At 44.7% G+C, this 144,179-nt stretch overlaps 1 protein-coding gene across 2 annotated transcripts; it reads right to left on the reverse strand.

The window, feature by feature from the left end:
• Window positions 1-47,981: 47,981 nt before the first annotated feature.
• Window positions 47,982-119,630, reverse strand: DISP2 (dispatched RND transporter family member 2). Of its 2 annotated transcripts, XM_089659774.1 has the most exons (8): window positions 119,337-119,630; window positions 84,814-85,254; window positions 80,547-80,576; window positions 79,811-79,934; window positions 76,975-77,090; window positions 64,144-64,268; window positions 60,431-60,528; window positions 47,982-56,892 (listed from the first exon to the last, which is right to left on the reverse strand). In XM_089659774.1, exons 1-8 carry the CDS (start codon window positions 119,408-119,410, stop codon window positions 53,518-53,520), a joined length of 4,383 nt encoding a protein of 1,460 aa, XP_089515900.1. In that variant the 5' UTR covers window positions 119,411-119,630; the 3' UTR covers window positions 47,982-53,517. The 2 variants fall into 2 exon arrangements, with proteins under 2 accessions (XP_089515900.1, XP_089515901.1); XM_089659775.1 differs by lacking the exon at window positions 80,547-80,576 and having other exon boundaries at window positions 119,337-119,629.
• Between the last annotated feature and the right edge of the window lie 24,549 nt (window positions 119,631-144,179).

A 144,179-nucleotide genomic window follows, 5' to 3' on the forward strand; every position in this document is an offset into this window, starting at 1 on the left:
CGCAGCGATTTACATATATATTGTACATTCACACCAGTCCCTAATCCTCAAGGGGTGTACAATCTAAGGTCCCTAATAGAGATGAGCGAATCGAAGTAGGCGAAGTGGAATTCGTTTCGAATATTGGAAAAATTTCGATTTGCGCCGAATCCGAAAATTAGCATACTTCGGATGCGCGAATCGAAAATTTTCCTAAAATGGCGGCGACATGTGCGGCGACGGAGCGGGGATGTCTGGGAAGGCGCGCAGACAAGACGCGCTGACCCATAATGCATTCATTCATGACATGTGATCGCATTAGCCAATCAGCAGCCAGCCAGCCAGCCACTGTGTAATGGTCGAGCTATAAATGGCGGCCATTTTAGAATTCTCCATTTGCCTCCAGTCATTCAAGAGAGGCAGACCTCTCTGTATTAGGGACAGAGTTAGGGACAGAGTTAGGGACACAGAAACGTTACTTAGGGCCACAGAAACGTTACTTAGGGCCACAGAATCGTTACTTAGGGCCACAGAATCGTTACTTAGGGACACAGAACCGTTACTTAGGGCCACAGAACCGTTACTTGGGGACACAGAATTGTTACTCAGGGACAGACACTGAATTGTTACTCAGGGACAGACACTGAATTGTTACTCAGGGACAGACACAGAATTGTTACTGAGGGACACAGAATTGTTACTGAGGGACACAGAATTGTTACTGAGGGACACAGAATTGTTACTGAGGGACACAGAATTGTTACTGAGGGACACAGAATTGTTACTGAGGGACAGACACAGAATTGTTACTGAGGGACACAGAATTGTTACTCAGGGACAGACACAGAACTGTTACTCAGGGACAGACACAGAATTGTTACTGAGGGACACAGAATTGTTACTGAGGGACACAGAATTGTTACTGAGGGACACAGAATTGTTACTCAGGGACAGACACAGAATTGTTACTCAGGGACAGACACAGAATTGTTACTCAGGGACACAGAATTGTTACTCAGGGACACAGAATTGTTACTCAGGGACACATAATCGTTGAATTAAAGAGTATGTGTCATGGAAATTTTGTATTGTTGGTCGAACTTTAAATGTGTCATATATTCGTGTTATTCATATGTCTCTCGTGTGGCTTAATTAAAGCTCTGAAGGCTGCAATTGGGCCATGCGCATGTACAATGTATGTATTACAGTACTCAGCTTGGTAATGGATGAGATGGCAGATCTGCGCTTATAGACCGGCGTGTATACCACCACGGCATTCGATGCGAATGCCGCTGGCAGTAGACCGTAGGCCTGTATCCACATATCAGCAGCATAGTACCACATGGGCTTCATAACGCAAGGTGCCAAGCGGTGTGAACTCCACGTGTAGGCTTATGCATATCTTACAACCCATTACCAACTTGAAACTGTATCTTGGATGGATGTGTTTTAATAAAGATCGTACCGGGCCCATCCAGGTACAGACTGGTGTTTAGCTTAGGGAATACTTGTACAAAGGATTTGCATGCCAATGGGAGCTAGTAGGACAGGAAATATGACCTCAGAAGGCTCATGGGAGGAAGGGGAGGAAGTCTGCTGACCTCAGAAGGCTCATGGGGGAGGACCAGTGATAGATAATAGGAAAGGCTATGCTCCAATCGGAATATACATCCTGTGTATAGGCACTCCCCATTGCATTGTTCGGTGGGAGGGGATTGACTTTATTCATGTGGGGGGCATGTGTGTATTTTTAATAAAACCAGGGGCTGAGTCTGAAACCGGCCCTTATGTGAATTGCAACACCATCCTGAGAGTGTCGTTTGATCATTCTAGGGTAACGGAGCTCCATCACCTACATTTCAACAGAAGCTAAAAGTAGTTGGATGGGCAGGAATCGTGTAGTTTAGCTGCAGTCGTGGTAAGCAAGATTCGCACAGCTTTATGGGGGATTTCTGTGCATCCAACTGCGAGTACTCACGGTAAGGAGAAATTCGTTAAAGCGAATTTCCAAGACAGTTTGGCGAGCCTGGTGGATACTAACGCGTATTCTTGCATAGCTAACCCAGTACGAGGGGGGAATAAGCCATCATGAACTAGCAAAAAGTATGCCGGCACATTTCAGGTCTCTCTGCCATTAAGAGGATCGCTTTTTGCGTGTTCGTGTGGCTGATTTCGTTCTCTGTTAGCTAACAAGAATTACCGCTTAGCAAGGACCTAGTTTTTTGTCCTAAACTCTTGATTTGTGGGTGAAAGACGAGGGTTTGTCTCTGCGGAGAGCAGCAGAGGGGTGGGTTTGGTTGGCTGGATTTGGCCAAGTTTAAAAATCTTCCAACCAAAAATTAAACGGGTATATGTTTTAGTGGGTAAAAGTTGTTGCATAGTGTTAGGTAAGTATTTGTGAGTTGTAGGTACTGTGGTGATTGCTCTACCCCCCTCCACGTGAGGTAATTATTACAGTGCTGAAAGGTTTAGGTTAATTGTTAACTGCTGTAAGATCTCTGTGTGTATGTAGTCTGTGCAATGTTTTGTGGTACTACTGCTCCCAGCAAGCATGCAGCAGGGGGTCCTTTCTGTTACATGTGCATGTTAGTGTGACATGTTGGTGTTTTATGTCTGTTCTGTGATTGTGCCAAATTGTGTTGTATGTGTACTTCATATTGTTGTGCAATTGTCCGGTGTATGTTCTGTCCAAAAGTCTGTTTTATGTAAGAGGTTAGAGGCAATTTTGAGGCTAGAGTCTGCCGTGTGCTCCTCTGTGGGGGGCCATTCTAGTGTTACCATGTGCTTCCCTGTGGGGGGTCATTTTCTTGACTAACCACATGTACTCCTTTTGTTTGGTGGCCATTTTGTTAATGACCATGTGCTTTCCCTGTTGGTGGCCATTTTGTTGACTACCACATGTGCAGTAATCTCTATGCAATGTGCATGAAGTTTCCTATATGCATTTGACCCATATTGTGTTTTTAATCCAAATTTTTTACAGTTTCATTTGTTTGCTTTTAGCTTTAAATTTGCGTATTGCCAGCCAATTTAAAGTGTGTTAAGCGAGTTTTCCCCTCACGTGTTCCACATTTAGTGAGCGCGGTGAAGTCTGGGTTTTTGCACATAGATTTCTTGTATAGTGATTATGTTTTTCTTGTGTTTTTCTTGTTAAAAGTAGTTCCTTATTGTAAAGCGGGTTTGTTTTAAAGCTGCTGCGTTGCGTGTTTCGCGTCCAGCAGACTTTTTGTGTAAACGGTTTTAGGTGGTTGCAGTGAAGATCGCGTGTGTAGCGCAGATCGTTTAGCGGCGCTGATAGGATTGATTTTCACGTCAGCAATGGGTTATTCTTGGCGCAGTTTTTTGGTTCACCTCTGTGTAATTGTTTTACTGTGACACGTCCCGTGTTTTTCATAAGGATCCACTTTGTCCTTTTTAACAGTTTTTCAGGTTGAAAAAGGTTTTTTCTGTGTGTATTAGGAAAGTTTTTTTCTTTACACAAATTTCCTAAAGGTCAGTTAGCAGCTTTCCGGGCAACCAGTGACCCCTAAGTAACATCCGAGAACCCCTCTTTTTGTTTTGACTTGTGTTAGCTACTGTGTGCTGGGAGAGAAAAGCCACTTTCATCATTGTGTGGTGTGGCCTGCCAAACACAGTGGGTGATGAGAACCACATAAATTGCGCTGTGCGAGTGGGCTGTCCAGGGAAGTATAACACTTAGCCTGGTTACCACAAACACTTCGGGTGGTCAGTATCACATAAATTGCGCTGTGGGAGTGGGAGGTGTGCTCTCAGTCTGACCGCCACTTGATGCGCTTCGGGTGATCGATAAGTATCACATAAATTACGCTGTGCTGGGAAAGTGGTGGAATCAGGCCTCTCGGTAGGATCCCACCGAGTGCTCCAGGGGGTAAACAGGTACCCGGACGCGGGATATATACCAGTGACTAGTCACGATGGGCAGTAGTCAGTCCATGAAGAGAGAGGGGGAACCAGCCCTCTTCAGGGTAAGGACAGCTGCACAACTGATGAAGGTGAGTTTGGGGGGGAAGTCTACAGAACCCCTCAAAAGGTGGAATAAATGGTCGAAGGGTACCAGATGGGAAATTCCCCGGGAAGGTACATTTGACGCATGGAGGTGGGAAAAATTCATCTCTGAATTTGGACCACGAATGCAGGCGTCAGAACTAGAGATCGCACAGCTATGGCTTCACAGGTCAATCCGATTAGGGAAGCAGGGCATACATAAACTGGTGTCTGTCCGGAAGAACCAGGTGATGTATACCTGGCCTCCAGAGGGAATAAAACAGGAGGATCCGGTGTCAGAGGTGGAGGAAGCTCTTTCAGGGCTGACTCTACTAAGGCAGGCAGGATCAGGGTCTGCTGGGGTTCCCGAACAACCAACAGTGGCTGAGAGAAGTATAACTGCACCTGTCTCTTCTGTTAGTGACATCACTCTTGACATACCTTTCGTGTCTTCTATATCTATGCCTCAGCCTCTACCTCTCCCTCCTCCCTGCTTCACCCCAGCTCCTTCTGTTTCCAACTATGAAGCCTACTCAACAACCGATTTGCAGACTATCTGTAAATCAAGGGGAATAGACACCCGGTTAAGAAACAGGGCGGATTGCATCAAAGCGCTACGAACCACTGATCAGACCCCTGCCCCCCAGCTATACCCTGATCTGAGGGACCTCAAACCTGAAGGTGCAGTAAGCGAGGTGGTTAATCTAAGCCCACCGATGATGCTGGGTCAGCCCTTGCACTCTTCCCGGACCGAGGCCTATCCAGTCAGAGTGCAGCAATTTGAAGGTCCTCCCAATGCACAGGGGGAACGGACTTTAGGGGAACGGGTAGTTTGGCATGTCCCCTTCACCCCGGCAGAGATCCGCACTATTCTGGCTGAGCTCCCGGACTATCGAGTCAATCCGAGAGGATTTGCTCGAATGTTTGGACAAAACCAGTTCAGCTATGGTATGAGCGGGTCAGATTGTGCACAGATCCTACGGGCAAAGGTGGGCATGGAAGTGGCCAGTACAGTGATTGCAGGGTGCTCTATAACCACGCATGAGGAGATGACTTCAGGGGGCAAAGAGTTCTGTACACAGCTAAAGGCAAAGCTTCCAGAAATGTATGGTGCTACCTCTACTACGGACATGATGAAGCTCACCCAGGGTCCTAATGAGGAAAGCGCCTGCTTCTGGCGCCGTCTCAAGCAGACGGCACTGGATGCGGATCTGGAAGTTGGACCTGATGCTCCAACTGAAGGGGTAAAGGTGACCGCGACGCACATTCTGTTGCGGGCCAAATTTTTGGAAGGCATCAATATTAAAATTCGGGAAAGGCTGGTTCTGGCCCGACCCGAATATAATGAGATGTCTATCCCTGCTATCCTTTCCACTCTTGCGGCAATAGAGAGGGAAATGGATAGAAGAAAACAAGACAAGGCCAAAGTTCTTATGTCCCAGACCCCACACGAAAAACCAAGGGATCTGGGTCGCAGGAAGGATAGGCCCCCACCCAGGTGCTTCCAGTGCCACCAAACGGGGCACATGAGGAGGAGCTATCCCCAACTACCTAAAGGTTGGTGGCAGTTCATTGCTGATGAGTCCTCCGCCCCTATGACCACCATGGTAAGTAACTCCTATGAATCCTCATAGGAAGTTGGCAAATCGGCGTTGGCCCAGATCCATCTTTTTCTCGAGGAATTAAAATATCCCCTCCCTTGCCTCATCGACACCGGTGCAGCCAGAACAGTCTTGCGAAAACAGGACATCCAAGGCAAGGTACCCCTCTCAGGGGAAAGCACACCGACGGTAGGTCTCACAGGTCAAACGGTGTCTCTACAGTCCACCAAACCACTCCATTGCAGGTTAGGTCTGCACACTGAGGCTGTCAGGTCAGTGCTGGTCTCAGATGATGTCCCCATCAATCTTTTGGGAGCGGACATCTTGTCAGACATTCAAGCTGTCATTGAGTTCACCCCATCGGGTGTTGTGGTGAGTCGTGCCCTGTCGGAAGAAAGACTGTGCACTTTGTTGGCCCTACCTTATCTCACCGAGGCTACATATTGTCTGGAGTTGGACGTATTGGCTGAAGTTGACCCCAAAGTTTGGGCAGCAGATAAATATGATGTGGGTCTCTTGCCGGTACCTCCAACTACAGTCAACATCAGACCAGGAAGCGTATTACCACAACTACCACAATATCCTTTAAGTGTAGCTCAAATGGACAGCCTAAAAACCCAGATCGACCATTATCTACAGATAAAGGTCCTCACCCCAACCCAGTCACCATGTAACACACCATTATTCCCAGTAGCCAAAAAGACAGCACCGGGTCAACCGACCACCTACCGGCTGGTACATGACCTGAGAGCGGTAAACAAAATCATCATCAGTGATGCCCCTTTGGTGCCCAATCCACACACCCTGCTGGCAACCGTACCACCCAATTCAAAATTTTTTACCGTCATTGATCTGTCAAACGCGTTTTTCTCGGTACCCCTGGATCCCCAGTGTCAGTACCTTTTTTTGCCTTCTCCTTCCAGGGCCGACAACTTACCTGGACCCGTCTCCCCCAGGGGGCGGTAACCAGTCCCTCGGAATACAGCTGCAAGCTGAAAATCGTGTTAGATCAGTGGACCCCAATGAATCCAGAGGTGGTGTTGTTACAGTATGTTGATGACTTGCTCCTCTGCTGTCCCACTAAAAAGGATTGTTATCAACATACTGTTTCATTACTCAACCATCTGGCGTCAACGGGCAACAAGGCCAGCAAGGAGAAATTACAACTCTGCCAGGAGAAAGTCATCTTCTTGGGGCATTGTATTTCTCAGGGCACCAGGCACCTAACAACCCAAAGAGTGCAGACATTGCAAGACCTAAAGAGACCCAAAAACCACCGTCAGCTGAGAGCCGTCCTCGGCCTTATCAACTACTGCAGAGATTGGGTCCCCAATATCTCGGGCAAACTTGGTCCCCTGTATGAGCTCAATATAAAACCAATTAATACGGCGCTAAATATGCAGAGTTATATATACCATATAATGTAGTAGCTGACATAGGAATAGCTGACATATATATATAAAGGATATAACATGCATGAAGGTGAGTAAAAACGTGAATAATGTCCTAAATAAATGAACATAAAGTGAATGGTGTCCTTAGTGGGTCACACGGACTTCATGCAGGTGTGAGCCACAATGTGCCAATCCTCTAAGTCTGGGGTGCCCCCTCACCTTCCTGCTCAGGCCCCCAGGGACCAAAGAGCTTATAATGCTGGTAGTGATGATCCTGCTGGTCAATGGATCCTGCTGGTGATAGTAGTGCCACTCACTCATTACATCGCAAGCCAACAGAAAAAACAACAGCACACAGGAGCACCAGAAAAATAATCGCACCCCAAGCAGTAAAGGGAACCCTCAAAATAGAGGGCCACCATATAATAGACCTAATGGGACGAACTATGGCAATCAGTGGAGACCACAATATCAACAATATCCCCAATACAGACCTCAGTATCCCCCTAGACCTAATCAGTACCCCAATGATCGCCAATACAGACCACCTAACAGAGACCAAGGCTACTACAATAATGATAGAAACTATTATCAGTCCTACAATGTAAGGAGCCCACTCCCGATGCATAATCGTTATGATCCAATTAGATATGACTATCCTCAAGATCATAACAACCATTTTTTAGAGAGAGGCAGAGCAGCAGAGAGCCCAGAAAGGGAAAGAAGGAGAAGCCCCCCAAGAAACACAGAGGTTGCAGAGCAGGAGCAAAAGAAAAAAAGAAAAAGAGACCACTAGGGGTTGGAGTTTTCAACCTCAGTGGGGCAGTCCTTTCTAGAGAAGAACTTGAAGTACTAGATAAGGGACTCAAGTTTGCCCCACCTAAACCTGCCAATAAATTTAGTATCTATGTAGATATGTTGAAGTTCACCAGGAAACTCAACATTAAAAAACATTTTGCAGGGATACCAGGCAACACACTTAATACTAACAGAGGGGCCAGCCAATATATACATACCGAGCTGAGGAACAAATCATTGTTTAACCCACAGATAAGTAGAAACAATCAAATCGAAGTATTTAAAAAGATGCTGCAACAAGATATAGAAAAACTCAAACTACCACGTCTATCTGGTAACAATTTGATACAAATGGGTACAAAGAAATTATCCCAGCGGGATGACATAGTGATCAGACCAGCTGACAAAGGAGGTGGGATAGTAGTCCTATCTAAAGACCAGTACTTGAAGGAATTGAATCTCCAACTGGCAGACACTACTACATATAATATCCTACAAAAAGACCCTACTGCCAACTATAAACAAGAATTAGAATCCTTGGTGAATAAAGGAATGCAGGATAAGATCCTGAACAAAAAAGAAGTAAGATTCCTTGTGCCTGACACATGTAGGATACCGGTCATCTACTTAGTCCCTAAAATTCATAAGGACCTCCATAATCCCCCAGGGAGGCCCATAGTGAACGGCATCGATTCGATCCTATCTAGATTGGGACAATACGTGGACATTTTTTTACAACCCCTAGTCAAAGAGACACGTGCCTACCTTAGGGACACTAAACATCTGATCCAGTTACTTGATACCATCCAGAATACGGACAATCTGAGAATAGCCACAGCTGATGTCTCTTCCTTATACACCATAATCGATCATGATAATGCAATTTCATCCACCAATTGGGGTCTGAGCAAATATAGCAACTTACAAGTGAAACAGCAGAAGTACATCATTGACTGTCTAGATTTTTGCCTCACTCATAACTATTTCTGGCATGGACACCAATTCTATAAACAAATAAGAGGGGTTGCCATGGGTGCCCGCTTTGCCCCGAGCGTGGCTAACCTGTTTATGGCCCACTGGGAACAATATTCCATCTACTCCCAAACACCTAAGGAGTTGGCGTTATACAAACGCTATATAGATGATGTGATAATCTTTTGGAGGGGTGATGAGACCTCCTTGCAGTTATTTTTACAAACGCTTAATTCTAATGACCGTAATATTTCTTTTTCATGGGAAACCAGTGAAGAATCCATTCATTTCTTGGACCTAAACATTGCAATTAAAAGAAACAGACTAATCACCACTACATATTTTAAAAATGTTGACCGGAATGGTTACATTGCACTGGACAGTTGCCACTACCCTAAGTGGCTTCTGAATATTCCCAAGGGTCAGTTCATTCGTCTAAGGAGAAATTGTACCGAGATAGAGGATTATAACAACCAGGTCCAAAAGTTAGGGGATAGATTCGAACAGAAAGGTTATAGTAAACATCTCATTTCTAAAAAAATCGACGAAGTGGGGAAAATGGACAGAACCCAATTGTTGGCAGATAAAACTAAGGAGGCACATCTAGATGACCACGTATCTATCATTTTAGACTACAACATGCACTATAAAAAAATCGAGAAAATCTTTAAGAAGTACTGGCCTATCCTCCAATCGGACCCCCTTTTAGAGAAAGCTCTACCTGCTAAACCATTGTTTATATATAGGAAGGCCCCCAGCATTAGAACTAGCATAGTCAAAAATGTGATTGACCCCCCTCAGATTAACCGCAGCAATACACTTTTTGATCTAAAGGGTTTTTACCCGTGTAAGACCTGCTACGCCTGCAAGGCCACAAAGGGTAGTAATAGGAAAATGAGAGAATTCCAAGCAACCACTACAAGAATGACATATACCATCAAGGAGTTTATTACATGCCATACAGAGGGGGTAGTATATTGTCTCCAGTGCGAGTGTGGGCTGCAATACGTGGGACGAACTAAGAGGCCTATGTGGAAGAGGATTAGGGAACATATCCAAAATATAAAAAAGGGCCACACCAAACATAGTGTTCCCAGGCATTTCACCACCCACCACCATAATGATCCGTCCAAACTTAAATTCTGGGCAATAGAAAAATATAAAAGACACTGGAGGGGGAGCAATAAAGTGAGATCTATCAGCCAAACGGAATCCAAATGGATTTTCCTTTTGAGGTCACAAGCCCCGAGGGGCCTCAACGTTGAATTCGACCTGAATTGCTTCATCAGCAACTATTAAATCAGACCCCTACCATAATTCATGCTCTGCATTATGTCCTGCATTTGGCTCTGTATTGTTCATTATTATGTTATGGTCATTGGCCAACCCTATGGTGTACTGTATATATAGGCGATCTGGTTCATTAGTCGTATACCTATTCACCCTTGGTGAATAGGTATCACTAGGGGCTGTCTTTAATTATAGACTCCCCTCAAGTTTTTTATTCCCTTTTAATTTGGTCCTTTCCATAAGTATTTTACATTTTACATTTTTTGCATTTTTGTATATTATTGCTTCTATGGTGGGAATTGAGGTTAGAGTGCCGCCTTAGGTTGCCTTACTTCGTTATCGGAGCTTGCACCTGAGTGACCATAATCCACCCACAAACTCATTTCATCCCATATATCAACCCTTGATACGATCGTTCGGTTTGAGATTTTTTATTCTAACCAAGATACATAGAAGACTGTCCGCTCTCATCGCACTTCATTTTAATGGCGGTCGGCACCGCCCATCAACAACGATGATTGGGTAATCGACCAATAAATTAAGCTCCGCCGTCAGTAGGCGTATATCCTGATGAAGTCACGTGTTTGAGTGACGTAACGCGTAGATACGCCAGAAGGAGGAGCTTCCTACGATTGACGGCTTGACGTCACATCCGGCGTGGACGCCATCTTGGTGCTCCAAGCTTTGAATACAGTACACCCTTGGAGAGGTGTAAAGGCCTGCTTACTATCTGACTCGTGTAAGTAGGCTCTTGGTTGTTTTTACTCAAAATAAAAGGTTTTATACTATGTAAGTCTCTCTTGCCTCACTGGTGACCGTACTGGAGAGCCTTTATCGGAGAGACACCACGGGCAGTGCTGAGGTTACCATTCCCTACTAAGACCTACCAGGAGGAGTGAGTGGCACTACTATCACCAGCAGGATCCATTGACCAGCAGGATCATCACTACCAGCATTATAAGCTCTTTGGTCCCTGGGGGCCTGAGCAGGAAGGTGAGGGGGCACCCCAGACTTAGAGGATTGGCACATTGTGGCTCACACCTGCATGAAGTCCGTGTGACCCACTAAGGACACCATTCACTTTATGTTCATTTATTTAGGACATTATTCACGTTTTTACTCACCTTCATGCATGTTATATCCTTTATATATATATGTCAGCTATTCCTATGTCAGCTACTACATTATATGGTATATATAACTCTGCATATTTAGCGCCGTATTAATTGGTTTTATATTGAGTTGTTGTCTTTGGTGCTGTGGCTGTGGCACTACTAATACAGGCTGCTTTTTATCATTTAATCATTTACATCCACATTTTGGCGCAGGAGATTATCCTTTTCATTTTATTCTTACAATCACTGCCTTACCTCCAGCTGCCACTATGGAAATTTTTAGCTTTATAGAGAATAGGACCATCAATCTAGAGGATGTTTTCTCTAAACCAGAAGATACCAGGAAAGGTGACCTTGATACTAAGTTTAGAAAACTTGGCCACCTAATGGAAAAGAAATTATCCACATGGTGGGATATGCTGACATATGAGAAATATCTGAAGGACAGGCTTATCCCTAGAAGGTTGAGATGGGATGTGCCCATAGGGGATGGGCTAACAGATGAACAATCAATAGAAGAGTGGTTCGATTTCTTCCATGAAAAAGGCCTGGAATTTATTTCATTTTTAATTAAGAGAAAACAAAAGAAAATGCGTAATTTAGAGAAATCCATAGAAGAGATTAAGATCCAAATAGAACCATTCAAAGAGATGCAAGAAATGGTAGGACTCAGTCACCGTTTAAATAAGGATCTAGAAAAAGCAGAACAGGAAATTAAACATAGAAAAACTAAGAAGTATCAAAGAGACCTTAGTGACTTTAGAAAGGATCAGGTGTTCAAATGGCAAGATAACCTGAATTCCACAATAGTGACCTTAGCCAACACATCCCCGGTAAGGGAAACCAAACCTGCCCCTAAACCAGGCATTACATCGCAAGCCAACAGAAAAAACAACAGCACACAGGAGCACCAGAAAAATAATCGCACCCCAAGCAGTAAAGGGAACCCTCAAAATAGAGGGCCACCATATAATAGACCTAATGGGACGAACTATGGCAATCAGTGGAGACCACAATATCAACAATATCCCCAATACAGACCTCAGTATCCCCCTAGACCTAATCAGTACCCCAATGATCGCCAATACAGACCACCTAACAGAGACCAAGGCTACTACAATAATGATAGAAACTATTATCAGTCCTACAATGTAAGGAGCCCACTCCCGATGCATAATCGTTATGATCCAATTAGATATGACTATCCTCAAGATCATAACAACCATTTTTTAGAGAGAGGCAGAGCAGCAGAGAGCCCAGAAAGGGAAAGAAGGAGAAGCCCCCCAAGAAACACAGAGGTTGCAGAGCAGGAGCAAAAGAAAAAAAGAAAAAGAGACCACTAGGGGTTGGAGTTTTCAACCTCAGTGGGGCAGTCCTTTCTAGAGAAGAACTTGAAGTACTAGATAAGGGACTCAAGTTTGCCCCACCTAAACCTGCCAATAAATTTAGTATCTATGTAGATATGTTGAAGTTCACCAGGAAACTCAACATTAAAAAACATTTTGCAGGGATACCAGGCAACACACTTAATACTAACAGAGGGGCCAGCCAATATATACATACCGAGCTGAGGAACAAATCATTGTTTAACCCACAGATAAGTAGAAACAATCAAATCGAAGTATTTAAAAAGATGCTGCAACAAGATATAGAAAAACTCAAACTACCACGTCTATCTGGTAACAATTTGATACAAATGGGTACAAAGAAATTATCCCAGCGGGATGACATAGTGATCAGACCAGCTGACAAAGGAGGTGGGATAGTAGTCCTATCTAAAGACCAGTACTTGAAGGAATTGAATCTCCAACTGGCAGACACTACTACATATAATATCCTACAAAAAGACCCTACTGCCAACTATAAACAAGAATTAGAATCCTTGGTGAATAAAGGAATGCAGGATAAGATCCTGAACAAAAAAGAAGTAAGATTCCTTGTGCCTGACACATGTAGGATACCGGTCATCTACTTAGTCCCTAAAATTCATAAGGACCTCCATAATCCCCCAGGGAGGCCCATAGTGAACGGCATCGATTCGATCCTATCTAGATTGGGACAATACGTGGACATTTTTTTACAACCCCTAGTCAAAGAGACACGTGCCTACCTTAGGGACACTAAACATCTGATCCAGTTACTTGATACCATCCAGAATACGGACAATCTGAGAATAGCCACAGCTGATGTCTCTTCCTTATACACCATAATCGATCATGATAATGCAATTTCATCCACCAATTGGGGTCTGAGCAAATATAGCAACTTACAAGTGAAACAGCAGAAGTACATCATTGACTGTCTAGATTTTTGCCTCACTCATAACTATTTCTGGCATGGACACCAATTCTATAAACAAATAAGAGGGGTTGCCATGGGTGCCCGCTTTGCCCCGAGCGTGGCTAACCTGTTTATGGCCCACTGGGAACAATATTCCATCTACTCCCAAACACCTAAGGAGTTGGCGTTATACAAACGCTATATAGATGATGTGATAATCTTTTGGAGGGGTGATGAGACCTCCTTGCAGTTATTTTTACAAACGCTTAATTCTAATGACCGTAATATTTCTTTTTCATGGGAAACCAGTGAAGAATCCATTCATTTCTTGGACCTAAACATTGCAATTAAAAGAAACAGACTAATCACCACTACATATTTTAAAAATGTTGACTGGAATGGTTACATTGCACTGGACAGTTGCCACTACCCTAAGTGGCTTCTGAATATTCCCAAGGGTCAGTTCATTCGTCTAAGGAGAAATTGTACCGAGATAGAGGATTATAACAACCAGGTCCAAAAGTTAGGGGATAGATTCGAACAGAAAGGTTATAGTAAACATCTCATTTCTAAAAAAATCGACGAAGTGGGGAAAATGGACAGAACCCAATTGTTGGCAGATAAAACTAAGGAGGCACATCTAGATGACCACGTATCTATCATTTTAGACTACAACATGCACTATAAAAAAATCGAGAAAATCTTTAAGAAGTACTGGCCTATCCTCCAATCGGACCCCCTTTTAGAGAAAGCTCTACCTGCTAAACCATTGTTTATATATAGGAAGGCCCCCAGCATTAGAACTAGCATAGTCAAAAATGTGATTGACCCCCCTCAGATTAACCGCAGCAATACACTTTTTGATCTAAAGGGTTTTTACCCGTGTAAGACCTGCTACGCCTGCAAGGCCACAAAGGGTAGTAATAGGAAAATGAGAGAATTCCAAGCAACCACTACAGGAATGACATATACCATCAAGGAGTTTATTACATGCCATACAGAGGGGGTAGTATATTGTCTCCAGTGCGAGTGTGGGCTGCAATACGTGGGACGAACTAAGAGGCCTATGTGGAAGAGGATTAGGGAACATATCCAAAATATAAAAAAGGGCCACACCAAACATAGTGTTCCCAGGCATTTCACCACCCACCACCATAATGATCCGTCCAAACTTAAATTCTGGGCAATAGAAAAATATAAAAGACACTGGAGGGGGAGCAATAAAGTGAGATCTATCAGCCAAACGGAATCCAAATGGATTTTCCTTTTGAGGTCACAAGCCCCGAGGGGCCTCAACGTTGAATTCGACCTGAATTGCTTCATCAGCAACTATTAAATCAGACCCCTACCATAATTCATGCTCTGCATTATGTCCTGCATTTGGCTCTGTATTGTTCATTATTATGTTATGGTCATTGGCCAACCCTATGGTGTACTGTATATATAGGCGATCTGGTTCATTAGTCGTATACCTATTCACCCTTGGTGAATAGGTATCACTAGGGGCTGTCTTTAATTATAGACTCCCCTCAAGTTTTTTATTCCCTTTTAATTTGGTCCTTTCCATAAGTATTTTACATTTTACATTTTTTGCATTTTTGTATATTATTGCTTCTATGGTGGGAATTGAGGTTAGAGTGCCGCCTTAGGTTGCCTTACTTCGTTATCGGAGCTTGCACCTGAGTGACCATAATCCACCCACAAACTCATTTCATCCCATATATCAACCCTTGATACGATCGTTCGGTTTGAGATTTTTTATTCTAACCAAGATACATAGAAGACTGTCCGCTCTCATCGCACTTCATTTTAATGGCGGTCGGCACCGCCCATCAACAACGATGATTGGGTAATCGACCAATAAATTAAGCTCCGCCGTCAGTAGGCGTATATCCTGATGAAGTCACGTGTTTGAGTGACGTAACGCGTAGATACGCCAGAAGGAGGAGCTTCCTACGATTGACGGCTTGACGTCACATCCGGCGTGGACGCCATCTTGGTGCTCCAAGCTTTGAATACAGTACACCCTTGGAGAGGTGTAAAGGCCTGCTTACTATCTGACTCGTGTAAGTAGGCTCTTGGTTGTTTTTACTCAAAATAAAAGGTTTTATACTATGTAAGTCTCTCTTGCCTCACTGGTGACCGTACTGGAGAGCCTTTATCGGAGAGACACCACGGGCAGTGCTGAGGTTACCATTCCCTACTAAGACCTACCAGGAGGAGTGAGTGGCACTACTATCACCAGCAGGATCCATTGACCAGCAGGATCATCACTACCAGCATTATAAGCTCTTTGGTCCCTGGGGGCCTGAGCAGGAAGGTGAGGGGGCACCCCAGACTTAGAGGATTGGCACATTGTGGCTCACACCTGCATGAAGTCCGTGTGACCCACTAAGGACACCATTCACTTTATGTTCATTTATTTAGGACATTATTCACGTTTTTACTCACCTTCATGCATGTTATATCCTTTATATATATATGTCAGCTATTCCTATGTCAGCTACTACATTATATGGTATATATAACTCTGCATATTTAGCGCCGTATTAATTGGTTTTATATTGAGTTGTTGTCTTTGGTGCTGTGGCTGTGGCACTACTAATACAGGCTGCTTTTTATCATTTAATCATTTACATCCACATTTTGGCGCAGGAGATTATCCTTTTCATTTTATTCCCCTGTATGAGCTGACATCCAAAACACCATTTCAAATGTCAGATGACGACTGGTCAACTCTTCAAGATTTGACTCAGGAACTCTCAATAGCACCAGCCCTAGGTCTACCCAACTATGACCTACCTTTCTACCTTTTCTGTCACGAAAGTCAGGGCCATGCAACCGGAGTACTAACCCAACTTCACGGAACCAAGTACCGCCCCATCATGTACCTATCGACCGCTCTGGACCCAGTCATCAAAGGGTCCCCGGGTTGTGTGAGGGCAGTGGCTGCTTGTGCTGTCCTTGTCCAAAAAGTGGGTGACATCGTTTTGGATTCACCCCTCACACTCTACACTCCGCACTCGGTGCAAGAGATCCTAAACCAGGTCCAAACTAAACATCTCTCTGCAACAAGATTGACCAAATACGAGGTAGCCCTCCTAACTCCTACTAACCTCTCTATCAAACGATGCACTATTCTTAACCCAGCTTCTCTTCTTCCTGTGTTGGAACACGAGAAAGGGGGGGAGGACAACAACGACAGTGCTGAATTTTGCAACCCGACTAACAATACTAACACCTCTTCTACTAACATGTCTTCTTTGTCCACTACTAACCTCTCTTCCAAAGGACACAACTGCATTTCTTTGATGGAACTGGAGTCAGCGGCGATCAGCCCAGTGAAGGAAACGCCAATACCGGAAGCGAAAAATCTTTTTGTCGATGGGTCCAGGTACTACACCCAAGACGGTAAGCCACACACTGGTTACGCGGTCACGACTGAAAGTGATGTTGTGGAAAAGGGCTCTCTGAACGCACATATGTGTTAGGAATGGACTGGCCAGCAATGGTGGGACTCACCTGCCTTTTGATCTGCAGTACCAGGGCTGGCCAGCGGGTGCTCCCAGCAATCAGAGACTCAACCTTTCAGCCAGCTAACACCTGGAATGTATACGGCTCGCTCATGTTCTAGTAGATCAGGGCACAGAGTTCTCTGAGGTGCAGCCTTTGATTGAAGTTTGTGCTGAGTTGGTTTCATCTGGTTCCCCCGAATGCAGGGATGAATTTTTGCCACCATTTAGTGCAGACCAGGTAGAGTCCCTGGTGTGGTTATTAGAGGATGATGTGGGTTACTTTCTGGAGCGTTATTCCACATGTTCACCACAGACACTAAGAGATTGTATAAACGCAGTACAGTCATTGACCAGACAGGCTTTGTGTAAGCTCAGCTTTGTTCAACCCATACTGCAGACATGGACAGATTTGTTGCACCCAGCCTCAGTCAGCTTACAAAGACCCAGTCCTGCTTCTAATCTATTTCCTCAAAACTCTATTCCTGCATTCCCAACAGCTCCTCCTGCCCTGCTATCTACCGCATGTCAGTACCCTGTTCCCACTCGCTGCACCTATCCTGCCTTTAACCCTGTAAAAGAGCCCTCTGTAGCAACCGCTCCCTCTCCTGTTCCATCCTCCAGTTCTTCTCTGTCTCCAGCTGCTCCATTCGTTTGCAGACCTGCCTTTACTTGCAGTGCTCCAGTAGTTAAAACCAGAAAAAAGCGAAAATTCTTTCCAACCAATACCATCCTGCCAGTATCCAAACCGGTGAGCCTGCCTTCCGTGGTTCAGCCTGAAGCCTCTACTCGGCCTGATGCCTCTACTCGGCCTGAAGCCTCTACTCGGCCTGATGCCTCTACTCGGCCTGAAGCCTCTACTCGGCCTGATGCCTCTACTCGGCCTGATGCCTCTACTCGGCCTGAAGCCTCTACTCGGCCTGAAGCCTCTACTCGGCCTGATGCCTCTACTCGGCCTGAAGCCTCTACTCGGCCTGATGCCTCTACTCGGCCTGATGCCTCTACTCGGCCTGATGCCTCTACTCGGCCTGAAGCCTCTACTCGGCCTGATGCCTCTACTCGGCCTGAAGCCTCTACTCGGCCTGAAGCCTCTACTCGGCCTGATGCCTCTACTCGGCCTGAAGCCTCTACTCGGCCTGATGCCTCTACCCAGCATGATGAACTGATCCAGCCTGACGATCCTATTAGGTCAGTTGACTCGATGCCCGCTGTTGATCCAGATGATCCGGTACCTGATCCGGTGCCCGCTGTCGAGCCAAATGACCTGATGCCTGGTGACCCAGTGCCCGCTGTCATACCTGGTGACCCGATGCCCGCTGTCGAGCCAGACAATCCGGTACCTGATGACCCGGTGCTCACTGTCGTGCCTGTTGACTCGGAGCCCACTGCCTTGCCAGATGACGCGGTGCCCGCTGTCAAGCCAAATGACCTGATGCCTGGTGACCCAGTGCCCGCTGTCCAGCCAGACGATCCAATGTCTGACCCAGTGCCCGCGGTCATACCAGTTGACTCGGAGCCCACTGCCTTGCCAGATGACGCGGTGCCCGCTGTCGAGCCAAATGACCTGATGCCTGGTGACCCGATGCCCGCTGTCCAGCCAGACGATCCAATGTCTGACCCAGTGCCAGCGGTCATCCCAGTTGACTCGGAGCCCACGGTTGTGCCTGGTGACTCGGTGCCCGCCGCCCCGCCTGGGGGCCTGAGACCTGTCGTTCCGCCTGGGGGTCCGGCACCCGCCACTCCGCCTGAGGGCCCGAGACCTGTCGCTCCGCCTGAGGGTCCGAGACCTGTCGCTCCGCCTGGGGGTCCGGCGCCCGCCGCTCCACTTGAGGGCCCGAGACCTGTCGCTCCTCCTGGGGGTCCGGCGCCCGCCGCTCCGCCTGAGGGCCCGAGACCTGTCGCTCCGCCTGGGGGTCCGGCGCCCGCCGCTCCGCCTGAGGGCCCGAGACCTGTTGCTCCACCTGGGGGTCCGGCGCCCGCCGCTCCGCCTGAGGGCCCGAGACCTGTCGCTCCTCCTGGGGGTCCGGCGCCCGCCGCTCCGCCTGAGGGCCCGAGACCTGTCGCTCTGCCTGGGGGTCCGGCGCCCGCCGCTCCGCCTGAGGGCCCGAGACCTGTCGCTCCATCTGGGGGTCCGGCGCCCGCCGCTCCGCCTGAGGGCCCGAGACCTGTCGCTCCTCCTGGGGGTCCGGCGCCCGCCGCCCCGCCTGGGGGCACGATGCCCGTCGCCCCGCCTGGGTGCACGATGCCCGTCGCCCCGCCTGGGGGCACGATGCCTGTCGCCCCGCCTGGGGGCACGATGCCTGTCGCCCCGATGCCTGTCGCCCCGCCTGGGGGCACGATGCCTGTCGCCCCGCCTGGGGGCACGATGCCTGTCGCCCCGATGCCTGTCGCCCCGCCTGGGGGCCCGATGCCTGTCACCCCTCCTGGGGGCCCGGCGCCCGCCGCCCCGCCTGGGGGCCCGACGCCGGTCGCCCCGCCTGGGGGCCCGACGCCGGTCGCCCCGCCTGGGGGCCCGACGCCGGTCGCCCCGCCTGGGGGCCCGACGCCTGCTGCTCCGCCCGGGGGCCCGGTGCCTGCTGCTCCGCCCGGGGGCCCGGTGCCTGCTGCTCCGCCCGGGGGCCCGGAGCCTGCTGCTCCGCCCGGGGGCCCGGTGCCTGCTGCTCCGCCCGGGGGCCCGATGCATGTCGCCCCGCCCGGGGGCCCGGTGCCTGCTGCTCCGCCCGGGGGCCCGGTGCCTGCTGCTCCGCCTGGGGGCCCGGTGCCTGCTGCTCCGCCCGGGGGCCCGGTGCCTGCTGCTCCGCCTGGTGGCCCGCTGCCTGCTGCTTCGCCTGGTAAACCGATGTGCCTCTGCCCGGAGTCCTGCCCGATGTGCCTCTGCCCGGAGTCCTGCCCGATGTGCCTCTGCCCGGAGTCCTGCCCGATGTGCCTCTGCCCGGAGTGCTGCCCGATGTGCCTCTGCCCGGAGTGCTGCCCGATGTGCCTCTGCCCGGAGTCCTGCCCGATGTGCCTCTGCCCGATGTGCCTCTGCCTGGTGTGCCTCTGCTCGATGTGCCTCTGCCCGGTGTGCCTCTGCCCGATGTGCCTCTGCCCGGAGTCCTGCCCGATGTGCCTCTGCCCGATGTGCCTCTGCCCGATGTGCCTCTGCCCGATGTGCCTCTACCCGGTGTGCCTCTGCTCGATGTGCCTCTGCCCGGAGTCCAGCCCGGTATGCCTCTGCCCGGAGTCCAGCCCGGTGTGCCGCTGCCCGGAGTCCTGCCCGGTGTGCCAGTCTTTGATATCCCGCCAGTTACCAGACCCGGGCGGTGGAACATTTTGCCCAGCTAGGACTGTTTGGAGCGTCCTGAGGCCGCTCCTTGGGGGGGGGGTACTGTTAGGAATGGACTGGCCAGCAATGGTGGGACTCACCTGCCTTTTGATCTGCAGTACCAGGGCTGGCCAGCGGGTGCTCCCAGCAATCAGAGACTCAACCTTTCAGCCAGCTAACACCTGGAACTGATGATGCTGGGGTATTTAAGGGATGGCCAGACCCACAGACTCTGCCTTGGTGTTGTGTTTCTCTTGGGCCCTGTATCCTGTTCCTGCTCTCTGTTCCTGTCTGATTCTCTGCTACCTGTCCTGATCCCTGGCTTGTGACCCTGACCATCCCTCTGCTTGACCCTCTGTACTACGCTGCTTGCTACCTGCTGAACCTGGCCTGTGACCCCGACCATTCTCTGCTTGCTCCCCCTGTACCTACCTGCCCAATTGATATTGACCCGGCCTGCCTGACGACGCTTGCTTGTATGTACTGTTATCTGTGGGTGGTTTGGTTTGGTTTGTTTGCACTGTATTATGTTTAGTACTGCACTGCGTTTATGTTTGTATGGTTAGTGTTAATAAATTGTATTGTTTATCACATATCTGAAGTCTGCGTTTCCCTGCATCAGTCACACACCTCTGGTCATACCTGGGAGCCCTGACAATATGTCCGCTCAGGAAGCTGAGCTGTGGGCACTGGCCAGGGCATGTGAGTTACATGAAGGTCAGAGGATTAATGTTTATACGGATTCGAGGTACGCGTTTGGTATTGCACATGACTTTGGTCCCATCTGGAAAGCGAGGGGATTTCTCACAAGTTCAGGTAAACCGGTGAAGCATGCAGAACTGATTGACAGGTTGTTCATTGCTTTCGGCCTGCCACGGGAGATTGCTGTTCTTAAGGTGAAGGCTCATACCACTGAGACTAGTGTGGAGGCATGTGGAAACGCTTTGGCAGATCGGTCCGCAAAGGCCGGTGCACTGGTTCAGGAAAGGGGGGTTCTGATGCTGGCCATCCCTTCAGAGGTTTCGTTAGACGAGTTTAAAAAACTGCAATCGCAGGCGGGTTTGCAGGAGAAGGCTAGATGGACAGCAGCTGGAGCCTCCCAAGGGTCGAATGACATTTGGTGCCTGAACAAAAGATGGTGTTTGCCAAAGTCCCTTTTCCCCATGATGGCCCACTTGGCTCACTACCCTGGGCACCAATCTAAGACGGCTATGTGTGCGTTGGTAGACGAGCATTGGATTGCACCTGGGTTCAGTACTGCTGCAGCTACCTTTGCAGCTTCTTGCCTAGTTTGTGCCCTACACAACCCTGGCAGAACGGTAGTAATACCCCAAAGGCACTCACCAAAACCTGAACGCCCCTTCCAACGCATCCAGATCGATTACATCTCGTTACCAAAGAGTGGGTCGTACGAATACGCCTTGGTCTGTGTAGATATGTTTTCAGGCTGGCCTGAAGCGTGGCCCGTCACATGTGCCAACGCTAGTACCACGGCGAAGAAAATCCTGTCTGAGGTTGTGTGCCGCTGGGGTCTACCTGAAACCATCGAGTCCGATAGGGGGTCACACTTCACTGGACAGATCTTTGCAGAGGTATGTAAAGCCCTTCACATCAACCAAGGGCTACACACCCCGTATCACCCCGAGAGTAGCGGTAAGGTTGAACGTCTCAACGGAATCCTTAAAAACAGGATCTCCAAAATCATGGCCGATACCAAAAAACCTTGGCCTGAGTGTCTCCCCATTGCCCTCTATTCCATCCGGAATGCTCCTCGGCAACCACATGGGCTGTCACCCTACGAGGTGTTGTTTGGGGGACCTCCCAAAACAGGGTTGTACTTTCCTCAACAGTTGTCGTCTTTGCATTCACAGCTTACAGGTTATGTGCAATCTCTGCAACGGGAGCTGCAGAAGATACACCATCGGGTTCGCGAATCGCTCCCCGATCCAAATGCAATAACTGGTGTTCTTTCTATTGAGCCAGGTGATTGGGTCGTCCTAAAGAAACATCAAAGAACCGGACTCGAGCCACGGTTCACCGGACCATACCAAGTCCAGCTGATGACACCTACCTCACTCAAACTCGAGGGACGAGACAACTGGGTGCACGCAAGCCACTGCAAGAAGCTTTTCAGCTACACCAGAGAATGAGGGGTGTCATTTTCCTTTTTCTTTTTGTTTGTATGTCATACATGTGTGTGAACGGAGGAAAAGACGGCAGATACCCCAACCTTTTATTTAAAATGCACCTACGTTTAGCCAGAACCGCCAACAAAACCAACTGTTGGGTATGCTCTAAGCCCCCACCCAGTCATCACATGTCCGCAATGGCCGCTGTTCATGCCCTATATGACATCCGCGTCGGCATGAAAAAGCAAGGGACCCCTGGTCAGCCCCCACGTAGACATTTGTCGGTAGAACTTAATGACACATTTTTAGCAGGTAACATCAGTTTTAGCACCAATATTAGCTCTAGCTCCTGTAGGACCCTCGTCAGTCCATTATGGGTAACTGGACAGCTAGGCAGCCCTCAGGTGTGCTTTAACATCAGCTTTGGCACAGGTAACAAGTTTGTTGGGGCTACCACCTGTGAGGGAGGTATAACTGTCAATCTGACTAACCAGACTTCCCTTCTGAGTAACCACACTGACCGACCAGACCACGTGTGTTGGAAGGACGGATGTGATGTGCAGACTGAGGGAGCAATCCCCCAGTCTGTGCAACTGTTGCTCAGTGCCAGAGGCCGAACGAGGAACTCCTCCTGCTCTGCTCTGACAGGTCCATACTATTTTCTGTGTGGTTCCGCAGCCTATAGAACATTTCCCCAGAACGCGAAAGGTTCGTGTGCCCTCATAAAGCTAGTCCCCGCATTCTATGTAGTGATGGATCATGAAGAGTTGATGGTCCACAAGAAGGTAAGGATGGCAGGGAGAGTTCGCAGAGAGCTGTTCTCTGAGGGCGACCAGGCATGGGCTTGGTTCCCCTCATGGACAGGATGGGGAATAGAACTTATGAAGCGCCTGAACAATTTTTCTGTCATCGTGGATAGTATGTTTAACGAGACCGTAGAGGCTGTCAGAGAAATTGCCCAAGAACAACGGCAGATGGGAATTTTAGTGCTTCAGGAGAAGATGGCCCTTGATTACCTTTTTAGCCGCCAAAGGGGGGTTCTGTGAGTTCATCGGAGAGGATTGTTGTACTTGGATAGAAGACACCGATGACAAGGTCCAGGCCCATATGGACAAAGTTAGTGAACTACAGGGAAAAGCTAGAGCTATAGCTAGTGAGGGTTGGAATCCGTTCAAGGGTTTGGGAGGATTGGGAGATTTCCTGTTCTCCATCGGATCTTGGTTGAAGGAAGTGGGAGTGTATATCCTGATGCTTCTCTTTTTCCTCTGCCTCTTATATGCCGCGGTGAGATGTTCCTGTTGCCTCATCGACCGTGTAAGCCAAGCTCGGGCAGACGACCACATCTCCATGCCCGCTCCTGGGATCCCACTCCAAACACTGATCGGAGGAAGACCTCACCAACCAACCACCTTCTCTACAGATTACGTCCTGGCTTCCCTCTAATTTATCTCTCTGAAGACCACATTCTCCAAGACCTTCAAGCAAGCTTCAAGCCTCATCATGGTTTGTGTCTGCGATTTGGAAAACTGTTTGGGTCGAGACCAGCCTTGTGTGGCCCCGTCTGCAGGGGCAATTTGAGAATCTGTTGCTGGATCTCCCCAGACCACCGTGGGATCACAAGCCTTATTCATACCACAAGTCTGTTTGTGGTTTTTGCAAGAGCCTTCCTGTAGTTAAGGTTCCAACGCTCTTGAGGATCATTGCTTCAATCAAGCCTGTTTGCGTCGAGTCTGCGTCGGGTCTTGTTGTTTCAGGTAGCCCGTGGAGCTTTATTCTCAGGGACAACTACAGGAACTCTTTGAGGTTTGAGACTACACCCATCAAGCTGAAGAAGATCAAGAAGGGACACGAGGAGAATATGATAAAACAGGAGGGAATGTCATGGAAATTTTGTATTGTTGGTCGAACTTTAAATGTGTCATATATTCGCGTTATTCATATGTCTCTCGTGTGGCTTAATTAAAGCTCTGAAGGCTGCAATTGGGCCATGCGCATGTACAATGTATGTATTACAGTACTCAGCTTGGTAATGGATGAGATGGCAGATCTGCGCTTATAGACCGGCGTGTATACCACCACGGCATTCGATGCGAATGCCACTGGCAGTAGACCGTGGGCCTGTATCCACATATCAGCAGCATAGTACCACATGGGCTTCATAACGCAAGGCGCCAAGCAGTGTGAACTCCACGTGTAGGCTTATGCATATCTTACAACCCATTACCAACTTGAAACTGTATCTTGGATGGATGTGTTTTAATAAAGATCGTACCGGGCCCATCCAGGTACAGACTGGTGTTTAGCTTAGGGAATACTTGTACAAAGGATTTGCATGCCAATGGGAGCTAGTAGGACAGGAAATATGACCTCAGAAGGCTCATGGGAGGAAGGGGAGGAAGTCTGCTGACCTCAGAAGGCTCATGGGGGAGGACCAGTGATAGATAATAGGAAAGGCTATGCTCCAATCGGAATGTACATCCTGTGTATAGGCACTCCCCATTGCATTGTTCGGTGGGAGGGGATTGACTTTATTCATGTGGGGGGCATGTGTGTATTTTTAATAAAACCAGGGGCTGAGTCTGAAACCGGCCCTTATGTGAATTGCAACACCATCCTGAGAGTGTCGTTTGATCATTCTAGGGTAACGGAGCTCCATCACCTACATTTCAACAGAAGCTAAAAGTAGTTGGATGGGCAGGAATCGTGTAGTTTAGCTGCAGTCGTGGTAAGCAAGATTCGCACAGCTTTATGGGGGATTTCTGAGCATCCAACTGCGAGTACTCACGGTAAGGAGAAATTCATTAAAGCGAATTTCCAAGACATATGTCAGACAACATGCAGAGGAGTGGCAGAGGAGGCAATGTTTTAGGAGCGAGCAGACGTGGCAGCAGAGGAAGGGGTCGAGGCAGCACTAGTCGCAGCCAGAGGCCAGTGCTCCCGGTGTCATCCAGCGGTCGTGTCTCCACCGACAACCCTGCCGTCATCGATTGGTTGGCTCGGTCGTCTTCCTCTTCCCAGGTCACCTCTGACACCTACAGCCAATGGTCGGTGTGTACGTCAGACACAACCGTTAGTTGGCATGGCCCGGGAGCAAGCCCACTGAAATCACGTGTCGTCTACCTGCCCCTGCCCTTTGCTGTTCCCTCACCAAGCGAAGTATCGCATGCTGTGGGCTCAGCCCCACTGTACAGTGAGGAAGAGCTAACAGAGGGCGGTCAGGAACGGGGGGAGACATCCGCCTCTTCAGCAGCCAGGCGAAGAAGTACTGGCGAGGAGAGTGGCTCGGTAGCCGGTCTAGAGACAGATCTGTCTCCTGACCCACACGCAGCCGAGGGGGCTAGTAGTGAGGCGGAGACCCTAATTGATGATGAGGAGGTTGATCGCACTTGGCAGCCTCGTCGTCATCAGGCAATTTCTTCCGCATCATCAGGAGAAGAGGGTGCCAGCTTGGCAGCGAGCAAAACAGTCGGTGGGTTGCCCAGGAGGCAGCAGGGTCGCAGCAGTGTCAGTGGAGGCAAACGGCCACGGAGTAGAGCACCAGCGCCACTGCAGCCTACCACCACGGCCAGTAGTGGTGCCGGTGTGCACGGAGGAAGTAGCAGTCAGCCAGTGAGGAGTAGCAGGGGCAAAGTTTCTTACTCGGCGGTGTGGCAATTTTTCGTCAAGCCGCCCGAGGAAGTAAACGTAGCCGTATGTCGACTATGTGGCTAGAAAGTCAAGCGTGGCCAGGGGGCCCATGTTGGGACTACAGCGTTGTGTCAGCATATGCAGCGTCGCCATTTGGTGGCCTGGGAAAACCGTGATAAAGATACGGCGGTTCTGCCTGCCCCAGCCCCCGCTCCATCACCCGCTCCGTTACTTGCTCCGTCAATCGCCCTCTATCAGCCAGTCAAGGCTCCAACACCTCTGCTGAGGGGAGTTGTTCCGCTCGTTCAGATGCTCCTTCTCCTGCTACTCCTCTTCACGGATTCCGTCAGCAGTCTTTTTTGGAATCCGTTTCCAAGAGACAACAGTTTGCGAGCACGCACCCGACGGTGCAAAAGCTGAACGTCCTCCTGTCCAAGTTGCTGGTGCTGCAGTCCCTCCCTTTCCAAGTGGTGGACTCAGCACCTTTCCGAGAAATGATGGCTTGTGCCGCGCCGCGGTGGAGAGTGCCAAGCCGGCATTTTTTCGCCAAAAAGGCAGTGCCAGCCCTGCATTCACATGTAGAAGAGATGGTGGGCCAGTCTTTGAGCATGTCGGTCTCTGCCAAAGTGCACGGCAGCGCCGACGTGTGGAGCTGTAACTACGGTCAGGGACAGTACATGTCATTTACGGCCCACTGGGTGAATGTGGTGCCGGCACAGCCGCACCAGCAACTTGGACAGGTCACGACGCTTTTGCCTCCACGTTTGCACGTCCTTGGTCCAGCAAACATGTCCGCCTCTACCACCTCTTCTTCCGCCGTGTCCTCAGCCGCCACCCCCGTGCCAAGTCCCATTACCCGACCGGCATATCACATGTGCAGGGCGCAACGGTGTCACGCTGTGCTGCACCTGGTATGCCTTGGCGAACGTAGTCACACAGGGGAGGAACTTCTGAGTGTAATGAACAGAGAAATCGACAGATGGCTGTCTCCGCGCAAACTGAAAATCGGAACCATGTTGACCGACAACGGAAAGAACATGGTGTCTGCTCTGCGTCAAGGAAGGTTGTGCCATGCGCCATGCATGGCTCACGTGTTCAATCTGGTTGTCAAGCGGTTCCTAAAATCCACCATCCCACTGCAAGACATCCTTAAAATGTCACGTAAACTTTGCATGCATTTCAGCCATTCCTACACCGCAAAGCACACACTCCTTGAGCTGCAGCGGCAGAACGGAATTCCACAGCATCGCCTGATCTGCGACGTTGCAACAAGGTGGAATTCAACCCTACACATGTTAGACCGCCTTTACGAACAGCGAAAGGCCATCACCGATTTCCTGATGTTACAAGCGGATAAAGGTACTCCCCTGTGTAACTTAGATGTCAGCCATTGGCAGCTCATGCGTGACACCTGCCGCTTGCTCAGGCCCTTTGAGGAGGCCACGCTATTCGTGAGTCGGCAGGACTATGGGATGAACGACGTCATTCCTCTGTTGCACGTCCTGGAACAAATGCTGTTAACAATGGCTGGTCAGGGTGCGGTAGACGTGGCGCACAGATCTCAACACCACATGACCCCTGTGGGGGCAGGACAGGAAGAAGAGGAGGAGGTAGAGGAGGACATTGGTGCTCAGGAATTATTGAGTGAAATGGGTGGTTTTTCCACTCAGCGGACAGGAGTGGAGGAGCAGGAGCATCTGGTAGAGGAGGAGGAGGAGGAGACAGGGGACCCAGACGCACCGTGGCAGTATGCTGTGGAGATGGAGGCAGGGAGTCCCTCGCATTCCTTGGCACAAATGGCCCATAGCATGCTCGGTTGCTTGAGTAGCGACAGCCGAATAATAGCCATCAGACAGAGGGATGACTTTTGGCTGTCCACCTTGTTGGACCCTCGCTACCGTTCCAAAATGGTGGCCTTTTTCACACCTGCTGAGAGGGAGGCCAAAATAAAGTACTATAAAAACCACCTATGTAGTCAGTTGGTCTCTGCCTTTCTGCGCCAACGTCCATCCTCAGACACTGTGGGCCCTGTGCGCTCGCGTTCCGCTGCCATGGCAGCAGGGGAGGGGTGGGGTGGTGGGAGCAGTGGCAGCTCCACCAGCAGCGTGGGTCCCTGTACGGCCTCCCATTGCTGCTGTCTCCATCACCACACTCTGCCATGTGCCACTTTCAGGTCTCCTCACACTGCTGGTGGGTTCCATTTTGTCATAGGGTGCTGTATGGCCTCCCATTGCTGCTGCCTCCACCGCCACACTGTGGCTCCAAACTCTGGTTTTGGCCCCGTGACTGCCCAAATGAGTGAAGTGTGCGGTGATTCTAAGATCGACGGCACTCATCTGCATGTCATACTGACTGACAGTATTATTTCTCTTCCCCAGCAGACTCCAAGGGCATTTAATTTAAAGGTACAGTGTTCTGCACTAATATAAAGGCTCTCTGAAGCCTAGAAACACCCTTTTATAAGTTAAATTCACAGCGAATATATTCGACTCGAATCAAATTTTTTCCACAAATTCGCCGAATCAGTCGAATCGAATTTTTGAATACTTCGCTCATCTCTAGTCCCTAACTCACATTCATACATACATATATTAGGGCCAATTTAGACAGGAGCCAATTAACCTACCAGCATATCTTTGGAGTGTGGGAGGAAACCGGAGTAGCCGGAGGAAACCCGCACAGGGAGAACATGCAAAATCCGTGCCGGTAGGGCCGTGGCTGGGATTCGAACCAACAACCCTAGTACTTGCAGGTGGAAGTGCTGACTACAAAGCCACTATGTTGCCCTTTTTTATTTGCTTTATCTATGAGAGGGCGGGGTGGCTGTGTTTGCCATAATTAACCCTGTCTGTACTGTGTTGTTGGACCTCAGCTCATTAGCTGTAAACTAGATTTGATCACTGTCTGTCCTAACAAAGGGTTAAAAACATAGACGCTTGGTTTCTCCATTGTCTGTTAATGAAAGGGAGCTCCAACTGGAAATACACTTTAATAAAAGTATTTTCAACCACTTTTACTTTTGGAGCACCAAGCCTAAAATGATAGTTTTTGCTGGATTTGCATTTCAATGTGCTAAATTAATTTTAGATTTTAAAGGTAATCTAATCTGCGGTCTTTTAAAAAAAAGTAATAATGCAAGCACTGATGAATTGTGGACACCTAGAGGTCCCTGCTTTGTCTGGATTGACTTGTTCATGCACGTTTTCTGGCTAGTCTCCAGGTTTTTGACCTTGACATTGCTTTGGCTCCTCTTCCTTTGATTGATCATCTCTTCTCAGTCTGCTATGTTTCCACTGATTCTAGCTTTGGCTTTCCATTTGTCTACATTACTGACCTTGACCTGTCTCTGTAGTTCTGACTTTAAATATATGTAAACCCTCACTTTTTAAAACAGCCCATTCAGCCTAACATAAAAATGAAAGGCAAAATATTTGTGTGTAGATATAAAAAATATTATAATTTTTTTCCCTTTTTATAAGTGACCACATACCCTCTGTTCTCAGCTGCATAAGAGCTGGAGGAGGAGAAACAGTAGCACACTGGTCTGCCCAGTGAATGGCTGTGCGTGCGGGGGGGGGGGGGGTTAGCCAGGACATGAGCATTGGATTAGCTCTTGGCACAGCTGCAAAAACTGACCACACTGTGCTGTCATGCCTATTGACCATACCAAAAATCTCAAACAACGCAGTCGTGCGCTGAAGCAACTATGGCGCAAAACCAGATCCCAAACATTCACCCAATATAAATCTGCCTTCCTAACCTACACTTCCTCCCTTCACGCTGCCAAGCAAGCCTGTTTTGTTACCCTCATTAATACCTTCTCCTCCAGTACTCGCCGGTTCTTCTCTACTTTTAACTCTCTACTCTCTCCGCCCCCATCTCCACCCAGTACCTCACCGTCCACGAGATTGCTAACCACTTCAAAAACAAGATCGACGCAATTCGTAGGGACATCGCCACTGCTCAGACTTCCACCCCACCTAGCATCCCTCACATTAAAACCCCCTCAACACTCCACTCCCCCGAACTCTCCACTTCCCAGACTTCCACCCCACCTAGCATTCCTCACACTAAAACCCTCTCAACACTCCACTCCTTCGACCTCGCTACCACTGAAAAAGTCATTAAGGTCTTCTCTGGAGCCCGCCTCACCACCTGCCCCCTTGACTCCGCCCCCTCACAACTCCTACGATCACCCTCTTCCTCCACCCTACGCTCCCTCACACACATCTTTAATCTTTCTCTCTCTGCTGGCACATTCCCCTCCCCTCTAAAACACGCACACATCACTCCCATACTTTAAAAACCCTCCCTGGATCCCACCGACCTGAACAACCTTAGACCCATCTCCCTGCTGCCATTTACATCCAAACTCCTAGAGCGCTTAGTCTATAATCGCTTGAGTTCCCACCTCGCCGACAACAACCTCCTTGATCCCCTACAGTCTGGCTTCTGCCCCCTATACTCCACCGAAACTGCCCTACTCAAACTCACCAACGACCTGCTAACCGCCAAAGCTAATGGCCACTATTCAGTGTTCCTACTCCTCGACCTCTCTGCGGCTTTCGACACGGTTGGTCACCCCTCCTCTTCAAAAAACTACACTCTCTTGGCCTCAGAGACTCTGCTCTCTCCTGGCTCTCTTCCTATCACAGCGCTCCTTCAGTGTTACCTATAACGCTGCCACCTCCTCTTCACTCCCCCTCTCTGTTGGGATCCCTCAGGGTTCTGTCCTGGGGCCCCTTCTCTTCTCCATCTACACCTCCTCCCTTGGCCAATTGATACACTCTCACTGCTTCAACTACCATCTCTATTCCGACGACACGCAAATCTATCTCTCTACCCCTCACCTCACCCCTTCAGTCTCCGCCTGTATCACAAGCCTACTGAGCGACATATCGGATTGGATGTCACCCCACTTCCTCAAACTAAATCTTTCCAAAACTGAGCTCCTAGTTTTCCCCCCAGACCGTGCTCCCACCCCCTGACTTCTCCATCAAGACCAACAACACCACCATCAGTCCCTTCCCTCAAGCCAGAGTACTAGGTGTCATCCTAGACTCCAGTCTGTTCTTTCAGCCCCAGGTCCAATTACTGACAAACTCATGTAGACTGCACTTCCGCAACATCTCCAAAATACGTCTGTTCCTAACCCCGGAAACCACTAAGCAACTCATTCACTCCCTCATTATGTCACGCCTCGACTACTGTAACTCCCTCCTCATCGGCTTACCTCACCGCAGGCTATTCCCACTTCAGTCTATCTTGAATGCTGCGGCCAGACTCATCCACCTTACTAACCGCTCTGTATCCGCCACCCCTCTCTGCCAATCCCTCCACTGGCTTCCAATTGCCCAACGGATAAAATTCAAAATACTAACATTGACATATAAAGCTGTTCATAATACTGCCCCAAACTACATCACCGATCTGGTATCCAAATACCACCCAAAACGTACTCTCCGCTCCTCACAAGACCTCCTACTCTCTAGTTCCCTGGTCTCCTCCTCCCATGCCCATCTCCAGGACTTCTCCAGAGCTTCCCCCATCCTCTGGAACTCCCTACCCCAATCCATCAGACTATCACCTACTCTCCTCACCTTTAGGCACACTCTGAAAACCTATCTCTTCAGGGAAGCCTACCCCGCCCTCAGCTAATTACTGAACTCCTTCACTCTTCCTACCACTCTATCCCCCACAGCTGTTTCCTCCTGTACCACTATCCCCTCCCTCCTAGATTGTAAGCTCCAAGGAGCAGGGCCCTCGAACCCCTCGTGTATTGAATCGTATTGTTACTGTACTGTCTCGTGTACTGTCTCCCATTATAATGTTATAATGTACAGCGCGGAGCAAACTGTTGGCTATATAAATCCTGTATAATAAATAATAATAATAAATAATTAGTGTGGTCAGTTTTTAATAGGAAAGCAGAGGGACTGGCAGGAACATTAGAGATTTCACACAAAAGAAACACTACAAAGAGAACAGGACACTTTTTCATACAAGTACATGGTACACCAGGCACGTATCAGGAATATGAAATGCTGGGTTTACTTATTCTTTAACCTGTCTCTTTGAATTTAACTCAGTTGCCAAATGGGCATAGTAACAAATGTCAACAAATCAAAAAGAAATTATAATAAATTTATATTTCTTAATTTGGATGCACATGATGCCAGTTGATAATGTCCAGTCTGCTCACGCCATTTCTCTTTAACACCCAAAAATATCAAATCCTTCCGATTCAAATCTATCCTAATTGATGATATATCAAATATATAGCAATCTTCCAGAAAGACTGCAAAATTTTTCGAATCCACCCGGACCAATATACAGTATGAAACGAATTCCAAAAACAAATTGGGTCAACATAACGAATATGATGAAACAAAATTCTTCAATTATTAATGCATCTGAAAGGAAAGGAAACCAAAATTTCCAGCTTGCACATCATATATCTAACTCATCTCATCATTGGCAACAGAAGACCCATCAGTCTTCCCAGTTCTGCTCCTGTGGGCTTTTTTTCTTCCTTACTGCATTCATTGTGTTTCAGCGTCAGATTTATGTACTGCATTTTGTTCTTGCTGCACCCACCCTCTGTTTCACCTTCAGATTTAAAGCAGTACTCTGAACAAAAACTTCTTTATATGTCCTTGTTGTGGATTTCCTGCCTTCACCGAAAATGTTATCCATCTTCTGGTTCACTCAGTAGTTGCTCTGAAATAGCCTATTTATTTTCAAATGAAACCAATTAATTCTCTTTGGTTTCCTGTTTGTAAGACCAGTGGCTACTATGCCTCCTATTCCTGCAGCCACTGATCTTGGCACATCCCTTCTGTAGTTCTTTCTCCAGGAAGCAGTGATGCAATTCTGCTCCAATTGCAGCGATGGGCAGACCGGGACTCTTAGACTCTCAGACACATTCAAAATGTACAGGTCTAGTGTACCTGCCCACATTCACTACAATTCCCTGTGGTTTATGGGAACTGTAGTTTCCTTTTGCTGCAGAGAGAGGAGAGGATATGATGTCATCTCTGCTGTTACACCTCCTCCTTGGCAGATCAGATGCTGTTATCTTTTAATTTACAGAGATGAGGTCATGAAAATTCAATTAGACTTTTCTCCTAATGTTAAGGATTTTCAACATTTTATTAACTGTTTAGAGTTTTGTATAGGGGGGTGTACTAGTGGATGATTTTTGTGCCTTTTCAGGAGTTCTTCTTTAAGTATCGGTATTTTCTATCTTCACTGCACCAATCCTTTATTTCATCTTCAGTTTTACACATCTGCATAAATCTAAGCTCTTCAATACTTATGGAAATATATCATATCACAGTATATATATCCTTGCAATTGTCTAGACTGCACTGTATCATGTGCATGAACAGGACAACGAGTGTGACACAGCATTCAGAGGCAACAGATCTTTAGATTTCTTCTCCCAGTACCATGCTTATTTTATGGACTTCTAGTGAATATCACTGACTGGTGATCACCTCCTCACAACCTCCCCCTGTAAACGTCTATAGGTATGCAGATCTTCCTGTTTATCAGATTGGACAGTTCCCAAAATGGATTTCACCATTTGACTGGTAGGTGGCAACCTAAAATATTGATTTTAGGTAGTCACATTAGCTACATTGAAGCAGTATTTCATTTTTTTAAAGTAAATAATTCCTAAGGGAAATACAGGGACTATATTTCTCATTGTATATGGGTACTAAGTGTACATACCGTACAGTGTAGGAGAATGGTTTGAAAGGGTTTCTGCAGCACCTGGCACCAAGTCTATGCTATCTCTATTAAGTGGGAGTGATCTCCTATGTGACTTTCCCTGCACAGATTTGATGATGGTGTCATTGAACAGTGGGAGCATCTCATCAGATACGGAACCACAACACCAATGGAGAGAATGTTTTTAACCCATGGAACACCCATGCTCAGGGGCGGACTGACCATTTGGAAACTCGGGCACTGCCCGAGGGCCCGGGGTCAGTAGGGGGCCCCAAGAGATGCCCCTGGTACCTTTTTCATAGGCTTTTTTGAGTTTGGGCAAGGACACAGGGGCCCCATGATCCCCTATTGCCCGGGGACCCCATGAGTTGTCAGTCCGCCCCTGCCCATGCTGCTGCTTTCTTTAACACCATGACGCCAACGATATAGAACATATTTTTCCTCCAACAGGCACCAATGATGATGCATATATTTTTGTTTCTCCTGACAGTGATGCCAGAGCCTTTCTTCCTCCAACTGATCATAACCACCAGGGCACTTTTTCCCCACACTGTCCAGCCACCTCAAGGTATTCTTCGCAACACAGACCACTGATGTCAGGGTAATTTTCCCCCAGTGCCCATCAACGCCAGGGCACTTTTTCTCCCACTGATCATCATAGCTTTAAGTGGTTCTAAAGTCCACATTTTTTTTATCTTAATGTATTCTATTCATTAGGGTAAAAAAAAAAACGCCACAACACTTGTCCTACCCCCCCCCCAAACACTTACCTGAGACCTGTCACCACTTCAACACTGTGATGGCTGCAGCATCACTCCTCTCACTTCCTAATCTCATAGGAGAAGCTGAGCCATAGGCTCCTACTACTGTCAGTCAAGCTCCTGATAATAGGGAGAGGGGAAGTGGCTTACCGAAGCTGTATGTGTCTATGTATGCACACAGCCCAGCTCAAGAGTTTGCATGCACTTGTGCCTCACTCGGCTTGCTGAGGAGACACCCAAAAGAGGGAGCAGTGGATAACACCAATGGGGGACTTCCAAAGGGGAGGTAAGGGGCTGCTTTGTGTAATATCATTGCACAAATCAGGTAAGTTTAACCTCCCTTTTATTTTACCAAAAAAACCTATAGCCTTTAATATCACTTTAAAGTGTTGCTACAGGCGCAAGGTTTTTTACGTTCATGCATTCTATTCATGAAGGTAAATAACCTGTGTGTAGCAGTGCCCCCTAACACTTACCTGAGCCCCCTCTGAATCCAGCGATGTCCAGGAGAGCAACGGTTCTCCGGGAATTCTCACTCCTGATTGGCTGAGCCACAGAGGGGGCATGGATAAGCCGCAGCTGTGTGTGAATGGACACGCAGAGCCACTGCTTGGGAGCATGCCTGCTTGGGTGTCCGCATAGCAAGCTGCTTGCTGTGGGAGGGGCACCTGACAGGAGGCAGGGGCCAGGAGCGCCGGCAGGGGACCTGAGAAAAGGAGGAGTCAGGCTGCTCTGTGCAAAACCACTGCACAGAGCAGGTAAGTATGACATGTTTAAAATCAAAATAAACAAGACTTTAGTATTACTTTAAGTACTTTTTCCTCCCACTGACCAGCAATATGAGAGGCAATATGACACATGTTCTTGATCTTTGTATGCTGTGCATTATGTGACATAACCATGATCCCTGTACTCTGTACACTATGTTGTATGTTACCTAACTGATCCCCATACTCTCTCTTTTTCTGTCTTTTCCAATATGGACTGGGTAATGTGTTAGAAATGTAAGGATGCCTCATTGTTTGATGGAAATGAAAATTATCAACCTACAGAGGACTGAATTCAAAGACACCCCAAAAATCAAAGTGAAAAATTGAAGCAGCAGGCTAGTCCATTTTGCTGAAATATCATTGCAGCAACTCAGAATGGTACTCAGTAGTTTGTATGGCCCCCACGTGCTTGTATGCATGCCTGAGAACATTGGGGCATGCTTCTAATGAGACAACGGATAGTGTCCTGGGGTATTTCCTCCCAGATCTGGACCAGGGCATCACTGAGCTCCTGGACAGTCTGAGGTGCAACTTGGCGTCTTCGGATGGACCGAAACATGATATCCCAGAGGACTTCTATTGGATTTAGGTCAGGCAAACGTGGGGGCCAATGGTATCAATTCCTTTATCCTCCAGGAATTGCCTGCATACTCTCACCACATGAGGCCAGGCATTGTCATGCACCAGGAGGAACCCAGGAACCACTGCACCAGTGTAGGGTCTGACAATGGGTCCAAGTATTTCATCCTGATACCTAGTGGCAGTCAGGGTGGCATTGTCTAGCCTGTAGAGGTCTGTGCGTCTTCCTCCCCAGACCATCACTGACCCACCACCAGAATGGTCATGCTGACCGATGTTACAGGCAGCATAACATTCTCCATAAGCTCCATAGAAAAAACATCGCTGTGGCGGTAGTAATATAAAAACCCCACTAGGGGGAGTACCTTTATTAGAATAAGCAATGGAACGTAAAAACACATGAGCCTGTGGCTTAGAGGAAGTGCCTGGGTCAGGTGGACGGCCCATCCGCTCGGGAATGATGTGCGATCGTTGCGATCACGTGGTCCCCTGCATCTGACAGGCTTAACTCCATTCATCTCCACTGCACATCATCCCCAAGCGGACAGGCCACCCACCTGACCCAGGCACTTCTTTCAAGCCACAGGCTATTATGTTTTTATGTTCCATTGCTTATTCCAATAAAGGTACTCACCCTAGTGGGGTTTTTATATCACTACCACCACAGCGCTGTTTTTTCTATGGAGCTTCTGGATTCATCTATCCGATGGTAACAGCAGCAGAGGTAACTCTCCTGGATAATGCACCATTTACTGTGATCCTTACAGTACTGGGCCTCCTCTTGCACTTCAGAATATTGGATTTACATAGCATTTTCCATGGCTTCTCCAGACCCTTTCACGTCTGTCATGTGCTCAGGGTAAACCTGCTCTCATCTGTGAAAAGCACAGGGCACCAGTGGCAGACCTGCCAATTCTGGTGTTCAATGGCAAATGCCAATCGAGTTTTATGGTGCCAGACAGTGAGCACAGGGCCCAGTAGAGGAAGTCTGGCCCTCAGGCCACCATCATGAAGTCTGTTTCTGATTGTTTGGTCATTCACACCAGTGGCCTGCTGAAGGTCATTTTGTAGGGCTCTGGCAGTGCTCATCCTTTTCCTCCTTGCACAAAGGAGCAGATACCAGTCCTGCTGATGGGTTAAGGACCTTCTACGGCCTTGTCCAGCTCTCCTAGAGTAACTGCCTGTCTCCTAGAATCTCCTCCATGCTCTTGAGACTGTACTGGGAGACACTGCAAACCTTCTGGCAATGGCACTTCTTGATGTGCCATCCTGGAGGAGTTGGACTGCCTGTGCAATCTTTGTAGGGTCCAGGTATTGCCTCATACTACCAGTAGTGACACTGACCCTAGCCAAATGCAAAACTAGTGAAAATTAGAAAAGATGAGTAGGGAAAAAAATGTCAGTGGCCTCCACCTGTAAACCATTCCTGTTTTGGAGATCGTCTCATTGTTGCCCATCAAGTGCACCTGTTGGTAATTTCATTAACCCAAAGCAACTGAAACTGATTAACAGCCTTCTCCGCTACTCAACTGACCAGATCAATCTCCAGTTTAATTGACTTGATGCTATACTCTGATTAAAAAGTGTTCCTTTAATTTTTGAGCAATATATAAATATATATATATTTATAGTGCAGTGTATTGCATACATCAGTTTATTGTCTCAAGAGTTACTGGTTGCTAAGTTGTCCCCAATGGACTGATTTAATTCTTCTGCACATTTTGCTGAAAATGCAAAATTATGTTTTAGTCCAAAGAGGCAGCAAATTTTTTGGAGATGCCACTTTCTAAAGACACTGTAAAAATAAAACATGAAGTGCTCACCCCTGGAGGGTCTACTGAGAATAAGCCAAATAAGGTTCTCCCTTAAATATCCAGAGGCTACCAGGCCCAGATACCAATTCCAGAGCACTCCCACAAACACAGGCTCAGTCTCGGGTGTCATTTTATAGTTTTATTGTGAGCAGGATAGAGGGATTAGGGTGCAGGATACTCCAAAACACAAGACTACAAGGTAGAGGAGCACAGATTCTCAAGCAAAAATCTCTCAGCAGCAGCCTTAAATATTGCTGGAGGTAGAAGGGACAGCCAATCCATCTGAGACTATGTCAAAGCTGTCACAGTCCTTGTAGCTACCCTTAGGATCTAACCTTAGAACACAGGTACAACTGAAGCTGCAGCATTAGGTAAAAGCCCTGCCCACAATGTCCAGAGACAGCTCTCCAACCAGCTTCCCTGTGACTCTCTACATGAAACAGGTCCTTCTCCAGTCCAGCTTTATAAAGCTGTGTACTCTAGCAGATATATTTTAGTCCATCAGCCAAGCACATGTTGAGGCCTAGCAGCAGCAGATCTTCAGTAGCACAGGATGCCTCCCAAGAATAGAGCTCCAGGAGAAGCCACAGCCTTTCTTAAACAGTCATCTTTTCCCCAGACCACCTTCTGGGTGCCCGCTCCCAGGGATTGGCTAAGGTCAAATAAATATTCATAACCCAGTGGCTGATCCTCCTACTCAATTTCTGGAAACAGAGACAGACAGGAGCCATCAACCACCAGGCTTAGGGACAGACCTGACCAGACCTGAAAAAAAAATTGCTGCTGAACTGAGAACAGCAGAACCAAAAACAAAATCTCTCCAGGCTAAGGTAGGGAGATACAAACATTTTGAATCACCTCATCTGTAGCCTTTCAAGTTAATGAAAACTCTTATGCCAGATGTGTTTTTTTTTACGATACTTCCATAATGTCTGAAGTCAATTGAATATATGTCTTTTAAATAAAATTGTACCATTTTATCTACAGTACTTATTGGGGGTGCACCAATACCAATATCATTGTCCGTGCTGATACCAAGTACTTTAGTACTCGTGAAAATGCTCCCAGTACCCAAAACTGACACTTTATGGTGTGATTTGTGTCCACACAAAATGACTGGGCACAAATCACATTGCAAAGAAAGGCATATGATTTGAACAGGAATGTGGTGCAATTCCTGTCCTAATCGCATGTGGTTTCCTGGACCGCTCCTGTGAGAACCCAGACTGAAATCAACCCACATGTGATTTGGACAGAAATCATTCCGCTTTCAAATCACATGCCATTCTTTGCATTGCGATATGCACCCATTCATTTTGTATGGACGCAAATCATACCGCAAAGTATTGCTATTTCGTATCGACGAGTACCTGCCAATAAAAAAGGCTATTGGTGCATCTCTAGTACTTATGATCCTGATCATAAGCTGTTGAACACTTTCTGTTATGTGGGTGGGCACCTGAGGCACCATCTGACTGTCTGTAACTGACCTTGATATCTGGGATGCAGCCCCAGACAAGGTTATGTCGGGACAGCTTTTGGAAATCCGTGACTGTCCAAGCCAAATTGGGACTGTTGGCAACTACAGTTGCAAGAAAAAGTATGTGAACCCCTTGGGATTACGTGGAGTTTTGCATGAATTGGGCATAAAATGTGCTCTAAACGTCATCTAAGTCACAACAATAAAAGAACACAGTCTGCTGAACATAATACTACACAAACATTAGAAGTTGCCATGGTTTAATTGCACATAACGTGTAAACATTCACAGTGCAGGGAGGAAAAAGTATGTGAGGCCCTAGCTTAATGACTTCTCCCAGAGCTAATTGGAGCCAGGAGTGAGCCAACCTTGACTCCAATCAGTGTGATGATATTGGATGTGTTGCTGACAGCTTTCCTGCCCTTAAAAAACACACACCTGTTTTGGGTTTACTGGTTTCAAGAAGCACTATCTGATGTGAACCATGCCTCGCAGAAAAGAGCTCTCAGAAGACCTACGATCAAGAATTGTTGACTTGCATGAAGCTGGAAAGGGTTACAAAAGTATCTCCAAAAGCCTTGATGTTCATGTGTCCACGGTAAGACAGACTGTCTACAAATGGAGAAAGTTTAGCACTGTTGCTACTTTCCCTAGGCGCGGTCGTCCTGTAAAAATTACTGCAAGAGCACAGCGCAGAATGCTGCATGAGGTAAAGAAGAATCCCAGAGTGTCAGCTAAAGACCTACAGAAATCTCTGGCACATGCTAACATTTTTGTTGACACATCTACAATAAGGAAAACATTAAACAAGAATGGAGTACATGGGAGGACACCACGGAGGAAGCCATTGCTGTCCAAAAAGAATATTGCAGCACGTTTGAAGTTTGCAAAAGAGCACCTTGATGTTCCACAGCACTACTGGCAAAATATACTGTGGACAGATGAAACCAAGATTGAGTTGTTTGGGAAGAACACACAACACTATGTGTGGAGAAAAAAAGGCTCAGCACACCAACATCAAAACCTCATCCCCACTGTGAAACATGGCAGAGGGAGCATCATGGTTTGGGGCTGCTTTGCTGCCTCAGAGCCTGGACTGATTGTTGTCATTGATGGGAAAATGAATTCCAGAGTTTATCAAGACATTTTGCAGGAAAACGTACGACCATCTGTCCGCCAACTGAAGCTCCGCAGAGGATGGGTGATGCAACAGGACAATGACCCAAAGCATACAAGTAATTCAACAAAACAATGGCTGCAACAGCACAGAATACGTCTTCTGGAGTGGCCCAGTCAGAGTCCTGACCTCAACCCGATTGAAATGCTGTGGCATGACCTTAAGAGAGCGATTCACACCAGACATCCCAAGAATATTGCTACACTGAAACAGTTTTGTGAAGAGGAGTGGTCCAAAATTACTCCAGATCGTTGTGCAGGTCTGATCTGCAACTACAGGAAACGTTTGGTTGAGATTATTGCTGCCAAAGGAGGGTCAACCAGTAATTAAGTCCAAAGGTTCACATACTTTTTCCTCCCTGCACTGTGAATGTTTACGTGTTATGTGCAATTAAACCATGGCAACATCTAATGTTCGTGTAGTATTATGTTCAGCAGACTGTGTTCTTCTATTGTTGTGACTTAGATGACGTTCAGAGCACATTTTATGCCCAATTCATGCAAAACCCCACGTAATCCCAAGGGGTTCACATACTTTTTCTTGCAACTGTATGTAAGCATTGCATATGTTTTGATGGTGAAAAGGCTATAGTGTCCAGTTTCTGAGTTCTTACAGGTATACAAAATAAAGTATGTTGCCCACCCTTCTTGTGTAAGCATTTAGTGTACTCCACAAATACATTTTTGTGCCTGTGATAGTAAAAGGCATCCAATTATTAGTGCAAAATGGTCCTATGAGTGTAAAATGGTCCTATGTGCTGTAAAATATTTCTGTTTCTTATTGAAGCCAGAACAAAAGCAACTAGCCAAAGAACACAGGAAAAACCACAAAGATTTATTGATTTTATGTCTAGTGACAATGTACATCGCATGGCATACCTGTAAGCACACAACATTACTACTTACTGCTAATGATAGCACCTTTTGCATTCAATGAAAAATATAATTGGAAAAATAGAGCTGATTTCAGTCAGTTTAAGAATGTTGGAAACTTTAGCCACAGCTTGGGGACCATAGTATTTCCATAGACTCAGATGTACAGACAGCTTTAGTGCTTGTTCATACCCGCACCCAGGAACAGGTAAAAATAGGCAGTTCAGCTGTGGTTGTATGCATCTCCCCCTTCCCCCGGCTTTCCTCTTAATCTAACACAGCAACTGAACACTGTTGATGGATAACTAACTCTTTCTCATAGCCATGAAATATGTCAAGTTTAAAATATCCTTCAACAATTTCATACTGTTTCCCTGTCTGTGTTCCGGGCTATGGTTCTGTGTTATTCTGCTGACAATGCCACTTTTTTCAAATAAACAACTCCACTGATCCGTTCTGAATGGATATGGCGATGATTGGCTTATGTGGTAACTGGAGTTTGGAGCTCTTGTTCCAATGGTTCTCCCAATGTTTGTAGAGACTACAGATGAGCTTCGATGTCCTATGAACTCATCTCTATCCAAACTTCCACTTTGCCCAATCAGTTGCGGGCTGGGTCCCCACTGCCCCACAGCACATGTAAACAAAGCTGCGGGATGATGGTGATGTCAGAGCCCCTGTATGGATGTGTTGGAATCTACATATGTCCTTATTCAGTCAATGGCATTGAGTGAACGAGGAAGTGCAGAGAGAGATGAGTTCGAATGGCACCCAAGCTCATCTCAGCAGAGATCTCTGCAGCTCTTCCTAAGTGGTAGAGATTTCCTGCACACTTGTACAGAGCATGAAGGCCAAAGCTAACCACAGATTTTAGGTGGCAGTTTGATGTTCAGAATGTGATTTGTTTTTATAAATGGTTGTTCTGTCAAAATGCATGCTCATATGACGAAAATGGTATTGTTAATGTTTCAGAAGGGGGGTGATGATGCCCTAATCAAGAGAGACTATTATTGTTAGGAAGCCAAAATCCAACCCTGTAATTTTTGAAGAAAACCTTTATTTAATGAAATGAGGGATTGTCCTTACTGAGCTCTGACATGCTTCTGACAATGCTAGTTGACTGAATGTTCTGCTGCTGACCCTTTACAGTACCTTTTTATACGTTGAGTTTTTGGAGTTTACTTAGTGAAGGAGAACAGCATGTTCACTTTGCAAACAATACCCAATCACGTACAAGGAGAAGTTACAAGAAAATAAAAACATGATTTTTGCTTGCAAAGATTTACCTCATTACTAAGCTAAGTGGAAATTTACTTTGTAAAGCGAATATGCTCTACTCTTTTAGTAAATCGGCCCCATTAACCTGAAACAATTATGCAGACCAGGATATCAAAGATCTGAATACTTGTTCCTGTCAGCGCTTCAAAATATTAAAGCAAGAGGTCCAGCATTATAGCTAGGCAACTAGCTTTTTCAGGAGACTATATCAATGGCAACTTGCTTTTTTTCTCTTATGGCAGGTTTAATGTAAGTGCACCGCATATGGTAAAGCGACTGATTTTAGACAAGGACATAAATGATACATTGGGGGGGGATTATGATAATCACATAGGGATATAAGAAGCAGACAAATCAGGCACATACAGTTGTGACCAAAATTATTCAACCCCCACTGAAATTGAGTGTTTTGGCCAGTTTGACATTGCTTTTGATCATTCAGTCATCTTGCTTACATTTACATTAAAGAGGCACTTGTAGGTCAGACAAATATAACATAACAGTTATAATGAAATAACCACAAATGTCTTTTCTGTGCTCACAGCATTATCAGTTTTATTCAACCCCCAAGTGACATTCAATCTTAGTACTTAGTACAGCATCCTTTTACAGTTATAACAGCTTTTAAACGTGAAGCATAGCTTGACACAAGTGTCTTGCAGCGATCTACGGGTATCTTCGCCCATTCTTCATGGGCAAAGGCCTCCAGTTCAGTCACATTCTTAGGCTTGCGCACTGCAACTGCTTTCTTTAAGTCCCACCAGAGGTTCTCAATCGGATTTAAGTCTGGTGACTGCGATGGCCACTCCAAAATGTTCCAGCCTTTCCTCTGCAACCATGCTCTAGTGGACTTGGAGGTATGCTTGGGATCATTGTCCTGTTGAAAGGTCCAACGTCTCCCAAGCCTCAGGTGTGTGACGGACTGCATCACGTTTCCATCCAATATCTCCTGGTACTGAAGAGAATTCATGGTACCTTGCACACGCTGAAGCTTCCCTGTACCTGCAGAAGCAAAACAGCCCCAAAGCATGATTGACCCTCCACCATGCTTCACAGTAGGCAAGGTGTTCTTTTCATCATAGGCCTTGTTCTTCCTCCTCCAAACATAGCGTTGATCCATGGGCCCAAACAGTTCTAATTTTGTTTCATCAGTCCACAGAACACTATCCCACAACTTTTGTGGTTTGTCCACATGGCTTTTGGCATACTGCAGTCGACTCTTCTTATTCTTTGGAGACAGCAAGGGGGTACGCCTGGGAGTTCTGGCACGGAGGCCTTCATTACGCAGTGTGCGTCTTATTGTCTGGGCTGAAACTTCTGTACCCACATCTGACAAATCTTTTCTCAGTTCCTCAGCAGTCACACGGGGACTTCTCTCCACTCTACGCTTCAGGTAGCGCACAGCAGTCGAAGTCAGCATCTTCTTTCTGCCACGACCAGGTAGCGTTTCAACAGTGCCCTTTGCCTTGAATTTGCGAATGATGCTTCCTAAGGTGTCTCTTGGTATGTTTAACATCTTTGCAATCTTCTTATAGCCATTGCCCTTCCTGTGAAGAGAAATCACCTCTTCTCTTGTCTTCCTGGACCATTCTCTTGCCTTCACCATGTTTGTAACCACACCAGTAAATGTCTAGAAGGAGCTGAGTATCACAGTCATTTTAAAGCTGCCTAATTGGTGCTTATTATGCTTGATTGCTGCTCGGTGACATCCACAGGTGTTTTCAATACCTGATGGAAAGCACCTGTATGAACCTCTGTTCTTCAGAGTGGTAGTCTTTAAGGGGTTGAATAATTGTGGCAATGAAGAAACCACATAAGAACCATTTACTACTGTATTACATAAACAATTGATGTCATTTTAGTTGCATTTGGGTAGTTACAACGTCCTTGTAGGATTTGATTCTGAATACAATTCCAAATGTACACTATAGTCCCTAAACCCCTTTACAGCATTGGGGGTTGAATAATTTTGGTCACAACTGTAGGTTACACTTACCAACAGATTTGTGATACCAGAATTACTATTAAATATATCCTTCATATATCATGAGAAGCCAAAAAAACACAAATGTTTCCTACACTTCATACTGAAATATAATTTATTTCTAGATTGCAATGCACAAAAAACAAGTAATTTTTTTCTGGTTTGATTTTACACAAGTACACAAAATAATTGTTCAATTATAAATAATCATATGTACAGAATACACTAGCAATACCGTTTGTTTGGAAATATTCACCAATTATTTTTAGGAAGATTGCATATCTAGGTCAATACAATATAAATTTGTGCGTAGACGTTTGTTGGTTCACTGTAAATGTAGACTGTATTTATCAAAACATGTTTTTTTCTGTTTCTAGGCCACATTGCACTAGTGTATGACCTTTAAACACTGAGAATACATATACTTGTGAAAAGAACTTTCTGATTTCTATGCCTTTTATGGTCACAACTGGGCAACCTAGTCCTGGAGTTAAGGAAAGGTTTAGGTCCAAGACAGGACCATAAAAAGGACCTATCTCAGCATTCAGTGGCTTCTCCATATTTGCTTCCTGCCCTGCCATCTCCTTCTATCATTTCAACTTATCCTCAGTATATGAAGGGTAGGTACAGTTGGAAGAAAAAGTATGTGAACCCCTTGGGATTACGTGGAGTTTTGCATGAATTGGGCATAAAATGTGCTCTGAACGTCATCTATGTCACAACAATAGAAGAACATAGTCTGCTGAACATAATACTACACAAACATTAGATGTTGCCATGGTTTAATTGCACATAATATGTAAACATTCACAGTGCAGGGAGGAAAAAGTATGTGAGGCCCTAGCTTCATGACTTCTCCCAGAGCTAATTGGAGCCAGGAGTGAGCCAACCTTGACTCCAATCAGTGTGATGATATTGGATGTGTTGCTGACAGCTGTCCTGCCTTTAAAATACACACACCTGTATTGGGTTTACTGGTTTCAAGAAGCACTGTCTGATGTGAACCATGCCTCGCAGAAAAGAGCTCTCAGAAGACTTACGATCAAGAATTGTTGACTTGCATGAAGCTGGAAAGGGTTACAAAAGTATCTCCAAAAGCCTTGATGTTCATGTGTCCACGGTAAGACAGACTGTCTACAAATGGAGAAAGTTTATCACTGTTGCTACTCTCCCTAGGCGTGGTCGTCCTGTAAAAATGACTGCAAGAGCACAGCGCAGAATGCTGCATGAGGTAAAGAAGAATCCCAGAGTGTCAGCTAAAGACCTACAGAAATCTCTGGCACATGCTAACATTTTTGTTGACACATCTACAATAAGGAAAACATTAAACAAGAATGGAGTACATGGGAGGACACCACGGAGGAAGCCATTGCTGTCCAAAAAGAATATTGCAGCACGTTTGAAGTTTGCAAAAGAGCACCTTGATGTTCCACAGCACTTCTGGCAAAATATACTGTGGACAGATGAAACCAAGATTGAGTTGTTTGGGAAGAACACACAACACTATGTGTTGAGAAAAAAGTCACAGCACACCAACATCAAAACCTCATCCCCACTGTAAAACATGGCGGAGGGAGCATCATGGTTTGGGGCTGCTTTGCTGCCTCAGGGCCTGGACGGATTGTTGTCATTGATGGGAAAATGAATTCCAGAGTTTATCAAATCATTTTGCAGGAAAACGTACGACCATCTGTCCGCCAACTGAAGCTCCGCAGAGGATGGGTGATGCAACAGGACAATGACCCAAAGCATACAAGTAATTCAACAAAACAATGGCTGCAACAGCACAGAATACGCCTTCTGGAGTGGCCCAGTCAGAGTACTGACCTCAACCCGATTGAAATGCTGTGGCAAGACCTTAAGAGAGCGATTAACACCAGACATCCCAAGAATATTGCTACACTAAAACAGTTTTGTGAAGAGGAGTGGTCCAAAATTACTCCAGATCGTTGTGCAGGTCTGATCTGCAACTACAGGAAACATTTGGTTGAGGTTATTGCTTCCAAAGGAGGGTCAACCAGTTATTAAGTCCAAAGGTTCACATACTTTTTCCTCCCTGCACTGTGAATGTTTACATGTTATGTGCAATTAAACCATGGCAACAGCTAATGTTTGTGTAGTATTATGTTCAGCAGACTGTGTTCTTCTATTGTTGTGACTTAGATGACGTTCAGAGCACATTTTATGCCCAATTCATGCAAAACTCCACGTAATCCCAAGGGGTTCACATACTTTTTCTTGCAACTGTATATCCATGTGCTCTACTTACTTATTAGAGCTTTTCTGCAGCATTCTGCTGTACAGCCGAATACAGCCCTGGGAGTTATGATCTACAGTATATTTGACTTTTCCAACTACAGATGAAGAAGCTGGACAATATCTGACACAGCTTGATACAGTGTTGGGGGCAGAGTGGATTCGTATTAAAGTTTTCTCATTCTCACTGAAAGTTTTTTTTTTTTTGTCAACAAAAAGCTTTATTTAGCAGTTCATGAAAATAAAGACTCTTAAAGGTTCACCGAAGTTGAATCAACATCATAAACAAGGTGGAAATGTAACCAGAGCTTCTACCGCCACTGAAAGATTTTGACGGGAAAAGATGGAAGATGAGCTGGATGGAAGATGAGCTGAGATCTAACCTTGATAAAAATGTTAAACTTAAAATTAAAAAAAAAATAAATTCCTTCTTATCCCCGACGTGCTACAACGGTAGACCCAGGCTCCCTCTTGGATACTACTTGTTGGACCTCTTACTCAGTGACCTAATTTTTCCTTCACCTGTACCCTTGATATTGTACATGTAATTTTGTTTTGTGCTGGTAACCAACTTGTATATAAATGGAATCCTTGAAGAGGAAATTCAGTCTCCCCCAAAAAAGTTAAAAGTCAGCAACTACAAATACTATAGCTGATGACTTTTAATACAAGGATACATACCTGTCCAGGAATCCAGCTCTGTTCTCACAAAAGCCAGTTCTTCACCGGTCTTTGGTCCATGCGCAAGTCATGCTATGCTTTATGAATGGTTCTGCAATCTTCTGGGACCTGTAATGTGTCCCAGAAGGCTGCAGGGAAGGGGGTGGAGGCAGGGGCGGACTGACCATTTGGAAACTCGGGCACTGCCCGAGGGCCTGGGGTCAGTAGGGGGCCCCATGAGATGCCCCTGGTACCTTTTTCATAGGCTTTTTTGAGTTTGGGCAAGGACACAGGGGCCCCATAATCCCCTATTGCCCGGGAGCCCCGTGAGTTGTCAGTCCGCCCCTGGGTGGAGGGCTTGAACTTTTTCTCAGATTGCCTAGGTGATAAGTAGGAACGCATACCATTAAAACCAGGTACCCGTCCCCCCTCCCTCCCAAACAATTAGGTGCCAGATGTTAAAGAAGAGGGCAGACAAGTGGAACTTCCCCTTTTGGGTTTTCGGATATGTCACACTTGACCCTTTTTAATCTCACCTTCTACTTTTCTGTTACTTTGACTGCTGAGAATCTAAAATCAATGAATTAACTGAACAAGAAAAAATGTCATACTTTGCATACAATTAAGTAATGCACTGCTTTCTGTTGAATGTATAATAGTTATTTGTAACACTTACAGATATCCGTAAACAAAATTTACAAAAATCAAGAAAACTCACATAACATTTGGTTATCATATTTTTTTTTAGGATGGTCATCCATGGGCCAATTAAGGATCATATCATGCAGAATTTTTTTTCAGTGATACGTAGTGCTTCTGACCAACATGTAACATCTCTGTTCAATATTGACAATCATTTTTCACATTCAAAAACTGATACTAGCCCTCTTCCGCTAATCAACCTTATCATAAGGAACTGCAAATAGTCTTTTTGAAAGCCTCATTTAGTTTAAAGCAATGTTGTTGCTAAAGTGAAAATGAATCAAATAAAATATACCAAAAAAAAAAGCTGGTGTATACTTACATTATCTGTTGCCCATGCCACCAAACACCACTCCTTTGAAAATAAATTGTCCTTCGTTTTTCTGCAGCGGAGCAGTATTCTTGGCATGGGCAGTGGGATAGGTAAGCTTTCAATAGGTTTTTTCACAGATGCAACTGTTTTTGCAGCATATTCATTTTAAAGTACACCTGTCATGAGAGAACTATATGGGCTGCTACTGCTGACCTCTACGTCCGAAAAATGCTAGTTCCATGGCTGTAATGTTGATGCTTTATCTAAGTCACTGACCTGGAAAAAGTATAAAAAAAAGGAATTTGGACTTTTTCTTGACTTCATTTGCTGAATGCTTGTTCTGGGTCTGTGACTCTGAAGTATTGAAGCTAGACACAAAACTGTCATTTCTGGAAGAAGGCAAGCTCTGACAGAAGCCACATGAACAATCTCTCATGGCAGGATTGCATTAAAATACCTAAATTACCTTCCCTTCCCTTCCCTTATAATAAAATGGAGTATGATGGCCAATTAATGTATGGTGGATCAGTGGTTAATGTTGCAGACTGACAAAATGGAGCTCAGGGTTCAAGGACTCATTGAAGATTGTATATTCTCCCTGTGTTATAACAGCTTTATCTAGTTACTGCAGTTTCAGTTTAAAACCAAAATCATAATAAAAAATGTATATATATATGCAAAGTCAGTGTTCTGGGCTGCTGTAAACTGATGAAATGGCAACTATGGTCCAGGATCTGCATTCATATTTAATGTAGGTTTTGGAAAGGGGTTCTCCCTGTACTAACTGGTCGTTTTGGTAATTATCAGTCTCCTACAGTATATCAATTTGGAGTAGGATGTTTGGCCATAACTGAGGCTACATGTCTATAAATAAGAATATATGAATAGATATATAGATCTTGAAGTCTGGCCTCAAATATTTTAAAGATAACTCCATCCAACACTGAAAATGTAGTATTGTACATGCTGTCATGTGTGAATATACAGTGTTCATGTTTGGGTAAGAGTGAAATTCTCCTTGATTATTTGATCTGAACAGCTGAACAATGTTAGAACTGAACAGCCGTAATGTTTGTGGTAAAATGCAATAGGCTATTTCATAATGCTTTGAGCCTCTGCAGCAGCCAATCCATAGCAGGTAGACTTGGCCACAGGTAGCACTCACCCCCGGGGGCTACCACCAACCTCAGGATCCTTTTGCCTTGGAGCAGTGGCCTCATTTTGGGGAAGACCCCTCCAAGGACTTTTTGCTATCCTCTTTGATCCACACTACAAGTGCAAAATAGCCAATCGCAACTCACCAGTTCAAAGAGAAGACAAAATGCGTCAAAAGGTGCGTCTAATAGCCTTTCCCAATGACAGCAGGGATGCCTAGGATACCCAAGCTGGACAAGCAGGCAACAACAGCAGAACCGCCATCAGTGCATGACATCTCAGAGTGGCATTAAAAACTTTTTTTCAGACAGCAGCAGTAAGGCCTGGCCCTATGTAGCCCTCACAGGCATGGCCTGTCCAATATGGTCAACAAGTATGTTGGTTCTAGTTTGAACACCAACAACCTCAGAAGTAAAAAAGGACAACATGGGCTACTAGGTATCTACGAAGGATCATTAGCAGGATCTTGCAAACCATATGCTAAGGGTGCATGGCTGCCTTGCTACAAGTGTCTTATCAGAAAGTGTGTTCAGCAGAGCTGGAGGGATGGTGATCAACAGACTCATCCACCTGTCCACAGGCAATGGTGACCACATGAACTTTATCAAAATGAACCTGGCTTGGATCTCTTTTGCCTTCCACAGCCCCTGGCAACTTTCACTGATTAGGTGCAGCATGCTGATGTGTGTCTCTGTGTATGTGATGGCGAATATACTTACAAAATTAAAGTGGTTGTAAAGGTTCAAGGTTTTTTACCTTCATGCATTGTATGCATGACGGTAAAAAAATATTCTGTGTGCAGCAACCTCACAGCCCCCTTTAATACTTACCTGATCCCCATCACAATAATACATCAATGTGCATGAGAGCATTGGCTCTCCGGGGATTCTCCCTCCTCATTGGCTGAGACATTGGTCCCACTGCTGTCATTCACAGTCAGTGAGCCAATGAGGGAAAGAAGGGGGCGGGTCCAAGATGTGGCTCTGTGTGTGAATGGACACACAGAACTGCAGCTTTGGAGTGAGCTTGCTTGGACACCCCCAGAGCTTGCTCTGGGGGAAATGGGCAGGTGGGAGGAGTCAGGAGCACCAGCGGGGTCCTGAGAAGAGGAAGATCATGGCTGCTCTGTGCAAAACCACTGCACAGAGCAGGTAAATGTGACATGTTTGTTATTTTGAAAACAAAATTGCCTTTAATATCACGTGAAGAGCACAGGTTTTGCTAGGTTGTATTGGTACTACTTCTACTGTTTTTACTGCTACCTTTGTATTCCTCTCACTACAGCAAATCTGTAATAATTCTCATTTCTAAACTAATGGTGTTGCCTCCAATGCCAGAGCCAGATTAGCATTTCAAGCCTTCTTCCAATCTATCACCCTATCCTGCCCCCTCCCCTTCAAAGCAAAATCAATAATGAATCTCTAAAAATAGAGATAGATAAAGAAATAAAGAAAAAAATAATAAAAACAAAGCGTGACATTTTAAAACTCCAAAGTTTTACAATTTTGAACTGTTATTTCCTTTTTTAGGAAGACACCTTCAAGGGCTTTCTGCCTAACCTTTCAGGCTTGTCAATGCTGTCATTCAAATATGGTACCATGGCTGATCTAACTGAAAAAACATTTCTATATATACCCAAGGGCTGACAATTGCCACATTACACTTTTTAACTAGCAAACCTAGAGGACTGAAGCTCTAAATGTCTGGTTACCATGACAGATGCTTACTGAGAAGTCCATTATTACTTTTACCTTGCTATACTTCTTATAACTACTAAGACAACAACCTTTTTTCCTGCTGACAATGTTGAAATAAGATTTTTTGGGGGGGAGCAGACCAATGCATGGCTAATGGTGTTTGCTAAGCTGACACCAGTTGGGGCTCATGACACAAAAGAAAGAGAAAAAAAAGCTGTTTAATTTGACATGTCTTTAAAAAGTGTTTTTGGGGTGCTGCTGATGTTGTGTACAAAGGTATTTAGAAAAAGGTTGCAAAAAAGAGCAAAGTTTACATTGCCGATGTTCAATGTTGCTGTTGGAAGTCGCAGAAATGACCTTTAAGCTAGGTTTGCACAGTGCTATCCTCAGTGGATCGCTTTTCAGTGGTGTTTGACAGACATGAGGAGGCCTTCTCACTGCATGTTTTAACACTGTAAATGGCTTACCACCAGGTCACAACCACATGCATTACTGGCGGTTGTGGCGTGGAGGTATTCACATGAATAAGTCACTTCTGGCACAGGTACTGATCACCAAATGCAACAGGTGGGCTAATTGTGTGCACACCCCCATCTGGCTGCCTCTGCAGGTTAAGAGGGAAACTGTATAAATGCATCTAAACCACTTGTTTTTACCACCCCCCTACCCAACCAAAAGTGTAAATGAGCCCTTAATGATTCTGTTACAACATGTACAGCATTAAAGGACCCCACCAAACTGTAAATTCAAGGATTTGTGATTTTCCCATGTTGTACAGAATTTTTTAATTTTTTTTTTGTAATAGCAACATGTTCACCAGACATGTGGTTGGCCCCTTAAGCCAGGGCTTGAAATTTCCACTTCCCTGCTCGCCAATGGCGAGTGGAAATTATGGTGGGAGCGAGTGTGTCCCCCAGGGCCATCTTGCTGAGCAGGCTTGGAGCTTAGGCTGGATCTTTCATTGGCACTGGGAGCTGTCAGACTGCTCAATAGCTGAGCGCAGTGAAAGCAAAGCAAGGAGTGTGTGCTGTGCTCTCTGCCTCCCCCTGGAGTGCAGTACCCGGATCTGTGAGTGAACAACGAAGTACTGCAACTTTTTATGGGGGGAGGGGGGGGTGGTGTGTGTGTTTGTGTGTGTCTGTGTATGCATGTACAATTGTACATGTGTCTGTATGTACATGTATGTGTGTGTGTACATGTGTCTGTGTGTACATGTGTATGTGTGTGTTTGTGCATGTACATGTGTGTTTGTGTGTATGTACGTACATGTGTCTTTGTGTACATGTGTCTGTGTATGTATGTACGTGTGTATGTACATGCGTCTGTGCGTGTGTATTTCTGTGTATGTACATGTATCTGTGTGTATGCGTGTCTGTACGTGCCTGTGTGTGTATACATGTGTCTGTGTGTGTGTGTGTGTGTGTGTACATGTGTCTCTGTGCGTGTGTACATGTTTCTGTGTGTGTTTATATGTGTGTGTATGTACATGTCTGTGTGTGTACAGGTGTCTCTCTTTGTGTGTGTTTGTTGGTGGCGAGTAACTCTAAGGCCTGGCTAGTAGCTCAGGACTTGAAATTTTAAGCCCTGCCTTAAGCCATTATATATCATTTGGCTGCAGTAGTTTAAAAATGCTATTTTTTTTTCTAATTCACTTCAATGTGGTTTGGATTTGATATCTTCCAAATCCTGAACATTTTGACCCATAGGGCTGAGCTGGCCATGAATTGAACAAAGGCATAATCAAGCAGCATTACTAATTAATACAGTGAGGTGTTACGTGCTTCAACAGTTTTAGGGTCAAAATGTGTCAATTGAAATGACTGCTGTCCGCCACTTTGTATAAATCGTATAAATGCCTTGTAATCCATCTATTCATACTCTGTACATTGTAGACCTGTTTTACATGTCATAAAATCTTAATAAATACCATCGAAGAAAAAAGTCTGCTGTTGGCCTCTCTACTTTTGCCACTAAAAAGTATTGCAAGAATCACAATAAGATGTAATAGCTGTAAAGGACAAATTTTGCCAGCTTTACAGTCGGTGATCTCTGGGATTGGTATGTGCATTAATAACCTATTTTCAGTGTCGATGAGTTACTCTTTAACTTCAATTTTAAAGACTTACCAATCCAGCTAGCACACACTGTGTAAAAATAAAATCAGGTGGCCTTTTTGTAGACATCACATGGGTTTTCTACACAAACCATAATTCACAATTCAAATAAGACAAAAATTAAGAAACTATTTTGCAGTTCTTTTGTGAAATAAAGACATTTTAGCTGATAAATCCAGAGCTGTGTTCACTCGATCTCCTAATCCAAATGTCTGGCATGTCTGGTTTGCTGTTTGGGAGAACAACCGGGTGATCATCATCTTGATTCGGCTGTATTTTCCATAACATGTTGGTCTGCTTGGAAGATGTAGGAGGATCAAAAACTGTTTCCCTTAAAGCCAGTCTTAGAGTTTCTCTTTTCCCATTTAAATTTCCCCTCTCATCATGATATGGAGAATCGGGAACATCAAGAAAATCTGGTGAGCATCTTGCTGACTCCAATTTAGTGCTCTGATCAATATCACTTAGACACGTTTCATTTGAGTCAAGAGCATCAAACGAGCTACCTATAGAACAGAGGCATCTAGAATATTCATACATATGGATGCTCCTTTCTGGAGAATATTGGATTGGACTTCCATCTTTAGGGCTTTGCAAGCTGTTGGATTGAGCCTCCGTGTTGTGTACATGCACATGGTCCACCACAGATCCATTCCATGGCTTACTGTTCATTCTCTGACAAATGCATTGTCTACAGGATTCTTCTGGCTTCTCATTTTCAGTTGCAAAATTTCTGTAGGGAGATGACGTCTGCAGAGCAGAGCAATGGCTAAAAACTTTGTGGCTGGTCGTGTTATCATGGATTGTTTGGGTTTCAGCTTGAATATGCTGTGCTCCTGTTCTAGCACACTTGTCTGATAACTGCATGTCCTCAGACAGAATAGAAGGACGTTTGGAAAGCCTACTAGTGGTGGTGCTGTTGTCAAAACTATCACTAAGGTGTCTGGCTAAAGGCTGGAGCTCATATTGTTCATTTTCTGTATTGGTTTCTGGAACTTTTCTTAGTCTGTTCTGTTTTTCATTCCCACTGCATGTAAAGGTGCCATTTGGCTTTGAGTTATCTGGGTATTCTTTTAATATGTTGGCACAAGGCCATAATATCTGTCCGCAGTTTTTCTCAGGGCCAAAAAAACAACATATAGACTGGAAAAAGAAGCTGGCAAAGCCACAGCTGATACATTTGATCATCATGATAAAAATACCAAGTTTTCTATATGCCAGCACAGTTGCCGGCAACATTATTACTCCTGCAGAAAACATAGTAGAGGCTCCCATTGCAGTGGCACAACTCATTTGTTTGAGGGAGAATGCCACACGGCTAAGACGGTCAGAATGCGGGCACAGATGATATGAAATGCAGTAATTTACCGTAAAGTCAACAGAGAGACCTACTGCAGCCGACACAAACAGAGATTCCACAACATTTAGCTGCCATTCCAAAAGAACCAAGAGACCAACTGTAACCAGAACTGAGCCTCCGATTGAGGCAACTGAAAATAAGCTGAGTAAGACATTCCAAGTGGTTAGCAGCAGAACTACAAAAGATATTGCAATGGAGAAGCCAGTTACCATCATGATCTCAGTACTTAGGGTATGCTGGAGGTTAAAAAGAGAAAGTTTGCTAGTAAACCAACCATTTTGAAGACCTGGTGGTGCATTCTTTATTTCATTGGTTAACCAATGGTTCAAAGTATTATAAAATGTCCTGGTCTTGCTGTAATTGAAGCTATAGTGATATGTAGTTTGAAATTCCAAGACCAAGGCAGTCAGGTTTCCATCGGCATTAAATCTGGGTCCAATGTCATAAGACTCAGGTCCATCTCCTCCTTGTTCTCTAACCATCATTTTTATGCAGTGCAGAAGCAAATCACTTGCATAAGGAAATGAAAACTGATTACAGCATAGATTATGGTTTTGGTCACTCTGTGAACATTGACGACTTTCCATCCAGCGGTGAAAATCTTCCATGAAGCAAATGTTTGGCTTTTTCTCCTGATCAGAGTAATAAAAACTTTGGTTTCTCACTTTGTTACAAAGTTCAAGAAGCCATCGCTGGTCATCAACATTGCGGATAGTAAAAGTAGCATCTGTTACAAGTGTTCCATTTACTTTTGGATTGAGGTGGTCTCCGTTGTCCACAGGCTTAATGCCCCATATAAGTCTGATTGGCATATGTTGTCCTTCTCCATATTCCTGATGTTCAAACATGAACTGGTGGCAGTATTCAGCATCATATCTTTCAAAGGGGTGACTCAACCGGAACAACTGAACTGAGGAAAGATCTGAAGATGGCAGTCTTAGTTTGGGGCTTATACAGGCAATATAAACACCACCTGCTGCTAGAGCAGCAAACCAACAGATCCAGATGTAACGAAACTTTATCACCCCACAAGGTAAGAGCTTCTCAAAGAGAAGCTTTGATGTTTCTGACAAAGTACTTTGTAAACCACTTAACTTTTGGTAAAGAGACAGAAATAACTTTTTATGGCCATTGCTGTTCCAGTAATCTTCTGATTTATAGGTACAGTTGACCTTAATATACCTCTCATATAGTACCATGGTAGCAGGCAGCCAGGTTATCATAAATGCCATGTTTACTAATACTGAGGTTCCCATGTATATAGAAAAGCATCGAACAGACGTAATGCTGCTCAAGTAGCTGCCATAGAAAGCAGTTCCAGTAGTCAAAGAAGATACTACCATAAGATAACCAAAATGATGCATAGTTTGTTTCACCCACTGCAGCATGCCAGCTGCAGTGTGTTGTATTTTGCTGAGGTTCCATAGGTCAAAGAACACAAAGGTATGGTTGGCACAGATACTGCTGAGGATGATAACCGCTATCAAGTTAACAAAAGGAAAGAAGGTTATTCTAAATACCAGCTTGTACAAAAAGAATGAAATCATCAGTGAACCAATAACAGACATCATAACCATAAAAGTGATAAAAAAAGAACGCAGGTAAAAAGACATACTTAGAAAAATAGCTAATATCCCTAGGACTGGATACACAGTATCCAAAACAAGATAGTGGTGAAAAAGTTTTTGCTTTAACCCCAAGTCCATACCAGTGATAGCCGTGTAATTATCAAAAAGCTCATACGACTCCAAATTGTCCACATAAATATCCATCATTTCTGGCCCTTTCTTAGCTGGTAAAAACAGCAAGCTGTACTTCAGAGATGGGACTTGATAGTCTGTGGTCTGGGGGCTCAGAAAGTCTCTATCAACTAGAAAATGAAGCATTTGATATACTGCACTAGATCGTGTACACTTTTCAGGCACTTTGGCACATTGGGAATGCTTCTCCCTCTCCGATCTTGATCCTATACACATCGGAGTAAGAGCACCACGGTGGTAGTCTGGAGCACAAGAACGAAGAAGAGCCAGTGTGTGGAAGATGTCACTTTGTGTGATTTCCATGCAAGAAGACCTATTGTACAGAACTGATATGTAGTTCCCAAGAGACCAACTGGGACAACATTCCTTATTGTTATTGCGTTCACATAGCTCTGAGAAAGTAGGGTGAGAGCGAATCTGCAAAAGAAAGCAAGAAGTTAATAACACATCTAAATTAATATACACAACTCTATGCTGGTTCCTGTATTATTTTCTCACATCAATATATACGAATGTAGTATAGGGAGGTCATACAAAGGCTGATCTCACCCTCAGTGCAAGAGCCCAATGTGTTCTGAAAGTGCTATAGATCTAAACCTTGACTTAGTGACATTTAGTTTGCTAAAGCAGCCTTTTTGCCTGGGCACCCTGGGGTGCCTTGAGACTTCTTCAGGGCTGCCTTGGCAAAATGCCCAAAAATTGTATACAAGCCAGAGGTGGATCAAGCCTGCCTTTTAGTTGCACAAAGCCACAGGTTTTCTTTGTGCACCATTAAGACCTTCTAGCCGCTGGCATCCTGACAACCAATGACATCATCAGTTGATAAGGAGGATGTTGGTCATCTGTACAGCATCCTTGTTTGACCCTCCCCTTCCTCTCTCTCTTACAGCGCTGGGGTCACATTAGCTGAGTGAAGGAAGAAAAGAGAAACACTGGAATGCTAGTCAGTACCAGTGTGCAGAAGTGTATTTTATTTGGAAGAATAAATTGTCTCTAATTTTGGGTATCCTACATGTGTGGATGTTGATGCATTATGTAAACTATTAGAACACTTTTTTTTTTTTACATTTTAGAATGGGATGTCTCGAGACTGTCCATAATTTTAGAGGGTGCCTCGAGACTGTCCATAATTTTAGAGGGTGCCCTGAGATTGTCCATAATTTGAAAGCGTGCCTTGACTGAAAAAGGTTGAGAAACTGTGCTAAAGCATTTTGTATCATACACAACTTTCATAAAATACTGTTTTCACCTTTATTCTTTTCTGCATCTCATAGCTTCTAGCCTCCCCCAGTCTAGTTCAATCACTTTGTGTCTACATGCATACTCTCCAGTGATAGCCGCAAAGAATTGCTTTGGACTGACTTCTTCCAAGTGACAACAGTGTGAAATCCCTACATAATGTATATTGGCAAGATTGCTTGCAGTCTGCCACAGGGTATTATGTGACAATACAGGAGCACAGTTGGGAGGCAGGGACAGAGCACTGTCAACCTTTTTTAGGAAAGTATCTCAACAAGCACACTGATGGCAGCATAACCAGGTGTTCTTTTAAAGCACTGGTCTCCAAACCGCGGCCCGGGGGCCAGATTCAGCCCTGTGCTTGCTTTTATTTGGCCCTTGGCCACAATTTCATCCACTGATAACAACAGCGGGACATAATTCCCCCCATTGACACCAATGATGAGGCCCAATGGCACCACTGATGAGGCACAATTCTTCCCAATGACACCAATAATTGGGGACAATTCCTCCCAATGACACAATGGGTCACAATTCCTCCCAATGACACCAATGAGGGGGCACAATTCTTCCACTGACACCAACAATGGGTCGCAATTCCTCCCAATGACACCAATGAGGGGGCACAATTCTTCCCACTGACACCAGCAATGGGTCGCAATTCCTCCCAATGACACCAATATTGGGTCGCAATTCCTCCCAATGACACCTATGATGGGCCGCAATTCCTCCCACTGACACCAAAGATGGGGCATTGTCTGTTCCCACTGATGTCAGGACCTTTTCTACTCCAAATAGCCAAAGTCTGGCCCCCTAAAGTCTTAAGGAAAGTAAACCGGCCCTTCGGTAAGAAAGTTCGGAGACCCCTGTTTTAAAGTATAACTTTAAAAAAAAAAATGATAGAGTGGAGATGGATTAGAACACTTGTCAATTTTTGTTGCTGTCTGTGCCCCCTTTAACCCTTCATCCTCCCTATTTGTCATGTTTACCATTATCTTTGAAAGTGAGAGTAAAAGAAAATCTCACATTTTGGGTTGTCCCTAGAAAAGTAATAGGAAGGAACCCTTCCAATGGGGACACTAGTTTTAGTGACTTGGGGGTCTCCAAGGAATTTCTGTAATTTGCAGGGATTTACTCTCACTTCCTGTTTGGCTATGAGACAGGAAATAAAAGGAAATCTTCACAATGTGACACGGAAGGCAAAAAAAAAAAAATCTGACAGGGGTTATAACCTTCCCTTGCTCTATCCAAAATGAAAACAAAAATGTTTTGCCTATAATTCTACTCTAATGACCCCTGCATGTTTAACAAGATTAAACATTTTTTTTTAAACATATAATATTATGTTCAAACTTAATTAAATTTTAGTAATTGTGTTTACATCTGGTATACGGGAAAACTGCGCAATGCAGATCCACCTTAGAGGGCCATAAAATGCACTTCTGGCTATGGAAAGCACTTTCTAAGCACACCTACTGTATTTACAGTGAAGGAAATAAGTATTTGATCCCCTGCTGATTTTGAATGTTTGCCCACTCCCAAAGAAATGATCAGTCTAAAAAACGAATGGTAGGTGTATTGTAACACTGATAGACAGAATAGCAACAAAAATTCAAAAGAAATGCATATCTAACAAATTATGCACTGATTTGCATGTGCATGAGGGAAATAAGTATTTGATCCCCTATCATTCAGCAGGATTTCTGGCTAGCAAGTGTCTTTTGTACAGGTAACAAGCTGAGATTAGAAGCAGTCTCTTAAAGGGAGTGCTGCTAATCTCATTTTGTTACCTGTATAAGAGACACCTGTCCACAGGAGCAATCAATCAGATTCCAAACTCTCCACCATGGCAAAGACCCAAGGCTGTCAGGGACAAGACTGTAGACCTACACAAGGCTGGACTGGGCTACCAAACTATCGCCAAGCAGCTTTGTGAGAAGGTGACAACAGTTGGTGCAATCATTCACAAATGGAAGAAACACAAAATAACTGTCAGTCTCCGTAGGTCTGATCTCGCCTCGTGGAGTGTCAATGATTATGAGAACAGTGAGGAATCATCCCAGAACTGTCAATGATCTCCAGGCAGCTGGGACCACAGTCACCAAGACAACAATAACAAATCCTGTTAGATGTATGGCTCTAATCGCACCGCACCCACACCTAAAAGGTGCAGGACCCTTTTTCTGGTCCGCACTAGAATCGGATCGCATGGGTATTCACACTTATGCGATCCGATTTTGCACATTGTACCGTGCTTTGCGGAGTGATTTCAGGGTGTTGTTAACTTAGCATGCACACCTGCAGCGGTTCGCATGAACGGGGTGTGATTCTGATGCGTTATGGAATTGGCACAGAAATTGCTGCGAATTCCGCATTGCATTAGTGTGTACCCCATTCCCTTATTGGAGATGCAATTCCTGCTCTCACACTCCAGTGCTCTGTTTTGGTACAGATGAGTCGGCCACCCCCTGTGAGTATGGAGTACAAGGGAGATGTGTCTGACCACATTGATTAGACTATGAAATGCACAGGGCAGTGTGGTCAAACCGATGCTTTTTTGTGTACACAGTCATATTTAATCGCACTGCACAACTGCTATAACAGGAACATATAGGTCAGACTATGACAATAGGGACTATTAGTGCAATGTCTGTCTATCTGAATATCTTTCTGTGACTTTATTTGGCTTTAACTATCTGACTTATGTTGTACTGACCTTTTCTTTCTCTATGCGGCACATAGATTGAATTGCTTGCAGGTTCCACAAGCTGCCTGCTGTTTTTGACATGAATACAAGTTGCGAGTAGGACTTTGCTGGAAAGCAGATAATACGTTTGTGAGTAAATCAGAGGCAGATTATACGTCTACTATCAATTACACATAGTGTGACATAGTGTACAACAAATAACAAATGGTAACAGAAGCTTTGTGAATTCCATACTGGACGATTACTGCGGTAGCATAGACTGTGCTCCTGCGTACCTTGTGTATGTGCATACAAGGATGCTTTCAAGTTTAAAAAACTATGATCAAAGACCCAGCTGCCTAGTAACATGGAGTAGGTGTGTGTTATTTGATCTCGTTATAGGAAAATGTTTTCATTGCTGTACAAATAATGCTTTTTAGCTTTGAGAAGTGATAACTTGGCACAAAATGAAGAGAATGGAGGCTAATAGGACAGTTAGTAAGGAAAATTCTGCCTAATGAGGAAACCGACTGCAATAAAACCTGACAAAGGTTAAAACCTTTTTAACACAATGCTTTCTGGCAAGCATATGCTGTAATATGTACAGTATGTTGAGTTTACTTAGAACAGCTGGTGACCAACTCACATCACTCCACCAGAAATGGGTAAAGTGGTGACAGGACAGCAGTGAGTGAGCATGGGTGTGCTGATCACCGGATCATTACAGAAATCTCCTAAGGGATGTACCCGGGACTGTTACTGATTCTATCGTTAGCCTTCTGTGCCCCCCCACACTCTGTACTGTTTCTCCCATTCACCTCCAGCACCCTTCAGTACTGCTCCTCACATCTGCGTCCATCTGCCCTCTTTACTGGTTCTAACATTAGCCTCCTTTGTCCCGCCCCCACTCTGTATTGCTTCTCTGATTTGCCTCAATTGCCCCTTAGTACTGCTTCCCCTCAATTGCCCCTTAGTACTGCTTCCCCTCTAAACTGATCCTCTCATTCACCATCAAAATACCCTTACCCCCAATCAGTGCTTCTCTAATCCACCTTCACTTTTGGCCATATTCAATATTAAAAAAAAAAAAAACAATATATATATATATATATATATATATATACACATGTTGAAATGCATTTTTATTACAAAATATGTGAATTATATTTTTAAAAATACATTTCAAATATACGGTATGTCTTTAAAAATACAAATCTAAATTTTTGGAATGCATTTACAAATATATGTAAAAATATATGTTAAAATGACTTTTTTATATGATAAAAAAAAATCTGAAGAATATATATATTTTTTTTAAACTCTGTATTGCTCCTCTTGACCACTTCTAGTTCCCCTCAGCGCTGTTCTTCTCATTCACTTCCAGTACTCTGTCTCTGATTCACCTCTGGTGCCCCTGAGTACTGTTTCTCTCATTTGCTTCCAGCACCCCTCTGTAATGCTCTTCTCATTGGTTTCCATTATCAATGACCCCTGTACTGGCTCTTATATTAGTCCCCCTTAACACACACACACCCAGTATTGCTCCTCTGATTCACCTCCAGTGCCCCTCAGTACTGTTTTTCTCCTACATGTCTCGTTATACTCCTCTGGTAGTACCTGTCTAGTCCAGTTCCCCTGTGGTACCACACAGTCTTTTTTGTGGTTTAATTTTTTTGCATGACTCCTTTGATTAATCTAATTAGGTGAGACCACACAGAGTGGCCCAACATTGATTCAAAGTTAGACAGAAACTAAATATTTTGTGACAGCCAAAGCATTTTGGTGAAATTTCTTACTCAGCCATGAAGGTGAGAATTGTCATTTTGCAATGGAGCCTTCCCAATGTGAGTACACCAACAGCCATCTTTACTGCATATGGAACTAATTTTCAACGTAATAAAATTAAATAGCAGTGCTTAAAGAAGAACTATTATTACAATAATTTTTGCATTGTTCTGCCACATCCCCACCCCCACTTATGACCAAGTACATGTAGTACTTTGTCCCATGATACTAGGTGCTTCCTAGGTCCAGTTAGCGAGTCCATCCTGCCCCCCTTCCCCTCGGCAGATCCGAAAATAGCTAGGAAGGTGATGGATGTCAATTTGTCTCAGCTTGCAGAAGTAACAGTGTGACTCCAGCCTTACCCTGGTTTGATTAAAAAAACAATTTATTGATGAATTAATGAACCAGAGTGCCTAAGTGGTTAGCACTTCCACCTATCAGCACTAAGGTCACCAATTTGAATCCCAACTATGGAACTACCTGCTTGGAGTTTGCATGTTCTCCCTGTGCCTGCGTGGGTTTCCTCTGGGTACTCCGGTTTCCTCCCACACCCCAAAGACATGCTGGTAGGCTAATTGGATCCTGTCTAAATTGGTCCTAGTATGTGTATGTATAAATGCGAGTTAGGGACTTTAGACTGTAAGCTCCTTGAGAGCAGGGACTGATGTGAATGTACAATATATGTATGTAAAGTGCTGCGTAAATTGACGGTGCTATGTAAGTACCTGACATAAAATACAGAACTGTACTCGTCGTCTTTTATAGCTGCCTAGAGCAGCTTTTCCCAACCTTTCTACCCCAGAGAAGCCCTAGAAATATGTTTCAGATCTTGGGAAACACCAACTAAAATAATTTTAAGGGGAGCCAATGGGAAAATGCTCCTTACTCTCGTGACCAGTAGGAAGACTGCCCCCCTTAAAGTGGTGGTGAAAATGCCACTGTTACAAACTGGTAAAAAGATCATTGGTGTCATACTACTGGCTCTGCCAGGTGGCATTGGCTCTGGAACTATGCAGGCATCATTTAAATATGAGATCAATCAGCCACAGCTCAGGGATCCTCTAGGAACCTCTGGAGGAGCCCTACGGTTCCACGAGAACCCTGTCTGAGAATGGCTATCCTAGAGTTTTAATTTACATAACCAGACCACCCCCACTCTCTATAACTGTTATTATGCCAGACAAGGATAAGGATACATTTTGCCCATTAACGATTCTCTGCAGTCTAATTATGAAAATATGATTTAGAAAAAAAATGATCAGCTCTGTTTCCAGTACACAGTGAAAACCCTACTCAATCTGTCTTCTGGGGATCATAAGAACGTTGTAGACTACACTACTTTAAAGCACGTGGAGGTTCTACACTGTTCCAGTGTTTTCTGGATATCACTGCCAGGAAGCTGGAAGATTTGACTATTCTTCTGGCTCCACAGTCTAAAGCAATTCTTAGGTTTGGAAAATTTAGGACCATAGAATTTTACATGATGTATTCTGAGGCGTCCAAAAATATTGAATCCTTACTAGTAGTTTCAATATATGGATATCAAATCCAACCAAAATATATAGCAATCTTCCAAAAAAACTGCAACATTTTTTGAATCCACCCGAACCAATGAATATACTAAATAAATGCCAAAGATTCAAAACAAATCACAAAATGAACTGGTTCAACATAACGAATATGACGAAATGAAGTTCTTCAATGAACAAATGCATCTGAAATGAAATGAAAATTTCCAGAGTGCACATGTCTTGTTTGCAGTTTTCCCAAAACTTCAATAAACTGATTCACAAAATAAAAGAAATAGTAAAGAATATGGTTTCAAACCTGTGAAGCATACTGTACAATAATGTACAGGTCTTTTAGCTGAAATATTGTGAAATATATATTTTAAGTAGAGCCGCAATTTTCTTTTTCATTTATTTATTTTTATTTATGTTCACACAAATCATGCTAACCTGGTGGTCCACAGAAAAAGCCATCTACTCCATCCTTTTGTTCTACCATCCTGCGATATCGTGTTTCTTTTCTGGACATTTGAAATAGCTTTTCCTTTCTTCTGCTGAAATCCAGGTCATTAAAACTGACAAAAAGAAATGACATTTGTGTAATTATTTTGTAATACTATATGAATACATTTTCTATGTGAAAAATGTTTGTATCCATATTTCCCAATCCTGGCCTTTTGTAGGAACTTTGAGAATCTGATTATCTCTGACACTCCAAATGCTATGCCTTTCAACTTCAGAAGGTAGCAGTTTCTCCAGCATATAATATGTCCACTATTAGAGCACTCATATCGGTCATATCGGTGTGGTTCCGACTTGGTAGTGCATGCACTACTTTTGTTGCGATTTGCATAGATATCTGTGTCAGATGTCATGCAAATCGCAACTGAAATCAGCAGGTCTACTGATTTTGAAATCGTGCGACTTAACTGTAGTCGCACGATTTCAAAAGTGGATGTGACCGGGGTGTAAAACCTGGAAGATGATTTTTCCATGCCCAGCTGCACCAGATTTTGCACCCTTCAGTTTTAGTAAATCAACCCCATAGTATTTTATCACTCTTGAAGAATCGTTACTATTTCTTAAATAAAGTCTAAGTTTAGTAAAAAATAATAAAGAAGCACAAGGGACATTACATTTCTTCAGTGAGATGTGTCCTCATTTATCAGAATACTTCCTCCTCCAATACCCACCCCTATCCCTTTCACTGTACTCTTCTGGTGTGGTGGGGGTTAAGAGAACTAAGACAGCTGTCGCAGGCGTTCATCAAGGATGCGCAACTATGCCTGCCTTTTCCATCCACTCCATCCATTCATAGAAGCTGTACTACTGCTTCTATGAAATAAATGTCAGTTATGAATGGAGGATGGGGGGAGATGATTGAAAGGTCCACCTCCTCCATCTGTAGGTCATGTTTCATTCATAGAAGTTGTAGCGCAGCTTCTATGAATGGAGTAGCTGGGCCTAAAAGGGTGGGCTTAGTCGAGCACTCTTCACAAATGCCTGTCACAGATCCCTTAGTTCTATTAACCCCCACCACACCAAAGAATTATGGCAGTGGTGGTGGGGGGCATCGGAGAAGGAAGATTTCTGCTACACAAGGACACAGCAGCACAAGGGATATACATAAGTGGCTGATAAAAGTCAAATTTAAGTTGCATTAAAAAAGTACAACATATTTAAAGTGATACTAAAGCTAAAACCATGTTTTACCTAAATGTATTTCCTTGCATTAAGGTAAATGTTTTCCATTTCTCTGCCCCACCCCCACCCTTCCCTGTGTGAAGGGGAAGAGAGGGAAGTATAGATCCAGTGCTGTGCACAGCTGCATCTCTTCTTCCCTCTCTTCCTCTTCACACAGGGACTGGAATAGCAGCAGGAGCCATTGGATCTTGCTGCTGTTAATAGAATGTAAGGAGGAAGTTGGGGGGGGCTAAGTCACATTGTGTCTATGAAGCACAGCTCCATAGACACACAGCTCAGGAGCGAGCAGACAATGTGTGCCCCCATAGCAAATGGCTTGCTATGGGGACACATGAAGAAAAGGAGGAGCCAAGATTGCTGTCAGGGGACCCAAGAGGAGGAGGATCAGGGTCGCTCTGTGCAATACCACTGCACAGAGCAGGTGAGTATAACATGTTTGTTATTTTTTTTTTTTTTTTTAAATAGACTTCAGTAACACTTTAAGGATGTATTAATAAATACAGAACTGCATTATAGTGGTTCTAGAGGCAGAAAGTCGTTTTTACTTTAATGCATTCTCTACATTAAGGTAAAAATCTTCTGAGTGCAGCTTCCTCTGCCAACCCGCGCCTTATTCTTACCTGAGCCCGATCTCGATCCAGAGATGTGCTTGACAGCAAAGACTCTCTTGGCTCTCTGCCTCCTCACTAGCTCAGACACAAGAGTGGATGCCATAGGCAACTGTCAATCACAGCCCTGCTCAATGTGTCTTATGGAGACTTCGGCCTTTAGAACCACTGGAAGCTCAAAGCAGTCATCTAAAACACGTTACCTTTGAGAAGCCATTTTAATGCTACTACCATAAATAAGATAGATAAACCCCCCCGTCAGATACTGTACAATCTCCAGACATTGCTTGGTTCCCTATTATTTCCCGAGCTATGGCTGGGGTGGACCGTTCAAATGCCAGCTATTTCGTACTCTTTATTCTCAATGGGTTTAAACTGTTGTTGATGTAGCCGCCTATTGGACTTCAGTCAAAGTTTAAGTACTACTGACCCCTTGTTGGGGGATTTAGATGTTGCGTCTGCATTGTTTACTGCAGATCTCCCTGCGTGGAGACATTTGATAACTGTCTTGTACACGATGGCATGTTTACCACCTAATCAAATATTTGAACTCTAAATAAGAAGCTAGATGAGCATGGGAGAATAGCAGGAGACTGCTAGGGCACATGGAGGCTAAACGTGTGATCTCACATTCATTTACTTAGGGAGAACAGTAAGTTGCTAAGGTTTGTAAATACCAAGTATTAGCTATCTAGTGCTGACAGGGAAATGTATTGGTGTCATTAGAGTTGCTGGTAGTTGGTGATGTTTTCATACGGACACAGTACAGATCACTGTAGACAGCACAGCCAAAAGCATAATTTGATCATTTCCCTCTGAGTACAAAAAATTCTCCAAAACCAGTTTTTATAAGGCTAAAAAAATAAGGTAGGCTATATATATTTACAAACTTACAACTTACATACAGTCAGGTCCATAAATATTGGGACATCAACACAATTCTAACATTTTTGGCTCTATACACCACCACTAGAGATGAGCGAATCGAACATGACGAAGTGGAATTCGTTCCGAAGATTTGGAAAAATTCGATTCGCGACGAATCCGAAAATTAGCAAACTTCGGATGCACGAATCGAATTTTCCCAAAAATGGCGGCGACATGTGTGGCGACAGGAGGAAATGGACAGAGAAGATGGGGCGGGGATCTCTGGGAAGGCGCGCAGACAAGGCGCGCTGACCCATAATGCATTCATGAGTCATGAATCATGACATGTGATCGCATTAGCCAATCAGCAGCCAGCCAGCACTGTGTAATGGTGGAGCTATAAATCGCGGCCATCTTAGAATTCTCCATTAGCCTCCGGTCATTCAAGAGAGAGAGACCTGTCTGTATTAAGGGACAGAGTTAGGGCCACAGAGACTTTAGGGCCACAGAATCGTTACTCAGGGACACAGAATCGTTACTCAGGGACACAGAATCGTTACTCAGGGACACAGAATCGTTACTCAGGGCCACAGCTATCAAAGAATCGAAAATTTAAAGTGACATACACCCTTTTTTTTTTTGGTGGCTGTCGTGCACAGTTGGTGCTGCAGTTTGCCGATTGTGCAAAATAAACTGACTTTCTGCTTCACAACCACTATTGTACGTTCAAAGAGTTAAATCCATTTACACGCCGGCTGTCGGTAATATTTTTTGTGTGATTAGTGCATTCCAGTGACAGAAACGTACAGTTTCCAGCCAACGGCAAGCTGCAATTGACCGATTGTGTACAATAAACTGACTTTCTGCTTCACAACCACCATTGTACGTTCAAAGAGTTAGATCCATTTACACGCCGGGTGGCGGTAATATTTTTTGGGTGATTAGTGCATTCCAGTGACATAAACGTACAGTTTCCAGCCAACGGCAAGCTGCAATTGACCGATTGTGTACAATAAACTGACTTTCTGCTTCACAACCACCATTGTACGTTCAAAGAGTTAGATCCATTTACACGCCGGGTGGCGGTAATATTTTTTGGGTGATTAGTGCATTCCAGTGACAGAAACGTACAGTTTCCAGCCAACGGCAAGCTGCAATTGACCGATTGTGTACAATAAACTGACTTTCTGCTTCACAACCACCATTGTACGTTCAAAGAGTTAGATCCATTTACACGCCGGGTGGCGGTAATATTTTTTGGGTGATTAGTGCATTCCAGTGACAGAAACGTACAGTTTCCAGCCAACGGCAAGCTGCAATTGACCGATTGTGTACAATAAACTGACTTTCTGCTTCACAACCACTATTGTACGTTCAAAGAGTTAAATCCATTTACACGCCGGCTGTCGGTAATATTTTTTGTGTGATTAGTGCATTCCAGTGACAGAAACGTACAGTTTCCAGCCAACGGCAAGCTGCAATTGACCGATTGTGTACAATAAACTGACTTTCTGCTTCACAACCACCATTGTACGTTCAAAGAGTTAGATCCATTTACACGCCGGGTGGCGGTAATATTTTTTGGGTGATTAGTGCATTCCAGTGACATAAACGTACAGTTTCCAGCCAACGGCAAGCTGCAATTGACCGATTGTGTACAATAAACTGACTTTCTGCTTCACAACCACCATTGTACGTTCAAAGAGTTAGATCCATTTACACGCCATGTGGCGGTAATATTTTTTGTGTGATTAGTGCATTCCAGTGACAGAAACGTACAGTTTCCAGCCAACGGCAAGCTGCAATTGACCGATTGTGCTAAATAAACTGACTTTCTGCTTCACAACCACCATTGTACGTTCAAAGAGTTAGATCCATTTACACGCCGGGTGGCGGTAATATTTTTTGGGTGATTAGTGCATTCCAGTGACATAAACGTACAGTTTCCAGCCAACGGCAAGCTGCAATTGACCGATTGTGCTAAATAAACTGACTTTCTGCTTCACAACCACTATTGTACGTTCAAAGAGTTAAATCCATTTACACGCCGGGTGGCGGTAATATTTTTTGGGTGATTAGTGCATTCCAGTGACAGAAACGTACAGTTTCCAGCCAACGGCAAGCTGCAATTGACCGATTGTGCTAAATAAACTGACTTTCTGCTTCACAACCACTATTGTACGTTCAAAGAGTTAAATCCATTTACACGCCGGCTGGCGGTAATATTTTTTGGGTGATTAGTGCATGCCAGTGACAGAAACGTACAGTTTCCAGCCAACGGCAAGCTGCAATTGACCGATTGTGTACAATAAACTGACTTTCTGCTTCACAACCACTATTGTACGTTCAAAGAGTTAGATCCATTTACACGCTGGGTGGCGGTAATATTTTTTGGGTGATTAGTGCATTCCAGTGACAGAAACGTACAGTTTCCAGCCAACGGCAAGCTGCAATTGACCGATTGTGTACAATAAACTGACTTTCTGCTTCACAACCACCATTGTACGTTCAAAGAGTTAGATCCATTTACACGCCGGGTGGCGGTAATATTTTTTGGGTGATTAGTGCATTCCAGTGACATAAACGTACAGTTTCCAGCCAACGGCAAGCTGCAATTGACCGATTGTGCTAAATAAACTGACTTTCTGCTTCACAACCACTATTGTACGTTCAAAGAGTTAAATCCGGTTTTATTTTTGGGGTGCTTATTGAATTAAAGAGTATGTCAGACAACACGCAGAGGAGTGGCAGAGGAGGCAATGTTTCAGGAGCGAGCAGACGTGGCAGCAGAGGAAGGGGTCGAGGCAGCACTAGTCGCAGCCAGAGGCCAGTGCTCCCGGTGTCATCCAGCGGTCGTGTCTCCACCGACAACCCTGCCGTCATCGATTGGTTGACTCGGTCGTCTTCCTCTTCCCAGGTCACCTCTGACACCTACAGCCAACGGTCGGTGGGTACGTCAGACACAACCGTTAGTTGGCATGGCCCAGGAGCAAGCCCACTGAAATCACGTGTCCTCGACCTGCCCCTGTCCTTTGGTGTTCCCTCACCAAGCGAAGTATCGCATGCTGTGGGCTCAGCCCCACTGTACAGTGAGGAAGAGCTAACAGAGGGCGGTCAGGAACGGGGGGAGACATCCGCCTCTTCAGCAGCCAGGCGAAGAAGTACTGGCGAGGAGAGTGGCTCAGTAGCCGGTCTAGAGACCGGTCTGTCTCCTGACCCACACGCAGCCGAGGGGGCTAGTAGTGACGCGGAGACCCTAATTGATGATGATGAGGCTGATCGCACTTGGCAGCCTCGTCGTCATCAGGCTATTGCTTCCGCATCATCAGGAGAAGAGGGTGCCAGCTTGCCAGCGAGCAAAACAGTCGGTGGGTTGCCCAGGAGGCAGCAAGGTCGCAGCAGTGTCAGTGGAGCCAAACGGCCACGGAGTAGAGCACCAGCTGCACTGCAGCCTACCACCACGGCCAGTAGTGGTGCCAGTGTGCACGGAGGAAGTAGCAGTCAGCCAGTGAGGAGTAGCGGGGGCAAAGTTTCCTACTCGGCGGTGTGGCAATTTTTCGTCACGCCGCCCGAGGAAGTAAACGTAGCCGTATGTCGACTATGTGGCCAGAAAGTCAAGCGTGGCCAGGGGGCCAATGTTGGGACTACAGCGTTGCGTCAGCATATGCAGCGTCGCCATTCGGTGGCCTGGGAAAACCGTGATAAAGATACGGCGGTTCTGCCTGCCCCAGCCCCCGCTCCATCACCCGCTCCGTTACTTGCTCCGTCACCAGACGTCAATCGCCCTCTATCAGCCAGTCAAGGCTCCAACACCTCTGCTGAGGGGAGTTGTCGCTCGTTGGCATCTTCCGCTCGTTCAGATGCTCCTTCTCCTGCTACTCCTCTTCACGGATTCCGTCAGCAGTCTTTCTTGGAATCCGTTTCCAAGAGACAACAGTTTGCGAGCACGCACCCGACGGTGCAGAAGCTGAACGTCCTCCTGTCCAAGTTGCTGGTGCTGCAGTCCCTCCCTTTCCAAGTGGTGGACTCAGCACCTTTCCGAGAAATGATGGCTTGTGCCGAGCCGCGGTGGAGAGTGCCAAGCCGGCATTTCTTCGCCAAAAAGGCAGTGCCAGCCCTGCATTCACATGTAGAAGAGATGGTGGGCCAGTCTTTGAGCATGTCGGTCTCTGCCAAAGTGCACGGCAGCGCCGACGTGTGGAGCTGTAACTACGGTCAGGGACAGTACATGTCATTTACGGCCCACTGGGTGAACGTGGTGCCGGCACAGCCGCACCAGCAACTTGGACAGGTCACGCCGCTTTTGCCTCCACGTTTGCACGTCCTTGGTCCACAAAAGATGTCCGCCTCTACCACCTCTTCTTCCGCCGTGTCCTCAGCCGCCACCCCCGTGCCAAGTCCCATTACCCGACCGGCATATCACATGTGCAGGGCGCAACGGTGTCACGCTGTGCTGCACCTGGTATGCCTTGGCGAACGTAGTCACACAGGGGAGGAACTTCTGAGTGTAATGAACAGAGAAATCGACAGATGGCTGTCTCCGCGCAAACTGAAAATCGGAACCATGTTGACCAACAACGGAAAGAACATGGTGTCTGCTCTGCGTCAAGGAAGGTTGTGCCATGCGCCATGCATGGCTCACGTGTTCAATCTGGTTGTCAAGCGGTTCCTAAAATCCACCATCCCACTGCAAGACATCCTTAAAATGTCACGTAAACTTTGCATGCATTTCAGCCATTCCTACACCGCAAAGCACACCCTCCTTGAGCTGCAGCGGCAGAACGGAATTCCACAGCATCGCCTGATCTGCGACGTTGCAACAAGGTGGAATTCAACCCTACATATGTTAGACCGCCTTTACGAACAGCGAAAGGCCATCACCGATTTCCTGATGTTACAAGCGGATAAAGGTACTCCCCTGTGTAACTTAGATGTCAGCCATTGGCAGCTCATGCGTGACACCTGCCGCTTGCTCAGGCCCTTTGAGGAGGCCACGCTATTCGTGAGTCGGCAGGACTATGGGATGAACGACGTCATTCCTCTGTTGCACGTCCTGGAACAAATGCTGTTAACAATGGCTGGTCAGGGTGCGGTAGACGTGGCGCACAGATCTCAACTGCACATGACCCCTGTGGGTGCAGGACAGGAAGAAGAGGAGGAGGTAGAGGAGGACATTGGTGCTCAGGAATTATTGAGTGAAATGGGTGGTTTTTCCACTCAGCGGACAGGAGTGGAGGAGCAGGAGCATCTGGTAGAGGAGGAGGAGGAGACAGAGGACCCAGACGCACCGTGGCAGTATGCTGTGGAGATGGAGGCAGGGAGTCCCTCGCATTCCTTGGCACAAATGGCCCATAGCATGCTCGGTTGCTTGCGTAGCGACAGCCGAATAATAACCATCAGACAGAGGGATGACTTTTGGCTGTCCACCTTGTTGGACCCTCGCTACCGTTCAAAAATGGTGGCCTTTTTCACACCTGCTGAGAGGGAGGCCAAAATAAAGTACTATAAAAACCACCTATGTAGTCATGCAGTATATAGCCCTATCGGCCACTTTCTGGCATCCAGTTGCTGTAGCCCCCATCACCACACTGTGCCACGGGCCCCTGTACCGCCTTCTCATACTGCTGCCAGATCCATCCTCTGCCATGTGCGTCTTTGTCGTCTGCTCAGGCTGCTGGGTTCCAGTTTTAAACCTAGGCCTGTGTATGGCTTCCGAATACTGCTGCCTCCACCGCCACCCTGCGCCATGTGCCTCTGTCGTCTGCTCACGCTGCTGACGGCTTCCGCTTTTTAACCTAGGCCTGTGTATGGCTTCCGAATACTGCTGCCTCCACCGCCACCCTGCGCCATGTGCCTCTGTCGTCTGCTCACGCTGCTGACTGCTTCCGCTTTTTAACCTAGGCCAGTGTATGGCTTCCGAATACTGCTGCCTCCACCGCCACCCTGCGCCATGTGCCACTTTCAGGTCTCCTTACACTGTTGGTGGGTTCCATTTTGTGATAGGGTGCTGTATGGCCTTCCATTGCTGCTGCCTCCACCGCCACCCTGCACCATGTGCCTCTGTCGTCTGCTCACGCTGCTGACGGCTTCCGCTTTTTAACCGAGGCCTGTGTTTGGCTTCCGAATACTGCTGCATCCACCGCCACCCTGCGCCATGTGTCTCTGTCGTCTGCTCACGCTGCTGACGGCTTCCGCTTTTTAACCTAGGCCTGTGTATGGCTTCCGAATACTGCTGCCTCCACCGCCACCCTGCGCCATGTGCCTCTGTCGTCTGCTCACGCTGCTGACGGCTTCCGCTTTTTAACCTAGGCCTGTGTATGGCTTCCGAATACTGCTGCCTCCACCGCCACCCTGCGCCATGTGCCTCTGTCGTCTGCTCACGCTGCTGACGGCTTCCGCTTTTTAAACTAGTCCTGTGTATGTCTTCCGAATACTGCTGCCTCCACCGCCACCCTGCGCCATGTGCCACTTTCAGGTCTCCTTACACTGTTGGTGGGTTCCATTTTGTGATAGGGTGCTGTATGGCCTTCCATTGCTGCTGCCTCCACCGCCACCCTGCGCCATGTGCCTCTGTCATCTGCTCACGCTGCTGACGGCTTCCGCTTTTTAACCGAGGCCTGTGTTTGGCTTCCGAATACTGCTGCATCCACCGCCACCCTGCGCCATGTGTCTCTGTCGTCTGCTCACGCTGCTGACGGCTTCCGCTTTTTAACCTAGGCCTGTGTATGGCTTCCGAATACTGCTGCCTCCACCGCCACCCTACGCCATGTGCCTCTGTCGTCTGCTCACGCTGCTGACGGCTTCCGCTTTTTAAACTAGTCCTGTGTATGTCTTCCGAATACTGCTGCCTCCACCGCCACCCTGCGCCATGTGCCACTTTCAGGTCTCCTTACACTGTTGGTGGGTTCCATTTTGTGATAGGGTGCTGTATGGCCTTCCATTGCTGCTGCCTCCACCGCCACCCTGCGCCATGTGCCTCTGTCGCCTGCTCACGCTGCTGACGGCTTCCGCTTTTCAACCGAGGCCTGTGTTTGGCTTCCGAATACTGCTGCATCCACCGCCACCCTGCGCCATGTGTCTCTGTCGTCTGCTCACGCTGCTGACGGCTTCCGCTTTTTAACCTAGGCCTGTGTATGGCCTTCAATTGAAGCTGCTTCTGCTCCGCCACTCTGCCATTGGACTCTTGATAGTCGTCTCCCCACGCTGCTGCTGGGGGGACTTTTTAACATAGGCCTCTGTATGGCCTTCAATTTTAGCTGCTTACGCTCCGCTACTCTGCCATGGGCCCCTGTACCGCCTCCTCATGCTGCTGCCAGGCCCGTAATCTGCCATGGGCCCCCGTACCGACTCCTCATGCTGCTGCCAGGCCCGTAATCTGTCATGGGCCCCTGTACCGCCTCCTCATGCTGCTGCCAGGTCCAGAGTGTGTCATGGGTCCCTGTACGGCCTCCCATTGCTGCTTTCTCCATCGCCACACTCTGCCATGTGCCACTTTCAGGTCTCCTCACACTGCTGGTGGGTTCCATTTTGTCATAGGGTGCTGTATGGCCTCCCATTGCTGCTGCCTCCACCGCCACACTGTGGCTCCACACTCTGGTTTTGGCCCCGTGACTGCCCAAATGAGTGAAGTGTGCGGTGATTCTAAGATCGACGGCACTCATCTGCATGTCATACTGACTGACAGTATTATTTCTCTTCCCCAGCAGACTCCAAGGGCATTTAAATTAAAGGTACAGTGTTCTGCACTAATATAAAGGCTCTCTGAAGCCTAGAAACACCCTTTTTATAAGTTAAATTCGCAGCGAATATATTCGGCACGAAGCGAATTTAATCTGCGAATTCGGCGAATCAGCCGAACCGAATTTTTGAATAATTCGCTCATCTCTAACCACCACAATGGATTTGAAATGAAACTAACAAGATGTGCTTTACCTGCAGACTGTCAGCTTTAATTTCAGGGTATTTACATCCAAATCAGGTGAACGGTGTAGGAGTTACAACAGTTTGCATATGTGCCTCCCACTTGTTAAGGGACCAAAAGTAATGGGACAGTTGGCTTCTCAGCTGTTCCATGGCCAGATGTGTGTTATTCCCTCATTATCCCAATTACAATGTCCAGAGTTCATTTCAAGTGTGCTATTTGCATTTGGAATCTGTTGCAGTCAACTCTCAAGATGAGATCCAAAGAGCTGTCACTATCAGTGAAGCAAGCCATCATAAGGCTGAAAAAACAAAACAAACCCATCAGAGAGATAGCAAAAACATTAGGCGTGGCCAAAACAACTGTTTGGAACATTCTTAAAAAGAAGGAACGCACAGGTGATCTCAGCAACACCAAAAGACCCGGAAGAACACGGAAAACAACTCTGGTGGATGACCGAAGAATTCTTTCCCTGGTGAAGAAAACACCCTTCACAACAGTTGGCTAGATCAAGAACACTCTACAGGAGGTAGGTGTATGTGTGTCAAAGTCAACATTCAAGAGAAGACTTCACCAGAGTGAATACAGAGGGTTCACCACAAGATGTAAACCATTGGTGAGCCTCAAAAACAGGAAGGCCAGATTAGAGTTTGCCAAACGACATGTAAAAAAGCCTTCACAGTTCTGGAACAACATCCTATGGACAGATGAGACCGAGATCAACTTGTACCAGAGTGATGGGAAGAGAAGAGTATGGAGAAGGAAAGGAACTGCTCATGATCCTAAGCATACCACCTCTTCAGTGAAGCATGGTGGTGGTAGTGTCATGGCGTGGGCATGTATGGCTGCCAATGGAACTGCTTCTCTTGTATTTATTGATGATGTGACTGCTGACAAAAGCAGCAGGATGAATTCTGAAGTGTTTCGGGAATATTATCTGCTCATATTCAGCCAAATGCTTCAGAACTCATTGGCCGCTTCACAGTGCAGATGGACAATGACCCAAAGCAGACTGCAAAAGCAACCAAAGATTTTTTTAAGGGAAAGAAGTGGAATGTTATGCAATGGCCAAGTCAATCACCTGACCTGAATCCGATTGAGCATGCATTTCACTTGCTGAAGACAAAACTGAAGGGAAAATGCCCCAAGAACAAGCAGGAGCTGAAGAGAGTTGCAGTAGAGGCCTGGCAGAGCATCACCAGCGATGAAACCCAGCGTCTGGTGATGTCTATGCGTTCCAGACTTCAGGCTGTAATTGACTGCAAAGGATTTGCAACCAAGTATTAAAAAGTGAAAGTTTGATTTATGATTATTATTCTGTCCCATTACTTTTGGTCCCTTAATAAGTGTGAGGCACATATGCAAACTGTTGTAATTCCTACACCGTTCACCTGATTTGTATGTAAATCCCCTCAAATTAAAGCTGACAGTCTGCAGTTAATGCACATCTTGTTTGTTTCATTTCAAATCCATTGTGGTGGTGTATAGAGCCAAAAATGTTAGAATTGTGTTGATGTCCCAATATTTATGGACCTGACTGTAGTTACATAGTTAGTCTGGCTGAAAAAAGACAAAAGTCCATCCAGTTCAACAATAAAAAAAAAAGTTATAATCCTATACCTACAGTTGATCCAGAGGACGGCAAAAAACCCCAGCAAAGCATGATCCAGTTTGCTCCTGCAGGGGAAAAAATTCCTTCCTTATCTCCCGAGAGCCAATTGGATATTCCCTGGATCAACTTTACCTATAAATGTTAGTATCCAGTTATATTCTGTGTATCTAAGAAAGAATACAGGCTTTTTTTAAAGCAATCCACTGAGCTAGCCAGAGCCAACTCTTGAGGGAGTCTATTCCACATTTTCACAGCTCTCACTGTGAAGAAACCTTTCCGTATTTGGAGATTACATTTCTTTTCCTTCAGACATAAAGAGTGCCCCCTTGTCCTCTGTGATTACCCTGCCTGAAAATATTATGGTGATCAGACATAGTACAGTATAATGTGTCATTACATTTTAATGGTCCAAACTGGTCCAGCTTTCCTCCCATCTACTAGCATTCTGTTTGGTTGCATCACCTTCACAGTTTATTTACCTAGGCTGTAAATTGCAGATAGTATGCTGTGTAAAATGTTTGGCAGGCAGATGGCGTAGAAGTGATACAACAATAAAACTGTCATTATACCTGTTCTTTTCATTGTGTGGATAGACAGGCAATGCCCTTCTGTATGCTGTACTGCTCTGCATATTTTTCCAGGTCATTAATTTCCTCCCAATTTCTGTATCTCTTGGCTCAAATCCCTATGAAAGGCAAAGTACAGAAAGTCGTCAAGCTTGATAACAGAAATAGAAGGCATCAGCACATCTGAATATATTGAATTGACTGCCAAATGCCCTACATTTGGTTTATAATCCTGCAGCACTCTAGACATTTGATTCCAGCTATTTAGTTGCATTTGAAATGTGATAAATAAATCAGGTATGTTTATAGATATCCCTTTAAACCACTGTCAGATGATAAAGCAGAAAACAAATGAGAGTTTTGGATGTAAATTTGAAGGTGTGGCTCATATTTAAAACAGTATGAAAGTGATACTAAACATACACTGTTTAATTTACATTTTCCCTTCTCTTTCTGTACATGATGATGACACTTAATTAATTTAATAAAAACAACAACAACTAACTAACATCAATATACAGCAGTCACACGACCCAGCTCTTTCCCAGCCTGTCTGCAGGGAAACAGTGGCAGGAGGAGCTACTAGCCTTCTGCTGCTGGTGAAATGTAAAAAAAAAAAAGCTTTTGGGATACAGAGCAAAAATAAATAATTAATATCAATAAAGGTTTTAAATTGTGATAAAAATATATATTTGAGGTCAGACCTTTATTATTTGTTGGCAACAACATAATGTGGGCAGATTTCTACCATTCACAGGCTGTGTCACGCCTCTCCAGCCTGCATCTCAGAATAACAGGGAGGAGAAGCCTCCATCAATCAAGGTGGCATATCCCACCCCCATTGTGTTCAGCTGGGTAATTGGCATGGAGGAGGAGGAGGGAGTGAGTAAGCTGTCATTTACTACAGTGTATACACCCACATGTGTCACTCTATAGTCACATGGGCTGCTAGGATGTGATAAGGAGGAAATGCTCAGGGTAGAAATACACTGACTTCTGATCATGTACACTGCTCTGCAAAATCCCCAACTGCAGTGGAGTCATGGACAGGAGGGGTAGACAAGAAACAGCAGGATCAATTAGGTTTTTTTTTGCAGAATACAGAAAACAAATTCCATAGTGACTGTGTGAGTATGAACAGCATGTAATACAGCATTTATTCATAGTTTTTAATGATGTGGGTTTAATGACACTTTAAACCCTCAGCATTTTTTTAGTTTATCACATTGAACACAATAAAAGAACCATTCTCCTGCATATTATCTGTCAGTGCTGCTGCCTTCTGCTATCTCAATGCTGCTTCCTTGAATATTCGTTCTCACAGGATAGAAGTAACCGTGGACAGTGCAATCCTGAGTCAGTCTACTAGCTTGGAGAAGGGAAGGGGGGAGGGTATGGAGGAACAGGGGAGGGCCTTGCCATCCTAGGCTATGGGACTGTGCGTTTCTATGGATGCACACAGTGTAGGGAGAAACAAGTTTAGTCCTTGCATGCAAGCGTGGCTGCATAGGATGCTGTGAGAAAAAGGAGCCATCCTGGAGGAGGAAACCTGGGGCAGTGATCATGCCACCAGCTTAAACTGGAATGTAGGCAAGGATTATTAGTTAAAGAAACTGCGTATTCAGTAAGTGATTAAATCAGCTGTTGGAATGCTTAAAGCGGCGTTCCACCCAAAAGGGGAAATTCCGTTTTAAAGATTGGTCCCCGATCCCTATTAAGGATTGGCACCTTTGGGGAGCGGGGGGAAACGGGTACCCGAATTTGACAGGTGCCCACTCCCACTTCCGCTGCGATAGCCTGGGCGATCAGAAATGGAAGTTGTCCTCCTACCCTCCCTTCCCGAAGTCTTGTGGGACACATGACAGGTCCCATTAGACGACGGGGCCATTCAGGAAGCGCAGTGCTACTCATGCATGCGCAGCGGGCACCCGGCTGTGAAGCCGCAAGCTGTCACAGTCGGGTGCCTACACTGAAGATGCCGGCCTCCTGGAATTCAGGAGGCCAGTGAAACGGGCTGCGGTGGGGTAACGCAGGATCGTGGGACAGGTGAGTGGCTGTTTTTTTAAAGTCAGCAGCTACAGTTTTTTTAGCTGCTGACTTTTATTTTTTTTACAGAGTGAGTGGAACTCCGCTTTAATAACTTAGGGTTTAATACCAATTTAAGGCATAGTTGTAGTGCATAAAACTACCCCATCAAGGAAAAGCCAAGGGCTAACAAAAAACATGCATCCCAGTGTTGCAAACCTGGTTACATAGTTACATAGTTAGTCTGGCTGAAAAAAGACAAAAGTCCATCCAGTTCAACCATTTAAAAAAAAAAGAAGTTATAATCCTATACCCACAGTTGATCCAGAGGAAGGCAAAAAAACCCAGCAAAGCATGATCCAATTTGCTTCTGCAGGGAAAAAAAAATTCCTTCCTGATCCCCCGAGAGGCAATTCGGATATTCCCTGGATCAACTTGGGGATGAACCCATTGTGATCTACCTTTTGTTGAGCTATGTGGCCATTCAGGCCAGGTGTTCTGGACCTGACCTATTTAGTCCCTATGTTGTTTGCCAGAGATAATAGATGCTTTACTCCTCAGCAGCATGTTAAGTCATAGTAATATATATGGATTTACAGTACATGAAATAAAAGCTGATTGGATGTTCGGATTTTAATAGTTCCAAGGTTTTCAAGACACCAAATGCAGTTTCACTAGTTGTCTGGAGTTAACCTTTCACTGGGGATTACACTGTTCTGTTTTATCTTGGCTATAATGATAATCTATGTTCTGTCACTTTGAAGATATGTTTTTTTCTTAGTTGATAATATAATTTCAGCTAGAGAAGGCTCACCATCAAAGGCTCTGAAAAGTCTGGCATTTGTCCAACAAGTAGTCCTGCCAGAGTGCACACCAGCATAAGAAGCAAACAAACGGCCAAGATAGGTAGAGGCCAGTCAGTTATCATCTGAGAGTAACTGTAAGCAAATGACAGTAACAGAACAAGGTCAGTGTTCATCTTAACATGCCGACTATAATCACTTGCACAGACTAGGCCATACATATGTATTGAAGAGCCAAAGCCGATTGATCCAAACTTCCAGGTCACGTGGGAAACCACCAAAAAAAAATGCTCATATGGTCATATTGCTAAACAGTACATTTGGGCTGGACACAAGGGTTAATCAAATTTAATTGCAGGGGTGGAGACATCAGAGAGGAGTCACAAGACACTCATGAAACACCCATTGTCCTCTTTTTCTCTAATGGCTCCTAATTAAGGGCTTCTGCAGTATAGCACATAGGAAACACATTAAAAATCAGAATCAGAACTGCTTTTTATTTTCGCTGCAGTAATTATACATTTGAGGACACATGAGGTAAAGCCTGTAAAAAAAAAAAAATGGAATGAACAGCTACATGTGCCAAAGGCAACTAGAATTCTAAATACAACTTTGAGAATCATTCTGACTGCTTGTCATTTTTTGGATTTTTATTGCCACCCTTTATAATTTGCAACTGCTACTGTTCTAACTAGGTCATTGTCTAATTGTATATCTACAGATGAAGAACTGACATTCTGTACATACCTTTTTGGCATCCTAAATGCTTTATCGTGTCTTGCAAAATAAATAAACAGAAATTAATATGGATCATGCCTGATATCAGTAAGGAGAAAGAAAGAACTGAGAGAGCTATGCAAGAGACAATTAGACATATTACCAAGAAGCATTATCACATACATTAGGGACGTTACAAATGATAAACATTTAAAGCAGAAAGATAATCTTACATTTACATTTTCCTCATTTTATCCATCAGCATGCATAATATATAAAGGAGAAATTGCACATGTAGAGGTTTGGAACTTTCTCTCTCTCTCTCTATATATATATATATTTGACACGGGTAATTGTATACCAAAACCTGCGTTGCTATGCCCATGCTATTTTCTGGCCATCGTTATGCCCTCTATTGCAGTCAATAAATGAAAAAAAATATATAAAAGTGGTTCTAAAGGCTGAATTTTTTTTTACCTTCTTGCATTATATGCATCATTGTCTGTGTCTATGGGTGAAGGCAGCAGGGCTGCGGAGCGAGCCCACATGACTGCCCCCATAGGCCTCCTCTGAGAGCACTGGATGAAGGGGAGGAAACGGGAGCACTGGCAGGGAACCAAGAGGAGGCGGATCGGGGCTGCTCTGTGCAATACCATTGCACAGAGCAGGTAAATATAACATGTTTGTTATTTTTGTGAACAAAATTACCTTTAGAAACACTTTAATATTAAAACTACCCATGAACATACCAAGACGATCCCCTGACATGCAGTATAATATCTTCCATAGACTGTTGGATTGCAAATAATATTCTACAAGCAAGCTCCCTGTGCTGGCAGAGCAGTAGCTGTGGGAACAATAAAAGAGACTTGGTGTATGATTGCCAGTTATGTGGTCGCCTCAATTAGCAAATCATGATAACCCTGAAAAAAGTTTGTTTTTGTTTCCTTGCTTATAAAGAACATATATACCCAACATTTCATAGTACTGATACGTTCCTGCTGTACCAAGTACCTCTATGAAAAAGTATCTTGTTCTCCTTGTATTGCTTCCTTTGTGTGAAATCCCTGGTGTTCCTGCCAGTCTCTCTGCTTTCCTATTAAAAACTGACTACACTAGACTTAAGAGCAAAGCATGGTCAGTTTGCTGGCTGTGCTGAGAACTCATTGTGCCCTTCCCCAATGATCAGGCTTCTGCTCACCCCCCCCCCCCCCCTGCACAGCCATTCACTGGGAAGCTCAATGTACTGCTCTTTCTCCTTCTCCACCTCTCTGTGCAGCTGAGAACAGAGGGTATGTGATCACTTATAAAAAAGGAAAAAAATGTATTTATGTTTTTTATATCTATACACAGATGTTTTGCCTTTCAATTCTATTCTGTTTTATAAGGTGAGGTTTACATATACTTTATGCATATTTCATGCTCTATGTATGCCCCCATCTCTGGGACCAGGCTGTAGCTAATCTTTTTTCATTTTTGATCCTGTGACAACCATGATTAGCCTATCATGGTGATTAATGAGAAATATATTATTTTGTTACATTACTAAACTTTCCTGTCCTTCTGTAGCACTGATGCATGTTCCCTCTCTATGGCAGGGAGGAAGATGAGCATGAAGGACAAAATCGTGTTAAAATTATATATTTGTGAATGGGAATATTCTGCATTCCAATTAGAGTGGCTGTAGCCTGTAACCTATGAACACGTAGATGTCTCAAGGGCAATAAGACCTCGTGCGTAAAAAGAGGCATTTCCTTTGCATTATTGAAGATATTAACCTTTAATACAATGTTAACATTGTATTAAATGTTATTACGCCAGAGCCGGCGCACTCTATCTTTATGGTATGTTTTCACAGCTGCCTATTCTCATGGGTTTGTGAGAGCTGCAAGACTTCAGCTATCACCTTTACAATCAATTTAAAACTGATCTTTGTTTTTATACCATTTGAACCTTGACCATTGGACTCAGTTGATGCAGATCACAGTTGATGCTAGTGCAACTACTAGTTTTTCTTTTTCTTCCAACTACTATTGAATATATTAAATGGCTTTCCACATCTAATACCTGGCATGCCTCTTAGCTGGCCAAACACTTTAATTCCATTCTGTGCACTGAAAAGCATGTCAAACATGCCCTGGACCTTTACAAAGCATTTGGGGAGGTTTCAATGAAGTTTCCTCTAAAAGAAAACTGTTTAAAAATACATTCTGAAAGCTTAGGCAGTACTTTACAAATGTCTCCTAAATACATGCAATATGGGCCAAAACACATTAACGGTTCACAAGTGTTTGCACATGTGTCTTTTTATTGCTCGTGTGAACTCAACCTAGGACATCTACTTGTCTTCCACTGACTTGCATATTGCTGGGACCCACCATGTTATTTTAGCCTCTCTTTACATGTGGTACACTCAGTGTCACACCATGTTATCTTTATTTTCCTCTTTCCTGTAAAAAGGGTAAAATAATTTTTTGCATAATCTCTAATAAATCATGGAAGAAACAGAGAAGTACCACTATTGAATAGTACCCCCTGAAAGGTCTACTTTTCTCAGTAGTGTAATTTTTTTTTGGGGGGGATATTCATCACAAAGACAACATGGTGTCAAACAACTATCCACTGAACACTGCAGCCTGAAAGCTGAAATATATGCCTTAGGCTCAATGGGATGTAGAAACATGGCTTCATTCAGAACATGGTAAGAGAGAAAGCTTAATACTTTGAAATCCTAAAAGATAACACACTTTCTTTTCAACCATATAATAGCATTATCATACACTACTGTATATTGCCAAAAGTATTGGGACAGCCCTCAAAATCATTGGATTCAGGTGTTTCAATCACTTTCATGGCCACAGGTGTTTAAAATCAAGCACCTAGGCATGCAGACTGCTTCTACAAACATTTGTGAAAGAATGGGTCGCTTTCAGGAGCTCAGTGAATTCAAGTGTGGTACTGCGATAGGTTGCCATCTGTACAATTAGTCCATCCGTGACATTTCCTTGCTACTAAATATTCCACGGTCAACTGTTAGTGGTTTTATAACAAAGTGGAAGAAACTGGGAACAACAGCAACTCAGCCATGAAGTAGTAGGCCACGTAAAATGACAGAGCGGGCTCAGCACATGCTGAAGCGCACAGCGCGCAAAAGTCTGCACAGTCAATAGCTAAAGCCCTCCAAACTTCGTGTGACCTTCAGATTAGCACAACAGTGCGTAGAGAGCTTCATGGAATGGTTTCCATGGCCGGGCATCTGCAGCTGGAGCGATGAATCAGGCTTCTCTATCTGGCAATCCAATGAACATGTCTGGGATTGGTGGTTGCCAGGAGAACGGTACTTGCCTGACTGCATTGTACCACGTGTAAAGTTTGCTGGAGGGGAGATTACGGTGTGGGGTTGTTTTTTCAGGGGTTGGGCTTGGCCCCTTAATTCCAGTGAAGGGAACTCTTAAGGCATCAGCATACCAAGACATTTTGGACAATTTCATGCTCCCAACTTTGTGGGAACAGTTTGGGGATGGCCCCTTCCTGTTCCAACATGACTGCGCACCAGTGCACAAAGCAAGGTCCATAAAGACATGAATGAGCGAGTTTGGGGTGGAAGAACTTGACTGGCCTGCACAGAGTCCTGACCTCACAGAACACCTTTGGGATGAATTAGAGTAGAGACTTCGAGTAGTCCGACATCAGAGCCTGACCTCACAAATGCGCTTCTGGAAGAATGGTCAAACCTTCCCATAGACACACTCCTAAACCTTGTGGACAGCATTCCCAGAAGAGTTGAAGCTGTTAGAGCTGCATAGGGTGGGCCAACTCAATATCGAACCCTAAGGACTAAGGCTGGGATGCCATTAAATTTCATGTGCGTGTAAAGGCAGGCGTACCAATACTTTTGGCAATATAGTTTATTTTTGGTGTCATTGTAATCAGACCAAATAGAAGAAAATATTGCATGTAAATTATTGGAAATATTATTAATAATACGTTTTGAACTAATATGCATTTGAAAAGTTAAAACTGTTCTTTTAAAAACTATTTGCATGCTTGAAATAAAAATACATTGAGTGTATTCTTTAAAACAATCCATAAAACAAAGTCTAATATGCACTAAAAAGAAGAATGCATACCAATTTGGTATGCTAAGTAGTTGGTCCATATCAGGAAGGTTTCAATCACCACTGGACATGAAGGGATTGAATAGTATTTACTATTGAGGATAATAATGCCTGGACATATTGAATTAGACGGGAAGTGCAATTACAATAGTGCAGTTAAAATTTTAAATTACAATTACCTTACAGTCACTACATGATGTTGCATTGGATGCCCTGTCTTCTGGTTACTAGACCATTGCTTCCACATACATCCTGTAGTATGATGTGAGGTGTTGGTAGAAGCATTCACACTGGAGTGATGGGAACACAATTTTCTTCTTTCATCATGGCTAGACAGTTCTGGTACTGTGTAACTTAACTTGCGCTCTTGGTGATTGCAGTGACAACATTTGGAATGCTGATGGGCATCGCTTATGTGGGGAGCCAACTGTCCATTGGACCTGCTCATTGCTGGTAGCTGACTGCATGTAGACGTAGACAGATGGTCTTGTGCGCAGTTTGGTGGCTTCTTCAGGAAGCAGTGATGGACCTCCTGGCCAGATCCACTATTGGTAGGTCCAGGCCCCTGCCCTGTATTCTCATTGTCACTATCTTGACTTTGTTCCCCATCCTTATGATTCCTGAGAATATATAGAGTGTTATAATTAAGCAATGCTTCTTGTTTCTTTTTCTACACTCAAACCAAGTTAGACTTTGTTTAGCTGAAAAAGTTTACCACAAATAGATATTTTCATTTCATATTTGCAAATTCAACAGAAAAGAACTATAATTAGGCTTTCTTAATGGTACCCAGAATTTCAGCAGACATCCCTAGGAGAAAAGTGGTATTAATCAGTTAGTATTATTGAAGACATAGCATACTGTTTTCCAAGATAAGGTTGCCACAGCACGTGATTTTTGAATGTTACTGTGTGTTCTTTTTTGGTGATTATTTGTGTTCGATATTTCACTGAAATATGAATTTCAAAAAAATGCTTCAATCAATTTTGTAAAAGTAAAGGGCCAACATGAACAAAATTGCTGTATACTTAAAACCAGATACCTACAATCTAAGTACTCTAATGAAGGTTATGTAACAGTAATGACAATGCCATGCATACAACAACATGGTAAATAAATACTTTTAGTGCAACTGGTAGACACTGACCACCTGACCACTACGCACGTGCTGACTGATAGAGATGATGACATTAGAGACATTGTTTCTACAATTGTCTTGAGATATTCAAGTACCATGACTTGAAAGAAAATGTCCTAGGCTCCTATGTATTCTAAGTCAGTATTGGGGAGGTGAAGAAAGTGGGTGGAAGGCAATAGCTGCAATTAAAAGTGTTCTTAACTCTAGAATATTCTGATTAGGAATGAGGTTCTAGTTCACCACCACCTTGGGTACAAGCCAAATCCAGCTAATTTGAAATTTGCGATCCAGTGGACTTTTGTGCAGATTCACCTGGAAGAACCCAAACAGCATCCCTACCGCTGATAATGACAGCAGGAGTCACTTGCCTTTTGTTTTAATTTTACGTTGATTTCTTAAAATTTGGGGTGCTTAAGACACAGAATTCATTTGGTACTATCTATATATTTTTGGAGCTGCCTTTTGTTTGCTGTATGGCACTGCATCATTTGAATGGAAACAAAGCAAGATTGGTGTGCACCTAAACCACCCCACACAATATCACTCACATTCAGTGTCTCCCATTCCCCAGATAAAATAAAAGTTAGGCATACAGAGGTTAGGCCTATTAACCCTTATTAAATCTGTTTTTCTGCTGGCCAATTTTACACTATCACACCCTCAGCATTGTCTCAATTCTTGTAGTAAAACTCAAGACTTTTCACTTTGTATTTATAATGTACCAAATTTAGGTCTAGTCTTTGATTTAAAATGGACCCGCTGCTGTTCAGTTTTATGCTGCTGTATCATCAGTGGTCTCCTAATTCTTGTAGTAAAAAAACCTGCTTGTACTTTTTTCTCTAGTACATTTCAGCCATGTCTCCCTCATTAAAAATGTGCTGCTGCTGCTGCTGGTTAATTTTACCCAAGTATCTGTACCATCTGTTGTCTCTTACTTGTTAATTAGCAATGACAGTGTGATCAAAATCTGCCATCAGCAGGACAGTTTTCATCAGCTAGAACAAAGACATCCGCAGTGAACTAAATTAAAACAAAACTACTCGTGGTCACTTATTTCCTGTAGTGCAAGCAATATATAAATAATTATACGCAGCAGCACACAAAGTTTCCAACCTTTTTTAAAATACAAATATGAACTGTACCATGCTCCAAAATTATCAACATGTAAATCACACTTAAATGAACTACAAATAATTGTGAGTGTATCAACTTGAATATATATAACTAACAAAATAACAAACTAAATAAAATATATGTGATCCATCTACTGGGAGTCCATGATCAACGTATATCAATAAGTCCAAAAACAGAACTAAGTGAAATGAAAAAGTTGAAAATAATCTTCACGTTTAGTCAACTGTGGAAATCCACTGTGTAGATGCAATTTATTCCATCACCTTAAGACAAAAGATGGCGGATCATCTAAAATGAATAGACCCTTATACTATAAAGGTCAAAATCTTGTGATTCTTTAGAACTCCGGAATAATCATTTAACCCCTAGATGCCGAGCGCACACAAATATGCAGCCTCGGCGTCTGGGCCTTGATGGCGATCAGCCGCATATTTGCATGCCATTAGAAAATACAAAATGTGTTGAGAGAGCGTGCCCTGCGCACTCCCAGCACATATGTCCGTGACGCACGGAAAAGTTCCGATCTCCCCTTGCGTTCGTGACCATTTCCAATCATGTGACCTCCGTGAAAGCGAATCACGGTGGTCACATGACCCTAAACCCTGCCCGCCTCCCGGCTTCTGAAACTCTTAAACGGCCGAGAGGCGCCGGCGCACAGGGGTTAATAGTCTCATGACAAGTTACAGTGAAACAGCAGAAACCACTACTTTTAGTGAGAGTAATCCACCACCACAAAATGGTCACTCACCATGGAATGTGGACTCTTCAAATTAAAGGATAAGTTCACCTTTGGGAACATGGCACATGTTCACCCATTTTTAGGGTGCAACCTGTCGCCCCCCCTCCCTCTGACAGATAGTGCGGGGAGACGTCTCCCTGTTCTGTCTGTCAGATTTGGAAACAGCGCAGCTGTGCGGGGCTCCGCCCACACGACCGCATCATTCATTCACAGAATTCCATGAATTCTGGCCTTAGCGGCTGTGGGCTTGTAGTTCTCAATGAACTTCCAAGGCGCTGTGGAGCTCTGTGGTTGTTCATTGAAGCTTCCAGTCAGAATATCTGCTTGCTCATACATGCCGTACAGGCAAGCAGATATTCTGACAGGTCTGCAGGAGACCTGCATGGCACCAGCGATCTGCTGATCACTGGTGCTATGCTTTCCAGGCATTTGTTATTTTTGTCTAAAAGGTGAACCTATCCTTTAAAGGTCAAAACACGTGTTCTCCTTTAACAGCCGGGATCAGCTCAAGGCAACAGGTTTTGCATTAAATTTCAGGGATTTCCTGTGACTTCTGTTTTGGCTATGGGGCAGGAAGTGAAGGTAAATCTCCCCAATGGGACACAGATGGCAAAAAGAAGTCCAAATGAGGTTATAACCATCCCTTTCTTGATCCAAAGTGAAAAAAAGACTGTATGCTGGTTCCCCACTGACCAGTTATTAGCTATGGCCTATATATAGTAGGTATTTCCAGTAGATAGCCATATATCTCTCATTTTTCTTTGGGGGACTATTATATTGATTGTTGTTACTAGAAACAAGCTCCCAGTTTTGTCCGAGCACAGGTTTGCACCAAACTTCAGCCATGACTAAGGGCTGGTACACACCACAAAAGCGCACTCCAGATGCATTCTGGGTACGTTTTTTGCTTACAGCCCACACCACACTCCGTTCTGGTGCAGTTTTGATGCAGTTTGCAATGTTCCAATACAGTTCTGTGCAGCAAAAATGCAGCATGTTCTACTTTATTTTCTTCGCTGGAAACTGACTGGAACTGACTGCACTAGTGTGAACTAGGGCCATTGGAATGCATGGAAAACACTGCAAATGCATTTTTGATGCAGAAAAAAAGGCACCGGACTGCATCTAGTGTGAACTAGCCCTAAAGACTAATTGTCTGAAACGCGTTGACTAGTTTTAGCTATGTACATGTTCCTATAATAAAGAAGTATACATTTGGCTGTTTTCCTGAGTGCCAGCCATTCCTGTCTTCATTCTGATCTGTGGGGGCACCGGCAGCCTCCAGGTGTGAGCACCGGGCAGAACGGTAATTGAGGGAGGTAGTAGCGTCCTCACACCTTTTTCTCTTTGCACCAAACGTTGCTTGTTTGGGTGTTCGTCTGAAATCCAGACTTTTAGCTCATTTGGTGGGAGTCAAAAGTCAGATGTGGTATTGTTTTTTTATTGATGCAGTATATAACAGCTACCCTCTTCCGTTGTCAGTGGTTGCTAATGAAACAGCGGGTGCTGGCACTTACTGCGTCCATAGAATTTAGTGACATCACCTGGCACACTGTATTTGCTGGGAATCCCCAGGCATGCAACCAAAGGGGCAAGGATAGTGGCAGATAGTGGCAGACATTGTTGCCTAAATATGGCCTCATTTGGTCAATAACATCACTGGGAATACCCCACTCCATTGTTTACATTCCAGATGTCAGCTTGGACTGCTGTCTTTTGTAGCAAGTGAGTAACAGGATCACATTTTTTTTTTTCTTTTGGTAAGTTCTTTGCAATTGATGGGGATCTACATTGCTGAATGATGGGTACTATGTACCCCTTACTCATTCACTTGGAAGGGGGAGGGGGGCGGTGGTATCCAGAGGCATTTTTAAAGGTGACTTCCATGTTCCGATAGGCCCCTACACACAGACCCCCACAACCACCAGGTCAGGGTTGTGGGGATCAGGTCGGGAGAAGGTGCTTTACAAGGGGGGTCCCCCTTGAAAGGTACTCCCCAAGTTGAAGGCACGTGGACTGGAATAGTTCAGGGAGGGTGTACTCTCTTCCCCCCTTTCTCCAGGCCATACCAGACCCTCATGAAGAATAAGGGTCTGGTATATATATTTAGGGGGAACCCCACATTGATATTTTTCTTTTGTGTCAGTTTTCCCCTTAACATTTCCACCAGACTCTCATCTAGGATAGGTTTCTGATATAGATGAAGATAATCTCCTTCTGCTTTGTTTACACAAAGAATGAAGCCATTGAGAGCTATCATTTACCTGCAACTTTTTTTTTTAGTTTTCCTATGGCAGGTTGTATACATCATATAGCTGCAACACTTCAGTAATGTTCAGCAAACCCACCTCAAACCGGCCCCAGGTACATTCAACTCATGTTACCTACTGCTTGGCTCTGGAGAGAAGCAGGACAGCTGTCTATGTTATCTCTCAGCCTGGACAGAAGGTACTCTAATGAATTGGGTAAATGTACTGCTAGGGCAGGGGTAAGCAATCTGCGGCTCTCTAGCTGTTGTGGAACTACATTTCCCATGAGGCATTGCAACATTACAAAACTGAGTTACAGCTATGACTTGCAGAGGCATGATGGAACTTGTAGTCCTGCAACAGCTGGAGAGCCGCAGGTTGCCTACCCATTGTGCTATGGAAATTATTGTTTGGAAGTGGACCTCTGGAATTGTGACTGAAGGGACTGCTTTAATATACAATGAGTGTAAGTATCAATGGAAACATAAAGCATTTGGAGGAGCAAAAGGTGGGGGGTCTGTGTGCACTGCCAGTCATGCCCTTTCTCCTATGCGCTGTCAGTGAGAATTGTCGGATAGTGGTGGTGGGGGGGGAGCAACTATCAGAAAACACAGCTCAGCAACCACACATAGATTTGAATGGCACCGAGTGTGATGTGCACTAGATCCACTGGGGGGAAGGATACTACTTCTTTATTGGGGATAAAAATTGGAGAAATGTGAAAGTCGTGCAGACGTTTACTGCATTTTTTTTTATCTTGCCCTGACATACACTTTAAGAGCTAGAGATTGCATCATGGACCAATCAATATGGTCTTTGGTCAAGTGATAACCCTGATTAGCCAACCATTGTGGTTTCAGTGAAAGTTTATTGTTGAAGGCAAATACTGTATTCACATTGTAAGCTGCCATGAACCCCAATCCCCCTCATAATATATACAGCTCAGGAGAGAGAGTCAGACCTCAAACATTATACACAGTTGTGGAGACAGAAATACACCCCAATATTATCTACAGCTGTAAATACAGGCATAGATCCTCATATTATATTTAGCTCTGAATACAGACGTAGACCCCCCCATATTATATACAATTGTGAAAACAGACGCAGACCCCCCATATTATATACAACTGTGAATACAGACGTAGACCCCCCCCATATTATATACAACTGTGAGTACAGACGTAGACCCCCCATATTATATACAACTGTGAATACAGACGTAGACCCCCCATATTATATACAACTGTGAATACAGACGTAGACCCCCCCATATTATATACAACTGTGAATACAGATGTAGACCCCCCCATATTATATACAACTGTGAATACAGCCATAGACCCCCCCCCATATTATATACAACTGTGAATACAGACGTAGACCCCCCATATTATATACAACTGTGAATACAGACGTAGACCCCCCCCATATTATATACAACTGTGAATACAGACGTAGACCCCCCCATATTATTTACAACTGTGAATACAGACGAAGACCCCCCATATTATATACAACTGTGAATACAGACGTAGACTCCCCCATATTATATACAACTGTGAATACAGACGTAGACCCCCCCATATTATATACAACTGTGAATACAGATGTAGACCCCCCCATATTATATACAACTGTGAATACAGCCATAGACCCCCCCCCATATTATATACAACTGTGAATACAGACGTAGACCCCCCATATTATATACAACTGTGAATACAGACGTAGACCCCCCCCATATTATATACAACTGTGAATACAGACGTAGACCCCCCCATATTATTTACAACTGTGAATACAGACGAAGACCCCCCATATTATATACAACTGTGAATACAGACGTAGACTCCCCCATATTATATACAACTGTGAATACAGACGTAGACCCCCCATATTATATACAACTGTGAATACAGATGTAGACCCCCCCATATTATATACAACTGTGAATACAGACGTAGACCCCCCCATATTATATACAACTGTGAATACAGACGTAGACCCCCCATATTATATACAACTGTGAATACAGACGTAGACCCCCCATATTATATACAACTGTGAATACAGACGTAACCCCCCCCCATATTATATACAACTGTGAATACAGACGTAGACCCCCCCATATTATATACAACTGTGAGTACAGATGTAGACCCCCCATATTATATAAAACTGTGAATACAGACGTAGACCCCCCATATTATATACAACTGTGAATACAGACGTAGACCCCCCATATTATATACAACTGTGAATACAGACGTAGACCCCCCATATTATATACAACTGTGAATACAGACGTAGACCCCCCATATTATATACAACTGTGAGTACAGACGTAGACTCCCCATATTATATACAACTGTGAATACAGACGTAGACCCCCCATATTATTTACAACTGTGAATACAGACGTAGACCCCCCCATATTATATACAACTGTGAATACAGACGTAGACCCCCCATATTATATACAACTGTGAGTACAGACGTAGACCCCCCATATTATATAAAACTGTGAATACAGACGTAGACCCCCCATATTATATAGAACTGTGAATACAGACGTAGACCCCCAATATTATATAGAACTGTGAATACAGACGTAGACCCCCCATATTATATAAAACTGTGAATACAGACGCAGACCCCCCATATTATATACAACTGTGAATACAGACGTAGACCCCCCATATTATATAAAACTGTGAATACAGACGTAGACCCCCCATATTATATACAACTGTGAATACAGACGTAGACCCCCCATATTATATACAACTGTGAGTACAGATGTAGACCCCCCATATTATATAGAACTGTGAATACAGACGTAAACCCCCCTATATTATATACAACTGTGAGTACAGATGTAGACCCCCCATATTATTTACAACTGTGAATACAGACGTAAACCCCCCCATATTATATACAACTGTGAATACAGACGTAGACCCCCCCATATTATATACAACTGTGAGTACAGATGTAGACCCCCCATATTATATAGAACTGTGAATACAGACGTAGACCCCCCATATTATATAGAACTGTGAATACAGACGTAGACCCCCCATATTATATACAACTGTGAATACAGATGTAGACCCCCCATATATATATACAACTGTGAATACAGAGGTAGACCCCCCATATTATATACAACTGTGAATAGAGACATAGACCCCCCCATATTATATACAACTGTGAATACAGACGTAAACCCCCCATATTATATACAACTGTGAATACAGACGTAGACCCCCCATATTATATACAACTGTGAATACAGATGTAGACCCCCCATATTATATACAACTGTGAATACAGAGGTAGACCCCCCATATTATATACAACTGTGAATAGAGACGTAGACCCCCCCATATTATATACAACTGTGAATACAGACGTAGACCCCCCATATTCTATACAACTGTGAATACAGAAGTACATCTCTACCATATTATACACATCTGTGAATAGAGACGTAGACCTCCAACAATATATAGAGCTGTGAATGGAGAAGTAGACGTCCACCAAACAAATTTGGAGAAAGAAGTAAATATAGTGCTGTGCATGACTAAAATGTGCAAAACTGTTAAACAAATAATTACAAAGTACTAAAGTTACATCTGGTCATGATCCTGATTGTCTATGGAAATATAAGGCTATATTTTAGTTTGATGAATTATTTTAATTGCTAACGCTGTGGACTAATGATGATGTTGCTGAGTAATAGTTATTTTTTTTAAATAGGTTAATTGATTATTGGTATTATATGCGGAGCATGAAAAAGAATAATGATACTTATTAAAATATATTATGCATTAAAATGAATTTTTTTTCATGTTTATTTACAGTAAAATAAAGGATGATATTTATAAGTATACACCAAAGAAAACTTATTGCATCCCAAAAAAAGTGAAAATCATTTGGGTGGACAATAGGACGTGCTCTTTGATAATCTGATGTATACCAAACTGCAATATCTGATGCATTAACAAAAATGTTATTTACACATGGACAAAATTATGATGTTTAGATATTAAATTAAAGATAAAGTGTTACTAAACCCACAACAGTAAAATCAGTCTATATATGCAGTAAAGTATGCTTGTTACACTTACTGTGGAACCTAAGGGGTTAATTCTCCACATTGTTTAAAAAATGCTGCGTTTTAATGACTTCTCTAATCCTCCCCTTCTTCCAGTGTCCCCCTCTTGTCTCCTGATAAGACATATCGTGTGGAGGCACTCCGCACATGCTCAATTTGGTGTGTATTGCTAGAGAGCTTTTTTTTTTCTTTGGAGAGTGCATGTGATCAGCACAGGGCCAATCAGCGCTGTCCAGACAGAGGTTAGGGGTCCTGCATCTTCCCAGAGCAGAAAGAAAACTCCTCCTACAAGCATTAACCAGTGCTCGGCTGGACACTGATAGAAGTCACAAGACTGCTCTAACTGCTGATTATATTGACTAAGATAATTGCACTTCCATGTTCTGTGTACTGTGGGAAAAGGGTCGGGGGGAGACCAGATATAGTGAATGCAGGGTCAGGGGGATACCAGATATAGTGAATGCAGGGTCCTGGGAGACCAGATATAGTGAATGCAAGGTCCAGGGGAGACCAGATATAGTGAATGCAGGGTCCTGGGAGACCAGATATAGTGAATGCAGGGTCCTGGGAGACCAGATATAGTGAATGCAGGGTCCAGAGGAGACCAGATATAGTGAATGCAGGGTCCTGGGAGACCAGATATAGTGAATGCAAGGTCCAGGGGAGACCAGATATAGTGAATGCACAGTCCGGGGAAGACCAGATATAGTGAATGCAAGGTCCAGGGGTGACCAGATATAGTGACTGCAGGGTACGGGGAGACCAGATATAGTGAATGCAGGGTCCGGGGGAGACCAGATATAGTGAATACAGGGTCCTGGGAGACCAGACGTAATAAATGCAGGGTCCGGGGGAGACCAGATATAGTGAATGCAGGGTCCAGGGGAGACCAGATATAGTAAATGCAGGGTCCGGAGGAGACCAGATATAGTGAATGCACGGTCCTGGGAGACCAGATATAGTGAATGCAAGGTCCAGGAGAGACCAGATATAGTGAATGCACGGTCCAGGGAAGACCAGATATAGTGAATGCAGGGTCCAGGGGAGACCAGATATAGTGAATGCAAGGTCCAGGGGAGACCAGATATAGTGAATGCAAGGTCCGGGGAGACCAGATATAGTGAATGCAGGGTCTGGGGAGACCAGATATAGTGAATGCAGGATCCGGGGAGACCAGATATAGTGAATACAGGGTCCTGGGAGACCAGACGTAATGAATGCAGGGTCCGGGGGAGACCAGATATAGTGAATGCAGGGTCCAGGGGAGACCAGATATAGTGAATGCAGGGTCCGGAGGAGACCAGATATAGTGAATGCAGGGTCCTGGGAGACCAGATATAGTGAATGCAAGGTCCAGGAGAGACCAGATATAGTGAATGCACGGTCCGGGGAAGACCAGATATAGTGAATGCAAGGTCCAGGGGAGACCAGATATAGTGAATGCAAGGTCCAGGGGAGACCAGATATAGTGAATGCAAGGTCCGGGGAGACCAGATATAGTGAATGCAGGGTCCGGGGAGACCAGATATAGTGAATGCAGGGTCCGGGGAGACCAGATATAGTGAATGCAGGGTCCGGGGAGACCAGACGTAATGAATGCAGGGTCCGGGGGAGACCAGATATAGTGAATGCAGGGTCCGGGGGAGACCAGATATAGTGAATGCAGGGTCCGGGGGAGACCAGATATAGTGAATGCAGGGTCCGGGGGAGACCAGATATAGTGAATGCAAGGTACAGGGGAGACCAGATTTAGTGAATGCACGGTCCGGGGAAGACCAGATATAGTGAATGCAAGGTCCAGGGGAGACCAGTTATAGTGAATGCAGGGTCCGGGGAGACCAGATATAGTGAATGCAGGGTCCAGGGAGACCAGATATAGTGAATGCAGGGTCCGGGGGAGACCAGATATAGTGAATACAGGGTCCTGGGAGACCAGACTTAATGAATGCAGGGTCCGGGGGAGACCAGATATAGTGAATGCAGGGTCCTGGGTTTAGTAACACTTTAATGGTGAGCCTAAATGTGTATAATATAGCAATAACCAACCAATGTGGGTTTAAAGCAGAACTAAACAGGGTAAACACAAATTTGACAATGGCTAGAGTTTTTTTGTAGATGGAACTTTAGAAGTCTCCTTGGCCCAAAAAAACTTTTTTTCAGCTGTTTGCCAGCAAATTATTGTTATCAACAAGCAGCAGGATCTTCGAAGAATTTGGTATCTGCATTCCTGTAATAGGTGACAGAATATACAGTATGTTGCCCCTGAATGTTGGTAAAGTCATGATCTGATGTTTTCACAGACAATCAATCTAAGAAAACCCATTAGCACACATATTTTGTCATTACTTACACATAAATGTTCAAACCCTACCAGGGGCGGACTGACCATTTGGAAACTCGGGCACTGCCTGAGGGCCCGGGGTCAGTAGGGAGCCCCATGAGATGCCCCTGGTGCCTTTTTCATAGGCTTTTTTGAGTTTGGGCAAGGACACAGGGGCCCCATGATCCCCTATTGCCCGGGGGCCCCATGAGTTGTCAGTCCGCCCCTGAACCCTACCAAGTTATATTGTGATATGACATTTCTCTCTGCTGTTTGCAATTGGAACTTGGCAAAAGTAAAACAAATAATCCAGTGACTGGCAGACTGCTTGCTTGGAACAAGTAATTTCATGTCTGAGTTCTGCACTAATTAGCATTCATAATAACTGAACTTGAATTTCATTTCTCACTTTAATTAAAATGTTCCTGTCTTTTGCCATAGGGAAAAGAAGCAAGGCTCTTACAGCATGGCATGTTGGTTTAACTTGCTAATCTACAAGCTCTCTGGCAAGTTGTGATGAAATAGCTTGGTGCTTGGGGTCTGCATTTGCCCATTAATGAACTGAGTAAATGGATTTCAAGGGAACGACACAAACCCAGAAGAAAATGTAATCTTGTCCTGGTGTTCTATCCTTGATCACAGCAGCTTGCTTTAATAAAAGCAGTAAAATCTCAGATTTATTTCAGTCCTTCAAGAAAGAAATTGCAACAGCTGTTTCTCTCTAGGGAACATACATTGTTTAAGCCAGGCAAATAGGTGAACATTATTCCTGCATAGGGGTTGATTTACTAAAACTGGAGCATGCAAAATCTGGTGCAGTTCTGCATGGAAACCAATCAGCTTCCAGCTTTTTTTTTTTTAAAGCCTAATCGAACAAGCTGAAATTAGAAGCTGATTGGCTACCATGCCCAGCTGCACCAGATTTTGCTCTCCGGTTTTAGTACAGCAACCCCATAGTGGTGTTTGATAGTGGTACATATTGTTGTAAATGTAGATGAATAAATAGGAATAGGATTATTTGATAAAGGATAACAATGCACTTGCATTTCAAGTTTGTCAAGTAATTTCAAGTAATTTTCAGTATTTCTCAGGAGATTAACAGATGTCAGCTTGGGACTGGTAGACTTGGCACTGGTAACTGGTAAGAGAAGTGCGTGATTTGAAAGTAATACACTTTTATACTCACTTATGTAGATGCAGCATCCATCCAATGCTGCATCTGTCCTCTGTCGGCTCTACACCAAGAACTTAGCGATCAAAGACCACTGATTGCTCAGTTCTTGGGTCTGCTCTGAGCACAGACTGATGACTGTCAGTCACTGGCTCTCTGCTCTGCCCCTCCAGCGCTCACTGGAGCACCAAACTGTGGAGGGACGGGAGCGGCTCACTCCCGTTGGCCCTCACCAGTTCTACACCAGGAACTTAGAAACCGAGCTCTGAGGAAGGGGGTACAGCTCCCGAAACGCGTTAGCATATCCGCATCACTAGACACAGCCATATTGTGACTGTTTTTGTGGACCACCTTACTGCTTTTTATCACGTTGGTTTGTGAGTATATAATCCTTTTATTAATAAATACATGGATTACCACAGTAATGCACGATGAGAGTGCACCCTTGTTTGTTTTTTTTTCCACCATGAACTTAGAGATCAAAGACCACTGATTGCTCAGTTCTCAGGTCTTCTCAGAGCAAAGAACTATGGCTGTCAGTCACCGGCCCTCCAGAAGATTTACCCATTTCATGGCTAGGCCATTTTTACTATACGGTGTTGTCCTACTTTAACTGACAATTGCGCAGTTATGCAACACTGTACACAAATTAAATTTGTATCATTTATTTCACACAAGTAGAGCATTCTTTTAGTGGTATTTGATCACCACTGGGTTTTTTATTTTTTGCTCTATATACCAAAAAAGAACGAACATTTTGAAAAAATATTTTTTCTTTTTGCTAGAAAACATATCCCATAAAAAAAAAATTTCATACATTTAGGCAAAAATGTATTCTGTCTTTGGTAATTTGTGCGTGAAAATGATAGTGTCTACAAATGATGGTATTTATACTGGATTTTTTTTGTCTTTTTTTTATACTAGTAATGGCATCAATAAGCGACTTTTAGCGGGACTGTGATGGTATGGCAGGCATTCTGACAATGGTTACTGACACTGACATAACCAGTGACACTAATACAGTGATCAATGCTAATAAAAAGCACTGACACTATATTAATGACACTGGGCAGGAAGGGGTTGACATCTGGGGCAATCAAAGGGTTGACTGTGTGCCTAACTGTATGTAATGTGTTGAATGTGTGTTGTTTTACTAGGTGACATAGGGTATGTGACAGTTTTTGTCTCCCTGCCTTGCATGGTGAGAAAGATCAGCACATCTGCCCTGTCAGTAGAGAGATCTGTGTTGTTTACCAACACAGATCACGCTCCTGTCACTAGCTCTGACGATCGGCAGGTCTCGTCCCTGAAACGCCAGATGGGACCTGCTGATCGGCATGTCAAGGAGCCAATGACAGCGCGGGTAGGTGATATACAGTATATATGATTTTGCACAGCCACTCGCACTGTAGCAGTAAAGCTACAGTGTGCAGTTGCCAAGCAGTCAACTTTATTGCTATCACAAGGGAGCTACCAAGCCCCCTATCTGATAGCATTGGCAGGTGACAAATACTCTGTATGGAGATATTGGGGTTCTATTAGACCCCCAATGTCTCCCCAGCTCTCCAATGCAGCTATTCCAGCAAAGATTGTGCTGGAATAGCTACATTCTTGGCTACACTAGCCGAGGAATGACAGCTGTGATCCTTGAGGTGACATAATACACATTGGGGTAGATTTACTAAAACTGGAGCACTCAGAATCTGGTGCAGCTGTTCATGGTAGCCAATCAGCTTTTAACTTCAGCTTTTTCAATTAACCTTGTGTGATAAAACCTGGAAGCTATATCCAGATTTTGCATTCTCCAAGTTTAAATAATCCCCATTGTTTTCAGGGTTATTATTCGCAGGAGGTATCAGGAAGCACATGTTCCCCAGATTCCTCCTGCACTCACTGGAGCAATCATTTTTCTGCAGTCTTGGGCTACCCAGAGGAATAGGAGAGCCCTGTAACCACCACGGGTGCAAACTGTGCTGTCGGAGGGGGCCACATAAACGGGTACAAGTGTTCACTTTTATTGGAAAGTCCTTCGCAGGCTCTTAAGATCGATATCAACCTTGATTTTACCACTTGTCTACCATGATGTTTATAAATGTACCTTAAATATGACTTACAGGCCATAAACAGAAGGATAGAGAGAATTGTTTCTACTGCCTATAGCAGCTAGACAAGTTTAGCTTTTATCTACACCAGAGAATGGAAAATAGTAACTTTGGCTCACATGGGAAAGACAAATACTTTTCCCATTTAATCACCATAAGTCATTTTCAAGAGTTGGAAAAGGTTGTGCATATAAGGAACTAACAAGATGCTGAGGGCTCAAGGCATCAGGGGCTTTCTGGGGTAGTAACAGGTGGGGCGCTGGTTATTACCTCCTTTGATGTAATTAGGTATGGAGCAGTGGGCGAGTTCCTTTTCCTCCTCGGTTAATTCTGGCCTGCGTTCCACAGGCTTGTCCCCAGTGATGGCAGGACTCTCCCTAAGCTCTAATGCCTTCCTGATGGGGATGGGGCTGCACTGGTCTGGCCGAGGGCCAGGCTGAGAAAGAAGCCCATGGTGTATGTGCCCCTGGTCCAGGGGTGCTGAAATTCTCATGGTGAGGGAGCTCACTTTGAGTTTTAGGCACCTTGGTCACTACACCAGTCACGCTTTTTTTTTGCACCTGCCTCTAGGACTTTTGGCCAGGACCAGAAGAATTTTTTATTCCTGGCCGGACGTCCCGCTGTAGTACTACACTATGGCTCTAATGCACTTATCCACTTCCCCTTTTTTCTATGTATGTTTTGTCACCTGCACTTTTGCACAGCACAGTACGCACTTTCACTTCCCTGATTAGTAGGGTGTAGGTCCTCGGACCTGCCCTGAAAGTCTTGGGGGGGGGGAGGCATGTGGGCTTCTGGTCAGGGTCTCCTCTTCTCATGGGGTCTCCCTTCAGGGGAGCCCCACTAAGTACTTGGGGTGGTCTTGCTTCCTGAAGAAAGGGGTCTGCCTGGTTTCGGCCAGGTATACCAGTGAGTGCCTCAGTCACTGTCAGGAGCCTTGCGCCCTGGGGGCTGAGGGCTAAGGCCCTTTCTCTTCGGAGGAGGGCTAGACATACACCCTGTGCACTTTTTTGTGTGCTTCACTTTTGTGTGCTCAGTTTTTTTTGCACTGGGTGCTAGTTTTGAGTGTTCACTACATCGCAGAACTTAAAAAAAGAAAAATAACAGGCTAAAGCCATCCCTTCTCTGATTGAACTTTAGCCAATTTAACAGGAACCGACCAAATTTTTATCAGTATGTGGCAGTCCCCACTCAGCATAAGTCAGATGTTTGATGAACTTTTGTCAAAAGGACATGTTGGAAAACTTTTCTCATTCAGTGGCTGCAGCCAATCAACTGTGGGTGCAGCTGTCAGAATACAATGTCTTGGCGAGGCGAAATCCTCCATCCACCTCATATGGCCTCCTTCCACAGTGTATGGCCAACTTACGTCTTAAAGTGTTACTAAACCCAGGACCCTGCATTCACTATATCTGGTCTCCCACAGTACACACAACATTTAGTAAATATAAACTGCTTAATACCTTTTCTCATCAGCAGTTAGAGCAGTCTTGTGGCTTCTATCTGTGTCCAGCCAAGCACTGGCTAAAGCTTGTAGGAGGCGTTTTGTTTCTGGTCTAGGAGGATGAAAATCCCCTGACCCTCTGTCTGGACAGTGCTGATTGGCCCTGTGCTGATCACATGCACTCTCCCAAGAAGAAAAAAACCTCTCTAGCAATATACGCCAAACTGAGCATGTGCAGGCCTACGGTTCAGCCTGGAGATAAGTGGTGGTCACTTGAAAAAGGGGAGGAATGGAGAAGAAAGGATCAAACAGCCTTTTTACACAATGCAGAGGATTAACCCCTTAGGTTCCACAGTGAGTATAAAAAGCATGCTTTACTGCATATACAAAAGGGATAACAAGCGCATGGTGTGGCAGTCCATGTACAGTTGCAAGAAAAAGTATGTGAACCCCTTGGGATTACGTGGAGTTTTACATGAATTGGGCATAAAATGTGCTCTGAACGTCATCTAAGTCACAACAATAGAAGAACACAGTCTGCTGAACATAATACTACACAAACATTAGATGTTGCCATGGTTTAATTGCACATAACATGTAAACATTCACAGTGCAGGGAGGAAAAAGTATGTGAGGCCCTAGCTTAATGACTTCTCCCAGAGCTAATTGGAGCCAGGAGTGAGCCAACCTTGACTCCAATCAGCGTGATGATATTGGATGTGTTGCTGACAGCTGTCCTGCCCTTAAAAAACACACACCTGTTTTGGGTTTGCTGGTTTCAAGAAGCACTGTCTGGTGTGAACCATGCCTCGCAGAAAAGAGCTCTCAGAAGACCTATGATCAAGAATTGTTGACTTGCATGAAGCTGGAAAGGGTTACAAAAGTATCTCCAAAAGCCTTGATGTTCAGGTGTTCACTGTAAGACAGACTGTCTACAAATGGAGAAAGTTTAGCACTGTTGCTACTCTCCCTAGGCGCGGTCGTGCTGTAAAAATGACTGCAAGAGCACAGCGCTGAATGCTGCATGGGGTAAAGAAGAATCCCAGAGTGTCAGCTAAAGACCTACAGAAATCTCTGGCACATGCTAACATTTTTGTTGACACATCTACAATAAGGAAAACATTAAACAAGAATGGAGTACATGGGAGGACACCACGGAGGAAGCCATTGCTGTCCTAAAAGAATATTGCAGCATGTTTGAAGTTTGCAAAAGAGCACCTGGATGTTCCACAGCACTACTGGCAAAATATACTGTGGACAGATGAAACCAAGATTGAGTTGTTTGGGAAGAACACACAACACTATGTGTGGAGAAAAAAAGTCACAGCACACCAACATCAAAACCTCATCCCCACTGTAAAACATGGAGGAGGAAGCATCATGGTTTGGGGCTGCTTTGCTGCCTCAGGGCCGGGACAGATTGTTGTCATTGATGGGAAAATGAATTCCAGAGTTTATCAAGACATTTTGCAGGAAAACGTACGACCATCTGTCCGCCAACTGAAGCTCCGCAGAGGATGGATGATGCAACAGGACAATGACCCAAAGCATACAAGTAAGTCAACAAAACAATGGCTGCAACAGCACAGAATACGCCTTCTGGAGTGGCCCAGTCAGAGTCCTGACCTCAACCCGATTGAAATGCTGTGGCATGACCTTAAGAGAGCGATTCACACCACACATCCCAAGAATATTGCTACACTGAAACAGTTTTGTGAAGAGGAGTGGTCCAAAATTACTCCAGATCATTGTGCAGGTCTGATCTGCAACTACAGGAAACGTTTGGTTGAGGTTATTGCTGCCAAAGGAGGGTCAACCAGTTATTAAGTCCAAAGGTTCACATACTTTTTCCTCCCTGCACTGTGAATGTTTACATGTTATGTGCAATTAAACCATGGCAACATCTAATGTTTGTGTAGTATTATGTTCAGCAGACTGTGTTCTTCTATTGTTGTGACTTAGATGACGTTCAGAGCACATTTTATGCCCAATTCATTCAAAACACCACGTAATCCCAAGGGGTTCACATACTTTTTCTTGCAACTGTATGTTTGATGAGTTCCAAATGGGCAGGGGTAAAGGTAGTCCAGTAGGCACTAAGGGCAAGCTGCATAGGAGCGAAGCATGACTCTGCAGAGGGGAAAACAAAGAAACACAGCGCCTCTAAGTGTGTACTGTGAAGGTATTTAATAAAAAGATAAGTGGAGGAGGAGGTGTGCATGTGCAACATGGATGGTAAAACTGGTGGACTCTGCCTGATGAAAGAGTGCGCCTGGACTCATCTCGTCCTGCACATGCTCAGAAACGCGTTGTATTTTGATGCCGTCAGAAGCCACATGTGCTGATCCCGGACATCTTGGAGACTCTGCCAAGCTCCACCATTCATACTGCATATGCACGGCACCATCTGCTGGCAGATACCTTGGAGATTCCACCAGGCTTACCATCCATGTTGCACATGTACAGCACCACCTGCTGACGGACTTCATTGATCTCCTCTCTGGATCAGAAACACAACAACTTCTGGCTACAGACATCTCACCCTCTCACCCATGAGCCTGTTTTTAAATTCTAAGATGTGAGTTACTACTTATCTTTTTATTAAATACCTTCACAGTACACACTTAGAGGCGCTGTGTTTCTTTGTTTTTTCTTTACTGCATATACAGACTGATTTTACTGTTGTGGGTTTAGTAACACTTTAATTCCTCAAAGTTCAGACCGATATCAGAATTCTTTAGGAGTCCAGAGGGACATTATAATATGTTTGTTGGGGCCAATGATACCACATAACTTGAGACAGATAATTTTTCATTATGCAAATGATAATGTGAGTAGAAGGACACAGCAGGTAGTGAAGTCAATGTTCTAGGAGAGCCTGCAGATGAAATATTGCCCCTCAAAACACTCTAAGCATTGAAGTATAGACACGTGTGGGAAACATTTGGGTTTTTGTGCTGCCTAATTTTGTCCATGCAGGAACCATATAAAGTTAATTTCCACCACTGGTTGCTGAAATGTATTACTAAAAAGTAACAGATTTAACTACCGGATGGAACAGAAAAGAAAGCCTATAAGCCTGTTTAAAATGCCTGGCCACAGATCATTTCCTTGGCTCATTAAGCCAGATATGCTTGAAAATTGTAATTAGGATCCTTCTTCTGTGCACAGATAAAAATAACTCACATGAGCAAGGAGATGTTAGCCACGATTTGGATGTTTAATTACCAGTCTGATTCATTCGGGGGATCTGCCATTCATTGTATGCGAAAGAACATAGAAGAGGATTAGTATTTTTATAATAATTGGTTTCTATTTGCTTCAAAACTTGAAATTCTTGAAGCTCCCCCTTTCTTTCTTTTGTTGATATTCAGGAAAGGAATTACAATCTTTTCAAAATCTATGGATATTCTTGTAAAATTATTATTTGATGTAAATATTTCAGTGTGTGCTAATGTATTATATCTTAACTATGAATATATGTGAAGTGACATCTATGCACAATGCCAACATCCCTTAGGAATATACAATGGTTACATTTGAAAAATGGGATATTTTAGGCATGTCAATTCATAGTTAAAAATCCATATAATTTTTTTGTTTTTACATTGCAATGTGGTTGTATAAAATGAATGGTTGAAATATCTGTGTATCATGTCAAAGTTTACTATTATACCCTCATATTCCCATTACATGAAAAAAGATCACAATAACATAGCATAAGCTTCATACATTTTTGTATGGAAATAGACCAACGTGTTTCGAAATAGATTCTCCCTCAGTGGCTAGATGTAAATTCTGAAAAATCCTCACTTGCACAGTACATGACATTTTAGTACTTAACAGCCAAGAAAAGTAATAAAACCATATTCCCAGGGGCGCAACTGCTACATCCAACATATCAGTTGGAGGAGACCAATACTCCTCACGTGAGAACAAACTATGTCCGGACCCCCAAACAGAGCACGTTTTTTCCCTTGTGAAGAGTCTTGGCATCTTTCCACATAGAGTGACTCATCCATTGTTGGGCAACTCCTTTTCTGTCTTGGTCTCCTCTGACTACTATGGTGAAAGCAGAGGCTGTTCCACTGGGAATGTACTAAAATGTCACACACTTTGTAAGTGAGGATCTTTCAGAATTTACATTTATCCCCTGAGGAAGACTATCTACTTCAGCTCCAAAAGATTTTGCTGTCTTCATGGTGAGGCAACTATTTGCCATTTAGCACTGCCTATTTTAACTGGAAATTGCGCAGTCATGCAACACTGTACGCAAATTACATTTATATCATTTTTCTTACACAAATAGTTTATTTGGTAGTACTTGATTACCGCTGGGTTTTTTATTTTTTATTGTAAAAATGAAAAAAGACTGAAAATTTAAAAAAAATGTTTTACACTTTTTGCTATAAAACATGACTCATTGGTTGGGACTTGCTGACAAAATTCTGCTGTGTCTAATCACAGTGGGAGTTGGTGGGGAAGGGGTGCGCTTGCACCCCCTGTATTCAGAAGAGGCCAGGAAAGTACAGGTACATGTCGCTTTGCCTGTACAGGCCGCCCATCCGCAGGATAGTGTGGGCTGGTGGTCGTGAAGTGGATATGTTTCAAAATGCATCTGGCTGTTTCTAAACAAGAATGTAGAAAGCTTCTACTATGTTATTGTGATCTTTTTTTCATGTTATGGGAATATAGTTTTTGACTTTTGACTTTTCGAAAAATCGAAGGAACAGGTTGGAAAACGTCTGCTGAACGGACCATAAATTGAAAGGTTAATGTGTCTAACACCCAGCTGAGCAAAACAACCCGGTACCTACCCCAGCCAGTAAATGGATGATCATGGAGCAGAGGTACACTGATGAGATCTACAGCACCATCTGTATAAAGCAGTGCCTGTGGGTACCTTTTTTAATGTCTTCTCAATCTGCGAGAGTGCCTTGAAATTGCAAATCTCTGAAATGCAAATACTAATTTTGAGAAGCACAGCTGACACCTGGCCTGACCCTCTTTCCTTCCTTCTGCCTAACCCCTGGTTACTCATCCCACCCATCTTGACTAATGCAGGCCATAGACGGGGAGAAAAACGGCTGATTTTTCTTTTAAAAAACGAAAAATCAGTCGTTCAAGCGGCCGACGTTACCAGCAATGGTAAAAAAAATCGGCCGATTTTCATCCCGTCTACAGCCGGCAAAAAGTGTCCCTGCAGAGAGCTCCGCTATTTCTTTGACAGTTCTTTGACATTTATAGCGGTTGCAACAATGTATCTATTTGTATCCATTTAAGATACAGATGTTTTTATTCGGAAACAAATAGATACAATGTTGCAACCGCTGTAAATGTCAAGGAACTGTCAAAGAAATAGCGGAGCTCTCTGCAGGGACACTTTTTGCCGGACTGGAATTCCTCTTATTTTTCATCCTTCTTCTTCTTCTTCATCATCATTATCCTCTTCTTCTTCATCATCATCATCCTCTTCTTCTTCTTCATCATCATCATCATCATCCTCGTCTTCTTCATCATCATCATCCTCTTCTTCATCATCGTCCTCTTCTTCTTCTTCTTCATCCTCTTCTTCTTCTTCTTCTTCATCATCATCATCCTCTTCTTCTTCATCATCATCCTCTTCTTCTTCTTCATCATCATCCTCTTCTTCTTCATCATCATCCTCTTCTTCTTCTTCATCATCATCATCATCCTCTTCTTCTTCATCATCATCATCATCCTCTTCTTCTTCTTCATCATCATCATCATCCTCTTCTTCATCATCATCATCATCATCCTCCTCTTCTTCTTCTTCATCATCATCCTCTTCTTCATCATCCTCCTTCTTCTTCTTCTTCTTCATCATCATCATCCTCTTCTTCTTCATCATCCTCTTCTTCTTCATCATCATCACCATCATACTCTTCTTCTTCTTCTTCATCATCATCATCTTCTACTTCATCATCATCATCTTCTTCTTCTTCATCATCCTCATCTTCATCATCCTCTTCTTCTTCTTCTTCTTCTTCTTCTTCATCATCATCATCCTCTTCTTCTTCTTCTTCTTCTTCTTCATCATCCTCTTCTTCATCATCCTCTTCTTCTTCTTCTTCTTCTTCATCCTCTTCTTCTTCTTCTTCATCATCCTCTTCTTCTTCTTCTCTTCTTCTTCTTCATCATCCTCTTCTTTTTCTTCATCATCCTCTTCTTCTTCTTCATCATCCTCCTCTTCTTCTTCTTCTTCATCATCATCCTCTTCTTCTTTTTCTTCTTTTTGTCTTCCTCTTGCAGGTCACTGCTCATGCGCAGATTTTTTATCGGTAAAAAATCGGCCGATTTGCCCATCATTGCTGCGAAAATCGGCCGATCGGCAAAATCGGCCGATTTTTTTTCCAACTTTACCGATAAAAAAAATGTGCCAAAATACCGAAAAACGGCCGAACAAATAGCCCACTAACGATCCGAAAATCGGACGATTTTATTTTCGGCTGAAAAATCGGCCGATTTGCGACCCATCTATGGCCTGCATAAGGACTGATATTTAGGCACAGCATGGGGCATGCCAGCTTTCTGGCGTCAATATTCACATATTGGAGCACTTTTTATTTTAGGGGTCCCTGGTTGCTTGAGAAGACTTTGAAAGGTAAAGCCAGTGGGGGCTGCATTTTAATAATATTGCAGCCCTTTGTGCAGAAAATGTTTTTCAGCATTGGAATATCAGTTACTTTGTTACTGAACAAACAAATTAAATATATTTTCTAAACACTGGCTAATTAATCTCAGGTTTATTTACTAAAGCTGGAGGGTGCAAAATCAGGTGCATTTCTGCATAGAACCAATCACCTTCCAGGTGTTATTGCCAAAGCTTAATTGAACAAGCTGAGGTCAGAAGCTGATTGACCACCATTTAGAACTGCATCAGATCCTGGGTGCTCCAGTTTTACCCCTGGTTCACATCTCTGCGGCCCTGCAGGCCGCGTTTTGCATGAGTACGAGAGCCCATTTATTTGAATGGACTCCTGTGCCCGTGACACGCAGGGAAGAAGTCCCTGCACTTCTTTGGAAAATGCAGCTCGCACGGGAACCTCGGCTCCCAGTATGGTTGCGTTTTTCTGCCCGTGGGTCGGCATTTCTCTGTGCGGGTGGTGCAGCTGCACGGATTTTCCAGCGGATCCGCAGCAGCACCACCCACACAGATGTGAACCTAGGGTTAGTAAATCCCCCCCTTTATTTTAGTGCAATAACCTGCACTTCTCGTCAAAGAGTCATAAAAATAACTAGCAAATAAAAACAAATGTACACACAAGCGCAGAGAAGAAAAGCTAAATACAAAAAAAAATGAAAGATTAGTATGGCCACCAAGTTATTTACAAATCAGTTCAGGAAATAAATTCAATGAGGGAACAGATCTGTGAGCTATACAAAGATGTGACAACTCAGGTAAGATAATATCACCACTTAGGCCCCTTTCATATGTTTGGTCCAATCGGGTCCGCCTGTCAGTTTTTCAGGCAGACCTGATTGGACCATCATCTCTATGGAGTGGCAGATGTAAACGGACTTGTATCTGTTTACACCCGCCTACTTCTGAACCGCTAAAGAGAAACAGAAGTGGATCGGAGGGCATTCATGTGTTCTGGTTACACCGGACCTCTGATAGAGCATTTGAAGAAAATGGAAAGATAGTGCTGAACCAGTAGCTTTAGTTTACTGGTATTGTTATCTTAAAGTGGAGTTCCACTCACCCTGTCACAAAATAAAAGTCAGCAGCTACAAAAACTGTAGCTGCTGACTTTTAAAAAACAGCCACTCACCTGTCCCTCGGTCCCACGGTGTGTCCCCCGCAGCTTGTTTCACCAGCCGTCCTGTATTCCAGGAGACTGGCATGTTCAGTGTGGACACCCAGCTGTGACAGCTTGCAGCTTCACAGTCGGATACCCACTGCGCATGCGCGAGTAACGCTTCGCTTCATGAATGGTCCTGTAGTCTTCTGGGACCGGTCACGTGTCCCAAAAGACTACAGGGAAGGAGGCCTAGGTGATCGGACCATAAGTGGGAGCGGGTACCTGTCAAATTCGGTTACCGCTCCCCCCACCCCCCAAAGGTGCCAATCCTTAATGGGGAGCGGGGGAGCAGTCCTTAAAGCGGAACTTCCCCTTTTGGGTGGAGCTCTGCTTTAAGGTATTAATGTTGGTGTAAATGATCTGATTCCTAGGCAGGTGGTTTCTACACCCCAGGGGATCTCCACAGTCTTCTTGGCTTGTAGTGTGATGTAAAGAGTTGAAAACTGAAGCACCACATCACCGCTAAGTGATTCAGATACATCTTTATTCCATTAAAGGTCAGGGATACAATTCAAAAGTATCCAAAGCATTTCGGGGTCTACGGGCCTCCTTCATCGGGGCTTGACTGGAAACAAAGTGAACAAACCAGAAGTGAACTAGACCTACAATAGTATTTTTTCCAGTGTGAATAGGCACAGGGCTATTAAGCAGCTTGTTTGGCAGCCAAACAAGACTTGAGTTGTATCCCAGACCTTCATGGAATAAAGTTGTATCTGGACCACTTAGCAGTGATGTGGTGCTTCAGTTTCTACTCTCTAATAGAGCAGAGTGGACTCGGTCTGCCTAAACTGAGTAAACACGGTCCATCATATCACTGGTCAGCAGGGGATTAGCGACAGATCCCTTGCTAAGCAAAGCGAAGTCCGCCCCATGAGAAAGGGGCCTTAAAGGAATGGGAATTTAAAGCGGAACTTCACTCTCTCCATCAACATTGACTATTTTTAATCCTTATGCTGCTAACATTAGTAAACAGATAGGAAAGTACATCAGAAAGTATATCATATTCACTTGCTTTTTAAACTTTTTTTTTTTTTTTAAATATCTTCAGGTACTTCCTGGTTTCCAGGCCTAAGCAAATTATGTCCTACATCCCAGGAGTCTTCAAGTGGAGAAGAGTGTTTTTCTCAGCTAAGCACACCCTCCTGCCTGCATGCCGGAGCTAAGGGCAGATGGATTCCAGGAAGTAAATGCTGCATGAATCATCTGCCTGTACTTAAGATGACTGCAACCAGAAATGCTAAAGGGTGTTTTTCAAAGTGATTTCTCAGCAAAAAAGAGACGGATGGGGGAGTTTGCTTTGAATATTAAAAATGAGTTAAATAGCATTTTTGATTTGTTGTGCTCAGATGCAGTGTAGTCCCGCTTTAGAGTAATGGTAAATCCTAACTGGATTTTACTCCTTGCAAGGGTTAAATGCTTGTTAAGTCTAGAAGGTTGCAAAAGAGGCACTATTACTTACCCAACTCCCCGCTCCAGCTGGCTATGGTGTGCTCCTCTTCTCCCTAAAGCTTAAGTCTGTGTGTGGAGCCTTGGTGTCATCATGTACCATGTGGGGGTCTTATCCATGTATTGTATGTGGTAGGGTGAGAATGTGACCAAGGCCAAGAGCAGCTTACAGAGGAGGCTGGTCACATAGGTCGAGAGAGCCTACTAAGATGTATACAGTGTTCAGGGGCAGGGGCGGACTGACAACTCATGGGGCCCCCGGGCAATAGGGGATCATGGGGCCCCTGTGTCCTCTCCCACACTCAAACCGCACCCCAAAAAGTCTATGAAAGGTACCAGGGGCATCTCATGGGGCCCCCTGCTGACCCTGGGCCCTCGGGCAGGACCGTGAAAAATATCACAAAACACACAACGTGATCCGTGAGACAATGATCCGTGACAGTAGTGCCAAATACAGTGCCACACTCTGTTAGGGGATAAAATGCAATTACCCTCTTGCTGTTAAATCAAATCATATAGGATTCCTTTATGCCACAAAGATGATTTGATTTAACAGCAAGAGGGTAATTGCATTTTATCCCCTAACAGAGTGTGGCACTGTATTTGGCACTATTGTCACGGATCATTGTCTCACGGATCACGTTGTGTGTTTTGAGATATTTTTCACGGTTGCAGTGTTGTCTCATTGGACCACTAGCGTTATGGTGTATTCACTTTAATTTTGTATACATTATTTATATCACGAGTGTGATTGCATGGTATCACTTGCAGTAATTTTGTATTTAGGATAATGCACTATATTTTACTTCTGTTTTTTGAGGGTCTTATGGATTGAACGGGAAGATTTGGACACATTTGGAATATTGTTGTTTATTTTTTATTTTATTTTTTTGGTGACTTTGGACTATGGACTATGGTTTGGACATTATATGAGTAGTATAAGATTGTGGGAGAGGGTATTTTGAGATTTTTGAAAAGGTTTATGTTGTTCTCACCTGTTAGCTAGGTGTCTCATCACACAGCGGAGGAAAAGGAATGTTACGTCACTTCTACTTTCAATGTGAAACATGTAGTCAATTTCACACCTGAAAATCATGTAGTGTTTCCATTTTTTTGTCTAACCCCTGTATATGTGTACATTCAACGGCAAAGGGTTAAAGAGAAATGCTACTAAATATCTTTATTGCCAGCTTATATCTCTCCAGTTTGGCATGGCATGATGCAATTATCCATATCTTATATCTGGAGGGCCACTGGATCAGTAAGAATCACTGTTGTAGTACATACAGTGATAGCCACAATTTTCCTGGCCCTGTTCAAGCAGCTTCTCCTCTGCACATTGAATACAGGGGTCGCTCACTGAATACAAGGCGTTCTTTGACTGGAAGACTGTAGATTGTGAACCCTCCTCTCCACCTTGTGCAATCAGAGAAACACCTTGTATTCATTAAAGCGGAGATCCACCCAAAAGGGGAAGTTCCGCTTTAAGGACTGCTCCCCCGCTCTCCATTAAGGATTGGCACCTTTGGGGAACTGGGGGGGGGGGAGCGGGTACCCGAATTTGACATGTACCTGCTCCCACTTCTGGTCTGATCGCCTAGGCGATTGGAAGCGGAAGGTGTCCTCCCTCCCTCCCTCCCTGTAGTCTTTTGGGACATGTGACAGGTCCCAGAAGACTACAGGACCATTCAGGATGTGCAGCGCTGCTCGCGCATGCACAGTGGGTACCCAGCTGTGAAGTTGCAAGCTATCACAGCCGGGTGCCCACACTGAAGATGCCGGCCTCCAGGAATCCAGGACGGCCGGTGAAACGAGCTGCGGGGGACTCACCACGGGACCGAGCGACAGGTAAGTGGCTGTTTTTTAAAAGTTGGTAGCTACAGTTTTTGTAGCTGCTGACTTTTATTTTTTGATAGGTTGAGCGGAACTCCGCTTTAAAAATAACAGAAGGTGTGCTCTGAATGGTGGCAGTGCCAACTGAGCGATCTCCTGTATTCAGTATGCAGAGAAGAAGCTGCTAGAGCAGTGCCTGGAGGATTACGGCTATTGCTGTATATAGCATGGGCTACCACAGTGGTTTTCAGCATCCTGTTCACCATCCTCACTACACACAGAATCAGACCCCTAGCCTCTACAACCTTGGTAAACATATGACACCAGAAGTCTCAAAAAACGTAGCCATGCTCTCAATTATCTGTGGAGTAAGACTAAGTCTCAGAAAGACTTCAAACAATATAAATCTGCCTTCCCACTTCCAAGCAGACTTTTTTTTATCACTGTAGTTAACACCCTATCATCCACCCTGTCAACTCTGTTCTACCTTTAACTCTCTACTTCGTCCTCCAATTCCTCCACCCAATAACTCACTCACTGCCCAGGAGATCACCAATCACTTCAAAAATAAGATTGATACAATTCGTGATGAGATCTCCACTGTACAGACACTGTAGCTCCCCCTCTTAACACCCCATGTCCACAGGTCCACTCAATCCTTCCCTCATTCATTCATTCAACCCTGCTATTATAGATTGCTGAGACCCACCATGCTGATGGGGACAAGGGCCTCTTCCCCACAACCCTGTCCTGTGGTGGTGGAGGTCTGCAGGTGGGGACTTAATGGAATCTGAAAGCCCCCTTTACCGAGGGGGCCCCCAGATCCCGCCCCCCAATGTGAATGAGTATGGTGTATATGGTACCTCTACCCATTCACAAAAAAAAAAAGTGTAGTGTGAAAAAAAGACAGGAGACAGTCTTTAATAAGCCCTTTATTAAAGAAGAAAAATACAAGAATGTCCTCCGAAGTAGATCCAACATCAATCACGATGCCTGCCACCACTACCGCTGCCCGAAAAAATAAAAGTAAAAAAAGCTAAGCTCCCGATGCTGGCTTCCGGTCGGTCATCTGACTGCTCCACTGGCTTGACAGTTCTTAAATATGTAAGGGGCGGGGCCACCCAGTGACATCACACATGTGGCCTCACCTCCTTGTGATATCATTGACCTAGCATGCCCCAGTTGATGATGCCACAATGGGAAGGGACACACATGTGATGTCCCCAGGTGGCCCCGTCCCTTACATATTTAGGAACTGTCAAGCCAGCAGAGCAGTCAGATGGCTGGGAGCCAGCATGGGGAGCAAAGCCTTTTTTTTTTCTTTCTTTTTTTGGGTAGCGGCAGGCATCGTGATTGATGTTGGATCTACTTTGAGGGACATTCTTGTATTTTTCTTCTTTTAATAAAGGACTTGTCAAAGACTGTCTCCTGTCTTTTTTCACACTACATTTTTTTCTTTTGTGAATGGGTAGCGATACTATGTACCCCATACTCATTCACATGGGAGGGGGGGCGGGATCTGGGGGCCCCATTACTAAAGGGGGCTTCCAGATTCCGATAAGGCCCCCACCTGCAGACCCTCACAACCACTAGCCAGGGTTGTGGGGAAGAGGCCCTTGTCCCCATGGGGACATGGGGACAAGGTGCTTTGGGGGGAGCACCCCCCCATGTTGATGGCATGTGGCCTGATATGGTTCAGGAGGCGGGGGGGCGTTCGCTCGTCCCCCTCCTTTCCTGACCTGCTGAGCTGCATGCTCGGATAAGGGTCTGGTATGGATTTTGGGGGGACCCCCAGGTCATTTTTTAATTTTGGCATGGGGGTTCCCCTCAAAATCCATGCCAAATCTGAATGGCTTGGTATGGATGGAGGGGGGTTCCCACGCTGTTTTTAAAATTATTTTTTTAATTGCCGGCAATTCTTTCTTTTACATTCAGCTGTCAGTGGGGAACCCCGCTGACAGCTGAAACATTAACGCATGGTTTTCACTACTAAAATACCGCATGGCTTGATAAAATAACTTATGCAGTACTCGGATGCGGTAGGATACCTCTTAGTGAATTGTGCCTAGTGAGCCTCTCACTGGGCCCCCTACTGACCCCGGGCTCTAAAGCAATGCCCGAATGGTCAGTCCACCCATGTTTGCAACTGTTTTTGGTGAAGATTTTTAATTCCTTTAGCAAATTAGCTCATTTACACCTACAGTTGTGTGGGAATGCCTGTATAATGGTTTGCTCCTGGGAAACTACAACTTTTCCTTAATAAAGTAAAACTTTCACAAAATGTTCACACTCTGATCCATAAAATCTGTGTAGGCAAACATTCTGTAAAGGATCGCTCAACAGTCAAATGAACAGAAGACTATCACAGATGAACATCCAGAAATCCAACCAGGCTGATTAACTTTCTGGATTTTTCATCAGCCATCAGTCATTAGCAATAATTCATGATCGATCAATAACTAAAGTTGCATGTTACAGTAGTTTTGCCTGACTTTTTTCCCTAATTTCTGTTGACACTGTGACAGGGGTGGACTGACAACTCATGGGGCCCCCGGGCAATAGGGGATCATGGGGCCCCTGTGTCCTTGTCCAAACTCAAAAAAGCCTATGAAAAAGGTACCAGGGGCATCTCATGGGGCCTCCTACTAACCCCGGGCCCTCGGGCAGTGCCCGAGTTTCCAAATGGTCAGTCCGCCCCTGCACTGTGAGTGGCTACAACAAAAAGCATGTCAAACCATATGCCAAAACACTTTTTAAACCGGTATTAAACCCCAAAACAAAAATGTATGTAGCTTATCAATTTTTAGATGTGGTGGCTGCATTAGTTGTTTCTTTTCCCCTTATTTTCACCTGGTAATCTGGTCAGTTAATAATTTATTTTTCAGCCTCCTTTAACAACCCAAACTGTTCAGCAAAAGTCACAGTTAAAGTACTGAGACATGCCAGTTAACACGGACAGGGGTGCAATGGTAACTGCTTGAATGGTGTTGACAATGGTTGACAATGCTGCTGTCCAAAGGTGTCTCTGTTGCTCCTCCAGTGGAGTGGACCCACCCTTGGTTAGGAAGTGTCTTACTGGATGGATCACTAGGTGAAAAAAAAACCCCAAACTACTTTATATATTACATTTAAAGTGGAACTAAAGGCATCATACTCACCTCCTCTCCAATGAACTGAAGTCTGAGGGGTCACTTGCTGGTGCTGACACCTTCTCCCTGGCTCCTTCCGGGGCTGGTCTTCAGCTATCTTGATTGGCTGGCATAAGACGACATAACTCCTATGCATGCACAGCAGTTCAGTCATCCCAGCACACAGGGACAGTGCCGGTAATGTAAACTGACCTACGCATGTGCAGCTCAGTTTTACATGCCACAGAAGCCGGTGAGCAGGAATCTAGATTTAATGTCTCTTCTGTGATAAATAGCCTGCTTGTATGTTTTTTAATATTGCGTTCTTAAACCCAAAACAAAAAAATTCTTAGATATGATGGATGCATTAGTTTACCTTTTTAGTTTCTCTTTCCTTTATTTTCACCTGGCGATCCTGCCAGTAAGTCTGTTGTTTTTTAACAGAACAAGCTTTCCTGCAACAGTAGCAGTTAGAGGGTTAATACCAACCATTTACCACTAACAGAAGTGTTTACAACCTTTACCACCAAGGGAAAAAAAACATAGCTGTAACTGCTTCTACAGTGTTCGCTGGAGTTTGTTTTCAATTTGTTAGTGTATCTAAATCTGATAGTTAATCCAATGCTCCCTTCTACCCAGACTGACAATGCTACTGTCCAATGGTGCCCCTGTGCTCCTTCAACCAGAATGGGGGCACCTTATTACAGGAGGTGTGTAACTGGCCAGATCAACAGGTGAAAACAGAGGGGGAAAGCCTTAAAAAAGAAAACAAATGCAACCACAACATCTAATAATTGGTAAGCTGCAATATATTACATTTTTGATTTTGGGTTTAATACCGCTTTAAGAACTGGTAAACTACAATATGTTAAAATGTTTGATTTGGGGTTTACCGTTTCAAATAACAAAATACATTTTATTTGAAATCATTGAAAAATGACAACTAAATTGCATTGGGCTGAGGGGGAATGAACCCCTGTCCCATATCCGATCCTTTTATACCAAATATAAAATCTGTTGTAAATAGAGATTTTGTGAATAATGGCTGAATTCTAACTGAGCAGGACTTATTGTGCATAGAATTCTCAATTAAAAACTGTGGAGATCAATTATAATGCTAGAGGTCCAGTAAACCAAAAATAAAACTTACTCTACTAGAAAAAAGATATAACAGGGTTGGTTTACTAAAACTGGAGAGTAGACGTGCTTTTAGTTACAAATCGATTTTTGGATAAAAATGTGATTTTCAAAGAGTATGAATGTGAATCTCCAAACTGACATAGAAACAAATGTCAACGAATCCAAAAAAGTTTTAACAAACTTAAAGAGTATATTTGTTTCATTTGGATAACGTCACATGATGCGACAGTAGTTTGAGACCATGGGGAAATTGATCAAATTTTTGAATTTGCGTAAATTCGTGATTTAAATTGAATTTGTAATTGTTACAAGCAATCAGTTTCACAGTCTAAGGCAATTCTTAAGTTTGAAACATTTGACGCTGCTGAATTTGGCATTATTTACTTTGTTGTGTACGAAAATATCAAAACCTTCCGAATAGTTTTGATATATGAATATTGAATCCACCCAAAATATGAGGGGCGTTCAAGTCAAACCGGGACTTCTGAGTTTATATAATAAAAGAACAAATTTCAAGTGGATGATGCATTTATTTTTCAACATACTCCCCTGCTACATTTTATACACTTATCCCAGCATTTAACTAATGCCTGGAAAGCTTTGGCATAGAAAGATTTGAACGCATGAACCATCCTAGGACAGCCTGCTTCACTTCGTCATCATTGTGTTCACCGTTCCTAATGAAAGATTTGTCTCTTGTGCAATTTCATGATAGTTTATGTGTCGATTATGCAGGATCAGGCGTTCCATGCGCTGAATGTTCACAGGAATGATTGCTGTGGGCTTGGAACCACATCGGCCGGGATGGTCACTGATGGACGTACGGCCATCTTTGAAAAGTTTACACCATTCAGATTTATTTCTGCTCCTGAGTGTCTTATCACCGCACTGTGCTTGAAGTCTTCTGCAGATATCTGCAGGTTTTGCGCCACACTAACACGTTGTTCCATGCACACACTAACACTGTTGTCTGCCATATTGAGTAACGGTCTCTGGACTGGCCTGTGACATGTGTGCTGACTATCAGGAATAGGACACACTTGTCACTTACTACTGCGTGTAGTACCACCATGCTAGGATCCCTTTTTATACCTGTAAAATAAAAAGTCCTGGTTTGACTTGAACACCCCTCGTATATAGCAATCTCCAGAAAAACCGCAAAATTTTTCTAATTCGCCCCGACCAATGAATATACAAAATATTAGTTCAATATAACCAATATGATGAAACAAAATTCTTCAATGAATGAAAGCATCCAAAATGAAATGGAAAGTTTCAGTGTGCACACATCTAATGGAGAGTGCCAAATCTGTGCATGATAGCCAAACATCTTCTAACTTCAGCTTGTTCAGATAAAGTGGTTCTAAAGGCAGACTTTTGTTTACCTTGATGCATTCTATGCATTACAAGAGAAGTATGTTTTTTTCTTTTTAAATCATATGGTGGATGCAGCATCAATGTGACACTGCATCTGTGCCCTGCCAGCTCTAAGGGTGAGAACTCAGCAATAAGACACTGCTGATCACTCAGTTCTTGCTGCCGCTGTGTGCAGAGATTGGTGACTGTCAGTTCCTACTCTCTGCTCTGCCCCCCTCAAGCGCTCACTGGAGCGCCAAACCTGGGAGGGGCTGGCTCAGGCTCTCAGTAACTCGTGAAAAGGCTGAGCCAGATGCCAGTCCAACTTTAAAGTCGGGATCATTCCCCAGCCTGGACCAACAGTGAGCTTTATTGGATATTTAGAACAAACTGCACTCCTGTTGTCCACAGGCGAAGTATAGTTAAACGAGTTTTGGCTGTACTTCTCCTTTAAAGTAAAAAACCTTCTGTGCCTGGGATCCCCCCAGCCCCTCCTTATACCTACCTGAGCCCCATTGGAATCCAGCGCTGTGCATGAGAGTAGGGGCTCTCCTGGCTCTGTTCCTCCTCACAGGACAGATCCATAAAAGTAGAAGCCATTGGCTCCCGCTGCTGTCAATCAAACTATGTGACGAGGGAGCTGGGGCCGCACCCTGCTGTCTGTGTCTATGGGTGCAGGCAGTGGGGCTCTAGAGTGAGCCCGCAGGAGTGCCCCTATAGGAAGTGGCTTCCTATAGGAGCATTGGCTGAAGAGGAGGAGATAGTAGCGCCAGTGGGGGAACCAAGGAGGATTGGGGCTGCTCTGTGCAAAGCCATTACACAGAGCGGGTAAATATGACAGGTTTGTTTTAACCCCTTTGCACCAACGCCTCCTGGTCCTTTAAGGGGTTCCTGACACCGGGAGGTGGGGGTGGGGATTAGGGTCATGTGACCACCATGATTGGCTGTCACATGATCGAAAAGGTCCCAATCGCAAGGAGAGATCGGGACCTTTCCGAGGGACGCCAACACTCGTGCTGGGAGTGCGCAGGGCACATGCTCTCAGCACATGTTTGTTTTCAAATGGTACGCAAATATGTGACAGCTTGGCGTTAAGACCCAGCCCCCGGGGGGGCCACATATTTGCGTACTATGGGTGTGAAGAGGTTAAAAAAAAATCTGAAGCTTTACAAACACTTTAGGCTGAGATGACAATAAAACCTGGAAGCTGATTGGTTCATATGAGCTGCACCAAGTTTTGCGCTCTCCAGCGTCAATAAATCAGCCCCAATAGAACACTGACTGAGGTAAGCAGGCAGGAATGGGCACCTTGTATGAAGGCAGGAATACACGATGAGGATATATGAATACAATGTCACAGGAGGGATGTCAGTGGGTGATGTGAGCACAGAAATCAGGGAAGTGACATTGATGGAGGAGAGTTTTATTGATGAATAGAGAAGTGATGGATGACAGTCCAGCCATGGAGGGAATAAGTAGGACAGGCAGAGTGACAGATGACAGGGATCAGATCTGCAGATGGGGATCATGCAGGATTTTAGGTAATCTGCTACCTGGGTTCCTCCCTTCGGCTGTCTCCATCACAGCTGCCATCAGCGGGTTCTTCCAGGCAATGGCGTCCCTCCATGTCACCGCACAGCTGCTCCAGGATCCGGGCTGTCTACGGGGACAGAGCCGGCAGAGGGACAGTCCCGGACATGGGGGACCGCTGGCCCCGGGGTGATGGTGCTGGAGCTGTCCAGGCGGAGTGGTGCTGATCGGGATGAGCCTGCAACGGAGCGCTGAGTCTGATCAACCAGAGTGGACATGCGTACTGTGCTCATCAGCCTCCCCTGTACTGAGCCAAGGATGGAGGAGGAGGAGGACAGAGAGGAGAGAGCAGAGCCATCCACAGAGACAGAGCCCAGCCTATCACACAGCAAGGTCACTCCACCAATAGGAGGACACTACACACACCTCATACAGGAGACACACAAGGGTCTGGTATATATGGACATACATTGGGGGCTTCTTCTCTGTAGATCAGAAATGCAACATATAGCAGAAAACAGACAGAAAGCATGAACAATACACAGAACGCCAAATTCACAAAGATTTCAGCCTCGGTTCATGTACATGCATTCTTGAATCGCTCTGTTTTACTAGTGCGATTCTTCCCTGCAATTCACATGCGGTTATTTGAACACCTATGAGTTTTTTATGCGATTTTGCAAGTGCTCTGTTTTTGAATCAGCATTTTTTTTCCTTCCTTCATTTCCTTCCTTCCTTCCTTCCTTCCTTCCTTCCTTCCTTCCTTCCTTCCTTCCTTCTTCTCTTCCATCCTTCCCCTCTGATTCTATGGTAAAAAGGCATCAGAATCACTCTCATGTGTGAAAACTAACATCGGAATCTCACTATACAGCAGGGGTCTCCAAACTTTCAAAACAAAGAGCCAGTTTACTGCGCTTCAAAGTTTAGGGGGGGGGGGGCATCATTGGTGTCAGTGGGTGGAATAGTGCCCCAACATGGGTGTTATTGGGTGGAATAGTGCTCCATCGTGGGTGTCAGTGGAAGGGATAGTGCTTCATCGTGGGTGTTAGTGGGAGGAATAGTGCCCCATTGTGGGTGTTAGTGGCTGGAATAGTGTCCCATCGTGGGTGTTAGTGGGAGGAATAATGCCCCATCATTGGTGTTAGTGGGAGGAATAGTGCCCCATCATGGGTGTTATTGGGTGGAATAGTGCTCCATCGTGGGTGTCAGTGGAAGGGATAGTGCTTCATTGTGGGTGTTAGTGGGTGGAATAGTGCCCCATTGTGGGTGTTAGTGGCTGGAATAGTGTCCCATCGTGGGTGTTAGTGGGAGGAATAATGCCCCATCATTGGTGTTAGTGGGAGGAATAGTGCCCCATCGTGGGTGTTAGTGGGAGGAATAGTGCCCCATTGTGGGTGTTAGTGGGTGGAATAGTGCCCCATCGTGGGTGTTAGTGGGTGGAATATATTGCCTCATCATGGGTGTTAGTGGGAGGGATAGTTCCCCATCATGGGTGCTAGTGTGTGGTATAGTGCCCTATCATGGGTGTTAGTGGGAGGAATAGTGCCCCATCGTGGGTGTTAGTGGAAGGAATAGTGCCCCATCATTGGTGTCAGTGGGAGGAATAGTGCTCCATCGTGGGTGTCAGTGGAAGGAATAATGCTTCATCATGGGTGTTAGTGGGAGGAATATTGCCCCATCATTGGTGTCAGTGGAAGGAATAGTGCCCCATCGTGGGTGTTAGTGGGTGGAATAGTGTCCCATCGTGGGTGTTAGTGGGAGGAATAATGCCCCATCATTGGTGTTAGTGGGAGGAATAGTGCCCCATCGTAGGTGTTAGTGGGTGGAATAGTGCCCCATCGTGGGTGTTAGTGGGTGGAATAGTGCCCCATCGTGGGTGTTAGTGGGTGGAATATTGCCTCATCGTGGGTGTTAGTGGGAGGGATATTTCCCCATCATGGGTGCTAGTGTGTGTTATAGTGCTCCATCATGGGTGTTATTGGGAGGAATAGTGCCCCATCATGGGTGTTAGTGGGAGGAATAGTACCCCATCGTGGGTGTTAGTGGGTGGAATAGTGTCCCATCGTGGGTGTTAGTGGGTGGAATAGTGTCCCATCGTGGGTGTTAGTGGGAGGAATAGTGCCCCATCATGGGTGTTAGCGGGAGGAATAGTACCCCATTGTGGGTGTTAGTGGGTGGAATAGTGCCCCATCATGGGTGTTAGTGGGTGGAAAAGTGCCCCATCATGGGTGTTAGTGGGTGGAATATTGCCTCATCATGGGTGTTAGTGGGAGGGATAGTTCCCCATCATGGGTGCTAGTGTGTGGTATAGTGCCCCATCATGGTGTCATGGAAATTTTGTATTGTTGGTCGAACTTTAAATGTGTCATATATTTGTGTTATTCATATGTCTCTCGCGTGGCTTAATTAAAGCTCTGAAGGCTGCAATTGGGCCATGCGCATGTACAATGTATGTATTACAGTACTCAGCTCGGTAATGGATGAGATGGCAGATCTGCGCTTATAGACCGGCGTGTATACCACCACGGCATTCGATGCGAATGCCGCTGGCAGTAGACCGCGGGCCTGTATCCACATATCAGCAGCATAGTACCACATGGACTTCATAACGCAAGGCGCAAGCGGTACGAACTCCGCGTGTAGGCTTGTGCATATCTTACAACCCATTACCAATCTGAACTGTATCTTGGATGGATGTGTTTTAATAAAGATCGTATCGGGCCCATCCAGGTACAGACTGATGTTTAGCTTAGGGAATGCTTGTACAAAGAATTTACATACCAATAGAAGCTAGTAGGACAGGAAGTTTGCTGACCTCAGAAGGCTCATGGGGGGGAAGGGGAGGAAGTTTGCTGACCTCAGAAGGCTCATGGGGGAGGACCAGTGATAGATAATAGGAAAGGCTATGCTCCAATCGGAATGTATATCCCGTGTATAGGCACTCCCCATTGCATTGTTCGGTGGGAGGGGATTGACTTTATTCATGTGGGGGGCGTGTCTGCTTGTAATAAAACCGGGGGCTGAGTCTGAAACCGGCCCGGATGTGAATTGCAACACCAGCCTTAGAGTGTCGTGTGATTATTCTAGGGTAACGGAGCTCCACCCCCCACATTTCAACAGAGCTAACCCATTTGGATGGGCAGGAATCGTGTAGTTTAGCTGCAGTCGTGGTAAGCGAGATTTGCACAGCTTTATGGGGGATTTCTGCGCATCCAACTGCGAGTACTCACGGTAAGGAGAAATTCGTTAAAGCGAATTTCCAAGACAGTTTGGCGAGCCAGTGGATACTAACGCGTATTCTGGGATAGCTAACCGAGCAGGAGGGGGGAATGAGCCATCATGAACTAGCAAAAAGTATGCCGGCACATTTTAGGTCTCTCTGCCATTAAGAGGATCGCTTTTTGCGCGTTCGTGTGGCTGATTTCGCTCTCTGTTAGCTAACAAGAATTACCGCTTAGCAAGGACCTAGTTTTGTCCTAAAATCTTGATTTGTGGGTGAAAGACAAGGGTTTGTCTCTGCGGAGAGCAGCAGAGGGGTGGGTTTGGTTGGCTGGATTTGGTCAAGTTTAAAAAATCTTCCAACCAAAAATTAAACGGGTATATGTTTTAGCGGGTAAAAGTTGTTGCATAGTGTTAGGTAAGTATTTGCGGGTTGTAGGTACTGTGGTGATTGCTTTACCCCCCTCCACGTGAGGTAATTATTACAGTGCTGAAAGGTTTAGGTTAATTGTTAACTGTTGTAAGACCTTTTGTGTGTATGTAGTCTGTGCAATGTTTTGTGGTACTACTGCTCCCAGCAAGCATGCAGCAGGGGGTCCTTTCTGTTACATGTGCATGTTAGTGTGATATGTTGGTGTTTTATGTCCGTTCTGTGATCGTGCCTTACCTGTTGGTGGCCATTTTGTTGACTACCACATGTGTTCCCTGTTGGTGGCCATTTTGTTGACTACCACATGTGCTTCCCTGTGGGGGCCCATTTTCTTGACTAACCACATGTGCTGCTTTGTTTGGCAACCAGTTGTGAATGCCATGTGGCTTCTCCACCATTCCTTTTTCCAAGTTTCGCTTTGAGTTTCAATGATCTCTATGCAATGTGCATAAAGTTTCCTATATGCATTTGACCCATTTTGTGTTTTTAATCCAAATTTTTACAGTTTAAGTTGTTTGCTTTTAGCTTTAAATTTGCGTATTGCCAGCCAATTTAAAGTATGTTAAGCGAGTTTTCCCCTCACGTGTTCCACATTTAGTGAGCGCGGTGAAGTTTGGGTTTTTGCACATAGATTTCTTGTATAGTGATTATGTTTTTCTTGTGTTTTTCCTGTTAAAAGTAGTTCCTTATTGTAAAGCGGGTTTGTTTTAAGCTGCTGCGTCACGTGTTTCATGTCCAGCAGACTTTTTGTGTAAACGGTTTTAGGTGGTTGCAGCGAAGATTGCGTGTGTAACGTGGATCGTTTAGCGGCGCTGGTATGAGTGATTTTTGCGTCAGCAACAAGGTTACTTTTGGCGCAGTTTTTCGGTTTACCTCGGTGTAATTGTTTCACTGTGAAATGTCCCGTGTTTTTCATAAGGATCCACTTTGTCCTTTTTAACGGTTTTTCAGGTTGAAAAGGGGTTTTTCTGTGTGTATTAGGAACGTTTTTCTTTACACAAATTTCCTAAAGGTCAGTTAGCAGGTTTCTGGCCAACCAGTGACCCCTAAGTAACATCCAAGAACCCCTCTTTTTGTTTTGACTTGTGTTAGCTACTGTGTGCAGGGAGAGAAAAGCCACTTTCATCATTGTGCGGTGTGGCCTGCCAAACACAGTGGGTGATGAGAACCACATAAATTACGCTGTGCGAGTGGGCGGTCCAGGGAAGTGTAACGCTTAGCCTGGTTACCACAAACACTTCGGGTGGTCAGGATCACATAAATTGCGCTGCGGGAGTGGGAGGTGTGCTCTCAGTCTGACCGCCACTTGATTCGCTTCGGGTGATCGATAAGTATCACATAAATTACGCTGTGCTGGGAAAGTGGTGGAATCAGGCCTCTCGGTAGGATCCCACTGAGTGCTCCAGGGGGTAAACAGGTACCCGGACGCGGGATATATACCAGTGACTAGTCACGATGGGCAGTAGTCAGTCCATGAAGAGAGAGGGGGAACCAGCCCTCTTTAGGGTAAGGACAGCTGCACAACTGATGAAGGTGAGTTTGGGGGGGAAGTCTACAGAACCCCTCAAAAGGTGGAATAAATGGTCGAAGGGTACCAGATGGGAAATTCCCCGGGAAGGTACATTTGACGCATGGAGGTGGGAAAAATTCATCTCTGAATTTGGACCACGGATGCAGGCGTCAGAACTAGAGATCGCACAGCTATGGCTTCACAGGTCAATCTGATTAGGGAAGCAGGGCATACATAAACTGGTGTCTGTCCGGAAGAACCAGGTGATGTATACCTGGCCTCCAGAGGGAATAAAACAGGAGGATCCGGTGTCAGAGGTGGAGGAAGCTCTTTCAGGGCTGACTCTACTAAGGCAGGCAGGATCAGGGTCTGCTGGGGTTCCCGAACAACCAACAGTGGCTGAGATAAGTATAACTGCACCTGTCTCTTCTGTTAGTGACGTCACTCTTGATGTACCTTCCGTGTCTTCTGTCTCTATGCCTCAGCCTCTACCTCTACCTCTCCCTTCTCCCTGCTTCACCCCAGCTCCTTCTGTTTCCAACTATGAAGCCTTCTCAACAACCGATTTGCAGACTATCTGTGAATCAAGGGGAATAGACACCCGGTTAAGAAACAGGGCGGATTGCATCAAAGCGCTACGAACCACTGATCAGACCCCTGCCCCCCAGCTATACCCTGATCTGAGGGACCTCAAACCTGAAGGTGCAGTAAGCGAGGTGGTTAATCTAAGCCCACCGATGAAGCTGGGCCAGCCCTTGCACTCTTCCCGGACCGAGGCCTATCCAGTCAGGGTGCAGCAATTTGAAGGTCCTCCCAATGCACAGGGGGAACGGACTTTAGGGGAACGGGTAGTTTGGCATGTCCCCTTCACCCCGGCAGAGATCCGCACTATTCTGGCTGAGCTCCCGGACTATCGAGTCAATCCGAGAGGATTTGCTCGAATGTTTGGACAAAACCAGTTCAGCTATGGTATGAGCGGGTCAGATTGTGCGCAGATCCTGCGGGCAAAGGTGGGCATGGAAGTGGCCAGTACAGTGATTGCAGGGTGCTCTATAACCACGCATGAGGAGATGACTTCAGGGGGCAAAGAGTTCTGTGCACAGCTAAAGGCAAAGCTTCCAGAAATGTATGGTGCTACCTCTACTACGGACATGATGAAGCTCACCCAGGGTCCTAATGAGGAAAGCGCCTGCTTCTGGCGCCGTCTCAAACAGACGGCACTGGATGCGGATCTGGAAGTTGGACCTGATGCTCCAACTGAAGGGGTAAAGGTGGCCGCGACGCACATTCTGTTGTGGGCCAAATTTTTGGAAGGCATCAATATTAAAATTCGGGAAAGGCTGGTTCTGGCCCGACCCGAATATAATGAGATGTCTATCCCTGCTATCCTTTCCACTCTTGCGGCAATAGAGAGGGAAATGGATAGAAGAAAACAGGACAAGGCCAAAGTTCTTATGTCCCAGACCCCACACGAAAAACCAAGGGATCTGGGTCACAGGAAGGATAGGCCCCCACCCAGGTGCTTCCAGTGCCACCAAACGGGGCACATGAGGAGGAGCTGTCCCCAATTACCTAAAGGTCGGTGGCAGTTCATTCCTGATGAGTCCTCCGCCCTTGTGACCACCATGGTAAGTAACTCTTTATGAATCCTCATAGGAAGTTGGCAAATCGGTGTCGGCCCAGGTCCATCTTTTTCTCGAGGAATTAAAATATCCCCTCCCTTGCCTCATCGACACCGGTGCAGCCAGAACAGTCTTGCGAAAACAGGACATCCAAGGCAAGGTACCCCTCTCAGGGGAAAGCCCTCCTAACCCCTACTAACCTCACTATCAAACGATGCACTATTCTTAACCCAGCTTCTCTTCTTCCTGTGTCGGATGATGAGAAGGGGGGGAGGACAACAATGACAGTGCTGAATTTTGCAACACGACTAACAATACTAACACCTCTTCTGCTAACATGTCTTCTTTGTCCACTACTAACCTCCCTTCCAAAGGACGCGACTGCATTTCTTTGGAGGAACTGGAGTCAGTGGCGACACACCCCATATCACCCCGAGAGTAGCGGTAAGGTTGAACGTCTTAACGGAATCCTTAAAAACAGGATCTCCAACATCATGGCCGATATCCAAAAACCTTGGCCTGAGTGTCCCCCCATTGCCCCCTATTCCATCTGGAATGCCCCTTGGCAACCACATGGGCTGTCACCCTACGAGGTGTTGTTTGGGGGACCTCCCAAAACAGGGTTGTACTTTCCTCAACAGTTGTCGTCTTTGCATTCACAGCTTACAGGTTATGTGCAATCTCTGCAACGGGAGCTGCAGAAGGTACACCATCGGGTTCGCGAATCGCTCCCCGATCCAAATGCAATAACGGGTGTTCTTTCTATTGAGCCAGGTGATTGGGTCGTCCTAAAGAAACATCAAAGAACCGGACTCGAGCCACGGTTCACCGGACCATACCAAGTCCAGCTGACGACACCTACCTCACTCAAGCTCGAGGGACGAGACAACTGGGTGCACGCAAGCCACTGCAAGAAGCTTTTCAGCTACACCAGAGAATGAGGGGTGTCATTTTCCTTTTTCTTTTTGTTTGTATGTCTTACATGTGTGTTAACGGAGGAAAAGACGGCAGATACCCCAACCTTTTATTTAAAATGCATCTGCGTTTAGCCAGAACCGCCAACAAAACCAACTGTTGGGTATGCTCTAAGCCCCCACCCAGTCATCACATGTCTGCAATGGCCGCTGTTCATGCCCTATATGGCATCCGCGTCGGCATGAAAAAGCAAGAGACCCCTGGTCAGCCCCCACATAGACATTTGTCGGTAGAACTTAATGACACATTTTTAGCAGGTAACATCAGTTTTAGCACCAATATTAGCTCTAGCTCCTGTAGGACCCTCGTCAGTCCATTATGGGTAACTGGACAGCTAGGCAGCCCTCAGGTGTGCTTTAACATCAGCTTTGGCACAGGTAACAAGTTTGTTGGGACTACCACCTGCGAGGGAGGTATAACTGTCAATCTGACTAACCAGGCTTCCCTTCTGAGTAACCACACTGACCGACCAGACCACGTGTGTTGGAAGGACGGATGTGATGTGCAGACTGAGGGAGCAATCCCCCAGTCTGTGCAACTGTTGCTCAGTGCCAGAGGCCGAACGAGGAACTCCTCCTGCTCTGCTCTGACAGGTCCATACTATTTTCTGTGTGGTTCGGCAGCCTATAGAACATTTCCCCAGAACGCGAAAGGTTCGTGTGCCCTCATAAAGCTAGTCCCAGCATCCTATGTAGTGATGGATCATGAAGAGTTGATGGTCCTCAAGAAGGTAAGGATGGCAGGGAGAGTTCACAGTGAGCTGTTCTCTGAGAGCGACCAGGCATGGGCTTGGTTCCCCTCATGGACAGGTTGGGGAATAGAACTTATGAAGCGCCTGAACAATTTTTCTGTCATCGTGGATAGTATGTTTAACGAGACCATAGAGGCTGTCAGAGAAATTGCCCAAGAACAACGGCAGATGGGAATTTTAGTGCTTCAGGAGAAGATGGCCCTTGATTACCTTTAAGCCGCCAAAGGGGGGTTCTGTGAGTTCATTGGAGAGGATTGTTGTACTTGGATAGAAGACACCGATGACAAGGTCCAGGCCCATATGGACAAAGTTAGTGAACTACAGGGAAAAGCTAGAGCTATAGCTAGTGAGGGTTGGAATCCGTTCAAGGGTTTGGGAGGATTGGGAGATTTCCTGTTCTCCATCGGATCTTGGTTGAAGGAAGTGGGAGTGTATGTCCTGATGCTTCTCTTTTTCCTCTGCCTCTTATATGCCGCGGTGAGATGTTCCTGTTGCCTCATCGACCGTGTAAGCCAAGCTCGGGCAGACGACCACATCTCCATGCCCGCTCCTGGGATCCCACTCCAACCACTGATCGGAGGAAGACCTCACCAACCAACCATCTTCTCTACAGATTACGTCCTGGCTTCCCTCTAATTTATCTCCCTGAAGACCACATTCTCCAAGACCTCCAAGCAAGCTTCAAGCCTCATCATGGTTTGTGTCTGCGATTTGGAAAACTGTCTGGGTCGAGACCAGCCTTGTGTGGCCCCGTCTGCAGGGGCAATTTGAGAATCTGCTGCTGGATCTCCCCAGACCACCGTGGGATCACAAGCCTTATTCATACCACAAGTCTGTTTGTGGTTATTGCAAGAGCCTTCCTGTAGTGAAGGTTCCAACGATCTGGAGGATCATCGCTTCATTCAAGCCTGTTTGCGTTGAGTTTGCGTCGGGTCTTGTTGTTTCAGGTACCCCGTGGAGCTTTTATTCTCAGGGACAACTACAGGAACTCTTTGAGGTTTTGAGACTACACCCATCAAGCTGAAGAAGATCAAGAAGGGACACGAGGAGAATATGATAAAACAGGAGGGAATGTCATGGAAATTTTGTATTGTTGGTCGAACTTTAAATGTGTCATATATTTGTGTTATTCATATGTCTCTCGTGTGGCTTAATTAAAGCTCTGAAGGCTGCAATTGGGCCATGCGCATGTACAATGTATGTATTACAGTACTCAGCTCGGTAATGGATGAGATGGCAGATCTGCGCTTATAGACCGGCGTGTATACCACCACGGCATTCGATGCGAATGCCGCTGGCAGTAGACCGCGGGCCTGTATCCACATATCAGCAGCATAGTACCACATGGACTTCATAACGCAAGGCGCAAGCGGTACGAACTCCGCGTGTAGGCTTATGCATATCTTACAACCCATTACCAATCTGAACTGTATCTTGGATGGATGTGTTTTAATAAAGATCGTATCGGGCCCATCCAGGTACAGACTGATGTTTAGCTTAGGGAATGCTTGTACAAAGAATTTACATACCAATAGGAGCTAGTAGGACAGGAAGTTTGCTGACCTCAGAAGGCTCATGGGGGGGAAGGGGAGGAAGTTTGCTGACCTCAGAAGGCTCATGGGGGAGGACCAGTGATAGATAATAGGAAAGGCTATGCTCCAATCTGAATGTATATCCCGTGTATAGGCACTCCCCATTGCATTGTTCGGTGGGAGGGGATTGACTTTATTCATGTGGGGGGCGTGTCTGCTTGTAATAAAACCGGGGGCTGAGTCTAAAACCGGCCCGGATGTGAATTGCAACACCAGCCTTAGAGTGTCGTGTGATTATTCTAGGGTAACGGAGCTCCACCCCCCACATTTCAACAGAGCTAACCCATTTGGATGGGCAGGAATCGTGTAGTTTAGCTGCAGTCGTGGTAAGCGAGTTTCGCACAGCATTATGAGGGATTTCTGCGCATCCAACTGCGAGTACTCACGGTAAGGAGAAATTCGTTAAAGCGAATTTCCAAGACAATGGGTGTTAATGGAAGGAATAATGCCCCATCGTGGGTGTTAGTGGGAGGAATAGTGCCCCATCATGGGTGTTAGTGGGAGGAATAATGCCCCATCATTGGTGTCAGTGGAAGGAGTAGTGCCCTGTCTTTGGTGTCAGTGGAAGGAATAGTGCCCTGTCTTTGGTGTCAGTGGAAGGAATAGTGCCCCATCATTGGTGTCAGTGGAAGGAATAGTGCCCTGTCTTTGGTGTCAGTGGAAGGAATAGTGCCCCATCATTGGTATCAGTGGAAGGAATAGTGCCCTGTCTTTGGTGTCAGTGGAAGGAATAGTGCCCCAAAGGCCAGATAAAGGCAAGCAAAGGGCCACATTCAGACACAGGCTGCAGTTTGGAGACCCCTGCTCTACACCATGCAAGTGAGGAATGCATCGGTTCAAATTTGCACAGTACCCTTTTTAAAAATGCAGCCAAAAACACACTGTGGTGTGATCGCATGTGTGTGAACCACCTCCATAGGAACACATACTATGTGGCCTGTCATGCGAATCAGTGTGCATTCAAATGCAATACAAATCGCATATGTGTGAATCAGGGCTAAAACCTGGAAGCTGATTGGTTTCTGCGTATAGCTGCACCAGATTTTGCAGCTCCGGTTTAGTAAATCTTCCCCCATATCTTTGGAGTCAACAAGTGGCACTTTCAAGGTACCAAAGAATTGTCTTTTTTTTTTTTTTAATTTAAATTTTATTTATTTTCCATATATATTGCACATTTCAGCATTATTCTCATACAAATTTACATATCTTTAATAACATTTCTAACTATCTCTATTCCCATTTACCACCCTTCCTTAATCTAATTTCCCCCCCACCCGAGGAAGAAAAAAAAAAAAAAACCCCATATAAACCCACCCACTCTGCATAATTCAATTATCCCTCTTCATACGCGAATATAGGGAATTTAAAACCTTCTATCCTTCTCACATAGTTACTCCATATATTTCACCATGTATTCTTCCCATGTTCTCCACCTCTTATAGAACAACCCCATCCTGTCTTCCTGCATATAACACAATCTCTCCATCTTACAAATTTGATTAGTTCTTTCCACCCAATCCTCTATCTTAGGCACCTCTGGTCTATGCCAAAACTAAGGTATCAGACCCTTCGCCGCATTTAGATAGCACCATATACCCGAATCCTTGTACTTATTTACTGATAACTCTGTACTATGTAGTAGACATACTGCTGGGTCCAGTCCTATCTTTATCCCAGAGATATTCTCAATTACTTGGACAATTATCTCCCAGAAACCTTGAATCTTTGGGCACTCCCACCATATATGATATAATGTGCCTATTTTTCCACATCCCCTCCAGCACTCTAGTGAATTTTCCCCACATATCTTATACTCAATATTCGGTGTAATGTGCCATCTCGTTAAACATTTATAATTTACCTCCACCTCTCTCATACTTATATTCTCGTGTATTAATCTATATATTTTCCTTTGTTTATCCTCATCTATCTCTATTCCCAGATCTATTTCCCATTTACCTATATACCTTGGTTTTGTGTAAGTGTCTAACTCAGTGAGGGTTTTATAAATTTTTGCAGTGCCTCGCCTCCCGTCACCCCGTGTTTCTAACAACCTCTCAAACAGGTTCCAATCCTCTCTCGATCTCAACGGTTTTGGGAGGTTTCTGACAAAGTGTTTTAATTGGTGATATTTCCATTCATCTATTTTAATAAAAAGTTCCCTTTTATCCCCTTTCAAATCCCCAAGTGTTCTCAATTCCTGTCCTTCCATTATATCTCTCAGTTGGATATCTTCTTTTCTAATCCATTTCCCTGTACTTTCCTCCTTACCTGGAGGAAAATAATCCGTATTCCTATTGGAGTCAACAAGTGGCACTTTCAAGGTACCAAAGAATTGTCTTAGTACGTGTTTAGAAGTAAAAATAAATGCATTGAAATAAAAACATAGTGCTACATTGGGATATTTTTTTTAGTAGGATAGCAATAGGTTTTAATGCAATGTAGGAATAAAACATACTTATTTCTAGAATTAGGAGGTCAAAGATAATCCACCATCAATCCAGGCTCCTCCGTACACAGACCGAGCTGATCCCAACATAGTATCTACTTCCACTGAGCTCCCAGTTGTTAATCCTAACATGTTAAACATATCCTTTGACGCCTCAGAGGATGTGCACAATGTGGTGGAGTCTATACCGACACACAATCGTTACAGTCCATTGCCTTGGGATCCTGAGTGTTATATTCAAGAAGGAGCTCACCTTAAATCTACAGTTCCATCACATGCAGATGTAGCACTTTCCTCTTCTTTTTTAGAAGTTCCTCCAAAGGGAGTTCAGAAAGAAAATAGAAAGCTAGAAGAGGCAAATGTGATGGTCAGCGATGTAAGATCAAGCAAGCAAGAAAGAATAGATTAAATAACAGTAAAAGTACCATAAAAATCTATAACTTATCCTATACTCTCACTGGAGCAGAACTCTCACTGTTAAGAAAAGGTTTTGCCCCCTCTGTGGGACCTAATAAATTTGGATTCTTTAAGGATTTGAACAAATTTGTGTGTTCATTGACAATCAAAAGACACTATGCTACAGATTCCCACAATACAGTTCTAGTAAATTGTCCTTACTGTGATTTTTCATCACAGTCGAGCGATCATGAAATCATTAATATATTGGAGGAATTATGGACTGAGTGTATTACAGATAGTCAATATTTTAATATTACCCTAGATCCCAAAGTAACACATATAGGTTTAAGATCAAAGTCCACCTTCTATCCAGCACAATCCAAGGGTCCCTTTATTGAAACCTTTTATAAGGTTGTTTATAGGGACTTCTTGACCCTGTGTGCCACTTCAGATAAATCAATAGCCAATAACATCTCACATCACAAATATAAGGCTCTAAAACAGGGCTTGAAAAAGCCGCTCACCCGCTTACCAAATGCACGGAGAAATTCCTCTGTGGTGAGCGACGAGCAGCGAGCACAGATGAAGCATGGAGAGACTGCACCTGCGCTCCAAGCCTCATTGAGAAGCCGAGTTCCAGTTTACAACTTCCAGTTTCCGGCTTCTGCGGCACTGCCGCCGAGGGGACAGGTGCAGGAGAGGTCCGCTCTCCTCCGCTGAGAAGAGACACCCTCTCCACTGCCGCGGGGGACTCGAGGAGTAAGTACTGTATACATGTCATATCACTATAATGGAGTACAGGGGAGCTGGGATATACATTACTGTGTACAGTTTTATATTTTGGACTCTTTATTCTAAAGAAAAATTTAATTTCATAAGCTTTAAGGGGGCATGTTTGGGGGCAGGGCTTGGGGAGGGGTTGGTGGATGGTTCAGGGGTGGGGTTGGAGGTGGACCTGGTCAAAGTTGGGTGGGACAACTGGTGGAGAGTAAGGTTTGTGCTTGGCTAGTAGGTTTGTGCTTGGCTAGTAGGTCTAGAAATTTTAAACCCTACTCTAAAAGATCTAGAGACCAATAGGAATATTGTTACAAAAACAAGCAGATAAGGGTGGTAGTCTAGTAGTTCAAAATAAGGGGGATTAATTAAAAGAATCACTATGCCTCCTTTCTGATACTAGTACTTACATCAAGCTACAGGAGGATCTTTTACCAACTTACCAGTTGGCTTTGAAAACATTGGTCGAGGAAGCGTGGAGAGGGGGTGTGCTGGACAAGAGGGAGAAACAATTTTTGCTTCTTTTTGTACGCAGCACCTCTTATTTTTACCATCTTCCTAAAGTTCATAAATCATTAGATCATCCTCCAGTAAGACCCATAGTAGCAAGCACCAATAGTTTTATCAATGGTCTATCAAAATACATTGATTTCTTCAACCGATGGTCTGTCAACTTCCATCATATACTGTATTAAAGATTCAGGTCATGATACTGAAGTCTTGAAACATTACAACTGGGAAGAAGGGTATAACTGGGCTTCTTTAGATGCATCATCATTGTATACATCCATCCTTCATAAAGTTGGCCTATCAGCTTTACAAAATTAATTGTCTATAAATTCTAATATGAATTCTAGACAGGCCCAATTTTTAGATGATAGTACGGAGTTCTGCTTGAAATATAATTTCTTTACTTTTTTTAGATCAATTTTATTTGCAGACCAATGGGATAGCAATGGGAACTAATTTTGCCCCAGGATATGCTAACCTAGCAATGGGTTTGTGGGAAGAACAATACATTTGAGCCAACCATCCCTTTGCTATATATATAGTCTTTTACAGACGATATATTGATGACATCCTCCTCATCTGGGATGGTGACCTTGATGTCTTTTCGGCCTTCGTAGCTCATTGTAATTCCAATTCCTTAGATTTTAATTTCACTCATGTGTTTGACCCAGATACCATTTTTTGGACCTTTTTTGGACCTTATACTGTCTCATGAAGATAAGGTCATATGTATTATTAACCATACTAAACTAATTGGGGTCACTCGTATCTTCTCTACTCCAGCTGTCACCATTTTGCCTGGAGAAATAATATTCCCAATGGACAATTTAACAGGCTCAGGAGAAATTGTTCAAAACTTGAGGTGTATAAATAAGAAGGGGAAATTTTGTCATCTAAAGTTATTGAAAAATGGTCCCCTCCATCTTTGGTAAAGGAGGCTTTTGATAAATATAAAGATCCTCAGATTAACAATAAAAATTCTTCTAGCAATCAGGATTGTAATACAGTGAGATTTATTACATGATACAATAATGCATACTGCAAGATCTCTAAGCTTGTTCATAAACATTGGAACATTCTCCATTTAGATCCTAAATTGGCTTCCGTTCTACCTCCAGCCCCCCAGGTTACTTTCAGAAGGCGCGTACAACAAAAAACATTATAGCCCCCAGTAAATTATCAGGATCAAAAGAGAGGAAAGGGAAGTCCGCCCCAACAATGCAGGATTTCTTTGAGTTGTTTAAAGAGTGGGGGATAATTGGCACGATATAGAGTCGCAATGTAGTGTGTAAGATGAATCCCCAGATAGGGAAGGGAGCAGGCAGCCCATTGGAAATCAAAATTGTCCCGAAGGTTCTGTACCTCCGAAGAAGATAAAGTAATGTTGAGAGCAGTTGTTTTAGAAGAGTTTAAAGAGAGTCCCGAAGCTTGAGAAAATTGATGAAGTAAGGTCAACAAATTGGGTAAAGATATCTAGGGATTTGAGACATATATAAGAACAGGCAGGGAATTATGGAAAGGTAATTTTTAATAAAATTATTATTATTATACAGTATTTATATAGCGCCAGCGGTTTGCTCAGCGCTGTACATTATAATGGGAGACAGTACAGTAACAATACAATACACAAGGGGTTCGAGGGCCCTGCTCCTTGGAGCTTACAATTTAGGAGGGAGGGGAGACTGGTACAGGAGGAAATAGCTGTGGGGGATGGAGTAGTGGGAAGAGTGGAGGAGATCAGCAATTAGGTGAGGGCGAGGTAGGCTTCTCTGAAGAGATGTGTTTTCAGGGTGCGCCTAAAGGTGAGGAGGGAAGGTGACAGTCTGATGGATTGGGGTAGTGAGTTCCAGAGGATGGGGGAAGCCCTGGAGAAGTCCTGGAGGTGGGCATGGGAAGAGGTGACCAGGGAACTGGAGAGTAGGAGGTCTTGTGAGGAGCAGAGAGTGCGATTTGGGTGGTAAATGGATATCAGGTCGGTGATGTAGTTTGGGGCAGTGTTATGAACAGCTTTGTACGTCAATGTTAATATTTTGAATTTTATGCGTTGAGCAATCGGAAGCCAGTGGAGGGATTGGCAGAGGGGGGTGGCAGATACGGAGCAGTTGGTAAGGTGGATGAGTCTAGCCACAGAATTCAGAATAGACTGAAGTGGGGATAGCCTGTGTTGGGGTAGGCCGGCGAGGAGGGAGTTACAGTAGTCAAGTCGGGAGATGATAAGGGAGTGAATTAGTTGCTTTGTAGTTTCTAGGGTTAGGAACGTGCGTATTTTGGAGATGTTGCGAAGGTGGAGTCTGCATGAATTTGTCAGCGATTGGATCTGGGGCTGGAAAGACAGATAGTCTAGAATGACACCTAGTACTTTGGCTTGCGGGGTGGGGCTGATGGTGGCGTTGTTGGTTGTGATAGAGAGGTTGGGGGGGGGGTGCGGGCTGTGGGGAAAACTAGGAGCTTGGCTTTGGCAAGGTTTAATTTGAGGAAGTGGAGTGACATCCAGTCTGATATGTCGTTCAGAAGGCTAGTGATTCGGGCGGAGATTAAAGGAGTGAGAGATAGATTTGAGTGTCATCGGCATAGAGTTGGTAGTTGAAGCCGTGGGAGTGTATCAGTTGACCAAGGGAGGAGATGTAGATGGAGAAGAGAAGGGGCCCGAGGACAGAGCCTTGGGGGACCCCAACAGAGAGGGGGAGTGAGGGGGAGGTGGCGGCGTTATAGGTAACACTGAAGGTGCGTTGGGATAGATAGGAAGAGAGCCAGGAGAGAGCGAAATCTCTGAGGCCAAAAGAGTATAGTTTTTTGAGGAGGAGGGGGTGGTTGACCGTGTCGAAAGCCACGGAGAGGTCGAGGAGTAGTAGCACTGAGTAGTGGCCATTGGCTTTGGTGGTTAGCAGGTCATTGGTGAGTTTGAGTAGGGCGGTTTCGGTAGAGTGTAGGGGACGGAAGCCAGATTGTAGGGGATCAAGGAGGTTGTTGTCGGTGAGGTGGGAGCTTAGGCGATTATAGGCTAAGCGTTCAAGGAGTTTGGATGAAAATGGCAGCAGGGAGATGGGTCTAAGGTTGTTTAGGTCGGTGGGATCCAGGGAGGGTTTTTTAAGTATGGGAGTGATGTGGGCGTGCTTCAGGGGGGAGGGGAATGTGCCAGTAGAGAGGGAGAGATTAAAGATGTGAGTGAGGGAGCGTAGGATGGAGGAGGAGGGTGATCGTAGGAGTTGTGTGGGGACAGGGTCAAGGGGGCAGGTGGTAAGGCGAGCTTCGGAGAAGTTCCTTAGTGACCTCTTCAGTGGTAGCAGGGCCAAAGGAGTGGAGTGTTGAGGGGGTTTTAGTGTGAGGAATGTTGGGTGGGGTGGAGGTCTGGACAGTGGCGAGGTCGAAGCAGAGGAGTGTTGAGGGGGTTTTTGTGTGAGGGATGCTAGGTGGGGCGGAAGTCTGAGCAGTGATAATGTCCCTCTGAATTGCGTCGATCTTGCTTTGGAAGTGGTTGGCAATCTTGCGGGCGGTGAGTGAGGTACTGGGTGGAGGTGGGGGCGGAGAGAGCAGAGAGTTGAAGGTGGAGAAGAGCCGGCGAGGGCTGGAGGAGAGGGTATTGATGAGGGTTACAAAAGTAGGCTTGCTTGGCAGCGTGGAGGGAGGAAGTGTAGGTGAGGAAGGTGAATTTATATCGGGTGAACGCTTGTTGGGATCTGGTTTTGCGCCATAGTCGCTTGAGGTTTTTGGTATGGTCATTCTGCCAGGGTTGAAGCGGTCGGGGTCTAATGTTTTGTGTGGTTAGGGGTGCTAAGGAGTCAAGAGTGGCTGACAGCGAGTTGTTATAGACAGTAGTGGCCAGGTCAGGGCAGGACAGGGGAAGGATACTGTCGTAAAGTTGGTCAGCTGCAGAGTGGAAGGGGGCAGGGTCCAGGTTGCAGAGGGTTTGGCTGGTGATGGTTTGACGTTTGGAGGGGTAGGTGTAAAAATGATTTTTCACTCGAAAATCAGACCTAAGAATAATCGACTGATTTTGGCACCAGACATTGTTAGTGGTTCCTTTCCATTTCGTTTATCGGGTATGTTGGAAAATTCGTGAAAAACGACCGATCGTTGGTGGCACCATCAGCTTACAGAACAAACGACAATTTTTATTTTTGATTGAAAAATTGTTCGAAATTCGACCCATGTATGGCCTGCTTAAGAAGCACAGGGTCTTCAGGACTGTTATCACTTGCACATTGTCACACTGAGGGTTATTTACTAAAACTGCATGGTGCAAAATCTGTTGCAGCTGTGCATAGAAACCAATCAGCTTCCAGGTTTTATTGTCAATGCTTGGTTGAACAAGCTAAAGTTAGAAGCTGATTGGCTACCATGCACAGCTGCACCAGATTCTGAGTGCTCCAGTTTTAGTAAATCTCCCCCAATGTTGTAGTATTGGGTGGGAGTATCGTGTCATTATTTTAACACTGAACAAGTCTATATAACTAAGAATACTAGAATGATGACTCATGCTCCCTGCAGAACCCTCCATTTGGTTAATTTTGCTCTAAAAAATTAAGCTGTTTATAGGTGCAGCCAGATACCGATCTGTTATAGTGTGGGACAAAGACTTTGCTTCAAAATTCATCTGTCTTGCTGCCCTATTTTGCTGACGTTATTATGCTGTTGCTTCATTCTTTGACCAGCAGGGGGTAAAGACAAGTTGCTTCAAGCTTATAGACTTTACTAAAGAAAGCTTGGGATTCTGGGAGATGTAGTTTGAGACAGCAGCCATATTAATGAAATGACTGTCGTTCTAAACTACCAATCTCTATAAATTGTGTACGGCAGGAGGAGCCAAGAGGGCTTTATATTCTTTGCCTGAGAAAAGTCTGCTGTCTTGGTGCTGCAGGAATCCGAGAACCCAGCCTGTTGGAGCAAGCTGATTGAGAGGGCCTTGAAGTAGGCCTGAATTTGCTGGGCTCAGTTTGCTATCAGTACAGCTCATAGAGTGAGGCTGCTGCTGGGAGCTCAAGGCGTTCTGAGCTCACCACCTTGTTCCTATTCCAGAGACCTGCCCATCCTCCAGACTTGCTGAATTATCGATCAAGTTAACCCTACTTTGGAACCAGGTAAAAATGGGCACCCCCCTTCCATTACAAGACTCTACATCCTTATGAGGAGTTGGTGAGAGGGCTTCTGGCCCCCCTGTATCTTTTATACCTTGCATACTGCTGAGGGCAGTACACCATTAGCCCTTCTCTAATGCACAGTTCTCGCCATTTTAGATTTCTATCTTTGACTACACCACACATTACTGCAATCACCTGGTACAACCTTATTACCACTATCACACACCTAATGACTAACAAGTATTGCTCTCTGCCTAGTTAAAATGACTGCAGGATACAAGGACTCCCCTAGTGCACCAAGGGTCATCTAAAGGGTCCGGAACATTTCCAAAATCCTCCCCTTTCTGACCTATGACACCACAAAACAACTTATCCATGCCTTGGTTATATCCCGCCTTGACTACTGCAACTCCCTCCTCACTGGTCTACCGTTACACAGGCTATCCCCCTTCAGTCTATTATGAATGCGGCTGCTAGACTCATACATCTTACCAACTGATCAGCAACTGCTGCCCCTCTCTGCCAATCCCTCCACTGGCTTCCACTAACCCAACATATAAAATTCAAAATACTAACCACAGCTTACAAAGCCATCCACAACACTGCCCCTAGCTACATCACCAACCTCATCCACAGATACCGCCCAAATTTCCCACTCCTCTCCTCCCATGATATCCTGCTCTCTAGCTGCCTCATTACCTCCTCCCACGCTCGCCTCCCGGGCTTCTCCAGAGTCTCCCCCATCCTCTGGAACTCCCTACCACATTATGTCCGGTCAGCCCCCACCCTGTCTGCCTTTAGGTGATCTTTGAAAACTCACTTATTCAGGGAAGCCTACCCCACCTCCACCTAAGAACTGTACTTCTGTACTTGAATCACCTCCACCAGATCATCCCCCGCAGCTATCACCTTTTGTATCACCTCCCCCTTCCTTTAGATTGAAGCTTCCCGAGCAGGGCCCTCACCTTCCTTTGGTACTGAAATGTATTGTAATTGTACTGTCTCCCTTATATTGTAAAGCGCTGAGCAAACTGTTGGCACTCTATAAATCCTGTATAATAATAATAATAATAATGCTAGCAGGCGGAAGATCCACCTTAGCGACTGCACATATTGCTAGTTCATAGCCCCCTTTTTCTTCTTTTTTTTGTTTAAATTGGCTAACGATGACTGTGCTCACTCAACCAGTCTAGACCTAGCAAAGCCACCATTAGGTCCCGAAGGCAATCTTGCTCTGTCATTGCTAAATAAGTTTCACGTATTGCCTGCTTGGTGTTCTGGGTGGTATTTGTTCTTTTTATGCTTATTTGGGACTAGTACACCATTTATGTCCACTCTCTTTCTCTTGATTGGTATTTATCCAGTGTGCTGAATGTGTAACTGTGACTGTTGCTGGCTTGTACTTGCATATCAATCATCTTTCTAAATAAAACTTATACGTTCACATCCCATGGTCTTGTTGCCTTACTTGAGTTAACCAAAGCATTGGTTTTTCTTGTGAGTGTTTTGTGATTGAATAATCTGGTGTGTCAGGAGGGCTGAGGCCATCGAAAGATTGTGGCAAAGAACAGAGGACCCATCTTAACTAGCGGCTCCTTTGGGGGTAGGGCTACATAGGAAAGAGTTTTACATTATTTTCAGAAAATATGCATATAGGAATATGGAATAATTTTTGCTAAAGTTATGCCTTGTAGAGCAGGGCCGGATTTAGCCTGTTTGACATGGGGTGCAGTAAAAATGTTAGGGGGGCAGAGGATGGGAGAAGCAGGACAGAAGACAGGGGTTACCGCTGGCAGGGCAGAAGACAGGGGCACAGCTCTTTCTACCATCCCTGCACTGCACACAGCCTGAGCATCGGCAGCAGAGCTCCTCCTCCACACATAATACATAACTGAGATCAGTATAGTGTCAGACTAGGACAGTATAGTGTCAAGCCAGGGCAATAAAAAATCAGATTATGGTGGTAAAGTGTTAGATTAAGGCAGCATAGTGGCAGGTTAGGGCAGTATAGTGACAGGTTAGGGCTGCCTGTGATGGGAGGGGGGGCACAACTAAAATCTGGGGGGGGAAGGCATAGATCTGACCAAGTTGCAGAGGGGTTTTGTGTTACCAAAACAAATCTGGGCTTTGTTGTAAATGACAAAACATTAAAAAATAAGACAATAAACACCCTTGTATGGTTTAACCTAGCAAATAATCTAGGTTAAAATAATTTGCATTTCTGATCCAGACTGTGCTGATAACACCATCAGTTGCTGCATTTACACTGTAAAATATTGCTGCAAGGCAGCACTTCTGTTCTAGGCAGCTGTACATGTCAACTTATCAAAGGAAAGAGGAGAATTGTGGCTTCTGGTATGAATATGACAATACAGATGAATACAGTTTGCTCTGCTACAATTCCCTATCCCTAATAACACTTTAGTGGAAAACACTTCATCGTTGAGCATTTGGCATGCTGCAGATTTCCTCTAATGAAAATAGAGTGTGATGTTTAGTTAATTTTGTAATACGTTTGGGAGAGTTGATAGTCTTCAGAAGCAGGGAACTATTCAAATGAGTGGAGCTGATATTTAAAAAAATGGAATCGGCATCCCAATCCAGGAGCAAGATGATGAAGATAAAGAGTGTGGGGCTGAAGCACCAGAATGCAATGTTATAGTCCAAATACAAGTTTATTCCCCGGAAAGGTCAAGTAGAACCTGTATATTTTGACATCATTAACCAGCTAGTGACAACCATATGCCGGTTTGTACTACATTGTATAATACTAATTGTATAAAATTCATATTTAGTATCTCATATCCTCCAAACCCTGATAATGGGGATAAAGGTTTAGCTCTCATACTTCACTGGTCTTATATACAGTTTTTTTACTGCCATTTTACTGGAACATATTGTATTTTTTCAATTAAACACTACAGTTCTGTGCTCCAATCTCATACTCTTTTACTTCAACAAGAGGCCAAAGCGGCTGTGGAAGGCCTTTGATTTTTAGGAGTTGACAGGCTAGTGTCAAGACACTGTACAATAACACTACCTTAACACCATTCAATTTGGAAATTCTGTACTATCTGTGCACTCAATTAAGACTTAGATGTTGACTCTGGAAGATGCCAAACATAGATGGTACCATCTTGGAGAAATCTTGGAGCTCTATGCAGCTTCAATCAATTTTAAAATTTAACAGCAGCAGTGGGTGAGAAGAACCTCCTGGGGGGGGGATCGGTGGTGAGAGGGGGAGGTCCTGACGCATGTTATTTACATGTTATACCCTAAATATGGTTGGAACATGTTCCAAACTTGAACGTATCCTTTAACATGAAAAAATATATGTGATGCAAGGTCCACTTGAAATTGCTTCTTATAGTAATTATGATGGTTGGATCAAATTATCACCTTTATTTTGTAATTTGATTTAGAAGTAACCAAAAATTTTTGAAGAGCTTGATTGCAGGGGGCAGGAACGACACTTTTAGGGAACTCTGATAAGACAACTTTGACTACAGTGAGAGAAGCAACTTACCCTGTGAAAATTTGATGTAAGCTACTAATACCGTATGTCCCACACTTAAAGGGGAAATATGGTGTCAGGGCTCCAGGTATGACCAGAGGTGTGTGGACTGACACAGGGAAACGCAGGCTTCAGATATGGTATAAACAATATAATTTATTAAGACTAACAATACAAAACGCAGTGCAAAACTAAACATAAACACAGTGCAAACAAACCAAACCAAACCACCCACCGATAACAATACAATACAAAGAGTAGTCAGACAGGCCGGGTCAGTAGCAAACGGGCAAACGGAGTACCAGGAACAGGCGGTAGAGTGGTCGGGGTCACAAGCTGGGTTCAGTAACTCACGGGCAGCGCGGTACAGAGGGTCAGGCAGAGAATGGTCAGGGTCACAAGCCAGGGATCAAGCAGGAGAAGTCAGCAGAGGTCAGGATCAGGCAGGGTCGACAACAAGTCAGACAGGAACAGGAACAGGAATACAGGATACAAGGTACAGGGGCCCATGGAAAAACACACACCAAGGCCCTGACTGTGAGTCTGGCCATTCCCTAAATGCAACCCCTGCAATCAGCTTCAGGTATTTGGCTGACTGCAGGGGTGAGTCTCTGATTGCTGAGAGCACCCGCTGGCCAGCCCTGGTACTGCAGCCCACAAGGCAGGTGAGTCCCACCATTATTGGCAAGTCCATTCCTGACATATGGGTTAAAAAAACAAACAAACTTACATACTCACCTCAATGCTTGTGGTGATGCTGCAGTTGTATCACATGGGCTCTAAAACTGAGAACTGAGCAACCAATGACTGCTCATTTCTCAGTCTGCTTAGAGTGGATAGAAGTGACTGTCAGTCTACTCTCCCTTCCTCCGGTGCTCACTGGAGTGCCGGACAGGAGAGGGATGGAGTGGAAGGCTCATATAAGCTATGACCATACTTCTCTTTTAAGGAGCTATGCGTGTTGGAACACATGATCCAATGACATGTGGATCCAAGGGGGTTGTAATTATGCCAGGCTGCTTTGAGCCCTGGTTCACACAAAATGCAGCTTTGAAATCGTGCTACTTCCGCACGATTTTGAAGACTCCGATCAGTGTGATTTTATGTGCGGCTTGACAACATCTGTGTGACTTCATGCACAGATGTCAATGTAAGTTGCACATGAAGTTGCAAAAAATAGTGCAGGAACCTTTTTTCAAAGTTGTTGCAAACAGGAGTGGTGCCAATTTGAACGGTTCCACAGTCAGCAATAGGGTGCAACTTGTCATGCAACTTTGATCTGTCAAGTCACATGACAAGTCTTACTGGAATGAACTGGGGCTGAAACGTAATCTTAACACAGGAGCAGTTCAAGTTTTGCAGGAACAGTTGTTCAAAATTAGTTAAAGAGATGTTAAAAAGAAGCATATGTCTTGAGAGAGAATAGATCTTAGTTATACATGCAACAGGGTTCATTTGCTTTAGCAATGTATATGAGATGCAATAAAGTGTAAACTTGAAAAAAGGTTTATGGTCTTTATGTTTAGTTACATGTTAAATAACACACTTAGAAGTAGTGTATCTTTTTTATAGTTATATAGAGAAGTTATGCCATTGTCAAATATTGTTTGCATTGCATGGACCGACCACTACTGAATATTATCGGGTTTCTCAGGTTTCATAGGAATAGACTGTAAGATTGGTCCCTACTTTGTTTAACGACTGTGAAGAATATAGGAATACAATTGTCCAGATATTTAACAAGTGCTCATTTGATCTTATGACTTTGATAATAACTTACATTAAGGAGTTAAATAGTTTATCTGAACATATTAAACAGGTGGAACAGGACCTGTCATCAGTTATATCAGCTGAGGTGTTTACTTCCATTACACAACAGCTTGATAAAGATCTTGCTAACTTCAGAGGGGACTTGGAAAGGCATAAATGTTTCAAGGTCGATTAGGAGACTAATGCCCCGTACACACTATAAGAAATCGTACGAAAATTTTAGTACGAGGACCAATCGTCCGATAATCAGATTGTTAGTACACAGCTTTCGAG

The sequence above is a fragment of the Staurois parvus genome, unplaced genomic scaffold, assembly GCF_062004578.1.
Source record: "Staurois parvus isolate SC_StPar_1 unplaced genomic scaffold, SC_StPar_1.0 ptg001188l, whole genome shotgun sequence".
NCBI classification, from domain to species: Eukaryota; Metazoa; Chordata; class Amphibia; order Anura; family Ranidae; genus Staurois; species Staurois parvus.

Coding starts and splice junctions, on each gene's coding strand:
- DISP2 (XM_089659774.1), bottom strand. CDS start 119,410: ATGGAGGGACGCCATTGCCTGGAAGAACCCGCTGATGGCAGCTGTGAT. Junction 85,255..119,336: donor AGCCGAAGGGAGGAACCCAG/GTAGCAGATTAC, acceptor ATATATTCTCAG/GAATCATAAGGATGGGGAAC. Junction 77,091..79,810: donor ACTTTTCAGAGCCTTTGATG/GTGAGCCTTCTC, acceptor TGCCTTTCATAG/GGATTTGAGCCAAGAGATAC.